Raw genomic sequence first — 135,590 nt, forward strand, 5'->3', positions numbered from 1 at the left:
AACAATGTACTGTAATAATCAAATGTACCAACATGACACAGGGGATAAAGCAATCCCCCCCCTCCCCCATTGCCTCCTACTTTCATAACTTTAGATATCCATATACTGAACGATAATTATTCAGATGAGTCGACAAAACATTTGTGCTGAACCATTATCGTTCAGTGTATGGAGATTAATGATATAATCGTTCACAGCCTGAAAATGGTCTGGATCGTATTGTTTGATTATCCAACATGTCCGATTCCCCAGACTGTCGCTCAGTGGATTTCATTCTGTGAATGGAGATCGCTGCTATGCAAATAATGAAAGGTTGTTTATTGTAATCACACAATCCATCAGATGATTGAGAAGAATGCTTGTATTGTGGACCCTTCACGAAGTGTACAGTGGGCCTTCTCCTTGTTACACGCATATTATCCAATGGATGCATTCGTGAAGAATGAAATGTGCATCACCTCTGCATATTTTGCAATGGGCAAATGATCCTCAGGGGTATATTTACTAAAGTGCGGGATTTTAGAAGTGGAGTTGTTGCCCATAGCAACCACATTCTACTTATTCATCTATGCTCTAATGGAATTTCTCATAAATCAGCAATCTATCTATCCCAGTGATAATCCCTGACAGGTAATCAATACATAAATGCTTCAGCCTAAACGTGATAGGTTTTTCATACCGTTTCCCCATGTGGCTTCCGCACTGTCCGCCATCCTGCTCCAAACTCTCAATGGTGTATGGCTCCCCCAGCAGCTTTGGCCATATATCTAGCGCTGCTCCTGGCTCCTCTGTCGGCTCTTCTGCTTCCTCATTCCCCGAATGCGGGTTCCTCTGTTCCCCGACAGCAGTTAAACTGTGAGGAATGACGTATTACATTTAGGCGGCTGGAGAATCGGGAAAAGAACGCGGTGAGAGGATATACGGCAGGGGTGGGCAATAAGCGGCCCTCCAGCTGTTGTTGAACTACACATCCCAGCATGCCTTGCAACAGTTTTAGAATGTTCAAATAGCAAAACTGTGGCAGGGCATGCTGGGATGTGTAGTTCTACAACAGCTGGGGGGCTGCTTATTGCCCACCCCTAATATACAGCCTTGTCCATGGTTTTCTTTGGCTGGTCTGCAACCACTGAGACTATGGAAGATGGCGGCCACCACAACACAAATACAGCTGAATAAACAGTCTTAAACTGAACATGAACAAGGGCTGCTAAACTTACAACGCAATTTTAGGTATTTGTGTAGGTTCCTGTGGTAGATACAGATGTGTCCTTACATAACTTTGCTGCAGTCACACTAAAAAGCTTCATTGGCGCACAAGGTCCCATAAGACGCTGCTAGCGCCGGGTGGCTTTTTTTGTGCAGAAAATGCGTCTATGACGCAATGTGATGCAACTAGGACGCACCAGCAGACTGTGCTGATTAGTTTAATATGCAACACTTGTATATCTGTGTGCGACTGAGGCCGGTATCCAATTAGCTGCGAAAAATGTTCGGACGCAAAAAAAACTGCATTTTAATTCAATTAAACCTTGTTTTTTAGTCGTGGACCTATGTATTTTCACTGCAGCAATCGGGAGAGAAATGGCTTATCACGGATTTGGTTGCAGGCGAAACACAATCTCCGATAAGTGCCGGCATTGGGGCTAATTGGGTAGCCTGGGCGAGGTAATTAGCCACAGTAATTTCCCGTGGGTAATTAGATACCGGCCAGAGTCTCTGAATCTGTATACAATGTGCCACAATGTAGCGGCCACAGCTTTTTTCATACTGTTGTGCTTAATATACAGACTCAGGTGCACACGGATATACAAGTGTCACGCACCACTCTATGGAATGCCTTACCACGCACAATACGACTTTCCTCTAGTCTCCAATCCTTCAAGCGATCCCTGAAAACTCACCTCTTCAGGCAAGCTTATCAGACCCCAGAACCGCCCACATAACCTTAATAGCTTCCATATCTAATTACATCCCCTTTCACAGTCCACACACAACCTCACACATCATCTTTCTCTCACATCCTCCTGACATTTGGCCGACATACCAGTGTGAATGGATCATGCAGCCCACCAAGAAACTGTGAATTCTGGCTGGACCAAAACTTGCATGCAAGTTCTTCTCCTTTTTTCTCTACCACTTTTTGGATCTTTCAAACCCACTGCAATGTCCTCAATCGATCTGATAGACATGGGAGTCTGGCATCCATATAAAAAAAAGCTTCCCCCACAATCACAGTCTTACCAAATAATATATTATATTACTATATCTTTTGCATATATAATCGTAAATGTATAGGCATTTTCTTTATAACAGTCTCGTACCATTCCATGTCCTCTGAAGAAGCTTTTTGATCGATGACGTCTTCTTCCATGGAATCTTGTATAAAACAAATCTCTGGGGATGTTTCAATGTTCCGATCTGTCCCAGGAGATGCATCAATATCGCAGCCTACAAGACGAAGCTTTAGTTGGAGTTTGTATCCATTAAGAGACAACTGTGAATGTGTTGCTTATGGTTTCTCACCTTGCATCTGATCAGCAGCTGTGTACATCCCTATACGCTGAGCAGCGGTAGAAGATAATTGCTCCCTTCCATCTGCTCTCGTCCTGTACCCTTTGCGACCACGAACAGACCGTCTACAGGGAACGTAAAACTCTGCCCTCGGTTCACCTGCTATGGCTTGAAGGTAGGACTCTGATACCGGTACATCGCCTCTCTGTCGTTTACTTCCAGGACCTAGGAGGGACGAGGAAATGGACAGAAATGTGAAGATGCAATGGCAAAAAGGAGGACAAAAATTGAGGAAGGAACAAAGAATATTGTAGAGAAGAGCGGAGGGAGTAAGAGAGAGAAAACTACAGATGAGAATGAGGTGACGGTAAAATATAGAAGCAGTGAGAACTGATCAGCAATGTCTCACCTGAATGAGGTAGGTCAGTGCTTCGCCTTGTAAGGTCTATGGAGGTGCTCTCCTGTGGTGGGCCTTCAGCAGCAGCAATGGTCTGAGGACCAGGTTCTTCAACTATTGGTTCTCTGTCCTCTGATGCCGTATGTAGTATCCTTTCACGTCCTGCACTATGGTACAGTCCCTCCTCATTCCCTACATGTTCCTCTCTCTTCTCAATTATAGTAGTATTCAGAAGTTCATGCTCATTTCCAGAGGTCTTCTGCTGTGTCTCTCCTACTATGTTCTCGCTCAATTCCTTATTTACATTAACACTCTCGGATATGATCTCTACATCATCGGAGAGTCCTACAGGCGCATCAACACTCTCAGGAACGCTATGAACAGTGCTATCACCCTTGGATGGTCTTTCCTGCATAACAATATTAATAGGCACTATCTCTGCTATCTGCAGGATAGGCACGGTCTCAGGCTGATTTTCTGTATCATCCAGTGGCCTCTCCTCTGTAATTATCTCTGGGACGTTCTCCTGCTCCTTTGAATTGTCCGCCTCTGTAGACTGACTCTCTTGGACTTTTTCATTGCTAGTAATATCTGCAAGATGTGTTTCCACCTCTGTTATGTTATCACGTGGATCCCAATGAAACTGATGCTCTTCTCTGCACCCCCACAATAGTACATGGGTCCCTGGGGCCTCTTCAGAATGTGGCGGTGACAAGATGGTGGGGGGAGAATCACACTCTCTACCATGTTGATGACATGAAAGCGCCAGGCGGTGGAGAGAGGCGGGAGAGACAGAAAGGTGGGCGATCGCTGTTTGGACTGGGGAAGATGGGGGAGAGACAGAAAGGTGGGCGATAGCTGGGACTGGGGAAGATGGGGGAGAGACAGAAAGGTGGGGGATCGCTGCTGGAGCTGGGGAAAGAGAGTTAATTTAAAGATGAATTGTGAACGTAATAATATTATATATATAAAAGCTGAATTATCACATAATGACACCACCCTGACTATAATTTTGTTGCGTTACTGTTCTAGCATTCTCAGGATGTCTCTCGGCCATGACAGGTGGGCTAGCGGATGTATGATGACTGGTTCTTTTTAAGTAACAACGTGACCCATATGTACTGAATAAAGCTGCTTATACACAGTGCTCTGACTAAGGGCCTGATTCAGACCCGCTCGCGAGCGCATAGCGCTTGCAAGCGGGTTGATGGTCGGCCAGTGCGCACTCGCGGCGTCCACAATGCGCACGCGTGAGCCCCGGAGCGAGTGACAACTTCACGCGCTCCGGGGCTCGCTACAAAACGGGGCGGCTGACGATGTTGTTCGACAGCTCGCCCTGTTTTGTAGGCGGGGAGGCTGGACAAACGGAGGCGTTCCCGAAGGAACACCTGCCATTTGTGGGCGGCCCTACTGACATCATTCGTGATGTCAGTAGTGAACTTCCTGCTCTATTAGAGCAGGAAGATCACTGGGGCTTGCGGGAACCGAGACCCTACCACCAGGGTCTCGTCGCAAGCCCGATGGTCGCTATAATCGCGACCATCGCCAGGCCGTTCGCAAAATCTGTGGGTGGTCACCCACAGCTATGCGAGCGGCCATGAGGCGGAATTTTTTTTTTTTTTTTTTTCTAAATCCGCCCTGATTCAGAGCGAGCGCCTCTGAATCAGGCCCTAAGTCCTAAGCAGCTTCCAGTCCCTGATTGAGTACAGATGTAGGAAATAACAGCAATTTTGGGCTGGGTCCAAAACAACAATTGGCAGCTTATTTGTTATAAAAGGATAAAACTTGTCTAAATCACACATCCATATAAACAGCTAAACAGGAATAAATGGAGACGTGGGAAGGGCAAATATGTAGGAGACCATTCTCTGAAGCAATAGCTGCAATGCTGGAGGGGTAACTGAGTAGAGTCTGTCTTACCTGAAGTCCCGGGGCTGGTGGTTGCTCTGTAACTGTAAAGAAATAGATTTTGGGCAGTTTAGTCATAGGTTATATAATACTATATAAATGATCCATTAAATCTCTGACTGAGGCCCAGTCACTGCCCTGTCAGAAGCTGAATTAGAAACCTACCATTGTTTATAAAAACAATATCAAAATTTGTAATTAATGCTAGAAATTAAAATATGTCTATATAGCAAATATCCATTCAGCAATGGCTTCACTGCTCTTTCATAAGGTGACAAACGGGGAATTTAGGGCCTGATTCAGAGCCGCTCGTAAGCGGGCGCTCGTTCGCTCCGAGCGATGTTTGCCCAACTGCGCATGCGTACGGATCGTAATACGCAGGCGCGAACCAGTCAGTGCGGCCGAAAATCGTTTGTTCGCTAAATAGCGAATACCTGCTATTTTGAGTGACAGAATGAGGCGTATGTGGGTGGTAACAGGGGAAGGTGCTTGAAAACGGGGAGTGGAGATCAGAACGCAGGCGTGCTTAAAGGTCAAAACGGGCGTTTTAAGGGTGTGCATAATTAATACAGCAGCGTCATTGACCACGTCACTGGGTTATTTTATAGCCAGAACTGCTCGCAAATTTGTGGTAGCAAACACCAGCCACAAGAATAGCGAGCAGTTCATACGCTGTTCGATGTACTCGATTAATCTAATAAATAGCGGACATGACGTAGGATGCGAGCGGCCAGGGGGCGTATTTTTCAAAATTACAACCGCAAGTTTTGTTCGCTCGTTCAGACATAGAGGCGTCAACAGACCGCAAAGAGCGAACGGTTCATTTGAATAGTCACCCCTTTTTGTTGAACGAACGACCGCAAATAGCGACCGGCTCTGAATCAGGCCCTTAGTTATGATTGGTAGTACTGTGCTTTACAGACTGATACTAAGGGCAATTCTATGATACAGCTGTTAGTTTTAATTTCACATGAATACAATGCTATAGTAATTAACTTTATGCAAACCACACCCGTGTTTCTCCTCAGAAATATGGAAGCTTCCAGTGAGCAACTACTTACAGAGAGACAACAAGGACAAACTAAAAGCAAGCAGTTTGCTCTCTACATTATTTAAAACATAGTTATATTCTGACCTGTCCAGCAGGAACTTGGCTAGCTGTGAGTGCAGTGAGAAGCCCAAATGATCTTTTAGTGCACACCACTCTTCCAGGTGCGAGCCGAGGCGAACGCGGCACTTTCCTCGCTGTGCATCTAGAAGACGCCTCTTCTCGCGCCTAGCAGCTTCCTGTGACAAAATGGATATCGTTATGCTTGGGCCCAAAGTGCTACTTACCTCTGTGGTAAAATGTGTGCTCTGTTACAGGGCAGTGAAAAATAAAGAGGATAACTCCACTTAAAAATTAGGGTAGAATTAAAAAGGATAAATGGAAAATATGACCGATGTAACAGCGTATAAGCCGTGTGACGTCTGCCGCCGTCAAGGGGGCTGTGATTGCTTTTGCTGGTTATATGTTACTGATGGATATTGTGTTGTTTGTATAGAAAATAAAGGCTGGCTCAGGAGGATTGAGGATAGTCCCCAATGTCGGGGGTGGTTCGCCTATATCTCGCTGAGGTAATGTGTTGTCCGTCAGTATCATGGTGTCAGCAGGAGTGATGACAGATTACCTCAGCTGCTGCAGACACTGAAGAACCCAGGTGTCTGGGTGGATCAACCAAAAAACTCAATTAATTATTATTTTGCATAGTAATAGCATCAGCCCGATAACCATTATTTATATAGAGCACACATACTGTATATTACGCACTTTACACAGAATATTTTAGTCATTTACTTCAGTCCCTGACACAGTGAAAGCTTGCAATCAATAGATGGCTCCCAACATTTGGGAGGAGGAAGTTGGGATATTGAAGACGTGCTCACAAGAAGGGGCGGGCCCACACATCACACCCCGACTGCGTGCCATGTTGGGGGGTGATCCTAACATTTCTTGATCTACTGGGCTGTCCCCAGCCTCTCTCTACACTGTTTAGATGCTGCATGCGGAATCCATTCAAGGCTGTTCTGCTATGGAGGTTGGACATCGATACAGTGTTAGAAGAGCAGGGCAATCTGGCAAAATTATGACAATTAAGAGGTATGACCTATATTCAATGCCCCATGTACACACACATTTAGAGTTATTATATTTTTTTTTTGTCAGCAGCCAATTAACCTACCAGTATGTGTTTAGATTGTGGGAAGAAATCGAAGTGCCCACAGGAAGCCCATGCAAGCATACAAACTCCCCACATATAGGACCTTGGTGGAAACTGAACTGTGGACCTCAGAGCTGTGAGGAGGTAAGCTAACCATTGCGCCACAGGGCTGCCCATGTCAGGGCCGCAACTAGGGGGGGTGGCTAGAGGTGCAAGTGCACCGCTGCTCCCCCCGCCAGTGTCCTCTAGCCCGGCGCCACAGGGGGGCTCCAAGCCGGATGCCCGCTGAGATTTTATTACCAGCGAGTGCCCGGCTCCTTCCCTGCAGCGTTGCGGTAGCCGGAGGCTGGAGTTCTCTCCTGAACTCCAGCTTCTGGCTCTCTCCACGGGCACTATGGAAGAGACTTCATGACGTCTCCCCAATAGTTCCGAGGAGCAGCCGGGCGGACCGGAAGGCAGCGGACGTAGGAGTGAGGTTTAAGGTGTATTGGGTTTTTTTTGTGTGTAAGCGGCACTACTATAGGGGCATTACCATATGGGCACTACTATAGGGGCATTACTATATGGGCACTACTATAGGGGCACTACTATGGGGGAATTACCATATGGGCACTACTAATGGAGCATTACCATATTGGCACTACTACAGGGGCATTACTATATGGGCACTACTATAGGGGCATTACCATATTGGCACTACTACAGGGGCATTACCATATGGGCACTACTACAGGGGCATTACCATATGGGCACTACTACAGGGGCATTACTATATAGGCACTACTACAGGGGAATTACCATATGGGCACTACTAATGGAGCATTACCATATTGGCACTACTACAGGGGCATTACCATATGGGCACTACTACAGGGGCATTACCATATCGGCAATACTACAGGGGCATTACTATGGGGGAATTACCATATGGGCACTACTACAGGGGCATTACTATAGGTGTACTGCTGAAGGGGGCATTACCATAGGGGCACTGCTGCAGAGGGTATTACTATGGGGAATTACCAGGGGAGGGCGCCAAATTACTGTCTTGGTGATAAAAATTCTAGTTCCGGCCCTGCCCATGTAAATGTATGTCTGATTCACTGCATAGCAGAACCTCGGTGTATAGGAGCTGCGCACACCACGGTTAAAAACATATAACAGAAAGAAAAAATAAAGAATTCTAATATATAAAATGCTATTTGCTAGATAAAAAGATCTGAGTCCCGCAAAGTCAGTATCCTGCCCAACACACCTAATGGCAAGTTTGGAAGCAGACAGTAATACAGAATAGTGGCAATATTAGAATAGCAGGGATGAATGCATATATCTGCATCTTTTTGGTGTATGCACTGATATTTAATAAAGAAATGTCCAGTTAAAAAATGGCGGACATGACACCAGGCTCATTACATACTGCACTACAAGAGATCAGGGTTTACCTGGGACAAACTGGCCCGAACAAGCATAAAGTTGGGTACACACTGATAAATATATATCGGCCGTTCCATTGAACGGCCGATATATCTATAGTAAGGTGGGTGTGTAGTACAACGTCGTTCACAGACATATTGGATCGGCCCAGCCGCACAGCAGATGGCCGATATATCTGAAATATATAATCGCCCATCTGCTAGTGTGTATGGGCGACCCGCTGATCGCCAATACACATGCTGCAAAGACCCGCCGATGAGTGACAGCTCAACTAGACGGGCAAATTCAAATGCCCGCCCAGTTGTGACATCAAGCCAGGAACACCGGCCAGACGATTGGTGTGTATGCACTTACCAATCGTCACATAATGTTGACCTAGTGTGTACCCACTACCTAGCCTAATGCACTCTTAGGCATGATGGTTATACTTCAGTGAAATTAAAAGCAGCCCATTTCTCTCACCCATAGTTTCATTGGTAATGCTTTGGAAACAGAACATATATATATATATATATATATATATATATATACACACACACACACATATCATTGAAACAATTGCTAATGAGCATGCAAGTCATAGGCTACTGTGTGTTAGCCTTATGGGAAGTCCCAGGAATGACAAGGAGGTGGCTCTTCATAACAGAAGCCTTTGGGTCCCAAGTTGTGGTGGAACTACAAGTTCCAAAAAGGCAAGAGGGGAGCCCATAGGGAGTCATGCTGGGACTAAGCAGTCCTGCCATAGTGCCTTGTACGGCAGTGACGTCACACCCAGGACACCGATTCCCCTCCCCCTCCACCAGCCGCTGCCGCCGGTGAGGAGGAAGCGAGCCCTTAAGGAAGTGGCCTATCTCAGCACACAGCCGTCACCTGCATCGCCCTTTTAAGAGGGGGGGTCCGCAGCTTCAGGGCCCTGGCGCGCCTCCCCAGCTCGGTGTTGACTCTGGTCTTTGACGTCAAGGCGTAGGCGACAGCAGCGTCAATGACCTGAAAAGTAAACAAGGAGCAGTTAGCGCCATCTTAACTAAGGGAAGCCCACCATACAGTGTTTGCAGCCTCGTAATTGTTTGACTGTACCCACATTCGATGGCTCCAAGGCATATAGAAATTATGTGAAGTTGTATATTGCTGCCACTAGTTGCTTATATTCACAATATTGTCTTATTAAACGCTGCCAACACCTGTTCTACTTCATCAATTTAAGTCAGGGCTGGGTGTGCATACGCCATCATGTGGCTAAAAAAATAAGTACATGCCATGTAAATTGCAATTGTGACTTCAACTTTATAACTGTGAGAACAAGAAAGAAACAATAATTATATATATCTATCCTCCATTGTCTTCTGTACTTGTCAATGTTCAAAACTAAGGTGCTAAGAAATGATAGATGGAATTTTTTTAAAAATCCTTATACATATAAATATATATATATATGGTCCGTGAAGTACACCTGTAGCCTTTGTTTACATTGTCCTCGCCTATATCTCCATTCCACTGATCCTGAAAAGGACCCCACTGTTTGCTAACATGCCGACCCGCCAGTTGAGTAAAATTGGAGAGCTGGAAGGCAGACATGGAGAGACAGCGCTGCCGGCGGCTCCCGATTGGCTGCCTGTCCACAAGCTCCTATTGGCCCGCAACTGACGCCAGATTTAAATTGCGCCTGTACTGTCTGTCCATGTCTGCCACTACCTGTTGGTGTGCCAGCTGCAATTAGCTGCCCGGCCCCAAAACCCCACCTGCTGGCTGCTGATGGCACACGGGGTGAGTTGCTGGGAGGGAGGCATAATGTGTTAGGGGCATTACTGTGCTGCATAATGTTATAAGGGGCATTACTGTGTGGCCTAATGTGTAAGGGGCACTACTATTGTGTGGAATGTGTTATATGGGGCACTACTATGTGGCATAATCTGTAAAGGGCATTACTGTGTGGTATGTGTATGGGGCATTACTGTGTTGTATAAGGGGCACTAGAAATGGCTACTGAGTGAATGTCTCAACAAAATTACTCAAATCATTTAGATATTCAAATGTTTCGAGTTACTCTAATGGGGCATACACACGTTCAGATTTGTCAGATGAACGATTTTACCAAAGTTTTGAACGATTTGAACGATTGAACGATTTTTGACTGCATTAAAATGAATGGAATCGTCCAAGTCTGACTGCAAACACATCAGATGTCAGATATCGTTATCTGACAAACGGGAACGCGCATCGTTCATCGTCCAGGCATGTCAGATTTTCCTTCAGATATGAACGACTGAACGATTTTTAAATAGTTATCGTTCAGATCTGAAGAAAAATCTGACCGTGTGTATGCACCATAAGTTTGGTGTGTCGAGACAGCCACCTTTGTAACCTCTCTCAGTCAGATGCTACCGCCGGGGCCCGGGGTGTGTGCACTGATTTGGGAGAGTCAATGCAGAAGTGTGATCAGCAGTCCTGGGCTGCGGAGCTGTCAGCGACTCACTCGGAGTCGCCGGCGCCCCTGCGTGTAACAGCTCTGTAGTGCAGTCTGCAGAATCTAAGAAGCGTGTCCCGAGACACTCCACTGAGCTGAGCTTCAGTCACTCGCTGGGGCTCGCGCACGCCAGGACGCGGCGCGTGCGCAGGGGGCAAACGTCGACCAGCTTGCAAACGGGTCTGAATCAGGCCCTAACTCTGGATTTAACATGAACTTGCATGAGTCATGTAGGTTGACACTTGCTCTGACTGTGAGATTAAAAGGATACTTTTGTAGCTGTCACACAGGGTTTTGGCAGACTGCCAATTTCCACTTGAGCCAGCCCCAGAACCTTTGTTATTTAAGTGTCCCTATTTTAGGGATTGTGTGACAAAGGGCCTGATTCAGAGCTGAACATTGTGACCAGAGCGCTCGCTCTGAATCAGGGCCCTCCTCCATGAAAATGGAGCGGCCTCCTGGCCGCTCGTATAGCTGTGGGTGACCACCCACAGCATACGCGAGCGGCCAAAAAGATGGTCGCGATGGTCTTGACCATCGCGACCATCGGACTTGCGACAGAGACCCTGCGGTAGGGTCTCCCTGCCACAAGCCCTGGAGTGATTTTGGCTCTATTAGAGCCCAAATCACTCCCACTGACATCACTAGTGATGTCAGTGGGGCCGGCTTCAATCAACATCGACAGCGCGCCCCCTTTGGTGCGAGACCCGGAGTGATGGAAAGCCCGTCGCTCCCCGGGTCTCGCGCATGCGCACGACGGAGCTCCCTCCGTCGTGCGCATGCGCAGTGGGGAACATCGACCCGCTTGCGAGCGTACTGCTGCTCGCGAGCGGGTCTGAATGACCCCCAAAGTTCAAACCTAGGCAAGAACCTAATCCGGGTCAAACTACACCAGCCTGCCAAATTTGTTGGAGCTAGGTCCAAAACTCTGGCCGTGCATAAAGGACAGACAAACAGAACGACAGGCTCTCTCGCTTATTATATAAATATATGTATAATAAATATAACCACTCGGGAGTTAGGAATTATATAAAAGTACATGTAGTGGTAGATGTAATATTCTGATTACTCTGACAATTTAGTAGATTAAGCCTCTAGAGTTAGAGCAGTAATAATTTGCAAATACCAGCTACATTTACCCCATGTTTAAAAAACTCAGGGCCTGATTCAGAGCCGCTCGTTCGCTCCGAGCGATGTTCGCACAACTGCGCATGCGTATGGTTTGTAATACGCATGCGCGAACCAGTCATTGCGGTCGGAAATTGTGTGCTCGCAAAATAGCGAATGCCTGCTAATTTGAGTGACAGAATAAGGCGTTTGTGGGTGGTAACAGGGGAAGGTGCTTGAAAACGGGGAGTGGAGATCCGAACGCAGGCGTGCCAAACGGTCAAAACGGGCGTTTTAAGGGTGTGCATATTTAACAAAGCAGCGTCATCGACCACGTCACTTGGTTGTCTTTTAGCCTGAACTGCTCGCATGATTGCGGTAGGAAAATGCTACCACAAGCACTGCGAGCAGTTCATATGCCTTTCGATGTACTCGATTAATCTAATAAATAGCGGAGATGACGTAGGATGCGAGCGGCCAGGGGGCGTTTTTTTTAAAATAGCGAGCGCATATTTTGTTCGCTCGTTCAGACATAAGAGGCGTCAACAGACCGCAAAGAGCGAGCGCTCTATTTAAATATCCGGACCCTTTTTCTGAACGAGCGAGCGCAAATAGCGTCCGGCTTTGAATCAGGCCCTCAGACAGTGTGATAACCCCACCCCTCTACATGTTGATGGTTACAAGCCATCCCTATGGGAGAATATATCAAGTGTTGGAAACTATGGAACTTTATTATGGAAACCTGTTAAGATCAAGGGACCCTCACAGAAAATTATACTGGAGAAATAATCAAATCTATTGCGAGATTATTTTTATAGGAACCAGTCTGTCCATCATAAACTCTCTAGCATTAGTAGCAACATTATGGTAACAACTAGCCTTTAGGGCAGAGGTTTCCAAACTCTGCCATTACAGTCCACATATATAGTTTTAAAGATATCCATGCATGAGCACAGGTGACTTAATTAGTACCTCAGTCAATTTGATTTAATTATCTAGATCAGGGGTTCTCAAACTTTTTTGCTCAGGGACCCTGTCTAACAATAAAAATTATTACAGGACCCCAGCAAGTTACTGCAGAATGACTGCCACACGTGTGGTCAGCAGATCGCTCATGCCCAGTAGCACTATGGAGACGCAGTTGACTATGGAAACTGTAGTGAGGTATCTGCTAATGCAGGGGCAGAACTATGGGAGACAATGGAGACACCTCCTCTATTGCCCACAATATAGTCACCCCACTTAAGGCTATTCTATATTAGTGTTTTTGTGCATAAGTGATTGATAGATAGATATGCACCACATTTATTTTCCCTTTTGTTTTAGGGGGGCACAAAAATAACCTGCCTCCGGGCATCTGGTATGAACTTACGCCACTGCGCTAATGCGATCATTTCATTTAGACATTGCAGGGACGAGCTCCTTTCGAAGCCCCTGTCCCTGCAAGGTGAGGCAGGGAGTGACTGGGAAGATAGTGGGTGACTGGGGAGGCAAAGGGTGACGTAGGAGGCAGTGGATAACAGGGAGAAGCAGTGGGTGACGGGGTAGGCAGAGGGTGTCGGGTGACGGAGAGGCAGTGGGTGGCAGGGAGAAGCAAAGCATGGCAGTGGGTGAGGGGGAGGCAGTGGGTGGCAGCAAGCAGTGGGTGAAAGGGGGGAAGTGGGTGAAAGAGAGAAGCAGTGGGTGGCAAGGAGCAGCATAGGGTGTCAGGAAAGACAGTGGGTGACTGGGGAGGCAAAGGGTGAGATAGGAGGCAGTGGGTAACAGGGAGAACGAGTGGCACACATGGGGAGGCAGAGGGTGACAGGGAGAGACAGAGGGTGGCAGGGGGTGACTGGATGATAGGGAGAGACAGAGGGTGATAGGGGGAGGCAGATCATGGCATGGAAAGGCAGAGAGTGACTGGGGAGGCAATAGGTGACATAGGAGGCAGTAATAGGGAGAAGCAGTGGGTGACAGGGGGAGGCAGAGGGTGTCGGTGGGTGACGGAGAGGCAGTGGGTGGCAGGGAGAAGCAGAGGAGGGCAGTGGGTGACAGGAGGTGGCAAGGAGCAGCAAAGGGTGGCAGGGAAGGGGGAAGTAGTAGATGAGAAAGACAGAGGGTGCAGTGTGTTTCAAGGGGGAGGCAGTGGATGACAGGGGGGAGGAAATTAGTTTTTAATAAATTATTTTTTTTCTGTGTCCCCCCCCTCCAGTTCCCACACTGTGCTTCCCTGTTCCCCCATAGGGTCTGTGCTCAACACTCCCCTCATTCCTCCTCCTGCTGAAGTTTCTTCTCCCTAAACAGCAATCAACACACATTCTATGTCCTCCCACCCTGGCAGCAGTGGTCCCCCAGTATGCACTTACTTAACAACATCTGCACAGACTGCAGAGAGAGTATGGTAGCTGGCTCCTCTGAGTCTGTCTGCTGCTGAGGCTTGCTGCCTGTGTGTCAGTTTTTGCTACTGGGCAGGAGGACAAGAGAAGCTGAGCACTGGGGTGGGACGGGGCTGCCTGATGACTCCTCGGATCTCTCAGCCAGTGATTCGAGGAGTCTGAAATAACAGACAGTTCAACTGGTTTCACTCTCCTCAGAGGGTCATCAACCTCACCCCATGTGAGTCGCTACCCCAAGCTGAGATGGCCGCGACCCACTTTGGGGACCCACAGTTTGAGAACTGCTGATCTAGATTATCTGGACTAAAGCATGGATATCTGTAAAACCTGGACTATAATGGCGGGTTTGTTCATGGTAGCATATTTGGCCAATGTGATATGCTTTATGCTCTGGCGCATGTACATTTTGGGTTCATTTACCTGATAAGCACCTACACAGCACCCCCTCTGCAGTTGGATACGTAACTGCTTACTATAGGTACAGCAAAATGTACAGAACTCATTGAAGTGCACATGGCCTCATTTTTAATATGGCAGACAAATACATAATGCAAAATTAAAATACATCATTCACAAATATAACTGAGACCATGCGGACAGTTTTAAGGCATTTAATAACAAAAATAAAAACATATTTAAAAGAACAAGTTAATAAAATCTGCTAATATATCAGTAATAGGGTCAACGTCTCAACTACGCGTCTTTATGGAGAAAAGACCTCAGCCCCACAAAGCAGACCTCGGCACTCTTCCTCCATCACCCCTCGGTACACAAGGAACCTGTGGTTTAGACCAGGGCTGCAGTGCAGCCGGTAACACGTTCCCAGAGCCCCCCCAGGGGAGCTGCAACCGTAGTAAACACAGGACACGCGGGAATGTAGAAGAGCCATGGAACACATGACACACGGCTCATGTGTAATGTATATCTCATACGCAGTGCACAAGTATGGCAGCTCCCTTACTATGTCACTCTCCTCTTTTGTACGCTTTCGTTTCTCCCTCTCATCTCCTGTTTCTTTCCCATCTTTTATGTCTCTTTGCTTATCTTCCAGTTTAATAAGGCCGACGTATGCTCCTCTCCCTTGTTGTTGGGCCACCATGTCTATCGCCACCATAGACGCATGAAGCAGCGGACATCCCTTCTCTCCAGTGTGATCAGTTGCTACTGCCAAAACATTCCCACTTTCTTGGTCCACCACCACTGCTCCAACACCCTTCCCTCCCCTAGCCTTGTTCCACCGTGCAGCTTCTAGGGCCGTGCTCATGTGACTGCCAATTCTTGACTTCTCATCCTCGGTTACACCTCCCCCACTACCGATTTCCTCCACATGTGCTACCTTCGGCTTGGCATGGTAGGTGCTGGGCCAAATGGAGCCCCAAATTTGCTGCTCCTTTTGATTCCTTGCCGCCCTCGATGGGACAGACACTAAAAACGTCTCTCCCAGGCCAGACAAGTCAGCGGAGCCAGCCTGCAGGATGTCAGCGACTTGTAAACTTATCACTGGTTTGGAAGCTATACTGTTCCCTGCACCATCACCACTCTGTCTGGGAAAGCCCAAGCCATTACTATCTCTTAATAGATCCCCTTGCTCCTCCGCTGTGACAGGACGAAGCAAGATCTCGAGGTGTGACTGGCAGGCCCGGACTCTCTTCAAGTGCCGCATGGTATCTGGAAGACTGTATTCTAAAGAAAGAGCTTGGGACAGCCGAGAGATTTGTCTTTTGTCTGTGATGCGAGCTGCAAAAAACGTAGCCAGGGGCGGATTAATATGTCCGGACTCCAACTCCTTAAGCTCTTGTTCCTCCTCCAGTGACAGTACAGGGGTCAGTGACCATGAAGAGGACATCACAGGGTCGTCTGCAGATGGGGCCATGACGGTAGCTGTGTTTAGAGAAAAGAAAATGACAATACAACATATTGCATTACTGCAATTCCAGACAGTGCAGACATTGATAAAGGCATCAATAATATTCTCTACACTTCTGAATTACAGTAGGTCTGGTTAGCAGTAAACAGGGGCCATGGAAATAGTTAAACACTTCTCCGGCCTGACTCAGCAATGTCCTCTACCACTAGAGTGTAAGCTCTCACGAACAGGGGCCCCCTCTATACTCTGTCTCTTGTCTATACATCCTCCACGAGTCTTGATTGCACATGTTCTCTTTTATTAGAGATTGTATTTGAATGATTTGTAAGTCTGATGCTGCTAAATATTTATGTTGATTTGGGGTATATTTATTAAGTCCGAGTTTTAGAAGTTGAGATGTTGCCCATAGCAACCAATCAGATTCTACTTATTTAGCTAGCACCTTTTAGAAGATCATAGCTAGAATCTGATTGGTTGCTATGGACAACATCTCCATTTCTAAGAACCAGCACTTTAGTAAATATGTCCCTTAGTCTCTATATAAAGTTAAGTGAGGGAATAGATTTGCAGGTACTCTAGCAGCTAAAGAGAACACCACTGAAGAAGAGCTTTCCCTCTTAGGAAGTCTTCCTTCCCCTGGGAAGCCGCGGAGTGGGTTCCTTCCCTGGGACTCCCACTCTTACCTCACAATCTCTGGAGATCTGCAGGCACAAGGAGAATGTGTTGAAGGTAGAGAAGGTGCCACCTGACTATGGCTGGTGCTGCTTTTGGAGCTAATTCTTATTGATAACTTTTACGTCTTTACCTGAGGGCACCTCCTCTCCGGCTTCTGTGGGGCTCACATGATGGCTGTCAATGCCACAGCTCTGGGGAGAGATCCTAATCAAACTTCTACCCAGCGAAGGCTTCCTAATGAGCCAATCTTCACAGTGCAGGTCTTCTAAACATGAATATATTATTCCATTATTAAAATAGTCTACATTTACAGTAACTTCATACAAGCTGCATCTCTTGAACTGGTCTCACCTACCACCTCTATTTATGTTGTTTTCCCTAGGCCTTCTTACTCATGGGTCATTAAAGTCAATGTTGCTGCCTGCTGGGTTCCCGCACAATACAATATAAGGTTCTATGTGAGCGCTCATTGAGTACATGCCTCCATGTATTGCCACACCTTCTAGTACATGCTATAGCCAGTATGATCTCTTGGCCAGGGAAGGGTGATGGGAGGGTCTTGGATAGACATGACTGATATATTGTCTGGGAATTTTTGTTTGTTTCGTTATATAGGTCATTTGTGCATGTGCATTAGAGACCCTCTCCATTCACAGAACGCAGCAGGTCATTATCGATCTGGTTGATATATCACATTATCTACGCTGACTGGAAACAGGACCAAGATCGGATCCTTAATATCAACATTCCCAATATAATCAATGTTCATTGTCCATCCCTACTCTTGGTAGGCCTGTATAGAGCAGTACACTAGGCTGCAAGGAGGCTTTGAAAATGTGTTTTGTTTGCTCTGTTAACTGAATAAGCATGGTCATGTGCGTAGAGCTCAGCAGCCCACATGGAAGCATATAGTGACATTTTATGGACAGAACAAATGCCAGCTCATGTGGCTGTCCCAGTTTTCAGTCTCACAAAACTAGGATGACATCAGCCACATGGATCCATGCACATTGGCATCTTACTTGCAGTGTGGCTGCTGCACTGCACTTTAAGTAGCAAAAGCTGCAAACCTGTAGTGCATGTATTTCATTTGTATGTGTGCAAGTGGCTGATCTAATAATAGACTAACATAATGAGCAAAAAAGCACGAGTCTATCCCAGACATCAAGCAGCTTGTCCAATATATATATATATGGGCAATTAACCAACCTTTACTCCTGGCAAGCTCCTCCCAGCCCCGAAACTCACAAGCAGTCGTTACCGCGCATGCGCTGGGGTCTCAGCGTTCACCCCAGGTAGAGTCGCGGCCCCGGTGTGAACAGAGCGGCTGTTGTGACGTCACCTGTATCTCGCTGTGTGATTGGAGACTACTGGAAGCAGCTTGTTTCCGATCTCGTCCCGCTGCGGAATGGACTTGTGTCATGTGACAACTAGCATTACGTATATTTAATCACATGACTCTCATTTTGCTCTTAGAAGCCATGTTTAGTGTGGGCAGGTAGGATAGTACATAACTCCCAGGTCATTCCAACAGACTCTTTAATTGTTGTACTTTTTCTTTTGTCATATCCATTAGTTGTTACACCACTCATGGAAGAGCAAGGAGACAGCATTATATATAATCTTCATACCTCATCGGCTGTGTAATACGGTGTTTATAAACAATTGGAGGTTATACTTTGCTTGATGCTCACTTTCAGTAATTTGTGCTCGCAAGCGGGTCGATGGTGGGTTACTGCGCACGCATGCGCAAGCCCCGGAGCGAGACAGAAATTCTCACTACAAACGGGGCGGCTGTCGATGTTGATTGACAGCTCGCCCCGTTTTGTTGGCGGGGAGGGGGGGGGGCTACACAAACGGAGGCGTTCCCTGCCATTTGTGGGAGGCACCACTGACATCACCAGTGATGTCAGTGGGATAGTGTCCGGCCCTATTAGAGCCAGAAGCTCTCTGGGGCTTGCGACGGACGAGACCCTACCACAAGGGTCTCGTCGCAAGCCCCAATGGTCGCGACCATCACGACTATCACCTGGCCGCTCGCAATAGCTGTGGGTGGTCACCCACAGCTTAGCGAGCGGCCAGAAGGCCGCAACAAAAAACGCCCTGATACAGAGGAAGCGCTCTTCAAGAGCGTCCGGCTCTGAATCAGGCCCTTAGGCTGGTGATTAATTACTATAGATTGGTTCAAATATGTCAGTACAATGAATTTATAATATCTAATGCGCTCCCCCTTGTATTGTGCTGATGATTTCTATTTGTACCTCTATAAATATGATCCCTTGTGGTATAATAGTATGATTTTATATACTGAAAGCTGGAGATGGTAAATAGGTAATAATCCTTTAATATAGGATAAAACACAGAATTGATATGGTGATCAAAATCACAAAAATGAAGTGAACGTAGATGTTGGTACAACACTATAAGTGACCAAGGGTGGGTCAGAGAAACCCAAGGGTGAGGGTGGCAACGGGGGGGGGTGTGGTCAGAGAAACTCAGGCGTGCCTGGGCATTTAAACGCCGTTACAGGGGCGTGCATAATTAAGCCCCTGTGATAGCATACACTGGCAGAGGTCTAGATGGCGACAGGAAGTTTAGCAGTTTCTGTGGTAGGGTCAGGTCAACCACAACTGTGCGGATGGTTCCGATGGTACTCGATGGTACCGATTTTATCACTGATTTGCGGATGCATGTCCTGGGAAGTGGGCAGGCATTATACAGTGATGGGCATCTTGGTATAGTGCTGCGGTTGCCATGTGATTGCAATCAGCATATTTTCGCAGTGACCGGGGTGCGTGCGAACGCAGCATTGCGAACAAACCTGAATCAGGCCCATTGCTCACTAGGCTATATATAGCTTTGTTAAGTAGAAATTCATGTCTACTTACGTTTCTGGCGATGTAATCTGGTATCCAGGGCTCCAGCGGTCCTGTCTTCTGCTGCAGGACGCAACTCGTCACCCCATAATCTTAATGTGTGGTCTTAATTCAGCTCTGTGTATGTCTGATCCTGACTATTTCATTGCTTCATTCATGAGGTGGGTTTCTAGGTTGGACTTAGCAGTGAGGAGAGAAGGTGCTTGCTGTAGAAGCGACAGAATATTCGGGATGTAGTAATCCCGACAGCGTAATCCTGGCAAGTGATTTAACATAGGCGTCGAAATACCTATGCCAGCCCCAGCTGCCGCCGCCCCCCTATGCAGTTCCTCTTATACAGTGTCCCCAGTAGTGGTCCCCCTATGCAGAGCCCCCAGTAAAGGTCCCCCTATGTAGTTCAATTTATGCAGTGCCCGCCTATGTAGTGCACCCCAGTAATGGTCCCCCTAAGCAGTGCCTCCAGTAGTGCCCCTTATACAGTGCCCCCTGTAGTGGTCCCCCTATGCAGTGCCTCCAGTAGTGCCCTTTATACAGTGCCCCCAGTAGTGGTCCCCCTATGCAGTGCCCCCAGTAGTGCCCTTTATACAGTGCTCCCAGTAGGGGCCCCCCTATGCAGTGCCTCCAGTAGTGCCCCTTATACAGTGCCCTCAGTAGTGGTCCCGCTATGCAGTGCCCCCAGTAATGCCCTTTATATAGTGCACCCAGTAGTTGTCCCCTTATGCAGTGCCCCAGTAGTGCCCTTTATACAGTGCCCTTAGTAGTGGTCCCCCTATGCAGTGCCCCCAATAGTGCCCTTTATACAGTGCCTTCAGTAGTGGCCCTTCCTATGCAGTGCCCTTCCTATGCAGCGCCCCTTATACAGTGCCTCATTATGTAATGCCCCCGGTAGTTGGTTCCCCCTATGCAGTGCCCCATTATGTAGTGCCCCCAGTAGTGGGTTCCCCCTATGCAGTGCCCCGTTATGTAGTGCCGCCAGTAGTGGGTCCCCTCTCTGCAGTGCCCCTTACAGATATAACACATAACACACACAGATTACTTACCTGAATCCCCGTTCCTGTGCGCGCCACCGTTCGCTCCTCTGTCCTCCCGCTCGGCACTATGGGAGAAACGTCATCACCACTCCCATCACCACTGCGGGAGCCGGAAGGCGGAGCTCAGCTACGCCCGGCTCCCTCCGTGGATAAAGCAGCTAATGAGAGTCTATCCGACTCTCATTGGCTGCTAACACAAACACATCGCCGGCGATGTGTTTGTTACTGATCGGCGGGCAGGGGGGATTACTGATTACTCAGAACCCCCCCCTGCCTGCGTGTCGGGTACTCAGGCGGGTCGCGGCGGTCACACGCAATGCGACCATAGAGCACTCCGGCAGCAGCAGGTCATGGAGGTGGAGCGCCGGAACGGCCGGGTGACAATGGAGCCGGGTGCCCCCTTCAGGGCTGGTGCCCAGCGGCAAATTACTCCATTGTGTCCGGGAGTTCCGACACTGCCTACACCTTATAAGGAGCCAGAAGACATACAGTATGTAAGAGTTGGGACCGATAGTGGTAATTATTGGACATTAGACAAAATTATTCTTGCTGCAAAAGTTGGACAGGGAGCCATGGGGGAAGATGGGAGGTAGGCAGGCTAGTCTGTAATTGGTTACAGCTATCCAAGAGGATATTGGGGTGAATTAAAGTTTTGGCTGTGGGATAGTGTCTTGTTGATACTAGAAATAGGTAGAAATAGTAATTTATACAGGTACAGGTTACCTTAATGCATTTAAGCCTAAATACACAACATTCAGATAAGCAATCAAGTCTCCCAACTGCTCACATAGTTTTGATGAACTGATCCACAGAGGTTCCACATAGAGGAATATCAGAGTTATTCTGAACAGCGGACAACACACTGGGGTCTCCGACAGATCGTGTCCTGTTCTGAACAGTGTCTGGTAACAGAATAACAGAGGGGCAATTCTGCGGTCGTAGACTAACATTCAGAGCACACATTTGAGCTGTGATCTTAATAATCTAGTCTTACATATTCAGGGATAAAACTGAAAGTGGTGTGAGTTGGTTTCCTAAAGATCTAGTGCAGGATGAAACATAATATATTGGTTCCAAATGAATATAGTGTAAGTCTGTGAACAAAGCATTATAATTGAAGCAATTTTAATTCTGTGATACACAGCACAGGTTAGAGGTCATGTCAATGTGTTTTTTTTTGTAATCAAATTTATTTAATTTGCTTATTTGACAAAAACTTATGGTCGCAGACTAACAATCAAAAGTATATTGAAACAGCATTTTAACATTGTAATGGCTGCCATGTGGGATTGAAAAGGAAATAAAATGCTGACAATCTCAGAATGGAATAAATAATGTACATTGGAGCAGATCCAGCATTACAAGCACATTTCTGCATGAGATTATGCAAATATTGTTGAAATATATAGTGTTCTACTGTGCTGCCTCCATGAATGCTCCATAACTGCAGCATTCTCCTTTACCTGTACCCAATATACAAAATGGCATGAAACCAGGTTCTTGCTAGAAGAGCCGGAGCTGCATGCATGCATTCAAGTTCATGGCCGAAATCTCTGGGCACATTAGCAGGCACTGGTGGCAAACTGTAGCAGCCAATACTGGTGGGGAAGCCACCTGCACCAAGGCAACCTCACAGAGTACGGACGGCCAGCCGTGGAGAGACCAGATGAGTAACATGGCACATGGGAACCTTGGCATCGCTTTAACCCCTGCCACTGAATCTGTGTAAGTGCTTCTAGTGCCAGTCGCCAGGGCCCTATACAAAAAAAAAACCCACTGCAGCCATCTTTGAAATTGCAAAGCATCATGGGTATGCATCTTGTGAGGGAAATATGAATGTTTGAATATTCATGACGTTTATTACATTGAAACAGACCAAACACATAACATTATTAAAATGCTTATGACATTCATGAAATAAATATGTGAGGAAAAAAGGAGACCACTTCTATATTCAATAAAAATGTTCCCGTTGCAACTTTGTCCCCCTTACTGCGGAATTGCCCAGAGGCAGGAAGAGGAGGTAGGAGGCAAGCGTTCATGATGAGACTAATCACCTAACAATTACTGTTGGGTAAGACACCCTTAAGTACTGACCAGCAGCTCCAAACTAGGGGTGTGCACCGGCCACTTTTCGTGTTTTGTGTTTTGGTTTTGGATCTGGATCTTTCTTCGTGTTTTGGATCTGGATTGGTTTTGCCAAAACCACCCTTCCGTGTTTTGGGTTCTGGGTTTTGTGTTTTGGATCTGGATTTTTTTGAAAAAAAGCATAAAAACAGCTAAAATCACAGAATTTGTAGGTTTTTCTGCTCCTATGCTATTATTAACCTCAATAACCTTAATTTCCACTCATTTCCAGTCTATTCTGAACACCTCACACCTCACAATAGTGTTTTTATGTCCAAAAGGTTGCACCGAGGTAGCTGGATGACTATGCTAAGCGACACGAGTGGGCGGCACAAACACGTGACCCATCTAGGCGTGAAACTGCAGTGGCAGACAGGATGGCAGTTTGAAAAACTAGGCCCCAAACTGTACATAATGCAACGAAAAAAAAGAGGTGCAAGATGGAATTGTCCTTGGGCCCTCCCACCCACCCTTATGTTGTATAAACAGGACATGCACACTTTAACAAACCAATCATTTCAGCGCCAGGGTCTGCCACACAACTGTGGCTGAAATGATTGGTTCGTTTGGGCCCCCACAAAACAAGCTGGCAATTAATGTGTCCCTGCACAAACTGGCTCTACGGAGGCAAGATGTCATCCTCATCCTCCTCATCCACCGATTCCTCACCCTCTTCAGTGTGTACATCCTCATCCTCACAAAGTATTAACTCGTCCCCACTTGAATCCACCACCACAGGTCCCTCTGTACCTTCTGGAGGCTGGTCTCCCTGGAAGAGCTGATAATTCATTTTGATGAACATCATCTTCTCCACATTCTGTGGAAGCAACCTCCTACGCCTTTCGCTGACAAGGTTCCCGGCTGCACTAAACACTCTTTCGGAGTACACACTGGAGGAGGGGCAACTCAGGTAAAATAGAGCCAGTTTGTACAGGGGCCTCCAAATTGCCTCTTTTTCCTGCCAGTACAGGTATGGACTGTCTGACATGCCTACTTGGATGCTGTCACCGATGTAATCCTCCACCATTCTGTCAATGGTGACAGTATCATATGCAGGGACAGTAGACATGTCAGAAATTGTTGCCAGGTCCTTCAGTCCGGACCAGATGTCCAAACTTGGTCCTGCCTGCCCTGCATCACCGCCAGTGGGTTGCTTAGGATACCTAAGTTTTTTCCTGGCAGCCCCAGTTGCGGGAGAAAATGAAGAAGGAGCCGTTGACGTGTCACGTTCCGCTTCAGCTGACAGTGTGTTCACCAGCAGGTCTTTGCACCTCTGCAGGCTTGTGTCGGCCGGAAAGAGAGACACCACATAGGCTTTAAACCTAGGATCGAGCACGGTGGCCAAAATGTAGTGGTCTGATTTCAATAGATTGACCACCCTGGAATCCTGGCAAAGCGAATGAAGGGCTTCATCCACAAGTCCCACATGCCGAGCGGAATCGCTCCGTCTTAGCTCCTCCTTCACTTTCTCCAGCTGCTTCTGCAAAAGCCTGATGAGGGGAATGACCTGACTCAAGCTGGCAGTGTCTGAACTGACTTCACGTGTGGCAAGTTCGAAGGGCTGGAGAACCTTGCACAACACGGAAATCATTCTCCACTGCGCTTGAGTCAGGTGCATACCCCCTCCTTTGCCTATGTCATAGGTGGATGTATAGGCTTGTATGGCCTTTTGCTGCTCCTCCATCCTCTGAAGCATATAGAGGGTTGAGTTCCACCGCGTCACAACCTCTTGCTTCAGGTGATGGCGGGGCAGGTTCAAGAGTGTTTGCTGGCGCTCCAGTCTTCGGCACGCAGTCACTGAATGGCGAAAGTGGACAGAAATTTTTCGGGCCACCCAAAGCATCTCCTGCATGCCCGTCGCTTTTCAGAAAATTCTGCACCACCAAGTTTATTGTGTGAGCAAAACATGGGACGTGCTGGAATTAGCCCAGATGTAATGCCCGCACAATATTGGTGGCGTTGTCAGATATCACAAATCCCCAGGAGAGTCTAAGTGGGGTAAGCCACTGGGCGATGATTTCCCTCAGTTTCTCTAAGAGGTTGTCGGCGGTGTGCCTCTTACTGAAACCGGTGATACACAGCGTAGCCTGCCTTGTAACGAGCTGGCATTTCTGAGATGCTGCTACTGGTGACGCTGCTGCTGTTGCTGCGTAAGGTGATACATCTACCCAGTGGGCTGTCACAGTCATATAGTCCTTAGTCTGCCCTGTTCCACTTGTCCATATGTCCGTGGTTAAGTGGACATTGTGTACAACGGCATTTTTCAGGACACTGAGGACACTTTTTCTGACGTTTCTGTACAGTCTCGGTATCGCCTGCCTAGTGAAGTGGAATCTAGACGAGATTTGGAACCGGGGACACACTACCTCCATCAATTGTCTAAATCCCACTGCACTAATGGCGGATACCGGACGCACGTCTAACACCAACATAGCAGTCAAGGCCTCAGTTATACGTTTTGCTTCAGGATGACTGCTGTCGTACTTCATCCTCCTCGCTAAGGACTGTTGGAGCGTCAATTGTTTAGTAAAAGTAGTGGTGTTCCTACTTCCTCTCTGGGATGATGAACGACTCCCAGCAGCAGCAGCGGCAGCAGTAGGCGTAGCAATGCAGGATCCTCCGGAGGAATCCCGGATAGGAGAGTCAGTCATGCCAGTGACATGGCCTGCAGGACTACTTCCGATCCAGACTAAGGAGGAAATTGACGAGGAGGGAGTTGACGGTGTGGTTTGCAGGCGCTTGGATACAACAGGACAACGGGATTTAGGTGTCCCTGGACTGCTTACGGTCTTAGCCAAAGTTTCTGAACTTGACAGTAACTTTTTATGAACGCGCTGCAGGTGCCGTATAAAGGAGGATGTTCCTAGGTGGTTGACGACCCTACCCCTACTTATTTCACCTTTACATATGGTACATATGGCAAGACAGTTGTCCGGATTTGGATAGAAATATTGCCAGACCAAAGAGGTGGAATGTTTGGTCTTCTGCCCAGGCATGACCGTGATGGGCTTTTTCATCCCACGGACAACAACTGTCTCCCCCGGAGCCTGATTTAAACAAACCACATCACCATCAGAATCCTCCTCGCCAACTTCCTCCTCAGCGCCAGCTACACCAGTATCCTCATCCTGTTGTACTTCAACAGTGACATCTTCAATTTGCATATCAGCAAGTGGACTGTGGGTGCTCCTTTCAGCACTTGCAGGGGGCGTGCAAATGGTGGAAAGAGCCACCTCTTCCCGTCCAGTGCTGGGAAGGTCAGGCATCGCAACCACCACCACACTTGGACTCTTCTTGGGGATTTGTGATATCTTCTTAGAAAGCACAGTTCTTCGCTGTGCTTTTGCCAGCTTAACTCTTTTGATTTTTTTAGTGGGAGGAGGGCTTCCATCGTCATGTGAAGCTGAACCACTAGTCATGAACATACTAGGGATCGACCTTAGCCGTTCCTTGCCACTCCGTGTCGTAAATGGCATATTGGCAAGTTTACGTTTCTCTTCAGATGATTTAAATGTTTTTTTCAAGGTAATTTTCCTGAACTTTGTCATTTGGGATTGTATGTGCCCTCTACTATGACATTGGGCATCGGCCTTGGCAGACGACGTTGATGGCATGTTATCGTCTATGTCATGACTAGTGGCAGCAGCTTCAGCACTAGGAGGAAGTGGTTCTTGATCTTTCTCTATTTTATTTTTATCAGAGAAAGTTTGGTCCTCCATTTATGTTATATCGATTTGATATATACGTGCGGCTAAACACAGAAAATATTTTTTTATTTTTGCTGGAGAGTAGTGCACTTTGTGGGTTACACCAGCCTTTAAGAAATGAGCCAGCCGGCTCTTTACTTATGGGACACAGGCGCATGCTTGGCGCTGCTCCTTTGTTGATGCACGTGCGGCTACTGCGCACACAATTCACAAACACAGAAAATAATTTTTTTTTTGGTTTGGACTGGAGTGTACTTTCGGGGGTTACAGCACCCTTTAACGGTCAAGCCAGCCGGCCCTTTACTTATGACACAGGCGCACGCTTGGCACTACTTTGTTGATGCACGTGCGGCTACTGCGCACACAATTCACAAACACAGAAAATAATTTTTTTTTTGGTTTGGACTGGAGTGTACTTTCGGGGGTTACAGCACCCTTTAACGGTCAAGCCAGCCGGCCCTTTACTTATGACACAGGCGCACGCTTGGCACTACTTTGTTGATGCACGTGCGGCTACTGCGCACACAATTCACAAACACAGAAAATAATTTTTTTTTGGTTTGGACTGGAGTGTACTTTGGGGGTTACAGCACCCTTTAACGGTCAAGCCAGCCGGCCCTTTACTTATGACACAGGCGCACGCTTGGCACTACTTTGTTGATGCACGTGCGGCTACTGCGCACACAATTCACAAACACAGAAAATAATTTTTTTGGGGGTTTGGACTGGAGTGTACTTTCGGGGGTTACAGCACCCTTTAACGGTCAAGCCAGCCGGCCCTTTACTTATGACACAGGCGCACGCTTGGCACTACTTTGTTGATGCACGTGCGGCTACTGCGCACACAATTCACAAACACAGAAAATAATTTTTTTTTTGGTTTGGACTGGAGTGTACTTTGGGCGTTACAGCACCCTTTAACGGTCAAGCCAGCCGGCCCTTTACTTATGACACAGGCGCACGCTTGGCACTACTTTGTTGATGCACGTGCGGCTACTGCGCACACAATTCACAAACACAGAAAATATATTATTTTTTTAGCACTTGGGGGGAGCACCCCTGATGGACAGAGCACCCCCTGGACAACACTACAGCACCCCTTTAGGACTGGGACACTGCACAGGACTTTGGAGTGGACACAGCCCCTATGGAGAACTGACTGCACAACACAGTCCAGCCAGCCCCTATGGACTTTGAAGTAGTGGACACAGCCCCTATTAACAACAGCAGCACAGCACAACACAGCCAGCCCCTATGGACTTTGAAGTAGTGGACAACAGCAGCACTACACTACACTACACTACACAGCCCTAACTCCCACCCTCCCTCTTCACTGTCCACAGCCGAGTGAGAAAATGGCGCCAACGCGGGTACCTTATATAGGATCCAAAACCCGCGAGACTCGGAAGGCGGGATGATGACGTTTTGCCTCGATTTCAGATCCGAGTCAGGCGGGAAAAGTCGAGCCTGACTCGGATCGGACTCGGATCGGGGGGGCTCGGGGGGATTCGGATTTCAGAAATCCGAATCCGCTCACCCCTACTCCAAACATGGCGCTGGCCTGTGCTTCCTATAATGTGCAGGTGACCAAACTTCCTGCCGTTACCGTGCAGGTGCCCGACCTCTGTCAATTACAACTGCCCTGGCCGCAGCGAAACCTGAATATGAGCCCCGGGACAGCAACCTGATTGCGGCAAACAGACCGCTGATAAACATCACACGAGCATGACACAAGATTACTGTTAGACTAGATATATACGTTTTGATTTAGAACTTGGTATCATTTTAGGACATTGCTCCAACATACAGTATTTTAGGAGAAACACGTAAAAGTTATTTATAAATAGATACAGAACTTCCTAATGTATAATGGGATGTACATTACTTAATGCGCATCACTTTATTCATATTTCAAGATTACATATTTATTTTATATATGAAAATAGCAATGAGGTGTGTGATGCCACCTAGTGAGTAACTCTACCTATCAGAAGGCTACAAACTAACACCCCACCACCTTGCTACCCCTAATCCTTTTCCTTCCGGAATCCCTGTTCTGGGTCCCCAAGACATTAGGGGTCATTACATAAGCTGGACCACCATACATTAATCCCTAATTTAAGTCTAAAATTTAGTTTTAAGCCACATGTTTTCCTAAATTTAACCCAAACTCTAAATCAAACATTACCCCTGCTATAAGTCTAATTTTACCAGCAACCTCAGCCCAGGCCCTGCATCTGGTCTTTCCATGTTTCACTCAATCCTATTTAAAAAAAATGGATTGGTCTGTTTGCCTGTCTTTTCATGTATTCGGACACCCCTGTACCGCTTGGGATGAAACCAACGCGAGGTGGTCCAGTTGGATCCTGGCCAGGTTTTAGGGGGGTTAGGGTCCTACTTGGACCTCCCATTGGTGTATGCTGGGCAGAACTTTGACCCAGGGAGCCTGTGCTGAGCCTTCCACTGGATGGATTTGGACAAAAACTTCACAAAGTGGTAATATTGGATCCCATAAGACATACTAGGGGGATTGAGGTCCCGGTCAGACCTCCCGTTGGTGTACGCTGGGCAGAACTTTGAACTGAAGAGCCTGTTCTGGCCCTTCCACTGGATCGGGGATGCCTAACTTAATAACTTGACGATTTTAAATCAGGCAATGCCGGGTACTACAGCTAGTAGATTATATTTACTAAGCAGCAGGTTTGGAATCATATTGGGATTGTAGTGTTTTACTGTCGGGATTGCAAAAGAACCCGCCAAAAACAATTACCTGCTACTGGCAATCGTGTTAGTATAAAGTACTAAACAGACCCATAGTATCTGCAGGCTACTATATAATAAAATGCTAAGGTTCACAAAATCTCCTTCCAAAATGTGGGATCCCCTTCAAAGGTGTAGCCATGTCCTGGTAATGTGGTGTCTGTGTTTATAATATCTCATGAAGAGTAACACAGACCTGGTACTGACCCTAAGAAAGAGGTACCAGATGAGGGACCTCAGTTAATATCTACCTCATATTCCATTCCTCCCAACATTGGAGGTGTGTAGATTGGGCCAGGGGGCATGTCATATAATGGAGGGGTGTAACCGTGTCATAGGGCTGAGGAAAGGGGGTGTGGGCAGTTATGCTGAACTACCACACACACACCAATGTGTGCTATGCAGAGCAGCAGTGAATGGGAATACCACCTACCAGCCCGGTGATTGGGACAATTCGTTCCCGGTGGTGACAGAGGGACAGAGCCCTTAAATATGGATCGTCCTGCTGAAATCAGGATAGTTAGGAGGTGTGCATATTCTGTTACACTGTGGCAGGAGAGTTCATCATTGATAGGCAGCCATGTAATGGTAATGTTTGGTCTGTCTGTAATATCTCATGAAGATAACACAGATATGGGACTGATGCTAATAAGAGGTAAGAGGGTCTCTCAGGTAACCTGTATCTCCATGTTCTGCTCCTCAGTGGTGGTAGCCATGTTTTAGTAATGTAGGGACTGTCTCTATAATAACTCATGCAGCACAACACAGACCTGGGACTGGCATCAGGTGATATACACCCTTCTGTTATAAAGTGTCAGTAGGGTGTGACAGAGGTGGCAGTCACATCCCAGTAATATGGGTTTGTGTCTATAATATCTATAACACAGACATAGAACTAACCCAAATAATGAGGTGCTAGAACATCCCTCAGGTAAGGTAACCTTTACCTCCATCTTCTGCTATAAAGTGTCTGTATGGTTCATCAGTAATGGCAGACACGTCCTAGTAATATGGGATATGTGCCCATAACTTCTCATGCAGGATAACACAGACCTGGGAATAACCCTGATAATGAGGTACTAGGGGAACCTTCAGTTAATATGTACTCAATCTTCTGCTACAAAGTGGCATGAGGGTTTCCAATCGGTGGGCGGTCATATAATGGTCATTTCAGGTCTGTCTCTATTATAATTGATGATAATAAAAGTGATGTGAGACTGATAGTGAGGTAATACAGGAACCCTAGGATAACATGCCAGAGCCAGAGACAAGACTATTATAGGGTTTTACTATGTAGCAGCTAACAGTACATATATTTTTATAGATAATAAGCATTATTATTATTATTATTATTATTATATAAGGCATATTATAAGGCAAATGCTAAAGAACACGTAAAATCGTTATTCCAAAATTATTTTAAAACTAGCTGTTGCCCGTAGCTTCACCCACGATGAAATAGCTTCTGCCAACATTACCGGCTACACGCATGGTGCCACACCTATCTCTTGCATTGATGATGTCAATAAATCTGATTGGTTTCTATGGGCAACATCTCTTCTACAACTCACTTCTAAAACCTCTCACTTTAGTAAATTTACCCCTGAGTGTCTGATTCAGAGGCTGAGGCAGTGCCGATGTTGGCAAACAGACAGACACAGAGGCCCTGATTCAGAGCCGGACGCTCTGACAGAGCGCTCCCTCTGAATCAAGGCGTCTTTTTTTTTTTTATGGATCGGCCTCCTGGTCGCTCGCATTGCTGTGGGTTGCCACCCACAGCTAATGCGAGCGGCAAGGATGATGGTCGCGATGGTCAAGACCATCGCGACCATCGGGCTTGCGACGAGACCCTTGTGGTAGGGTCTCGTGGCCGCAAGCCCCAGAGAGCTTTTGGCTCTAACAGAGGTGAAAGCTCTCCCACTGACATCACTTGTGATGTCAGTGGGGCCGCCCCAGATGGCAGCCACCCCCCTGGCCCACCCACCAAAGGGGGCGTGCTGCCACTCAACAACGACAGCACGCCCCCTTTGGTGCGAGACCCGGAGCGACGGATTGCCGGCTCTGTCGTGCGCATGCGCTTTGGGCCACCATCGACCCGGTTGCGAGCGCTCAGCACTTGCGACCGGGTCTGAATCAGGCCCAGAGTTCTTATAATGTCAGTATAGATTATTTAAAAAAAACAATAACATTGTGGGCCTGATTCAGAGGTAGACGCAGTACCAATGTTTGCTATGTTGAGCGATTATTTGCTACTGCGCATGTGCGTAATGTCCTGAAAACTCCAAAGGGGTGGGAGTTCTCCCGAGTGTATGCATAGATGCACTGGTGCATACGGGATTGCGGGTATCAGAACTGGTGGTACAAGACCATGGACATTCTGGGGACGGCATTAGCATCCAACTCTGAATGAGGACCTGAGAGTGATACCATTACCATTAGCATGTCACATGCATGTAACAAGTGCTGCAGTATGTTCTATGGAACGAATTTGTTCCACCGCTGTTGACATGTAATTTTCTAGCATTACACAGCACATCCTATATGACAGTACACAGCCTAACACTTCATGGGCAATATACTGTTTTTACTCTATTAGATTGTTTCTATGGGCCATATACAATTTGAGGCGAAAACCCGTTTTGGGGTTTTAGTTTTGGGGATAAAAAAAAATAAAAATTTGGGGACAAAGGGGGTCATTCAGACCCACTCGCGAGCAGCAGTACGCTCGCAAGTGGGTCGATGTTCCCCACTGCGCATGCGCACGACGGAGGGAGCTCCGTCGTGCACATGCGCGAGACCCGGCGAGCGAAGGACTTTCCATCGCTCCGGGTCTCGCACCAAAGGGGGAGTGCTGTCGATGTTGATTGACAGCACGCCCCCTTTGGTGGGCGTGCCAGGGGCGTGCCTGCCAGACGGAAGCGTTCCTCAGACGCCTACCGTCTGAAGCCGGCACCACTGACATCACTAGTGATGTCAGTGGGAGTGATTTTGGCTCTGATAGAGCCAAAATCACTCCAGGGCTTGTGGTTGAGAAACCCGACCACAGGGTTTCACTCGCAAGTCCGATGGTCGTGATGGTCAAGACCATCGCGACCATCTTGTTGGAATCTCGTATATGCTGTGGGTGGTGACCCACAGCTATACGAGCGTCCAGGAGGACGCTCCATTTTAATGGAGGAGGGCCCTGATTCAGAGCGAGCGCTCTGGTCAGAGCGTCCGGCTCTGAATCAGGGCCAAAATCCTAAAGTAGCGAAACTTAATCCAGAGGGTTTTCCAAATATGTGGCAGGTGTTTTCTTCATTGCGGGTGAATTTTCGCCTCAAATTGAATACGGGCCTATTTATGAGAGCTGTCAGGCTCAGCAATATTCCTCCTACCATGGGCAATAAGTCTGTAATGTGCTCTTCTGTATGTACACCATTAAGCTATTCCTTCATCTTCCACCAGTACTGTATACTGTATTGTGTAATGCTGAGTAATGCTGATACATGTGGTCACACTCTATTATCATCCCAGCAGGTCACCATGGTACAGAATGGTTACCAGAACCCGGCTGCCTTCCCACATGTCAGTGTGGTGCCTGAAAACCTGAAGGACATCAGCTCACAGCCTGATCACCTACCACCGTACAACCCCCAGCAGCCACAGTGATCCACAGCTGTGACACTAGAGGCCCAATGTCCATCTCAGTGACTTCATCATACAGGGGAGAAGAAACAAGGAGATGGGAATGGCCGTGCCATCTACATTATAAGAATTATTAATTTAACAGAACAATATCAATATATTTTAAAGTATAAATATAAGACATGTTAATGCTCCTATAAATAAAATATTTTACATATAGTTTAGTCATGAAAGTAGTCCCCAAGAACCAATACATATATAGGGGCCTATTCATTAAACTTAAAAATTCTCTGGAGATAATTAGCTTTAGAACTCTCATGGAGTTCTAGCTAATTATAGGTGGAAGTCATCATTCCACCTCTCCATAAGTATCTATTTCGAAAAGCTGTCATTTTTGCGATGACAGCTTTTCGGGAAATAGATACTTTTCCCTGCCTACACTACCTTATCGCATCTGGAAACAGTGCTGCGCATGCGCTGTTACATCTGTAAAACCAGCGCATGCACAGCACTGCCTACAGATGCGTTAAGTTTGTGTACCCCCCCCGACCCCCCTCCCCCCTCCGCTCACCTCCCCTTCCCCCCCGACTTACCTGTCCGCGCAGCAGCCTCCGGCTCCGTCCTGCTGGTCTGTCATGTGGTTTCCCAGCAGACCACATGACAGATTAGAAAAAAAATTATATATTTTTTTTTCTTTTTCTAAACTTTCTTGCGCTCTGCTGGGGAGCACACATGTCCGACCAGCCTCCGGAGCCTGAGGACGGAGCAGAGCGCCGGAGGGACTCGTCGGGGGACCTGCACACGCGGATACAGGTAAGTCGATTCTGCTATTCGCCACCTCACAGTGGCGAATAGTAACTGCATCAAATTCCGAAAATTGATAATTTTCGGAATTTGATGAATACCACAATTTCAACATCCCCATACTAATGTATGGGGAGTGTGGAAATTAACACAGGGGAACTTAGCAAGGAGATATCTGTGATATCTCCTGTGCTAAGTGGCTACATGAATACCAAAATAACGTTATTTAAGGAAAATGTCCTTAAAAACGTTATTTTAGTGTTGATGAATAGGCTCCTTAATATTAGACACAAAATGATATGGTAAGGGTAAAAATATCACTCATTTTAGAATAAGCTGGTCAATAAGACAGATCCCAAAGTTGTTGCCCATGTCACAATACCCTGTGGTAGGTGATATCTCTCTTGGGGGTCTATTTACTAAGCAGTGTTAGGAGGCAGAGTGAAAAGTGATAAGAAAGTGATAAGGTGCCAGCCAATCAGTTCCCAACTATCATCTCACAGGCTGTGTTTGAAAAATGATAGTTGGGAGCTGATTGGCTGGCACCTTATCACTTTTCACTCTGTCTCCTAACACTGCTTAGTAAATAGACCCCTTGGTCTGTGTAACCATGACAACAGAAAGCTGCTGAACCCCGCTGGACTTTTCTGCAGAACTCCAAGTACTGGTTCATGGTTGCCAATGACCTCAGTGCTTATGAAGTATTTCACCGTGATGGAGTCCCAGCTCGTCCCATCGTTCTACTGCCAGCTGTGGTACCTGCTTACTCCATCTGTTACCCAACTTTCAGGTGGCCCACAGACTTAGACCAGCGGTAATTGTAATGCCAAGCCTGTCAGTCTTCAGCAAAAATGTACTTCCTCTGGGATATGGCTCTTATACACACACAAGGGTCCCAAACTATAGCCCCCAGGAAAAGGGTACGTGGATCCCCAATGATTTATGCCGGGCATACGCTATACAATTAGCAGGGCAATCCACCCAATATCACCGGATCCCCCTGATAACTGTGTGTGCGTGCGACCGAGGGTAAAATATCGATCGGTTGGGCATGCCGGATAGTCTAGCATGCCCATCTGATGCATTATTTTGTAAATTAAATGTCGGCCACATCGGGCAGTGTATGCCCAGCCGCGGCCGACAGACAGACATTTCCCCTGTTCCTTCCCATGGCAGGAACAGGGAAATGTCTCCTCCCCAGGGGTGGAGCGCAGATATCGGGGCCAATACACTGTGAGATATGTCACAGAGTATGCCCGTGATATCTGCAGGGTGACAGGCTGCCAGTTAAAATGACTTTCGGTCTGACAGGCATTTTATCTGGCAGTGTATACCCAGCATTAGGATGGTTGATTAGCGCCCAATGTGATCTGCTCTTTGTAGTCTTAGTGGGGATTTCTGAATAAGAAAAATAAAAATGTTTAAACACAAATACATCTAACTTTGTACACTGGGAAGGGCTGAGTAAAACCCAGAATTACCTTGTAGTATAAATCACTGTTCTCATCTATTGTTACATCATTAAGCTGTACTATCCGGTAATAGGAGCAGAATGGAGCACATACATACATACATACGTGCAGTGTTACAGTGGGTGACAGAGTCTTGCAGGCTATTACATCCTAGGGTATCCAGGCAGGGAAATAACACCCCACAGAGGTGCGAGCTAAAACAAGTAAGATTTCTGTACTGTAATGGCTGGAGACCTGCACAGCTGATCGCACAAGGTTCTGATGGAACCTCACCCTTATACCGACCCTAAACTTTATTAATGACAAAGCAATTTATGGAAATGTAGGAATGGTCACAGTGTTGGTACATTGAGCAGGGCTAATGCTTGTATATGCCAATTACTCTGCAGCTCAATTATTAAAATTGTAGATGCCTGTCATTAGACCTTTGCCATTGTGGGCATGTGGGTACGATTATGCCATGAAGATGCCCCATGGTCACTTAGCCGGCGGGATTGCAGATGATCGGATGCTGCGTCCTCGGATTGGTAAAGCATGCAGGAGGTGTGACACCGCCTGCTGCATTACCATATTACAGCTATCGCAGTTGTTAATATGTTAGCAGTTGCGATAGCATATATACGTTCACAGCTGAATCACCCCCTCTGTTCTGCAGTGATCTCTGAAACTCAAGTGGTTTTGGAAACTATACTGATTTCTGTTCTGTAAGTCAGTCTGCCCCTGATATACCCCATTCCACACAGTATGAGAATACGCTGCCTGCACTGTCATTTACTCCTAATTTGCATAGTTATATAGGTTATAGGTGAGGACAATGTAAAAAAATGAAGGCTGCAGGTATATTTCAGGGTCCAGACTTCAACCCGGGCAACGCCGGGTATCCCAGCTAGTTATCTCTGAGTGCCGCCTTGATCAAGCACTATATACAGGGCCGGCTCCAGGGGTCGGAGCACCCTGTGCCAGCCCAGGACAAGGCGCCCTTAAATCGCATGCGGCTTTGCCGCGCTCGTCCAAAATGGGGGGTGTGGCCAATGACCATAGGCCACACCCCCTATGTGACACTATTTGGAGGCGTGCCCGCATGGCACGCCTTTGTTAAAGGTACAAAATTATTAAAAATAAAGTATAAAATCACCTTCAGGCTGTGTGTATAAGGTGTATATGAAACATAAATGAATTTCATGTATGTACACAAACTTAGTTTGAGCCACAAAATTATTGAAAATATTCTATAACATTACCTTCAGACTGTCTCTATAATGTGTATATGAAACATAAGTGCAGTCTGTGATTATATTTACTTCTCATTTCCAAGATATCTCATTATGGTATGCAAATATTCCAAAATACAGAATATTCTGATATCCAATACCCCTGGTCCCAAGCATTTTGGATATGGGAGACTCAACCTTTATATAAAATTGAGAATAAAAAAATATTTGCATGGTGGGGCCTTCATGAAGAGACCCAGCGAAAGGTGTCACCCACCTTAATAAATAGGGATAAGCCCCTATCTCACATATATATGACAATGCAAGGTATAGCAGGCAGCTTATAAATATATTATACAAGGCAATACTACATGTATCACACTGCTGTGTAATATGTAACAGCACAATAGTCATTTGTCAGCAATTTATACAGTTTGTATTGCTAACACAAAACTCTCGGGACTGAACTGCAAGAGGTTTGCTCATCACTAGTAGTGATATATCAGCTGCACTGAGTAACATTACACCTAGCTAAGATAGGACCATGTATCCCAGGTGTATATAATGTATACAGGGAGCCAATGAGACTGGATATGCAGATTACAGGACAGGGAGGCTGAGGATAGTGAGACTTTGGGGACATCCAATTAGGTGCGAATCTGTAAAAGCGATTTTGTTTTATAAAACTAGCAAACATAACACAAACGCGCACTCCAAAGAAATGCGAGGTCCAATTAGAAATGCCTATTCACGCTACTCACAGCGAGGGCGTGCACATTTTTATAACATGCGACTTGGGAGAAGGTCATGAAAAAGTGGGGAAACCATCCTGGACCCCCCAAAAATACTGGAGGTTTTTAAATGGTGGAATATGGCTAATATTGTGCATTTTTAAAATAAAATTAAAATGATAAAAAGCAAACTCTTTTCGGTTAATCACAAACAAATACAAGGAAACCCCCCCCAAAAAAAAAAAAGTAGAAAAAGATAATTTTGTAGAAATTTAAAGTCACTGAATTATTTTGCAAAAGAAAAATAAAATAATAAAAAGCACTTTGGGGTGCCAAAATTAGCAAAACAGTTAATTTTGGCATGATTTGAGGCCATTTGTTTATTTAAACTCCCCCCAAAAAAGTGATTTTCCTCTAGAAAAGCAATGCGAGTCTGGAATTTAATTGCAACTGTAATTCACAGTGCATGTTTGCCGTGAGAACAGCTCGCACAAGTCAAATCGCACCCGATTTGATGGCCCCCATCGTGTCCCAATGAAGATGACAGTATGTGTGAGATGTGACACTCCCATGGCTGAGCACTATTAACTGACTCAACCATTTGTTATATATATGTATTTATGCCCTTATACGTTGTTGGGAAAGGGACGACCTGTTATTGGTCTTTTTATTTTGTAAACCAGATAATGATCTCTGTTGCTTTTTTGGGGCAAGAAAATGACAGTTGATGCTTTGTGTTACCTGGCTCCGCCCCTTTCAGCTGATCAATCTGCAATGACAAACTTACTGCCACCCATAAATTAGGAAACCCCTCTTTTCAACAGTGCTCAGGTCCCCTATTGCTCCCAATGGATGTTACATGCACATGCACCAAACATGTAGCACAGGCACATGGGCAGGTAACTGCCGCTCACATGACAGGGTTCCATGTTGCTTCTTGAATGATGTAGCCGTTGTCATAGCAACCGAGCTGTTTACTCTAAGCAACTGCCACTGGAGGAACAGCAACCGTTGGAGAAGATGGCTGCCATGAAGAGGACGAGCGTCTCCTGCTCCTCTGATGAGGAGGCCTCCATCCTACATGAGAAGAAAAGGAGGAAGAATTTGCCATCCAGCCCAGCGGAGGAGAAGAGCCAGAGTGGAGTCAGAAAGAGGAAGATTTCGGACTCCTCTGAAGAAGAACTAGAGAAGGTCAACATCAGAAGAAAGGGAAAGAAGAGATGGAGGAGGTTCCCGTCCAGCTCGGAGGAGAAGAGTGAGAGTGGAGTCAGAAAGAGGAAGATTTCGGACTCCTCTGAAGAACTGGAGAAGGTCCCCAACAGGAGAAAGATAAAGAGGCGATGGGGAAGGTTCCCGTCCAGCTCGGAGGAGAAGAGTGAGAGCGGAGGTGACGCCCATCATGTAGATGCGGAGAAGAGCGGTAAGGGGAACTCATACACACTATTCCCATACACACACTATGCATGGCTGCTGGGGCCTCTATCCCTACCTATAACATATAATAATAATCCATGTATAAGAATGTCTGGTGCTGGGAAAGGGGCGACCTGGGACGACCTGTTATTGGTCTTTTGTTCTCTTTAAAGGCAGATAATGATCTGTTACTTCCCTGGGGTAAGGAAATGACAGTTGATGCGTTTGTGCTACCTGGCTCCTCCCCCTCAGCTGTGTAACTGTAACGCGCTACGTTGCTGCTATTAGTCGCCCCCCCCTGTAGTTCCTTCTCTTTGCTGTTAGAGGGGAGGGGTGACCAACATTTGGGACTTGCCCCATGGAAGGAGAGGGAAGGCTGTGGCATATCTCTAGCAGAGGGGCAGTGTGAGCAGCGTCAGGATGGGCACAGAACCTGCCTGTACTAGTGTAAATGCTCCAAACCAAAATGTTACAGCTTTGTTAGGAAGATGTTAGTGAAACATAACGTGATAAAAAAATAAAAAAACATACAAAAGACATAGCAATAAATGTAGTCCCTTTACCAGCAAAGTACCAAATTTATTTACACTATGATAAGTCACTTACATCAAAATCTACATTAGTGATATTTACCTTATTGCTATACCCAAGAACACTTACAAATGGCAATATTTGTATTTATTTATAATAAGGAGCTGTGTTACTCAGGGTGAGGGTGTGTATGAGGGATGTAGAGGACTATGAGGAGCTGCCCATGACAAGGAAGCGTCAGGCACTTGCACTGTGGTTAGTATTAGATGCACTGATTCATGTGAATTAGGAGATATGATTATGGGGCAAATGTAATAGCCTGTGAGCTGCAGGCAGCAGCGGGATTTAGGCACTTTAGCCTCTTGATTTAAAGCAGCTATAAGTTAATTGATAAAACTAAACCAGTTTGCCTTTTAAATTATTGCTGCTTTAAACCAAGAAGTTAAATTGCCGAAATCTCACTGCTGCTTACAGATCTCAGTGACAGTGAAGGAGGAATTATATATGATATGAAATCTTAGCCGTTCTGCTCCATTTGAGGTTCCTGTCCTCCCTGAGCTCGCCTTAGGACATCTGGGATACATTATTTAATAGACCAATTATCCCATCAGTTTATCAAAATATTTCTACATTATTGCTGTAAATGAAGTTTAATATTAATATTATGTATGTAGTGTCCAGACATATACAAGTCATTCTGGTTAGTGTAATTGTGTAAGGCCCAGTGATCAGTGGTGTAACTAGGGTATTTGGAGCCCCTTGCAAATTTGAAAATGGAGCCCCCGGCGAAAAATGGGCGTGGTCACTTAAAAATGGGGTGTGTCAACATGGCACACACCCCTTTATCATCACTCAGAACATTCCTATCCATATGCACCTTAACCCCAGTAGTGCCCCTTATACAGTACCCCCAGTATGCAATGTCCCCAGTTGTGGTCCCTCTTATGCAGGCCCATAGTAGTGCCCCATATACAGTACCCCCAGTAGTGGTCCCCTTATACAGCCCCCCATTAGTTCCCCTTATTCAGTGCCACTAGTTGTGGTCCCCCTCAATGCAGTGCCCCATGTAGTGGTCCCCTCTATGAAGTGCCCCCAGTAGTGTTCCCCCTTAAGCAGAGCCCCTTATATAGTGACCCCAGTAGCAGTCCCCACAATGCAATGCCCCCAGTAGTGGTACCCCCCTTATGCAGTGCCCTTTATATAGTGCCCCCAGTAGGAGTCCCCCTTAGTGGTCCCCCTTATGCAGGCCCCCAGTAGTGATCCCCGCTATCCAGTGCCCCCTGTAGTGGTCCTCCCTATTTAGTGCCCCCCCCCAGTGCAGTGCCCCTAGCAGTAAGCCCCTTATATAGTGGTGCCCCCAGCAGTAGTCCCCCCCATGCAGTGCCCCCAGTAGTGATCCCCCCTATTCCCCTGCCCCCTGTAGTGGTTGCCCGGTCCAATGGCGCCCAGGGCACACGCCCTGCTCGACCCCCCTTAGTTACGCCACTTCCAGTGATCACTGTCTGTGTGTAGAAACCCTTATACAAATGTAAATAAATATATATAAAAGAGAAGAGCACATTATAAGTTACAGAATACAGAATTGCCATGCTATACAATATTGTGTTCTTCATTAAAACAGACTTAGATAACAAGATACAAAATACAGTATTTTTTATTTTCAAAACACAATGAGTTACTAATGTTCTCCACCCACCGTATGATAAATCCTCTGACCACTAACCATACGGAGCCCCTAATTATTTGTCCTCTCACCAAGAATCTGGAGACGGCATTAGCCAATGGGGCTAAGCGCTGAGAGGATACAATGGGCCTGTTTCTTAGTAGCAGGTAGAAGCGCAGCAGCGTAAATTTTGCGTGTGACTTGGAATCAGGACCAAATAAATTAGATTGATGGTCTGTAGTATATATCACATGGTGACTTGTCCTCTAATCTCACATTTTCCTGCCATTAGGAACCAGCGGTGCTCAACCAACCAGCCTCGGAGTTGGAGTCTCTCTATCCATCCAGAGACTGTCTTTTTACCACCAGATAGGCCAGGGTGGCTATGGGAAGGTAAGCAAGTCACAGCCCTGCACTGTGCAATAGTGTAACATTCAACCTTCTTTTATTAACTATAATGTGTATAATTTTTGTCTATCATTTCCGTACAGAATCAGTTGTGGATTCTATTAATGTTTCCTTTATTACATGTGGCCCTATTGTATGTGTGACGTGTGTCTTTACTATACACAAAATAATGCTGCTTCACTGATGTGCAACCTGCAAGGTGCAAAACCTGTGACATTATATGAATTATAAGGCTCATGTACTAAACTGTGGTTAGTATGCGGCATTCAGATCCATACTGCCAGGCCCCTCCTGGTACCTCTGGCTGCTGGGTACCAGGGTAATACTCCAATAATATAACACAGAAAGGATTGTATCCATAAGAAGCAAAACCTATTGCCTCAGGAAATAAATGATGCCCTAGAGAAATAAACCATGTCCCTGATTCTATAGCAATAAATCACCTAATCATAAAGAAATAAATGTTACCACCATAACTAATAACTAGTTTGGCCACCGTTCAAGAAAATAAATGCTGCGCCCACAATAAATACTCACCTTACATCTTCCTTCTTTCATGCTCTGATGTAATACAAGGGAGAGATAGTGATCCATGTGGGAAAGAAAATAACACATAGGGGCAGATTAAATTAGCCCCGGGCTGAGTCACACGGTCTGTTCCCCGGGGTAAAGTGTCTGGAGCTATACAACAACAAACCCTTGGTCACCCCACGCACGAGGCAGCAGTTATCCCTTATTCCTGCTAGTACCCTCCAGAGGGTCCCGGGTGTGTAACTGACTAGCACCAGGCACTTTATCCAGGAGAACAGACCACACAACTAAATCTATTGCTAATTGAATCTGCCCCTTGCAATGAATGGCCTGATGCTGAGGAGCACCCAACACTACACATAATAAATTAATCTCCATTGAGCTCAGCCACTTATTAGCCAGGGAGCCAAGCAGGAGCGGCCTCTTACCCTGCTCAGCCAATCACACATAGCAGCACCTGCACATCCTCTGCTAAATACAAGTGGTAGATAATTCAAGTCTCTTTGTGCGAACTGGAAACCTACTGTAGGTACATTTCTGTGACTAATACACACTTAGCAAAGACTGTTCCTGTCTGTACGATTCCTCCCATCAGTGGCTGCCCCCAGCAGGGAGAGGTGCTGAGAGGGGGTGGTGGGAGGTCCAGTGTTCTCCCCAGGGTGTTTTCTGCGGGTTGCCATGGACACGGATGCCGGATGCGACACCGAGCTGCGCCAACATCACACTCTTCACATTGGATGCTCCGTGTCCGCCGACAATAAGGACATGTTAGTGAAGGTTCCAGGTGACGGAACACGGCACATTGGGGAGGGGGGGAGGTGCCGGGCAGGGGACACAGCATTGGGTCAGGGGAGAGTGCTGAGCAGGGGACGCAGGCATTGGGGCAGGGGGAGGTGCCGGGCAAGGGACCCTGCATTGGGTCAGGGGAGAGTGCTGAGCAGGGGATGTGGCATTGGGGCGGGTGTAGTTGTTCATCACAATGCAGGGCGGTGTCAGGCTGGAGGGCAAAGATCCCTCCTTCTGTATAAAAGTTCAGACGGGAACATTAACCTGAACTGATTAAAGAAAGCCTGCAAGTGGGGCCAGTATCTGTAGAGCTGTATAGAAAATATATTCTGTATAGCCTGCAAGTAGGAACAGTATATGGGTGTCTAAGAAGAAGAGAATTAATATATACATTGTTATTTAAAGTTTAAATCATTATAAGGTCAGGATTTAAAACATTTTATTATTGTGAAGGCCCCCACCCGGCTACTTCTTGATGCCACCTGGCTGGAAAAAATTCCTGGGGAGAACACTGGAGGTGCATATACATAGTACCTGTCCCAGGATCACTTGGAGACCTGTCACTGGCGATCAGATCTCATCCTCCCATTTATGGCTCCAGCTAAATTGGATTATGGTCTGTGGAAACTGGAAAGTGACAGTGCAGACTAAAAGCTTCTAATTGTTCTGTCTTTGCTTCTTTTTCTGTATTCCAATGGTTAGTAACACACAATCCCTGTTGGACAACAATGCATTTGCCTTTATGTTCCTGTGTTATTTAAGGGGCTGACCCTGTAATGCCTCCTGTAGGTCCTGCTGGCGGCAGATGCCTGTGGAGGTCAACATCTGGCTGTTAAGATCATCAGGAAGAGACATCTGCTGAGGGAGGGCCGGGAGCAAATGTTTGTGGAGCGGAGAGTGCTGGAGCTGGCATCTGGATGCGCCTTCCTCACCCAGGGCTACTTTGCTCTCCAGACCAAGGTACTGCTGAGACTGCGGTGTTATTACTACATACCCTCACATATACCATATATCCTCATTGTCTTCTGCTGTGACTGTAATCTCATCTCCTAATTCCCATCACTGCATGTATACTGTACAGGGGCGTTTCTAGAGATGAGGGGGCCCATGTGCAGTCTCCGACACGGGCCCCCTCCTCTCTGTCCGGCGGCCGGGAGCGCACTGAGCTGTGCGCGGCCAGCGCCGGAGCTATAGACTCTGGGCACTATCTTCTTGTATATTATCAGTATTCCCTATATCCCCATGTGCTGTACATACAGTATCAGGGGCGTATCTATAATGGGTGCAGGGTGTGCGGGGCACACGGGCCCCTGGGTTCAGGGGGGCCCCGCACTGCACACCTTACACCCATAGTATTACATACCTCTCCGGAGTCCCACGTCGGTGCGGGGGTCCGGCGCTGTAAAAACGACTGGAAAATGGCCACCGTGGCCTTTTTCCCCTTCGTTTGCGCATGCGCAGTACAGGAAAAATGGCCGCCGTGGCCATTTTCCCGGTGACCTGTGCATACTCTATAGACTCTGGGCGCAGTATACAGCTAAGAGCTATAATTCCTTCTATCATATACTTAGTAATATATTATTATACCCCTATCACTGCTATAAAGTATTCTCCCCTCATCTCTGCAGTAACACATTCCTCTCCCCATTGTAGTTACATACAGTATTACCTCCCCATCCCTCCCATTTCTGTAGTAACATGTTCCTTTCCCCCTGTGGTAACATACAGTATTACCTCCCCATCCATCCCGCCCCTGCAGTAACACACTCCCCTATATATCACTTACCTGTCCCCCTCAGGCAGTAACACCCTGGTGAGACCTTGATATCCTGTAGCTCAGTGACTGTCTGGCAGCAAATCACAGTGCAGCACATTTATTATTGCTGTGTGACTGACATCACTTACAGTGGCCTCATTGTGGCTGTGAGGGTGACTGTATACAGCCACACTGAGACCCAGGACAATGTGAGACAGAACAGATACAGGGGACAGTGGTATCTCTGTACCAGGTACCTGTGCATCTGTCCCGCTTCCTGCATGCAGCCCATGGATTAGGGACAGGGTCGGATTAAGGCTTGTGGGGGCCCCACGGCAACTAAGTTGTGGGGGCCCCCACAAGCCACAAAGAGCCGAGCCGAGCCTATTCCCCCCCCTCCGAAAGCCCCACATGGAGGCCCCCCCAGGCCACATGAAGGCAGGGGCAAACACTCACACATACACATAAACAGCATACCCACAATAACACATATACACACATTGACACATACATACACAGTATACTCACTAACACATATACACAATAACACATTCATATATACACACACTAAACCAGTATGCATACATACTTACAGTACACTTGATGGTTGCCGCGATTCGTGGGAATATGTGGGCAGGGCTTGTCATATTGGCTCCGCCCCCAATGCGGGCAGTGTAAGGGGGGGAATAAGTGTGTCGGGGGTCATGCGCTACTGTGAAGCCGGTGGCCCCCTCTCCCCCTTAGAAAGCTGCTGCAGCAGCACTGACTGTGCTGCGGAGCCTCCTCCCGGGAATAGGTGCTGCTGGCACCTGTTCTCGGCAGCAGGGTCACATCGACCCTGTGTGGGCCCCCCCCCTTAATCCAGCCCTGATTGGGGATCAGTGCAATAGATAACAGCATTTAGTGCTAATACAGTTCTGCAGCTCATCTGCAATTAGGGCTCATTCATTTTCATGTTTTGATTTAGATGCAGAAATTATTATCAATGTTTTCATGTGGAATCATTAACTTCCTACTATAACATGTTAGTGTAAAAAAATGCAATTTAATGGTGTGATATATGAATAACGTCACTGTATAAACATTACAGAACATGATCCATATACTGTAATACAGTGAGATACTTCTTACTGCCCCTTCTTTTGTCCCCTGCCCTCTGTCTGTTCTCCTTGTCCTCCCTATTACTGCCCATTATAATCCCAAGAGAACTCATATGCAGAACTCCTATCATTTCTGCCTAATTATCTTTGGACAAAAGCTGACATTCCCCCACGGCCCAATTGTATTCCTCCCGGCTCCCCTGACATCTAATGACACTACCGCCTCTACCATACACAGGAGCTTGTGTTACTTGGGATGGAGTATGCAAGTGGCGGAGATTTACATCAGCTCCTGAAGCGGGAAGGCCGCCTTACCATCCCCAGTGCAAGGTGAGGACATAGAATATGTAATAGCATGTAAGAGTCACTGTATAGAGCAGGGGTGGGGAACCTTTTTTCTGCCGAGAGCCATTTTGATATATATAACATTATTCGCGGGCCCGGTGTAGGCCACGCTCCCTCCATGTGACATCACACGGGGGCGGGACCACAATCACTGGTGATTACAGCAATGCCCGAAGCATCCTGAGGATGTTCCGGATAGCTGTAAGGGCAGCGGTGTCACTGTCTGAAGTGTCCTTAGGATGCTTCTGGCGGCACTGCTGCATAGATTCTGGCTGCAGGGTGCCATTCTGAGGCTAGCAGAAAAAGCTCTGAGGGCCCGACCAAATGATTCTAAGGGCCTTAAACGGCCCCCGGGCCTGAGGTTCCCCATCCCTGCTATAGAGGAAGGACTTAATGATAGATGATATATTATCAATATCCAGTTTTTATTCTGTGGGAAGGGTTCTCCTGATGTATAGAAATAGAGTAGACAGTGTATATAAGCATGAATTATATCTGTCTTATAGCTTAGAATTGGGATATCAGTAATATTAGCAGTGGAAGGATTAGGTGTCAGAGAATTGCGCAACTGCTTTCATCGCAGTCTGCAATCACGTCACCGGTCACAGCTGAGTCTTATATAAATATATTGGCCAACAGCATGAAGGGGGAGATGTACTAAGGGGAGGTATTGTATGTGGTTTGCAAACCATTGCATAGTCGCTACACTACATCTGTGTCACATACATGTCTCGGTCACTGGACGGTTGTATTTTTCCAGATGTAGAATAAAAATACTGATCCTTTGTTGCGGTAATTGTTATAGAAACTAAATGCTGATACACAATTACAGGTGGTTTATAAAATGTAAATATGCCCAAGAAATGACCATGTGTGTGGCTACCTTTTTTTGCCAATCTCAGTTATGGTCCGAGATGTTAATAAATGAACATTTTTGCAGCTACTCTTTGTCAATGGACAGGAACATAGGGCCTGATTCAGAGCCGCTCGTAAGCGGCCGCTCGTTCGCTCCGAGCGATGTTTGCCCAACTGCGCATGCGCACGGATCGTAATACGCATGCGCGAACCAGTCAGTGCGGCTGAAAATCGTTTGTTCGCTAAATAGCGAATGCCTGCTAATATGAGTGACAGGAGGAGGCGTATGTGGGTGGTAACAGGGGAAGGTGCTTGAAAACGGGGAGTGGAAATCAGAACACAGGCGTGCTTAAAGGTCAAAACGGGCGTTTTATGGGTGTGCATAATTAAAACAGCAGCGTCATTGACCACGTCACTGGGTTATTTTATAGCCAGAACTGCTCGCAAATTTGTGGTAGCAAACACCAGCCACAAGAATAGCGAGCAGTTCATACGCTGTTCGATGTACTCGATTAATCTAATAAATAGCGGACATGACGTATGGTGCGAGCGGCCAGGGGGTGTCTTTTTCAAAATTACAACTGCAAGTTTTGTTCGCTCGTTCAGACATAGAGGCGTCAACAGGCCGCAAAGAGCGAACGGTTCATTTGAATAGCCACCCCTTTTTGTTGAACGAACGACCGCAAATAGCGACCGGCTCTGAATCAGGCCCATAGTCAGATTGTATAGTAATGTATCAGTTTAATTACTGTGGCAAAGAAAGAGACTTACCACATGTCTGTGGAGGAGTGACTGCTCTCATTCCTCAGGGTGGGGCTCCAATCAGACAGGGCATACAGAACAGCTGGCGAGTCAGCTCTATATAAGAGAGGAGAAAGCTAGGAGACTCAGGGGCCTATTCATCAACACTAAAATAACGTTTTTATGGACATTTTCCTTAAATAACGTTATTTTAGGATTCATGAAGCCACTTAGCACAGGAGATATCACTGATATCTCCTTGCTAAGTCCCTCTGCGTTATTTTCCACACTCCCCATACATTAGTATGGCGATATGGAAATTATGGTATTCATTAAATTCCGAAAATTATGTATTTTCGGAATTTGATGGAGTTACTTATTCGCCACTGTGAGGTGGCGAATAGCAGGACAGACTTACCTGCTTCCAGCTGTGCAGGTCCCCCGGAGTCTTCCCCCGGCGCTCTGGTGCGTCCTCTGGCTCCGTCTCCAATGCTGACATTGTTGTTCTATAGGCAGAACACAATAAAGTTTAGAAAAAAAAACAACTTTTTTTTTTTTCTAAACAGTACTGTGCTGCTGGGAGACCACATGACAGACCAGCAGGACGGAGCCGGAGGCGCTGCAGCGGGCAGGTAAGTGCGGGATGGGGGGAGGTGAGCGGAGGGGGGAGGGGGGTTGGGGGGGCGCACACAAACTTATCGCAGCAGTAAGTAGTGCTGCGCATGCGCTGGGTTTACGATTGTAACAGCGCATGCGTAGCATGGATTCCAGCTGCAGTGAGTTAGAGCAGGCAGGGAAAACTATCTATTTCCCGAAAAGCTGTCATCGCAAAAATTACAGCTTTTCAGAATAGATAGTTATGGAGAGGAGGAATGATGAATTCCTCCGGTAATTAGGTAGAACTCCATGCAAGTTCTAAACCTAATTACCTCCCTTGATATTTTAGGTATGATGAATAGGCCCCTCAGGGAGAAGAAAACATGGGTTTAGCACCAGCCAATTAGCACAGAGCTGAGGCGGAGGGTATATAAAGATGCTGTTTTCCAGTGTCTGGACCAGCTGCCCGATCTAATAGAGAGGTGAGCACTGTTAGATCAGTGATAGGGACTAATAGAGAGATGAGCACTGTTAGATCAGTGATAGGGACTAATAGAGAGATGAGCACTGTTAGATCAGTGATAGGGACTAATAGAGAGATGAGCACTGTTAGATCAGTGATAGGGACTAATAGAGAGATGAGCACTGTTAGATCAGTGATAGGGACTAATAGAGAGGTGAGCACTGTTAGATCAGTGATAGGGACTAATAGAGAGATGAGCACTGTTAGATCAGTGATAGGGACTAATAGAGAGATGAGCACTGTTAGATCAGTGATAGGGACTAATAGAGAGATGAGCACTGTTAGATCAGTGATAGGGACTAATAGAGAGGTGAGCACTGTTAGATCAGTGATAGGGACTAATAGAGAGGTGAGCACTGTTAGATCAGTGATAGGGACTAATAGAGAGGTGAGCACTGTTAGATCAGTAATAGGGACTAATAGAGAGGTGAGCACTGTTAGATCAGTGATAGGGACTAATACAGAGGTGAGCACTGTTAGATTAGTGATAGGGACTAATAGAGAGGTGAGCACTGTTAGATCAGTGATAGGGACTAATAGAGAGGTGAGCACTGTTAGATCAGTAATAGGGACTAATAGAGAGGTGAGCACTGTTAGATCAGTGATAGGGACTAATACAGAGGTGAGCACTGTTAGATTAGTGATAGGGATTGCCAAGGAGAAATCGTTTCTGTAACTTGTCTGTCAGATAATGTGGGGAGTGTTGGCTGGAAATCTCTCAGCCATTATGTAACCATCCTAACGATGTAACAGTAACTTATTTTCTATCCACCAGGTTCTATGCTGCCGAGATGGTATGCGGGGTACAGTTTCTCCACTCTAAGGGCATAATCCATCGGTAAGTATATAGTTACACTATAATAATAGTATAATAAAGTGATATCAGTATGGATACTAACATGCAGAATGTATTAGGCCTGCTCCCTACTTCCCATGTGTTATACAGTTACCATTGGCGCATATTACCACTTACATGTTACACACTGTGGGTCTCATTCAGAGTCGGTCGCAAGCAACGATGCACTCGCAACCGACTCGATGGTTAGCCATGCGCACGCGCAGCGGCCACACTGCACGTGCGCAAGCCCCAGAGCGAGAGAGAAAATCTCTCGCTCTGGAGCTCTCTACAAAAGGGGCGGCTGTCGATGTTGATTGAGAGCTCGCCCCGTTTTGTAGGCGGGGCGGGGGGTGGGTACACAAACCGAGGTGTTCCTGACGGAACGCCTGCCGTTTTGTGGGCGAGTTTTTTTGTGGGGAGCTTCCTGCTCTGTTTGAGCTCTCCCTGGGGCTTACGAGTGCCGAGACCCAACCTTAGGGTCTCGTCGTAAGCCCCGATGGTCGCGATACCATCACCATGGTCACAAGCTAAGCTGTGGGTGGTAAGTGGTAACCCACAGCTTAGCTTGCGACCAGGAGGCCGCACTTTAAAAAATGAAGTGCCCGCCCTCATTCAGAGAGAGCGATCGCTTCTTGAGACTGCCTCTGAATGAGGTCCTGTCTCCCTTCCACAGTAACGTTCAGTCTTTATTTACAGCTCTCACAGCACATAAAGGGTCTCTCTGTACAAGTGTTTTATTCTGTCATGTGTGGGTGAGGAGAGGGTGACATATTTGTACTCACACTGTTCAGAGGTTCTTCCCAGAAGCTTCTCAGCTGTCCCATATGGGGCTCTATTGGTTGTGGCTCCCTCACATCGGGCATTATCATGGCATCTCCATAGCAGGATGTGAGCTGGGTATTGGGTACCCCCTGCTCTCTGCTGAAGGACGTCCCTGTCTCCTGTAATACGGTGACGTCAGACTCTTCCTGCACACGTCCAACGCTGCCGGGGAGGAGCTCTGAGGAAGAGCAGTAACACATTAGTGAGGCCCCATCACCCACACATTATAGTAATACAATAAAATACTTGGGTAGAGATAACATGTAAGGAAATTACCAATTTACCTCCTAGAAGTTGTGTATGAAACAAGAGGACACTTATCTAAAAATGATTACACTAGATGCCCACACTACTGTCATTGCTCCTAAACCTACATTCAAGACTACTAATATTTAGAACGTACACATTTAGGGCTGATCATTTATCCTGGAAGTGATGATTAGCCGCGATGCTGTGCCCGGGGCTAGTCAATTGCAGCACACGGCAGCCCGCAGGCTGCACTTAGCGCGGATTTCTGTTCACCTCCTCCTGAGGGATTTCTGCCATTATTGCGGCTGCCACAATTGCGTTAACCCATAGCTCCGGGTACTTAGCCCAAGATCTATGGGATAACGTGCATTAGCGGCAGAATTACTGTACAAGGAGAATGGCATGTAATGCAATAGCTCCGGACGTAGAAGTCCGAGGCTACAACCCATTTCCTAGTGCAGTAAGATAACAAGGCTAATTGAATCCGGCCCTTAAAGTGTAATATTATTTTATATAGAAAAATAAATAATGCTTGTATGAAAGCGTAGTGCTTACACAGATCTTATTTCCCTCACAGAGACCTGAAGCCTGAGAACATCCTGGTGGCTGGAACGGGGCATATTAAGATCGCCGACTTCGGTCTTGCAATTGAGAACATCTGCGGAGACCGCACAGCCACTGGCTACGCTGGGACGCCTGGCTACATTGCTCCTGAGGTGAGGGGCACAGGATCTTCCTACTGTTACTCATGTAACTACACACATATTGTAGAGAAGCCTGGTACATGCAATATGGCTACAGATGGCAGACTGTAATAATACCAGGGTAATAACTGCACCTGCAAACTACCCAATAATGAGGAAAGTAACAGCAGATATCATACAGCAGGGGAAATGTGTAATACTCCTATAGCATCTGCTGTTACCACCTCAGAATAGACAGACGGAGGAATGTAACTCTCTGTGTATTACCTAGTAACTGAGGACACAACTCTTAGTACATTACACTGACAGACACCCGGCACTTCCAGCAATGGTTTCTCATCACTGGGAAAGCTGGAAGCTGAGATCAGCCATGTAGTAAGATCCCATAATGCATTTCCAGGCAATATATACTTTATGTACACACGTATCAGTAATACTGCTATAATCAGCTGGTGAAATCTACATATGATTGCATTGAATCTATTATGTTCCACATACATTTGATTCTATAACATACCTAGAAGAACCAATTGGATGAAGTGATTGGATAGTAACATGTGTGGCCAGGTTTAGTAGCTGATGTAATAATGGCATTTTGGGCTTAGCTATGTATTATTTTTTATATTATTTTTACATTTATTTATTTGACAAATTCGAATGAATACAGAAATTAATAAAATACAATTCATGTAATAACAAAATAGCCTCATATTTACATATAAGTAATAACAAGGAGCCAATATAGACACCAGGATACATTCCCTGGGATGTGCTGTTACTCACAGCTTATAGATGTTACATATACAGAGGAAGAGAAATAAGAGGAATAAGGGGGAGAGAAGCCTTGGTGACCCCTCTAGGAGTCAGATACCAGGTGAGCAGCAGTACAGTATGTAGCTATTCTCATTATCCCTCACACAGATGGAGGATTTATTATCCATTGTCAGGGAATTCTTAGTGATGTCAGGTCCTCACACGTCATTACCTTGTTACACCTGTACAGGTGTTTTGTGTCTGCGGGACCACTGGTGACCCATCACTGGGGAGAGCTCATCCCCACCCCCATTGTTAGTGCTACCAAGCTCTGGCTATAGCACCCGTGCTGGGTGCATCATGTGAGGGGATGGTGGAGGCATTTTTACTTAGTTATTTACATTTATATTATGACATCATCATGATCAACTGGTTTATAATGATAAGTCTTGTGATGTCAGTAAGTAAATAGTAAGAGAAGGCGAGTAATGTAGGATAACTGGATAGCAACTATTATTATATTCCCTGATATTCCAGGTCAGGGAATTGTCCACGCTTTACAGATTATACAGATTATAAAGACATGAAAAATAATAATAATACTTGTGTAATATACATGCAGCCTCGCCCATGATACACAGCACATGCCAATATGATTACAAGATTGCACAAAGTCACACATCAGTGTCCTGAGCTGGCGCATTACGTTACTTTTTAAGTCTACTTTCATGTAATCCTATCCAGTGGCGTCACTATGGGGGTGCAGGCCGCACCCGGGTATCACCCTTGGAGGGGGTGACACCAATATGCAGGCTCCCCCTCGGTGACAGGGGCCGGGTATGACATTCTCCTGCAGCACTCAGCTCCTGACACAGAGGAGGAGATGACAGTGCAGTCACTAGTCTCTGGGGGCAGCCCAGTATCTCCGGGAATGCTGGTCACGCCCCCGGAGTGATGCAATCAGGATTCCCCACAAGGCCACGCCTCTTTATGTTAGGCCAGGCCTACGTGGCTTCACCAAGCGGTGGGAATATAAAGTCCTCACCAGGTGTCACCAGACCCCATAACGCCTCTGATTCTATCTCCATATAAACACATATTATATAGAGTATTGGATAGGGACAATAAATAAGAGTCAAACTGGCAATTTTTCACCAATAACTCCAAATCCGCCACTTTGTTCCTCCTGTCTTACCCTCCTCCATGCCCCTCACCCCTAGAGATAATATATTTACCACACTAATGACAAAGGGTATATTTCCTTCCTATACTAACCATTCTGGCCAGGTCACCTCGCCCAAATATACACATAATATGGTTTGGGAATGGGGCTTCGGTTTCCCTTGGGAACGGACACTGGAATAATGACTTTGATCCAGTGATCTTATGCTAATGTCACCTGTGCTGCGTAATACCAACTGGCTCTGAGTTGGAAGCAGTCCTGTACCCCCACCCACCAGAAATAAATCGTATACGGTATATTTACAGGATGGAGCATATTACAAGCCTCCAATATAATACTGTGGCCAAATGTCACAATGTCGGGCAACCTTGGTACTTGGTACTCCCACCATTCAGCCGCCCTACCTGGATCCCACTGACCAGTTTCCCATAAAGTGTAGACTCTGTCTCTCTGGTTGGGCCCCCGGCTCTTTCAACCACTTCCCTCTTTCTGTCTTTTAATCTTATTATTTCCTTTTCCCCCTTCCCTCTATATGTAAGTGGGATCACCATCCTTACCTGCATCCCCCAGTGGAATACCTGCCTTTCCTGTATTTGTCTATACCAGCCCGATTCCTCATTCTCCCCAACATCCCATCTTGTATAACACTTTCATTGTGATTTTCATTGTTCAAACATGTTACTTCCTGGTCAGGTATTGGGCTTATTATATTACTGTCACCTTTACCTTCTGTCCATTCACAATAAAAAGATTAAAATAAACAATATATGGAAATGATGATTGCTGGAAAACACAATAACTAGTATCTCTCTCCTGGTAGATGCGGTCTGGTGAGGAGTACGATGCCGGTGTGGACTGGTATTCCTTCGGTGTCATTTTAAACAAACTGATTACCGGGAGCCTTAAATACAGTCCCATACTATTCGATGCACCAGGCTCTACCGCTGAAGACATCATTCAAAAGGTAAAATACATATTATATTTACAAATGATTACAGGGCAGGATGCATTTTTAATGACTATAAACAAATTTATACCACATTATATAGAGGAGGAGGGAAATGCTAGATGTATAACTGAAAGTAAAGTACCATTTATCACTCTGCTATAGGATCAATCTGTCCAGCTCTCTGCAATAGAGGACCTCATAGAGCTCTATCCAATTATGTGTGAAGGGGGCAAACTGCCATTGGAAAAGTATCTATAATAAATATATATATTAACCACTTAATTGGCTAATATTTTTCCAAAAAAAGTCCCCAAAATTGATGATATTTTTATTAGGAAATTCTGTAAATAAGAGCTATTTAAACCTGATTCAATATATTGTTTTAACGAAAAAAATGTAAATCAAGGTTAAATAACTATTAATTCGTTACCTTTTTTTGGGAAGTTTGTGAAAAAAATGACTTTCTAGTCTTAAAAAAAGCTGGGGATAGATGGTGAGGAGCAGGTTTTGTGTATATATATTAGGGGTGTGCACCGGCCACTTTTCGTGTTTTGTGTTTTGGTTTTGGATCTGGATCTTTCTTCGTGTTTTGGATCTGGATTGGTTTTGCCAAAACCTCCCTTCCGTGTTTTGGGTTCTGGGTTTTGTGTTTTGGATCTGTATTTTTTTTTAAAAAAGCATAAAAACAGCTAAAATCACAGAATTTGTAGGTTTTTCTGCTCCTATGCTATTATTAACCTCAATAACCTTAATTTCCACTCATTTCCAGTCTATTCTGAACACCTCACACCTCACAATAGTGTTTTTATGTCCAAAAGGTTGCACCGAGGTAGCTGGATGACTATGCTAAGCGACACGAGTGGGCGGCACAAACACGTGACCCATCTAGGAGTGACACTGCAGTGGCAGACAGGATGGCAGTTTGAAAAACTAGGCCCCAAACTGTACATAATGCAAAGAAAAAAAAGAGGTGCAAGATGGAATTGTCCTTGGGCCCTCCCACCCACCCTTATGTTGTATAAACAGGACATGCACACTTTAACAAATCAATCATTTCAGCGCCAGGGTCTGCCACACAACTGTGGCTGAAATGATTGGTTCATTTGGGCCCCCACAAAACAAGCTGGCAATTAATGTGTCCCTGCACAAACTGGCTCTACGGAGGCAAGATGTCATCCTCATCCTCCTCATCCACCGATTCCTCACCCTCTTCAGTGTGTACATCCTCATCCTCACAAAGTATTAACTCGTCCCCACTTGAATCCACCACCACAGGTCCCTCTGTACCTTCTGGAGGCTGGTCTCCCTGGAAGAGCTGATAATTCATTTTGATGAACATCATCTTCTCCACATTCTGTGGAAGCAACCTCCTACGCCTTTCGCTGACAAGGTTCCCGGCTGCACTAAACACTCTTTCGGAGTACACACTGGAGGGGGGCAACTCAGGTAAAATAGAGCCAGTTTGTACAGGGGCCTCCAAATTGCCTCTTTTTCCTGCCAGTACAGGTATGGACTGTCTGACATGCCTACTTGGATGCTGTCACCGATGTAATCCTCCACCATTCTGTCAATGGTGACAGTATCATATGCAGTGACAGTAGACATGTCAGAAATTGTTGCCAGGTCCTTCAGTCCGGACCAGATGTCCAAACTTGGTCCTGCCTGCCCTGCATCACCGCCAGCGGGTTGCTTAGGATACCTAAGTTTTTTCCTGGCAGCCCCAGTTGCGGGAGAAAATGAAGAAGGAGCCGTTGACGTGTCACGTTCCGCTTCAGCTGACAGTGTGTTCACCAGCAGGTCTTTGCACCTCTGCAGGCTTGTGTCGGCCGGAAAGAGAGACACCACATAGGCTTTAAACCTAGGATCAAGCACGGTGGCCAAAATGTAGTGGTCTGATTTCAACAGATTGACCACCCTGGAATCCTGGCAAAGCGAATGAAGGGCTTCATCCACAAGTCCCACATGCCGAGCGGAATCGCTCTGTCTTAGCTCCTCCTTCACTTTCTCCAGCTGCTTCTGCAAAAGCCTGATGAGGGGAATGACCTGACTCAAGCTGGCTGTGTCTGAACTGACTTCACGTGTGGCAAGTTCGAAGGGCTGGAGAACCTTGCACAACACGGAAATCATTCTCCACTGCGCTTGAGTCAGGTGCATACCCCCTCCTTTGCCTATGTCATAGGTGGATGTATAGGCTTGTATGGCCTTTTGCTGCTCCTCCATCCTCTGAAGCATACAGAGGGTTGAGTTCCACCGCGTCACAACCTCTTGCTTCAGGTGATGGCGGGGCAGGTTCAAGAGTGTTTGCTGGCGCTCCAGTCTTCGGCACGCAGTCGCTGAATGGCGAAAGTGGCCAGAAATTTTTCGGGCCACCCAAAGCGTCTCCTGCACGCCCCTGTCGCTTTTCAGAAAATTCTGCACCACCAAGTTTATTGTGTGAGCAAAACATGGGACGTGCTGGAATTTGCCCAGATGTAATGCCCGCACAATATTGGTGGCGTTGTCAGATATCACAAATCCCCAGGAGAGTCTAAGTGGGGTAAGCCACTGGGCGATGATTTCCTTCAGTTTCTCTAAGAGGTTGTCGGCGGTGTGCCTCTTACTGAAACCGGTGATACACAGCGTAGCCTGCCTTGTAACGAGCTGGCGTTTCTGAGATGCTGCTACTGGTGACGCTGCTGCTGTTGCTGCGTAAGGTGATACATCTACCCAGTGGGCTGTCACAGTCATATAGTCCTTAGTCTGCCCTGTTCCACTTGTCCACATGTCCGTGGTTAAGTGGACATTGTGTACAACGGCAATTTTCAGGACACTGAGGACACTTTTTCTGACGTTTCTGTACAGTCTCGGTATCGCCTGCCTAGTGAAGTGGAATCTAGACGGGATTTGGAACCGGGGACACACTACCTCCATCAATTGTCTAAATCCCACTGCACTAATGGCGGATACCGGACGCACGTCTAACACCAACATAGCAGTCAAGGCCTCAGTTATACGTTTTGCTTCAGGATGACTGCTGTCGTACTTCATCCTCCTCGCTAAGGACTGTTGGAGGGTCAATTGGTTAGTAAAAGTAGTGGTGTTCCTACTTCCTCTCTGGGATGATGAACGACTCCCAGCAGCAGCAACAGCAGCAGCGGCAGCAGTAGGCGTAGCAATGCAGGATCCTCCGGAGGAATCCCGGATAGGAGAGTCAGTCATGCCAGTGACATGGCCTGCAGGACTACTTCCGATCCTGACTAAGGAGGAAATTGACGAGGAGGGAGTTGACGGTGTGGTTTGCAGGCGCTTGGATACAACAGGACAACGGGATTTAGGTGTCCCTGGACTGCTTACGGTCTTAGCCAAAGTTTCTGAACTTGACAGTAACTTTTTATGAACGCGCTGCAGGTGCCGTATAAGGGAGGATGTTCCTAGGTGGTTGACGTCCCTACCCCTACTTATTTCACCTTTACATATGGTACATATGGCAAGACAGTTGTTGTCCGGATTTGGATAGAAATATTGCCAGACCAAAGAGGTGGAATGTTTGGTCTTCTGCCCAGGCATGACCGTGATGGGCTTTTTCATCCCACGGACAACAACTGTCTCCCCCGGAGCCTGATTTAAACAAACCACATCACCATCAGAATCCTCCTCGCCAACTTCCTCCTCAGCGCCAGCTACACCAGTATCCTCATCCTGTTGTACTTCAACAGTGACATCTTCAATTTGCATATCAGCAAGTGGACTGTGGGTGCTCTTTTCAGCACTTGCAGGGGGCGTGCAAATGGTGGAAAGAGCCACCTCTTCCCGTCCAGTGCTGGGAAGGTCAGGCATCGCAACCACCACCACACTTGGACTCTCCTTGGGGATTTGTGATATCTTCTTAGAAAGCACAGTTCTTCGCTGTGCTTTTGCCAGCTTAACTCTTTTGATTTTTTTAGTGGGAGGAGGGCTTCCTTCGTCATGTGAAGCTGAACCACTAGTCATGAACATACTAGGGATCGACCTTAGCCGTTCCTTGCCACTCCGTGTCGTAAATGGCATATTGGCAAGTTTACGTTTCTCTTCAGCTGATTTAAATGTCTTTTTCAAGGTAATTTTCCTGAACTTTGCCATTTGGGATTGTATGTGCCCTCTACTATGACATTGGGCATCGGCCTTGGCAGACGACGTTGATGGCATGTTATCGTCTATGTCATGACTAGTGGCAGCAGCTTCAGCACTAGGAGGAAGTGGTTCTTGATCTTTCTCTATTTTATTTTTATCGGAGAAAGTTTGGTCCTCCATTTATGTTATATCGATTTGATATATACGTGCGGCTAAACACAGAAAATAATTTTTTTTTTGGTTTGGACTGGAGTGTACTTTGGGGGTTACAGCACCCTTTAACGGTCAAGCCAGCCGGCCCTTTACTTATGACACAGGCGCACGCTTGGCACTACTTTGTTGATGCACGTGCGGCTACTGCGCACACAATTCACAAACACAGAAAATATTTTTTTTTTTGGTTTGTACTGGAGTGTACTTTCGGGGGTTACAGCACCCTTAACGGTCAAGCCAGCCGGCCCTTTACTTATGACACAGGCGCACGCTTGGCACTACTTTGTTGATGCACGTGCGGCTACTGCGCACACAATTCACAAACACAGAAAATAATTTTTTTTTTGGTTTGGACTGGAGTGTACTTTCGGGGGTTACAGCACCCTTAACGGTCAAGCCAGCCGGCCCTTTACTTATGACACAGGCGCACGCTTGGCACTACATTGTTGATGCACGTGCGGCTACTGCGCACACAATTCACAAACACAGAAAATAATTTTTTTTTTGGTTTGGACTGGAGTGTACTTTGGGGGTTACAGCACCCTTTACTGGTCAAGCCAGCCGGCCCTTTACTTATGACACAGGCGCACGCTTGGCACTACTTTGTTGATGCACGTGCGGCTACTGCGCACACAATTCACAAACACAGAAAATTATTTTTTTTTTGGTTTGCACTGGAGTGTACTTTGGGGGTTACAGCACCCTTTAACGGTCAAGCCAGCCGGCCCTTTACTTATGACACAGGCGCACGCTTGGCACTACTTTGTTGATGCACGTGCGGCTACTGCGCACACAATTCACAAACACAGAAAATATATTATTTTTTTAGCACTTGGGGGGAGCACCCCTGATGGACAGAGCACCCCCTGGACAACACTACAGCACCCCTTTAGGACTGGGACACTGCACAGGACTTTGGAGTGGACACAGCCCCTATGGACAACTGACTGCACAACACAGTCCAGCCAGCCCCTATGGACTTTGAAGTAGTGGACACAGCCCCTATTAACAACAGCAGCATAGCACAACACAGCCAGCCCCTATGGACTTTGAAGTAGTGGACAACAGCAGCACTACACTACACTACACAGCCCTAACTCCCACCCTCCCTCTTCACTGTCCACAGCCGAGTGAGAAAATGGCGCCGACGCGGGTACCTTATATAGGATCCAAAACCCGCGAGACTCGGAAGGCGGAATGATGACGTTTTGCCTAGATTTCAGATCCGAGTCAGGCGGGAAAAGTCGAGCTTGACTCGGATCGGACTCGGATCGGGTGGCTCGGGGGGGTTCGGATTTCAGAAATCCAAACCCGCTCACCCCTAATATATATATATATATATATATATATATATATATATATATACATACACACCCACACGTCGAGTCTTACATATACAGAATGCTCCTGGGTCTAACTTGCGTTGCGGGGATCTGGCGGCAGGGGTCCAGCGGGGTGCAGGGCAGTCTGGCAGCATAAGTGGCGGGATGCAGGGGGTTTCCAGCGGCTTCGGCGGCAGGGTGTTCTTGCGGCATCCAGTGCTGTGGAGGAGAAGAAGCCGGTGAGAGAATGGCTGCAAACCACTCCCGGTCATTGGACAGTAACACAGTGACTTCATGATGGTAGGTGACGTCATGACGTCACAGCAGATCCAGATATGGGAGATCTGACTTGTATATTATATATATATATATATATATATATAATTACATCCAAATCAGGTGAACGGTGTAGGAATTACAACGGTTTCTATATGTGCCTCCCACTTTTTAAGGGGCCAAAAGTAATGGGACTATCAACTCAAAAGCTATTTCATGGACAGGTGTGGGCTATTCCCTCGTTATTTCATTTAAGCAGGTAAAAGGTCTGGAGTTGATTCTAGGTGTGACATTTGCATTTGGAATCAGTTGCTGTCAACTCTCAATATGAGATCCAAAGAGCTGCTATCAGAGAGATAGCAAAAACATTAGGTGTGGCCAAATCAACTGTTTGGAACATTCTAAAAAAAAAAAGAATGCACCGGAGAGCTCAGCAACACCAAAAGACCCGGAAGACCACGGAAAACAACTGTGGTGGATGACAGAAGAATTATTTCCCTGGTGAAGAAAAACCCCTTCACAACAGTTGGCCAAATCAAGAACACCCTCCAGGAGGTAGGTGTATATGTGTCAAAGTCAACAATCAAGAGAAGACTTCACAAGAGTGAATATAGAGGGTTCACCACAAGATGTAAACCATTGGTGAGCCACAAAAACAGGAAGACCAGATTAGAGTTTGCCAAACAACATCTAAAAAAGCCATTACAGTCCTGGAACAACATCCTATGGACAGATGATACAAAGATCAACTTGTACCAGAGTGACGGGAAGAGAAAAGTATGGAGAAGGAAAGGAACTGCTCATGATTCAAAACATATCACCTCATCAGTGTAGCGTGGTGGTGGTAGTGTCATGGCGTGGGCATGTATGGCTGCCAATGGAACTGGTTCCCTTGTATTTATTGATGACGTGACTGCTGAAAAAAGCAGCAGAATGAATTCTGAAGTGTTTTGGGCAATATTATATGCTCATATTCAGTCAAATGCTTCAGAACTCATTGGACGGTACTTCACAGTGCAGATGGACAATGACCCGAAGCATACTGCAAAAGCAACTAAAGAGGTTTTTAAGGCTAAAAAATGGAATGTTATGCAATGGCCAAGTCAATCCCCTGACCTGAATCCGATTGAGCATGCATTTCACTTGATGAAGACAAAACTGAAGGGAAAATGCCCCAAGAACAAGCAAGAACTGAAGAGATTTGCAGTAGAGGCCTGGCAGAGCATCACCAGGGATGAAACCCAGCGTCTGGTGATGTCTATGCGTTCCAGACTTCAGGCTGTAATCGCCTGCAAAGGATTTGCAACAAAGTATTAAAAAGTGAAAGTTAGATTTAGGATTGTTTAGTTTGTCCCATTACTTTTGGCCCCTTAAAAAGTGGGAGGCACATATAGAAACCGTTGTAATTCCTACACTGTTCACCTGATCTGGATGTAATTACCCTCAAATTAAATCTGAAAGTCTGCAGTTAAAGCACATCCTGTTTGTTTCATTTCAAAGCCATTGTGGTGGTGAATAGAGGCCAAAATATGAAAATTCTGTCAATGTCCCAATATTTATGCACCTGACTGTGTATATATATATATATATATATATATATATATATATATATATATGTATATATATATACACAGAATGCAGCAGAGCTGTGTGTACAATGATTGTACTGAGCATATCTGCTGTATAAATCATTACATTAAATACAAATAACTGTTTTCAGCTCCTCCATGAAGATCCAGCTAGACGCCTCGGAGTACATGGGAACATCTGCCGGCATCCTTTCTTTGAGCGTATGGACTGGGTCTCTTTGGCTGCCCTTAATATTGCACCCCCATACCTGCCCACACCAGTAAGTACAACACAGAGCTTCTATGAGCTTCCGGGCAGCCTGTAACTAAGGCGTCTATTTAGTATAATATGCTGTAACAGTGTGAAATATACAAATGTTATTGCAGCAAATTTTAAAACTATTACCGCGCCTGGTGACGTCAGGTTACATAGGCGTCTCCTGAGAGCAGAGAGAAACACTTTTACTTTCTCCAGAGCAATGTAACCTCTGCTGTAACACTGTTATTATATGAGCGACAGTTCTTTGTGCAGGATTTATGTCACTTCCTTTATCCTCATTACAGACATCTGGTAAGAGCCTCACATTTATACCACTGTACATAAACTCTACAAAAGGAAGGTTCATAAATGCCTCTATCTTCTAAATTCATATAAACGATGCAACAATCACATTTATTTCTCCTTCCTGTAGCCATCCATTGCTCCCTCTGCCTCCGGGAACATACACCTGGAAACACTGGAGGCAGCAGAGGCCCAGAAACGCCCGATTCCAGCCGAGGACCAGGAGTTATTCACTGGGTTCTCATTTGTCATCTCCACCTGGAGAACCCGCCCACAGACACCCGGCCTGTAAGACGATCAGGGCGAGACGCCCTCCTGAGCTCAGGCATCAGCACCGCTGGTCACAGTGATGGAGGTCTCCGCACGTATGTACACAATATTGTTTTCTAAACATTCTTAAATGAAGATTTTTAACATTAAACTGGGAAAGTATATAGAAAGGAAGAAGGGAGATAGGGCTGGGTATAGCAGTAATATAAGGAACAACAATAATCAGTGCTCATAATGATGAGATGTATAATAGGCTTCTCACAAGCCCAAATGGAGAAACAATAGCAGTTTGGAGATTATTAGGTAAATACAGATATAGCCTGGGATAAGCATAAGAGATATAACACATAGTAGAGAGGGGAAGAGGGAAATAGGGGGTGGGGGGTGAGGAGAAGAGAAGGGGCATGTGTGGGATGTCAGCAGAGGAAGAACAGGGGGGCAGGGAGGGGGGGTAAGGTGCACCTGCTGGGTGCTCAGTAGTAGATGATGGGGATGCTGCTATTCCCCAGTGCACAGCAGAGAACAGGTAGGAATCTTATATATCAATTATGCCGGGTACACTCTAGTCTAGACGATATGTTGTCTGATCCCGCGGATCGGACCAACATGTCGGGCACACCGTCTAGTGTTCATCGGGGTGGTTTCAGCTGCCAATGCCAGTACTGTCAATAGTGCCGGTGAACGATATATTGGGTGGTTGTTAACTGGATCGTGCAGTGTGGACAGACCGACTGATATATTGTTTATAGGCACCATCGGGTGTCGCATTGGCTGGTCACTAAGTGTGTACCCAGCCTTAGAATGTTATAGAGCAGGACCTGGGAGGGGTTAGGTACATTTGGGATAGAGAGTCACATGAGAGCATATGATAGACAAGGAGGGAGACAGAACCCAGTCATTTTGAAGATCAAATAATGAACAGTGGGCCTGATTCAGAGCCGGACGCTATTTGCGCTCGCTCGTTCAGAAAAAGGGGGTGGCTATTTAAATTGAGCGCTTGCTCTTTGCGGTCTGTTGACGCCTCTATGTCTGAGCGGGCGGAACGAAACATGCGCTCGCTATTTTGTAAAGACGCCCCCTGGCCGCTCGCATCCTACGTCATCTCCGCTATTTATTAGATTAATCTAATAGACGTCTGAACTGCTCGCAGTGCTTGTGGTTCGATTTTCCTACCGCAATCATGCGAACAGTTCAGGCTAAGAGACAACCAAGTGACGTGGCCGATGACGCTGCTTTGTTAATTATGCACACCCTTAAAACGCCCGTTTTGACCGCTTGGCACGCCTGCGTTCGGAACTCCACTCCCCGTTTGCAAACACCTTCCCCTGTTACCACCCACAAACGCCTCATCCTGTCACTCAAATTAGCAGGCACTCGCTATTTTGCGAGCGCTCGATTTCCGACCGCACTGACTGGTTGGCGCATGCGCATTACGACCCATACGCATGCGCAGTTGTGCGAACATCGCTCGGAGCGAACGAGCGGCCGCTTATGAGCGGCTCTGAATCAGGCCCTGTATCCAAAAAAGGTTTAGTATTCAGCTATAACCCCCACATATGAGCCAGGGAACCACAGTTCCTCCAACAGGTGTCAGATAGCGAGGGGAAGATCTGTCAGTGACGGGTGGGTACAAGGCACCATCTGAGTTATTGTTTATAATAGTTTTCCCTAATTCAGGCACAGATGAAAGATTATTGTTATATGTATTACGTAAATCTTATATTTAATATTTGAATGTATATGTGTGTGTGTATATAAATCTAAATACATAAATATACACGCACAAACTCAGGGCCTGAATCAGAGCTGCACATGATGCTGGCGGTTACGTAGATGAGCAATCTTTGCAACTCCGCATGTGGGAATGTTTCTGACAACTTCTACAGCGCATGCGTTACGCAGAGAGTATCGGGACAGATGGTACCAGAAGGGTGTCAGAAAAGTGATGGGCGTTCCTGGGCAGTGGCTGGTAGTACACATAACAATAGTCCAATCAGTGGGCGCGTCTATGGAGCTGTCACGGGCGTATCAGTGCCAGCAGCTGCATTCCCAGACGCACAGCCCCAGGCACAGGCAGCCGTGGTCAGATGAAGGAACTGTCCCTACCATAGGGCTGGTGCAAGTTTCCCGGGTGCGACCAATGGCGGCGCATTAGGATCCACCAATCGGTATAACAGCGTGTACAGATGCTAAAAGTGGACGTCTCAGACCTTGCACATATGGGCGGCACAGATGTACACAAGGGGAGGAGTCTCTAGCAGCATTTGCATAAATTTGCAGACGACCGCCAATAGCAGCTGCTGTCTGCGCCTTTTGTGTGCGAATCAGAATCAGCCACACAATATACAAACGGCTTATATTACATATATTACATTTCTCAGTCTGTTTCTATCTTATCAGATGTTAATATTAATCACTGATCATCCTATTTATGGAACCGTTTGATTCTTGTTATAAGAGATCCCATATTATGTAACAGGCAATGTCACCTGGAAGGTCGTACATCTGAGATCTCCTCTCCCTCCTCCTGGCTGAAGCTTAGACCATCTAGGACCAGTGTCCGTCTGTATGAGTATCACTCACATATCCTTTTGATTATGTAATGTTATTTATTTACTCTTTTTTCAATCAAAAGTTTAATAATTTTATTTTTTATCTTTATTACATGTATTCAATAGTTAGGAACTTTGCTTTTTATTATGATTAAGCTACTGTACTTTTTTATTATTGTTATTATTATAATGTGCTGTTTTAATATAGATGTAAATGTATTATGTAGTTTTGCAGATACGTTACTAGCAGGGCTGTGCCTCTCCCTGAGGCTGGGGGGCATCACAGCGTCACATCCTCAGTAGGAGTAGGGCTCCGTCATGGCTGCCTATCTCCACTGATCTGTTGGCCCTTTCCTTTCTCGCTGATCCTTCAGTGTTGCGGCATGTTCTTGTACAACACTCTCACCTGTCCATCTCCATCTTTGGGCATCACTTTGTACACATGCCCATAAAAGGACATGTACCTATGGACTATGTCTATATCTTGCTCGAACCCAGATATCCCACTTGTTCATCCATGGCCAATTCTGTTGCCACTCTCTCTGGGAGCATTATTTGCCACTCTGTGCGACATTCTGGTTCCAAATACTTGTAGCAGTACAACATTCCTTCCCAGACATCAAACTGATCCCAGCTGTTTATCAGCCTTCTTTCTCATTGGTCAATTGATTAAATTTGCTCATGGTTGGATAAGTGATCACTTAGTGCCACTGTTTTTCATGTTCTTGTGTCCATTTGGAGACCAGCTTCCTCAATGCTACTATGCATGCAGGAGAGGTGCATTTCTCCGGATGGGTGATAGGCAGGGATCCCAGCCTTGGAGGATCTGAAACCCTTCCTTATCTTCCTCCCTTCATCCCTGCTACCCACTAGGGCCTATACAGGGAAAACAGTATATGTATTCCCATTCTATACACCTGAATGGTAGTGGACCTTAATCTTGAACTTGGCCAACCATGCAGCCCATCACTGCTCCAAGCTTTGCTGTCTTCAGGTATACCGGAGGGTTGTCATCAGTGACAGTCACAAATGTCACACCGATTAGGTATTCCGCAAAGTTCATCATGGACAACACTAATGCCAATAGCTCCAGTTTGAATGTAGTGTACCTATCCAGGTTCTGCTCTGCTCTTACTACCACAAGCTTTGGCTGACATAAGCAATCACCTTCTATCAGTATAGAGCACAAATGGTTTATCAAAGTCAGCATACACCAACACTGGAGCAATCACCAAGTCCTCTTTTAGTTGGTTAAATGCCACCTTGTGAATGGTTTCCCAAGTCACTGTTTGGTTCTTGGCTTTTGCCATAGCTCCTCTGAATTGAGTGTGCAATGATCCAGCAGCAGCAGCTAGGCTGTTGTTGGAACACTTATAGGATTCCACCAGGCCAGAGAAAGCCTGCAACTCTGTGCCTTGGATCACAGCTATCTTATTCAATGTGGCCCTCGCTACGTTTCTGAACAAGAGGTACTTCAGGCTGGACATCAGGAGGTGACACTTAGTTTCAGGCCAAGCTTCTCTAGTCACTGTAAGGCTAGATGTAGTCGGGAATTCTTCCAGTGCCTGGGAGAACACAAAGATGTTGTCCAAATAGATCATGACAACGTCAAAGTTAATTTACCCCACCATTCTCACAACACCTGTTGGGATGTGGCTGGAGCATTGGTGAGGCTATTGGCTAATCAAGAGGACTGGTATAGCCTGATATGGAACACGATTGCCATTTTCTCCTGCTCCGTCTCACCCATGAGAATTTGACAATATCCCATTGCCAGATGAAAGATATCTTGCCCAAGGTAGCAAAAGACTCCTCAATACAGGACAATGGGTACATGTCCCATACTATGCAGTTGTTGAGTCATTAATAAATAAAGCAGAAACACAATAAAACCTTATTCCTCTGTACCAGTAAAATGGCTTCTAAGTGCAATTATGACAGACTGATCTCAACTTGCTCCTCCATAGGTTGCGAGCAGAATAAACGGCTTCTGAACATGTTTCAGCAGCACTTGCATGTTATTGCAGTACCCCCTTACTCTCCTCAAGGTAGAGCTTAGGAGGGATAATCCGGTATCGCTCCTGGTTGTGCAGCAAAATTCCTCCTTGTGTTGTGAGACACGTTGTCTCCTATACATCAATTGTTGCACTCAATGTTCTTCACCATGAGTCGATTCTTTCACTCTGGGGTATGTTGTACCTCTACTTGTACCTTTACCTACAGGGTTAATGGGGAGTTCCGGTCCAGTGACAGTGTTACTCGTTGGTGGCCTTCATTCACTATGAGCATCACAGGTACAAGTTGTGCCAGATCAGTCCGCACAAAAATAAAAAACATGGAGACTTTGTGAAGTAGGCACCTCATGTCCTGAAAACACGTTTCACAACAGATCAGCAAGGTTATACCAGTGAATAATCAACAATCCAAGAACACTGGAGGACGGAATGTTTAATTAACAGGACTACTGAGCTGTGTCCCAACTGGGTGCAGCCACAGAACAGACTTTGGAGATGTAGAACCCCAGACACCTACTGGGTTTTAGAGTACAAGTGAAAAAACTGTATGGTCTTATATAGTTGTGGCTCATGGACAATGGTATGAAGTAGACCAGTATTGGGGAAATTGGCTGAGACCTTAACAGAGGTGCGAAGTCTAACACGCCGGTGATTTTTACCCAGTACCCCACATGGGAGTTTGGGCTTAGCTGCTCCCAATGTGCAGGTTGTGATCCTCTGCTTAGGATTCCCTGTGCTGGCAGCTGCCTACTAAATATCCTGTAGAAGTCTGGACTGGATAGCACAGGAATGGAACCGGACTGGATAGCACCGGCATGGAACCGGACTGGATAGCACCAGGAATGGAACCAAACTGGATAGCACCGGAATGGAACCGGACTGGATAGAACCGGACTGGATAGAACCGGAACGAAACCGGACTGGATAGCACCAGAATGAAACTGGACTGAATAACAACAGGAACGTAAGTGCACTGAGGATATATTGATGGAATAACAGCAGGAGCTCAAATGATATCACCCAGCAGGGCTGAGGACAATATTGCACTGGCAACTGGCTCAGTGCTGTAAGCTTCCTTAAATACTCCTGGCTAGCCAGCGATTGGGTGTTGGAATCAGGTGACGGCAGACTGAATCCCCGTTGGCTATAGAGGAGTCACCTGATGAAATCCAATATGGCTGCCTCCAGTTACTGGAGCTGGAGGGTGGTTAGCAGCACAGCGGCCAGCGGAAAGATGCTGACTGCTGACGCTGCAGGTGTAGCTGTTGGTAACCGCCAGCGAGACAGACCATTGGGTTACATTGCGGCAGCAGAGAGGAGACGGACGCCCCTGTAACACTGGAATAACCTCCGGAGAGGAAAATGACAGGGTCTGTTTCTGGGGTCTCTGGTTGAGGTTGTGACACCTACCCCCTTGCCAGGGAGGTGTTCTCCATTGATATGCACCACTGTCCTGCTGGAGTGACTTTTACCTTATCAGGAACATTGCAACAGAAGCTGGGTCCTGGATGAGAACATCATTGTCATCCACCAGACACGGTTATCTCTCAAAGGAGACAACAAAGTCGTGTCGTGGATGGGAATGTGAATAGGACCCACTACGTGAAGGAGAGAGCAACCGCAGAGACAAAATCACTACAGACCCCCACTACACCAGGTAAGTGACTGACACAGGTAATTGTATGCAGAATGCTTTATTGTGTACGTAACAGGCACTAAAGATAATATAGCAGAACACACGCATACCAAAGGCAGGTCTACAATTGAAGGTACTCTCTCATATTGTGGTAACACAACAACCTACCTTAGTTCACACTTCCTCCTTACCCAACCCTGACTTTCAGTACAGAATCATCACTGCACATTTACACATGGGGGGAGTATTATAGGCCTAGTGGCTGGAGTAACCAAGGTTTACCATATACATTCCAGCCTGGTGATTACATATACCCCACATCACACATCATAATGACACACCTATTGTGCAGTGTTATTACAATTTTACTTATGATGCAGAGCTAGGGAACTTGGTTACAATTTCTTTACAGGGGGTAGGACACCTCCAGTTCTAGCTGCTCTCAGTTTAACAAAGAGTATTGTGGAGCACAGAGCTCACCCCCCAGTTCTTATCAGTCCCAGCAACACTTTCTGCAGCTGCTCCTCCACGTTGTACAACCAAACAGGCTCACTACTATCTGTCCCAATCAACAGGTCCATACCAAGTGCAGGGCTCCATTATAATGACTGACATAGCACTATCACTACTGTCATCTCCATACATTTCCTATACTCTAATATACACCTCACATACACACAGGCCACTAGCCCTGCACAGCCTCTTAATGCCTAGAGGGAAGGGCAGTCCTTCCAGCCATGGTTCCCCGGAGGTTTCCCCCACAGGGGGTTTTTCCTCTCCTGAGTGCTGAAGGATGACTCTCTGTGAGTCATGAGGCTTCCACCATATTGGTCCTCTTATAGGACAAGCCCATAGGCCCCAACAAGATTACAAATAAAGATTTGACCTCTTTCCCCCCATATATGTCTCTGTGTCTTTATTTGAGTTGAAGTTCATGGGGTGGTGTAATCTGGGCTGAGAAGAGGGGGGAGGGCATCAGCCATTACCCGGCGTATAGATCCTGTGAGTGATAACCAGGGACATGATGCAGAGGAACATGTCACCGAATAGAAGAGGAGGGATCATGAGGGACGAAGCTTCAGTGTCTGACACCAAGATGGCACCATCTGGCAAACTGATCCCTAAATCTGACATCTCTGGCTAGTGTGATGTTATACACTGCTAATAAATACAAAGAAAAAATTGGGCGCTGGTCTCACCAGTGACAAAAAATTATCTGTACTGCTGCACTCAAAAAAGGAATTGTCAACCTTCAATCAGAAAAGAAAGCAATATTAAAGTCTAGAACCTTCAAAATATGAAGAGAGCGCTGTACAGCTAACAGGAATGACAATTAATCCATTTATTAAAATGTACACATACACAATTATTTATATCATACTTCAATAGTTAAAACCAAATTTTGGAGAAATATCATTCAACCTAAGGTATTCCCTAGCCTAATAGGTACCTGTAACCCATAAAACCAAGTAACCAACAAAAGGATAATAAATGGTCACAATTGTATATTACCAACAACAAGGAGCAAATATTAAAGAGATGTTTGTACATCACATGAAAATCGAATGAGCCTCTTTCAGATTTAGTATAGATGGTGTTAGTAGACAGATTTTGTTAGTATGGTCCTTTCATCCAGCTTAATTATATATACAGTATTAGATGAATGAAGTTAGGGAGATTAGTGTCTCCTTATAAGCTGTAAAAAATACAAAATGTAGTCACTCACATCACCTGGATACTTTGTAATGGGAATTCCCTTTCAATACAGCTGGTATTCCTTCAGGTGGATAGATCCTGTCACAAAATTTCCTTCTATATTTATTGGATTGGTTATAGCACAGATAGTCATGAGGGATGAAGCTTCAGTGTCTGACACCAAGATGGCACCATCTGGCAAACTGATCCCTAAATCTGACATCTCTGGCTAGTGTGATGTTATACACAGCACATACAGTGACTATAACACAGTAATAAGGACACTGATGCTGTGTGTGTGGTTACATGTACCTGCAGTATTATATGTCCCCATCACATCTGTAACGTCTGCTACCCTGTAACCACATAACCATGTGACTGTGCCGGTATAGGTTACCTATAACAAGGACGGAGATAGCAGCTGTAACCAGGAGCAGACTCGGTATAGAGGGGACAGTGATGCCATCCGGCACAGTCCTGTGTTGTATAAAAGGCTTATTTATTAGCTCAGCACAACTGTGTGACAGATGGAGGACATATTAGGCCTATGTGTATGAGTGTACAAAGTCACACACTGACAGCGCCAACATCACATATTACATACTAATATCTCAAAAACATAAAATCTCCAGAAGATGCTTTTAAATGTAATATTTCCTGCAGTCACAGACGTGTTCTCCAACCATTGTCAGACAACATGATCATAGAACATGGCTTTATTTACTCAGCTACAGATACAGTGCAGCACTAATACATGTCCTTATGTACAGAATGGGTCAGTATAATGTCCCATTATTACATATATTTCCCCTCCTCCACAGTCTGCATTACCCCATGTGATTTGGTGTACCCGATCCCAGTCCCTGCTTTCAGTAACACTCACTGACCAAAGCCCCGTTTATATATTCTAGTTACACATCATTAGTTCCCCAAATGCACTAATCCACAGGTTCTCAAACACGGTCCTCAGGAGCCCACACAGTGCATGTTTTCCAGGTCTCCTCACAATCACAATTGAAATAATTAGCTTCACCTGTGGATCTTTCAAAATGTGTCAGTGAGTAATGAGTACACCTGTGCACCTGCTGGGTGACCTGGGAAATGTGACCTGTGTGGGGTCCTGAGGACCGAGTTTGAGAACCACTGCACTAATCTATAACTCTGGATACTGAGCATGAGTCAGACCTGTACGCTATTCTCATAGTTGCTGAGTCTTTGGACGCAGCAGTGATTAGAAAATATTCTAGTGCTGCAGGAAGCATCTGAGGACAAAAGGCTCCCCGAAGACGCAACATCGGATCACCTTCGCGGTCGCAGCCATCGGCCATCTGAGTAAGCCCAAGCTTACTCAGAATGACCTCTGGAACTGCTCAGCCGGGACCAGAAAATCTGTGCCGGAAGATGCAGGCCATGACCTTGGCACTGCCAACCTTCAAACGGCTGCAGCATGTCAATCATTCTGCGGCTTAGCGGCACTGTGAGTACAGATAGAGACCTTCACAAGCACTGTGCAGATACTGCGAATACGAAGACTTTCTAAAGCTGGGTATACACTGAACGACATGTGTACCCATCGGTGTGACTGACGACTCCCCCGCCTATGGGCCGACATATCAGGGAGGCCGGTACACACTAGGCGATCCGGTGCCCGACCGCCCAATGTGTCGGTTCCTGCCACATCTCGCTGCATGTACCCCATGCACTAGTCAGTCACAATGTCAGGTTGAGCTGCATGTAGGGCCAACCTGACAATGCGGCTGACGACCCCAAGAGAGTGCGCACCACCGGGCATAGAGGGAACACACTTAACAATATGAACAATTTGTCGTTGGAATCGGGCAAATCGTTCAAAACATCACTAAGTGTGTACCCAGCTTAGCAATCAGTTGTACACTAACCCGAGTCTGAATTAGCCCCATTGTCACTTACTGCCAGACTTCATGCACCCTACTGCATTTATTTCTTTTCAGTTTTTATCCTAATATGCTATGTATTGCTAATGTCCAACAAGTCTTTCTGCACAGTTCCCTCCCCCATATGTTCCCTTCCTTACCCCGGTGATAGGCGACAGGCGGCTTCTCTACAATGTCACATTCTGATTAGAGACCTTTACCTCTAATTACACATCAGGCTGTAAGAGGACCATAGGCGACCAGGTGTTAGACATGGTATAATACAAATATCACATGTACATTTTACTATTCATCAGTCTAAGGGATATTAGATGTAAGAAAGCAAATGACAAGCCAGTTGCTATGGGTCACATCACATGTATGTTAGTAAATAAGCCTCCATGTAGTAATAACCAACAAATCTTTCATACAAAGGAAAAAGCAGTGACATCATATAAAGGTGCTAAGGGTCAGTTACTAAGTGCTATCTATGAGGACGCACAGTGTGTTTCCTATTGTGTAAATGTGCCTATGTGTTCGCCTAGGAGAGTGGTTCTCAAACTTGGTCCTCAGGACCCAAAATATTTCACGTTTTCCAGGTCACCCAGCAGGCGCACAGGTTACTCACTGATACCCCTTTTTCCACTAGCTCCAATAACCCGGACTTTTGCATGTGAGAGCGCACCAACCTGGGTTATTGTGCTGTGTGAAAGGGCAGGGTTGAAATAAGCTTGGTCGAGTGACCCGGCATATCAACTCCGGTCACGAGAAGGGTTGAACACGGGTTCAACCTGGCTCTTGATGCAGTGTTAACGGGAAACCCGGGTCGCGCCGTCCCGAGTCCCCTTCCCTGCATAGGAAGCGGCGGCACTTGGAGATGAGATCATCTCCAAGCACCGGCTCATCACGTGACGCCAATGCCGTAATCGACCTGGCATTGGAGCCGGGTCAGGTCGCCAGTCTGACAGGGGTCTCAGCCGGATCGCACCCAAGATGAGCTCGTGAACAGTATCCTGAATGCGACCCGGCTATCCAGTGGAAAAGGCGTATGGCAGCACAGACGGTGTAATGGTTAGCGTTACTGCCTCACAGCACTGAGGTCATGGGTTCGATTCCCACTACGGCCCTAACTGTGTGGAGTTTGTATATTCTCCCTGTGCTTGCGTGGGTTTTCTCCGGGTACTCCGGTTTCCTCCCACACTCCAAAATATATGAGATATGGTAAGAACTTACCTTTGTTATCTCTATTTCTACGAAGTCCATAGGGTTCCACAGGATACCTTGGGGTATAGGTGATGACATCGGGCACCATAGAGTTAAAGTTTTCAGCCTTCCAGGATGCACTAGGGTCCCCCTCCTATACCCCACCCCCGAGCCAAGGCATCTCAGTTACGTACCAAGCCGGAGGAGGAGAAGGAAGAGAGAGAAAAAAGATCTGGACACACACAAGAATCACATTCTCACCAGAGGGAGACGGAAAAACCGGTGACCAGAGTAAAGCCCATCTGCAGCACAGGTGCGACAGGGTGGGAGTCCTGTGGAACCCTATGGACTTCGTAGAAATAGAGATAACAAAGGTAAGTTCTTACCATATTTCATATTTTCTACATCAGGGTCCATAGGGTATCCACAGGATACCTTGGGGATGTCCCAAAGCAGTATCCTTTAAGGGTGGGGATGCTTCTGTGCTGAAAGGAGAATCCGCCACCCGAAGGAAGTATCCTGAGAGGCAAAGGTGTCAAACGCATAATACCTCACAAAGGTATGGACAGAGGACCACGTGGCAGCCTTGCAGATCTGGACTGTAGAGGCACCACGTCGAGCTGCCCACAAAGGACCCACAGACCTAGTGGAATGAGCCCTCACAGAGGAAGGAACTGGAAGGCCTTCATGAAGATAAGCTTCTGAAATGGCCATACGAATCCAGCCTGCCAAAGTCTGCTTTGAAGCAGGCCAACCCTTTTTACGGAAGCCATAGAGGACAAACAAGGCGTCCGACTTCCTAAACGAAGAAGTGCGGTCAACATAAATCCTTAAGGCCCGCACAACATCCAAAGTGGCCTCACCCACGGAAAGGTCAGGTGAGTTAAAAGCCGGCACAACGATTTCCTCGTTGATGTGGAAACTCGAAACAACTTTGGGAAGGAAACCAGGACGAGTGCGCAGCACCGCCCTGTTCCTATGAAAAATCAGAAAAGGGGGTCTACAAGAGAGAGCCCCTAAGTCAGAAACACGTCTGGCCGAAGCAATGGCCAGAAGGAAAATTGTTTTAGCTGTCAGCCATTTAAGGTCCACTGAGCCCAGTGGTTCAAACGGCGGTCCCTGGAGAGCCCTCAGGACCACAGCTAAATCCCAAGGCGCCACCGGTGGAACAAAAGGTGGCTGAATTCGGAAAACACCTTGTATAAAAGGTGCGCACATCAGGGATTGCAGCAATCCTACGATGGAACCAGACGGACAGGGCAGACACCTGTACCTTGAGAGAAGCAAGGCGAAGCCCATGGTCTAGTCCCGCCTGTAGAAAAGCCAACACTCTAGACAGACGGAACTCCCGAGGTGCATAACCTCTCGACCGACACCACTGGAAGAACGTATGCCACACACGATGGTATATTCTTGCAGAAGAAGGCTTCCGAGCTCTTAGCATAGTCCGTACTACAGAGCTGGAAAAACCCCTGGACCTTAACATGGCCGTCTCAACAGCCACGCTGTTTATCGGAAGCTCCTTCTCCGTCTGAGTCCATCTGCCCTGGAACAAGTGTGGACCCGTGACAGCTCCCCAGCCCCGAAGGCTGGCGTCCATTGTCAACAGGACCCAATTCGCCACCCAGAATGGACGACCCTTGTTGAAATGGGTCGTCTGCAACCACCAGGCTAGGGACAGGCGAACCTCCGGAGTGAGCACCATTGTCTGGGACCTTAGACTCTGAGGCAGTCCATTCCATTTGGACAGGATCAATTGCTGCAGAGGTCTGGAGTGAAACTGGGCATATTCCACCATGTCGAATACTGACACCCAGTAACCTCATCGCCGAATGCAGAGACACCCGGCGACTCTGCAGACAACTGCGCACCCTCAACTGTAAGGCAGAGATCTTTTCCCCCGTCACAAAGATCCTTTGCTGTCCGGAGCCCAATAAGGCTCTGAGGTGCAGAATCCTCTGAGACGGGATCAGGGTGGACTTCTGCCAGTTTATTAACCAGCCGTGACGTTGCAGTACTGCAATCGTCAGGTCCAAGTGGCGTAAAAGGAGCTCTGGAGATCCTGCTACCAACTGAAGGTCGTCCAGGTACGGCAACATGCGGACTCCCTGCAGCCGTAGGGAAGCCGCCATGACCGCCATAATCTTGGTGAACACACGTGGTGCTGTCGCCAGGCCAAAAGGTAACGCCCGGAACTGGAAATGATCGTTGCGGATTGCAAACCTGAGGAACTGTTGATGGCCCAAAAGAATAGGGACATGCAGGTAAGCGTCCTGTATGTCCAACGACACCAGGTTCCAGCGCCAGAATGATGGACCATAGGGTCTCCATCCGAAACCTCGGCACCCGCAAGGACTTGTTGAGTGCTTTGAGGTTGAGGATCGGACCCATTGGGTTTCTGCACCAAAAACAGATTGGAATAGAAACCCTGGCCCCTCAGGGAGAATGGAACAGGCACTATGACTCCAGCCTGGAGCATAGTGTGCAAAACCTTCCGCAGTTCCATGGCTTTGTTCCGGTCTGATGGAAGACCCGTGGTGAAGAATCGGGACGGGGGCCTGTGCCGGAAGGAGAGGGCATACCCGTGAGAAACCACCTTGTGAACCCAAGTGTCTGTCGTGGTAACTGACCAACACTGGGCGAACTGCAGCAGGCGGCCTCCCACTTTGGGATCCCCCATAGGGAGGCCCGGACCGTCAGGCCGCAGGCTTGTCATCTGGCTTAGGGGCCGGACGTCTGGTACTCCAGGCCTGTTTCCGGGGCTTTGCCGATATTTTGGGGCCAGCCTGTCGGGGAAAAGACTGTGCCTTAGGCCTACCCTGGGCACTGTAAGGTCGAAAGGACGATGTACCTGAACTGGAAGGAACCGCAGCAGACGGGAGACATGCCGATTTGGCTGCCGCCATCGTGGTTACAATTTTTGTCCAGATCCGGACCAAATAGGACTCCATTAAAAGGCAAAGCTTCCAAGCCCTTCTTGGAATCAGCATCCGCCTTCCAAGAACGCAACCATAAGGTGCGACGAGCAGCTACAGCTGCCGAAGAAATCCGAGAAGTCAGGGTACTGGTATCCAAGGCTGCTTCATTGATATAAGTGGCTGAATCCCAGAGATTGCCTATCAACTCGGTCAGTTCAGCCGAACAGTCGGAATCCAAAGACGCCTCCAAACTATCAGCCCAGCGCTCCATAGCTCTGGCTACCCAACAAATGGCCATAGCCGGACAGGCTGCCCCACCGCAAGGGAATAAACGGACTTTAGGCAGATCTCCACCTTACGGTCCGTAGCATCCTTCAAGGAGGACATGGAGGGCATGGGCAATGTGGCACTTCGGACTAGGCGTGTCACATGAGAATCCACCTGTGGAGGGGAACCCACTTAGAAAAATAATTGTCCGCAAACGGATAAGCCACCGACAAGCGTCTCTGAGGCTGATAACGTTTGCCAGGGTGTTTCCACGCCTCCTCTAAATGGTCTACTAACTGACCCGAAAGAGGAAATACTGTGGCGTCACCCTTAATATCCTTAAAAAAGGCATATTTTGACTTGGACACCGGAGGATCCTCATCCTCAATCACTAAAGCCGCACGGACTGCCCGAATAAGTCCAGGAATATAAACCTTGGACTTAGCGTCCGACTCTTTAGTACGGAGAGGTTCTTGGTCAGAAAGATCCAGAATCTCCCTGTTATGTTCTGGGTTGCTTGTGGACCCGGGGTGGTAGCAGGAGCGATCACAGAAGCAGATTTGAAAATAAAACTAGGATTTTTAATAAGTGCTTGAGTAGACATATAATGTGGCAGTAAATAAAAGTCCAGGAAAATATAAATGTGCATAAGAGTTCTGTGGTGGGAGCAAAAGGGTTAATGTCCAGGTAGAAACAATTAGAGCAGTCCAGGTGTGCAGGTAGTGAAACTGAAAATAATCAAGCCAGGTTTGCAGGTAGTGAACTGAAAATAATCAAGAATGGTTTGCAGATAGTGAACTGAAGCGCAGGATGTCAGCAGGCTCAGGCACTCAGGTATGGGCAAGGGTGATGGAGGTAGCGGGGTAGTCCAGTGGGAACTAGGAGCTGACAGGCAGACTGGCAGACAGCGAATTCACAGGAACAGGAAAGCACAGAGAACTCCCTCTCAGCTAGGCTGAGATACACGTTGCACTGGCAAGGAAGGAAGGCACTGACCCTTCCTAAATACCCCATGCCGTGCTGTTACTGGCCGGAGGGAACATGTGACTCACCAGGATTGGCCAGCCTCATCACATGGCCAGAAGGCAAGATGGCGGCGCCCATGCCAAACAGAACGGAGACGTCGCCAGGCCTCACCAGCGCAGAGTGACAACAGGGCCGCACAACAACGCGCGCAGCCAAAGCCCCCCCGCCAGACACCAGCTCCGCCACCAGACAGCCCGCGCCACAACGACCTCACAGGTAACACCCGCGTAGCGCCATGCTGAAATACCCTGGCCGTGACACTCCCCATCATCAGACGTCCCGTCGTCATCCTCATAAGGAGCGGACAAAGACGCCACCGGCCGCTTATGTGGCTGCAACACAGACTCCCCTTGTAACACTTCCGACAAATGCTGTATAGAACTTGTCAGTGAATTAACCCACGCAGGCTCCTGAGAAACCAGGGGAGGGGAAATAGGGAGACTGTGGGGTACCATCATTGTCTCGGGAAACCCTGCATGGGTGACGACACCACTGACTGCTGGGACAATCCCATCTGTGGGAACACAGGCTGCGGAGCTAACTGGCCCACGAGGGTTGTAAGTGCTTTGGCAAAACAAGCCCAGGGCGGCTCCTGTACCGGAGCCGTGACAGTAATTGGCCGCGCCAATAAATAACACTACCTTCCCCCTCCGCTATTGGTACCTTACACGTAGTACACAGAGGCTGGAGAGGAAAATCACTCTCAGACATGATGATAAGTATGTGATACTTGTTAGTATAGTGGGAGAACCACCCTGCAAGCACCGCACCGCAAGGGCTTTTTGCAGAAGAAGAGCAGGGACAGTGAAATGGCTGACAGTAGAAAGTGAAAGTACAGGCAGCAGACGCTAGCAGAAGTCACTTACCATGCAAAGAAATCAATTCCTGCACTATCAGCGCTGATCCTCAACTACGCAGACACAGTGCCTGGTCGGACACAGCGCTGCATACACAGACCTTAAGCCAACGGAGGAGAGGTATGCCGGGGGACCCAGACCACGATGCCACCGATCATCAGCGTCCAGCAGCGCTCACCATGCTTCCAGCAAAGATGGCCACCGAGGAGCAGAGAGGAGGCCGGCCTGGGGGAGGAGCACTGCCACAGGGCCAGTCAGCAGATGCAGAGAGTGCTGTGTGCAGCGGGGGAGGCGCCGGCTGTGTGTCACACGCCGCTCTGGAGACCCCAGAACCAGACCCCGTCACTTACCTTTGCGGGCGCTGACCCGCGCTGTCTTCCGGCTCCCGCGCTGTACGCTGCTTCCTCCTCTCTCAGGGCGGTCTCCGCTGTTGTCCTCTGGAGAGTCCCGCTGCTGTGCTGCTTCCACGCCGGCTCCTGCTGATCGCTGGTCCCCGCTGACTACTTCCAAGAAGCGCTGTCCTCCGGTCCATGGGCGCGGCCATCTTGGATTGCCCATGTGACTCCACTACCACCAATGAGGAGTCTTCTCCTTCTCTCTCAGCCTGTCAGCTCCCAGCGTCCACTATAAAAGGATCCCCAATGCTGACACAAGTTGCCAGTGCAACTAGTTTCTTAGTTTACTAAGTGAGCCTTCCCACTGTGCTCCAAAGGTGTTTTCTGCTATCTAGATTAGTATTCACCTTCCAGCTTCCCAGCCGCCCCACGTAGCTTCCCAGCTACCAACGTCTCCACAAGGCTACTCAGCAGCTCCACCTAGCTTCCCAGCTACCAACGTCTCCACACGGCTACCCAGCCGCTCCACGTAGCTTCCCTGCTACCAACGTCTCCACACAGCTGCTCAGCCGCTCCACGTAGCTTCCCAGCTACCAACGTCTCCACACTGCTACCCAGCCGCTCCACGTAGCTTCCCTGCTACCAACGTCTTCCCACGGCTACTCAGCCACACCACGTAGCTTCCCAGCTACCAACGTCTCCACACGGCCGCCCAGCCGATCCACGTAGCTTCCCAGCTACCAACGTAAATAATAATGTTTCAAAAGATCCACAGGTGAAGCTAATTATTTCACTGAGGCTCGGCCAGGGTGGATGTGATCGGTGCTCGACTCCCTCGCCTTGCTCTCTGGTCTCCTAACACAGGCTGCTGATGCTGCTCCGTGAACAGCTGGTGAGTGGTGACAGCGGCTACAGCAGAATGAAGATCGGGACCACCGGACCAGGGTCCTGAACAGGTAACGCACTGGTGCCTGGTTCTTGGCCCTCCCCTGTGTGTGTGCGTGTGCTCTGCGTCCCCCCCCCTGCCCATTGCAATAAAAGCACCGGCAACTTGGCACTGCAAGGTGGCACCTGGCTGCCCAAAGACTACCCTCACTACTGGCCCTGCTGCTCCCCAAAGTACCATCCCTGGTATGTACATATGTGTATTATTACTATTTTTATGCAGGGCATAATTGTGGCAGGGGGATCTTTGTCAATTTTATTGGTGGGGACCCCACAATTTAGTTACCCCAGGGCCCCCACAAGCCTTAATACGGCCCTGGCACCTAGTAAGTCACTACCTCACATCAAATGTGTCTGGGTGATACAGAAGCTGCCCTACTGACAGCACATAACAGCTCCCAAGTACTGACACCTCCTGAGATCCTGTATAAGAAAGATCCTTTAGCTGGGAAGTGACTCTACGACCACCCACTAACCATAGAATGCCCCCGTAAGGCTGGGTACATACAGGAGCGACGGGCATTAGTTCTGACATCGGAACGAATGCCTGTGCATCCTCACTGGACAACTTTAATGAACGACGGAACAATCACCGTTAGTTCATTCATTAACAATGCACTGGCTGCAAGCGATATTGCTAGGTTTGATGTGCAGAACTAAACTGACTGTATTACCTCATGCTGTCACCTGCTGGGGAGTAACAGGGAATCAGTAGCAGGAACACATCCACGTTTACATTATTTTCTGCATATTAGTAATAATGTATATTATGTTATACAGCACCTTATTATAGATGTTACCACAGTGCCTATGTGTAATGGGCACATGCATTCAGTCTTTGGTAATTATTCAGCACCTCAAGGACAAGATAAGGTGCTGTGCCCAGGGGAAGAAGATGGCCGCCGACTGCAGAAGGCAGAATAAGAATTGTGATATCTTATAATACATTTTATCATAGATACAAAAATTAAGTTATTTATTTGTTTTACCTCATATTTATAGCTTAATATTTATAGATTTAGTATTTACAAGCCATTAATAGCTCAGTAACAAGGTGTGTGATTGGCCGGCTGGTCTTCGTGGTAGAGGCCGGATAACATTACATTGAAATAACACTCAATGGACAATAAAATAAAATATGCAGTATTTTAAAATAAGCAAACACACAACATAAAAGAAATCCAGGCATTACCTGCTGATAGAGCATTAGTCAGATATAGAAGCATTCTACCATTCATTATAATAACCATGGCCACACAAGGTTCTGTATTAGACCAATGTATTATATGTACAACAGTCATTACAAAGAGTGGGATTTGGTGGTTACTATACAATACAAATCCCAATCTCTGATAGTTACTATACGGAATACAGAGTACAAACCCTGGTGACCACCGCACAATGCAGCCTCATACACTGGTCCTACTCTAAATGAGTCCCAAAGTCTCTACATCTCCTCATCACTCTGAGGCGCATATTCAATGAGACGGGAAAAGACCCGTACTTTTCGCATGCCGGACTTTTCGCCGTCATTGCTGGTTTTCCATGCGAAAAAGTATCGCGCGCGTCCCCGCTTATCACCGTATTCAATTCCAAAGGACGCGAAAACGCATCCCGGCGAAACTCTAACAGGCGAAAAGTGCTGTCAGATTTGGGGAAATCAGCCTGACACCCCCAAAAGATGCACTAACATTGGGGATCATGGTAGTTACCCCCGAATAGCCCTGCTGAATGTATTTGGGGTACTTAAATGCTCTAATTAGCTGCTAATTAGCGTCTTTGCACAAGTGGTGAAGAAAAGCATTTAGCAGGTTTTTTTGGTGGGAAAACTAGTCCCAGCAAATTTGGGGTACATGAAAATGGGTGCAAGCATGGTTAAAATTTGCAGGTCTTAAAAGCGTGAAAAACGCACCTTCAGCAAGCACCTGCAATCCCAAAAATACCTCCCCCCAAAGTCTATTTCGCTAGTTTTTATTATATTTTTTATTTAGGATTTTTTTTACACAGTTTACCTTTGGGGACCTGTCCTAAGGGTGCAGGGTGGTTTCCCCACTTTTGGACCCTAAAACCGCAATTCTGCACTTTTTTCAGACAGCTATTCATAGGCAAAACTTTTCCGCCGGGTACATTGCATAGCGTTTTCGCACCGAAGAAAAGTCGCCACAATTGAATACAGGGATAAGTTTCAGCTGGCGAAATGACGTCATCGGCGAAACTTTTTAGCTGAAAACGGCTTTTCACCGCTTTTCTGGTCTGTATGCAGATTTGGTGGCATCTTTTACTGGAGATTACAGTAATGGTGTAATGGTCACATAAGTGCAGCTGAGGCAGACCTGCATGGAAACGCAGGTAATCCTGTCAGTAGCCTGAGGACTGGTGCAGCTACATACTGGTGATGATGGCCGCCAGCAATAGCTGTCCATTTCTGATTGGCTGTTTTCAGAATCACCACTAAAGCAGAGAGTGATGACGTCATTGCTCGTGCCTATACAATATGATCTCACACTTGCCTACTTTTGAGAGGTCCCTTCCTAGAGTTCCCTACGGGAAGGTGTAAGTGACAAATGCAGTGGTCTTAACAACACAATTTGTGTCAACATGGTCCCAACCCCACTCTGCACAGTGCCCCCAAATGGGACGGGACTATGGTGATGCAATTAGCATCAAATCATGTCATCAAGCCACAGCTTACATCACTAGTGACATGGGCGTATTCCGGGAAAGGAGCCCTCGCCGGCATCCCAGGAGACCACCCAGGTGTGTATGATTTTGTGGGAACAAACAATGAAACAAATAACTGCAGTCACACATGGGATCTAACAGAATTGAGCTATGATGGGGATACCTAATGGTCACAAGCTGCGTCTGTTAATTACTTATATTTAGATCACCTGTATCACATAAACTCCTGACGATTTCTGCATATACAGCACTACAATATAAAACTAATACTTATGTGACTGCATTGTGAGTGCTACGGAGATCGTGTCATGTCCTGGCCATCAGTAGCCAAATAATAATTACTGTCTATAAACAAATTATAACATTCAGTACACTGTCTCTTTTAGTGGTTATGCTATACTGATTTTAATTTCAGATCTTTTAAAGCTTTATACATCTTTGTGTGGATCATTATACATATATTTCCATTTCATGATTACATCATGTGACTACAAATAAATTAATCAGCAGCGGTATAAATATCCAATTCCTTGAGGGTAGCACCTATACTCTGATGATGTTACACACAGTAACGAAACGCGTGAGGATCTGCCAAGGGCTGAGAGATGACTGTCACCAGACCGCTGCCACATACACCTGGGTGTCACCTTTTTACCATCACAAAACCTATGGATCCTAAAGGCGTCCATACATCAGGAGGATCACCTATCTAATCGGACAATCAACCGTATCTTACTATCTACACCAATCCATTTTACATTGGGTCCATATGGGACTATAATATCCAAAGGTAATTATACCACTTATGTACCCACAGCCTCCACAATACAGCTAATTAGCTATACGATAGGTAAGGTAATTATCAGTCAATGACTGTAAAGTTATTGACTGTAGCTAAAGTAAAAACACTGGTTTAATACAGGTCACTGCACAGCCATATAGTGCTACTATTGTTTCTTATGGTTAACATTATTGATATGATGTGATTTTAATATGTATGTTTAGTTTATTGTCATTGATAATTAATATTTTAGTAGTGTACAATGATCCACATTTATATTATCTGTAACACAAATATATGCACTTTTTGTGCTATCATCATTTCCTTATTTCTCATCTATCTTATTCCTTTCAAGGATTAGTATACCATGAATGGATGTACCTGCATTCTGCATTTATATTTTCCATTTAGCTAATTACGTTTCATTGAAGCACCAAGTGGTTACATTATCCAGTTGATCACATAGTATAACAAGCTGTAACATATAAAGCAGGACATTACTAGGGTCACATGTTATAGTGACCTGGTGCAGCCTCCAAATCATGATTCCATTATGGCCGGGACATCACTCCAGCCCCATCTCACTCTCTACCACCTAAGAGTTCTCAGAAGGCATCAGGCATAAGTAGCTCTCAGCCTCACAGCTGTGCAGCCCCTCACACCCTGTGGTGACATCGGCCTCTGGCTCTGCCTCTGTTCAGGGCAATCTTCTTTACCAGCCTCTGTACATGGAGGTAATGGGTCTCAGTGACACACAGCACCCTCATTCCCATTACCAGGCTCTTATCCTGCAACTGCAACGTCACTGATACTGAGGTCCTCATCCTCTTACATAAACTAACTGACAATACAGATAGTCCTGCAGGCACCAATGTCCTCTGCTCAGTAACCACTGCACTGCCCACTTCATGCATTTATTCTACAACAACTTCCTCCCCCAGAGAAAGCTCTATACATCCCCCATCAGGGTTTATGGAAAGATACAAGTTGCTAAGAAGACCCCACTGTGACACCCCCCTCTCCGAAGTTCAACTTAATGCATCAGAAACTGCTCCTTTCCTGCTCCTCACCTTGTGTAGATGCAGGGTGGGGTGGGGGGGGGATGTCAGTGCTGCTCTGGCCGCTGCTACCCCTGGTCAGTGATAGGCTTGGAGTGTAGTACTACGCTGTGACATCACAGTCCAGCACCACTCTCACAGCCAATCTCTGACAAGGAGGAGCAGCAGCCGTCAGCACACAGAGGACCTGATTCAGAGCCGCTCACATCCAGCGTATGCAAATTTGTCAAAGTGACGCCATGGGAAGCGCTCGCTCGCCAAGGCATAAGCACACCCACTTTGGTGGTGCGAGCGATCGCTCTGTGTATGCAGACACCCACTAGCGTATGTAGAGACGCCCACTAGCGCACGTCATCTCCAGGAAGTGTTTTAAAACATTGGTACATCAAGCACCATTGGATGCAATCGCAGCGCTTGTGGTTGCCTTACCCTGCCGCAAGCACTGCGAGGACTTCAATGTAAAAAACAGGCATGTAACGTGTACTGTGACGCTGCCTGTAATTATGCACGCCTTAAAAATGGCGTGGATACACCCAGGCACGCCTCCACTCCCCCCGTTATTAGTGTCCTGCCCCTGTCACCACCCACAAACGGCCTCTCCTGTCACTCATTTCACTGGGTTGTCTTTGCTGGGCAAGCGAGCGGGCTGCGATCGCACAGAGTAGTTCGCGCACGCACAGAACGAAGTGTGCGCATGCGCGCACACATACCATCGGGCCGCTTGCGAGCGGCTCTGAATCAGGTCCAGAGTGCATTCACTTATATTATTAAACATATTCCTTCACATTATTGTCAGACAATGAGGAAAGGGGTATATTTATCTTACGTCTATATCTTATATCAATACACAAGTTCTGGAGACAACCAGCATTACTTCTCTCACTCTCTATAGTTGTCCCACATCCGCATGGCAACCACCACCCACCTTGTCTTCCAGAACCGACAACCTCACACTTTGTCTCTGCTAACATCTAATAGAGACTCACTTTACGCCAATCCATTCCCCATTGTCACCACCCACCATTACTCCTGTCCCTCTCCAAGCTCCACCCACACACACATAGGGACAATCCATCTTCACTACCACAAGTCAATCATGGAGAAAGTAAATCTCTTCATTCTATAACCCTTGGATATTGACCTCTTTGCCTCCTATCTCAGGCCAAACCACCTTGAATCCTCACATCCCATGGGGTATAAGCGATTTACCTTTATCCACTTGCTGATAGGGACCACACAATTTGCTTCTGCTCAATTGTACATTGGGACCACCAACCTTGCCTCCTTGTCCCGCCACCTATTGAGTTCAGGTCACCTTGTGTTCTGCAACCTCTTCATACTGGCCAGACCACCTAACTCTTCACACTAACCATCACATCAGGACCACCCGTCTTTACTCTCATTACGCTGTCAGTCACAGTCTGCTACTTGTGCAGAGCTCTGTCTCTCTCTCCTTCCCTGGTTGGGTGAGAAATGTCACTTGGTGACATCCGACTCAGCATTTACTGTTACCAGCATTCCCTGCATTATGATGTCACTGGTTACCAGGCAACCAAGCCAAACATTGCCCAGTGATGCTGCTGTCTCCTGCAGGATGTTGTTAGCTGGGTAGTTTTAGGTTTTCATCCTGAAACATTTAATGACACTAAAGGGGCCTATACGTCTGCAATGTATTACCCACCCAGGGAATCAGGGCTGTAGATATATGTCCATCATAAGTGTACACAACAAAAGACCTCACTTGTTTCAAATATAAAATAAACAATAGTGTTTTTAAATTTGCATTAAAAATAGAAAGGGCTTCATTAAAATTACCTTTCTTTTCCTTCCATAAGGTGACAGCGGGGGGCTCCCTCCTATCTGCATACAGTGTCAGGGTTAGTGGGGAACAGTCTGCAAAGAACAGGGGACATGTGGATGAACATACAGAATAGGGAACATACAGATGAAAGAACAAATAAGAAAGGAAGAATTTCTTCTATAAACGTGTAAACACGGTCTATATGTGATAACTATATTTATAGGCACATTATATACTTTTCTTCAGGTCTTTATTATTGACAGCAGATTATGGGAGAACCAGTAACAATGGTGACAAGTCGGTCAGCTTCACAATGATATGTACCAAAGCTCTGGCCCACTCTAGCTCAGCCCAATCAGCTCACCATTAAGTGTCAGACATGGACCCTGGACCCCAGCTTCCCATGTTACACATAGGGTTCTTATTCTTAGCGTCCATTAGGTAACTTCAGCAAGTAAAGCACTGGACATATTTTCCACTGGCCCTCTGGACTATGAAGTCCCTTTGTCTGACATATTTAAACAAATAAATATATTTAAAGTATACAGTATAAATCCCAGGGATTGGCAACATAGGCTGGTACTTGTTTCATATTGTTTAGTTACAAGTCTGTTGGTGCACAATTGTATTAAATAAACTTAAAGCATATTTTTCTTTAGATGTTTGCCTAGACGTCAAAATAGTTGCCTATGGCCATGGTACTGGAAGCAAGTGACAAGGTGATGGGTAGTCTGGTGGTGACTGACCCAACAGTGGGTGTGGCCAAATAGGTTTAGCTGAAAAGGCTGTTGGCGTGTCTGGCTAGATTTAGGTTACGGCCACATTTTGTGTGTGTGTTTGTGTGAGGAGTGTGCATGTTTGTGTGAGGAGTGTGCATGTTTGTGTGAGGAGTGTGTGTGTTTGTGTGAGGAGTGTGTGTGTTTGTGTGAGGAGTGTGTGTTTGTGTGAGGAGTGTGCGTGTGTGTGTGAGGAGTGTGTGTGTGTGTGAGGAGTGTGTGTGTGTGTGTTTGTGTGAGGAGTGTGCGTGTTTGTGTGAGGAGTGTGCGTGTTTGTGTGAGGAGTGTGCGTGTTTGTGTGAGGAGTGTGTGTGTTTGTGTGAGGAGTGTGTGTGTTTGTGTGAGGAGTGTGTGTTTGTGTGAGGAGTGTGCGTATTTGTGTGAGGAGTGTGTGTGTTTGTGTGAGGAGTGTGTTTGTGTGAGGAGTGTGTGTGTTTGTCTGAGGAGTGTGCGTGTGTGTGTGAGGAGTGTGTGTGTGTGTTTGTGTGAGGAGTATGCGTGTTTGTGTGAGGAGTGTGCATGTTTGTGTGAGGAGTGTGCGTGTTTGTGTGAGGAGTGTGTGTGTTTGTGTGAGGAGTGTGTGTGTTTGTGTGAGGAGTGTGAGTGTTTGTGTGAGGAGTGTGTGTGTTTGTGTGAGGAGTGTGTTTGTGTGAGGAGTGTGTGTGTTTGTGTGAGGAGTGTGGGTTTGTGTGAGGAGTGTGAGTGTTTGTGTGAGGAGTGTGAGTGTTTGTGTGAGGAGTGTGTGTGTTTGTGTGAGGAGTGTGTGTGTTTGTGTGAGGAGTGTGTGTGTTTGTGTGAGGAGTGTGAGTGTTTGTGTGAGGAGTGTGTGTGTTTGTGTGAGGAGTGTGCGTGTTTGTGTGAGGAGTGTGAGTGTTTGTGTGAGGAGTGTGCGTGTTTGTGTGAGGAGTGTGCGTGTTTGTGTGAGGAGTGTGCGTGTTTGTGTGAGGAGTGTGTGTGTTTGTGTGAGGAGTGTGGGTTTGTGTGAGGAGTGTGGGTTTGTGTGAGGAGTGTGAGGGTTTGTGTGAGGAGTGTGTGTTTGTGTGAGGAGTGTGCGTGTTTGTGTGAGGAGTGTGTGTGTTTGTGTGAGGAGTGTGTGTGTTTGTGTGAGGAGTGTGCGTGTGTGGAGGGGAGTGGCGTTAATGCTGGTGCCGTATGGGCCTGTAAAGTATTTTATTTCTTCATTCAGACAGAAACCAAGATTGAGCTCTAGCAAACATTGTGGGTCCTCATTTAGATGTATGAATATGGGGAATAAAAGGACACAGGGCTCTATTTACTACAATCCGCATATTGAATGCGGATTGTAGTGTGATATTACCGAGTTAATTCGCATTGCGAATTCAGGTAATATCACAGGGATTTACTATAAATCCCTTGCAGGGACAGAGCTTGCGATAAAGCTCTGTCCCTGCGGATCCCATCCGACTCTAGTCGACCACCGCTACTACCCCCCCACCGACGCTAAGCCCCGCCCCCCGGTGCTAAGCCCCGCCCCCTGCAATCGCGGACCCCCGCGACCCCCCCTCCCTTCATTACACTTACCTGCATCCTCCTGGCCACCGGTGGTCTTCTCCGGGCTTCCCGATCAGGTGATCTCCCATACTGCACTGGGGCCCGATCACCTGATGACCGGGCCCCAGTGCACTGTGGGAGACCAGCTGACCGGAGAGGAGCCATCACCGGAGGCCCGATCACCGGTCCCTGGATTCAGGTAAGTGAAAAAAAAAATGTTTAATTTTTTTTTTCATTTTTTTACAGCAATCAGCTTGCGGTCTATTTAGACCACACAGCTGATTACTGGTACCGGCTCCCGCCTCTGCTCTCCCCGTTAGAGCAGAGTGGGAGCCCGGTAACCGGGGGAGACCCTGGATAACGCCACCTCCAGGTGGCGTTATTATCACAGGGCTTCCCCCGGTATTTTATTTACAATTTATTTCTAGTAACTTGCACACAGATCACATTTCCCATTACAATTATGGGAAATGCGATCTGCTTTACTAAAAATAAGTGATACTGGGGGTTGGAGTAGAATTTTACTAATTCTACTCCAATTGCCCTGTAATAAATACAGGAGAAACTAAAATAATGTGAAAAAGGGTGTTTTCACACCTTTTTCACATTATTTTAGTATCACATGAATGTACTAAAGGGCAATTGGAGTAGAATTCTCAAAATTCTACTCCAATTCCTAAGTATCACATTTTTTTAGTGAGCAGATCGCATTTCCCACAATTGTAATGGGAAATGTGATCAGCTCACATTTACTAAGCTGCAATTGTAAAAAAATATCACCTGGAGGCTGTGTGATAATAACGCCAGCTCCACATGGCGTAATGCAGTCTCCCTCTCTGCAGACGCGATGTGTCTGTGCTCAGCCTCAGTAGCTCCCTCCCCCTCTCCTGCTCTCCCCCTGCTCCCTTCCCCCGGGCCGGGCCGTACACAGCAGCAAGCACCGTTCTAGTGACTGTTCTCCTGCATAACTATCTGGTTAAAGATATAATTTACACATTGCTGTTTAGTTTGTCTGCAGAAATAGGAGGCATTCCTTTGTCAGTTGCTTCTAATATCTAGGTTTTGTCTAGTGATGTCTGTATATTATGCTATATGAATTAAATGTCTGCCTGTGCCATATGCATATTATTTGATATGTATGTGTATATAATTAACAGCATGTAGCCAATATTATTTTAATATTTTTCTTACATATAAATATATTTTTATTGAGGGTTGCTGACATGCTATGTTATATCTATCTATATATCTATATATATCTCTCTATATATATATATATGTAATTGCTAGCATGCAGCTATTTGTATATCTGTTTGCTCACATCCATGTATGTATGTCATGTCAGTATGTTATTTCATAGCTTTCAGTGGGGTAGATGTATTATAGTGGCACATTAAGTGCCGCTATAACGCTTCCTGCTTCGCCTCTTTACCGAGGCGAAGCAGGAAGCACTACCGGTGAGATGTGTGAACATCTCACCGGCCGGAGAGGGGGAGCGTTAACTCCCCCCTCCGGCGCTACCCGCTCCAGACCACATCGCATCAGCCTAGTGCTGATGCGATGTGTGTCAAGCCCGGCCGGCTCCAATGAGCATGCGCAGGATCTCGCAAGTATCGCGAGATCCCCGCGTGCACCCTGGAGCCGGTAGCTGCCACAGCAGGGACAGCGCTGTCCCTGCTGTGGGGATAGGCTATCGCCAGGCTGTAGCTGTCGATAACGACAGCTACAGCCGGCCGAACGGTCAGACGATCTGACCGTTCGTACATAGCCCAGGCTGTCGGCGCATAGCGCCCCTGTCATTTGCCGCCCAGACCCCCGATCATACATCGGGGAGAAACGGTATCAGCTTTAACGTGCGCTGATACCGTTTCTGGGCTTCATACATCTACCCCATTATTCGATTTATGTATATTATTACACTGCAGGCGTTATTTTATCTAAGCAACTTTTTTGTTTGTTTATACTGTAAATGGTCATGTATGTTTTTATAATGATAGTTCTAAAATAAATACACTGGAACTTTTATTTTTGGTATTGTATTGATCATGTTATCTCTCTGTCACATTTGCAATACGATCTGGGCACGATCATAGCGCCAATGGTCACATTGCAGTATGTGATCGTACCACCTGGATCTATGATATGGCACCTGCAGGGATGTGGGTTCCGAAAGGAGCCCGTCCCTGTGAAGTGCCAGGAGTGAGGTGACCACATCAGCAGTCTTTTCACTCCTGTGCCAGGACTCCAGCGCATGCGCGGTCTACAGACTACGCATGCCCAGGGGCCATTGCTGGGTGACCGGTATTTTTCGTGACGTGTAGTCCAGCAGCTAATGCCACCCTCAGATGGCGTTAGCTGCGGGGACCAATTTGGTCAATCTGGCAGCAACACCTTCCCCATAGAAACCTATGAGGGTTGTGCTGCTGATGGAATTGGAGGAATCGCAGCAGATACCGGGGATATCTGCTGCACTCCTTCCATAATATCAGGTCTATTCATAAAGAACATGAAGTGGCTCACGATAAATATCACTATATATTGCATCACATCGATGCGATATATAGTAATGTTTAATAGCTATTCATGTACACTTACCTGTCCGGCGTCTTCGGCACTGTCCAGCCTATCCGCAATCCCTGGGTGCAGTGAGAATACAGACATATCTGGAGCCCGATATGTCTGTATTCTCACTGCGCATGTGCCGGGATCTGAGCAGCAGGTCAGGTCAGACCAGCTACAATAGGCGCTGAGAAAAGGGGATGGCGACAGCGCCGGGTGCCTGGCAGACAGCAGGGAAGTATGCAGCTTCCCTGCTCTGTTCGGCTTGCAGTACAGATTACTCCACCCTCATACGGCGAATCTATACCGCAGGACAGGAACAGAAAGCAGATTCATACACGAAGCAGGGGTGCCGTTGGAGAAGGAATACCCTTCTCCATGTTAACCCCCTCTGTGAATCGCCATGGAGAAGGAATACCCTTCTCCATGGTAAACCCCTTTATGAATAGCCAAATATGTACTCTTAGGGGTCTAATCATGATGTTACTTACTGTGGTCCGTTCGCACTCCAAACTATTAACAATCTAACGCCGTGGAATCCAGAGCAATTCAGCATTGCTCCAGTGCAGTGACAGCTGATCTCAAAATACGCTGTCGCCGCAAGCAGCTTCACTGCTCCAGTCCAATGGGAGCAGTGACTCTAGTGCGCATGCGTGACCTACAGGTCACACATGCACACAAAAGCCCCAACGTCCAGCGGACGGAGCCAGACAGGTACGGAGGGATATGAAAGGATCCCTCTTCGCAACCCGGGACTCCTTCCAATAGAGAAGAAGCGGGTTGCAAGCACGGAGCGGGAGCACTCGCCATTGGAGCTTGATGAATTCTGTCCCATACTAGTGTATGGGGACAGCGGGCCATTCCGCCAGATGAAGGTAAGCCAGGCTTGCCTACCCTCCCGATTTGGCCGGGAGCCTCCCAATTTTCGGGTGCCGCTCACGGCCCCCCGGAAAGGCAGGCAAGCCCCCTCCCCTGCTTCACAATGGCGAGAATAACGGCATTGTGAAGAGGGGGCGGGGACACGAACGTGCGGCTCCACCTCCAATGTGACGTCACTGGCCGCCCCCACTGTTAGCCGACAATCAGCTCCCTCCCGGGAGGCTGGAACTGATTGTCGGTAAGTAGGAGATATCTGTGATACTAGTGTATGGGGACAGCGGGCCATTCCGGGAGAGGAAGGTAAGTAGGAGATATCTGTGATACTAGTGTATGGGGATAGCGGGCCATTCCGGGAGAGAAAGGTAAACAGGAGATATCTGTGATACTAGTGTATGGGGACAGCGGGCCATTCCGGGAGAGGAAGGTAAGTAGGAGATATCTGTGATACTAGTGTATGGGGATAGCGGGCCATTCCGGGAGAGAAAGGTAAACAGGAGCTATCTGTGATACTAGTGTATGGGGACAGCGGCCATTCTGGGAGAGGAAGGTAAGTAGGAGATATCTGTGATATCGTCTGCTTTACCTTCTTGATGACTGGTACAAAAACTTAATTTTTACAATTGTAGGTGAAAATGTTAATTTTCACCAGCTTTTGTAAAAATTAACTGATGATGAATAGGCCCCTTGGACTGCTGTATGCATAAATTTGAAACCCTGAGACTAGCATTCTGATAGTACCCATCCTAGTGATCATGCATAAAGTGATAGCATCCGTGATAAATGTAATTTTACCTATAGACCATACTGCGGTTTCTTTTGAGGTTCGGATTTACTGCAATGAATTTGCAAGGCAGCAATAGATCAAAATGAAATTGCGGATCCTGCAGGCCACTTTAATGGGATCAAACGATAGTCTCTTTCTGGCAACAACACTTGTAGGTAATGATAGAACGCCATATGATTATGGCGTTTGCATAAAAAAAAAAATAAAGCTGCTCCTTGTGTGTCGTGTAAATAACCGTTCATATCAGGGGTGACTCAAGGGGCCGCCTGGCAGGGCTATTGGGCATGGCTCTGAGGCCTATGGGTGCAGCCATAGTCAGCCCGTCTATGCTACACTAGGATGTAGTTGCTGTCCACGAAAGTGGGTCCTCTAACGCGTCTTCTACACATGCGATACTGATGCTTCTTCCCATCATGCTGGGCTGCTGAAGTAGAGGTGCAGGCAGTCCAATAAAGGAGGAGGCAGATTAAAGGGGCCGGTGAAGGGGGTTGATGAGACAGGAAGAAGGATGCTGGAGTCACAGAAGGCTGCACCAACAGGAGTGTGTAGTTATGGGTCAGTAGAGTGATCTGAAGCTTCAGTGTCAGGAACAGGATGCTGGTGTGATGGGCAGGATGGGCTAACAGGGAGCAGGGGACTGCAGGAGCATGGAGTGACAGGGCAGGAGTTTACAGTGACTGGAGGCTGGATTGACAGGGTGCAGCAGACTGGAGAGACACAAAGGGCATAGGCATGTGCAGAAGCCGACACAGGGTTTCCCACTTTGGCACTTCCCCTTACACTGGCTCATAGAATCTCGCACACCTCTCTCTCTGGAACATACCCTACTTGAACTTTTCTGACCACCCAGGTGAGTAGTTTATGTCCCAGTGGGAGGGGGAGATGGGGTACTACGTGCCCCAGCGTAGGATTAAGTGAATAAGCACAAAGCCCTGTGCCGGTTTCTGCGCATACTTATGACAAGGTGAGGTAGGCTTGACACAAACACTGGGCAGGAATTGATACAGGCGGCACGAGTGGGTTGTATAATCATGAAAGTGTTTGCTTTCCTTCACAAACAGGCATCTTCTGGACCATGTGATCTCCTACATCAATTTTGCACACACCATGCTACAAAATGCTTAACATACATCTTAGATGTTTAGGGGTCTGCGCATGCACAGAATCTGTCCTGCGCATGTGCACAACGGCTCCTGCAATCTTGCTCGCAGACCCCCCAAGCCTCAGCATAATTGACATGCTGCAGCGTTTGTGAGGTGGAGTGTGGACATTGATGGTCAATGTTCTCGGATACAGAGGCATGTTTCCAAGAGGGACAAGACCAAGGTCTGCACTGGTGGATGCAGATTTTCTTTCCTCACAAGTGACTAGGACCCAGCTTTGCTGCATTAAACTTCAGCCTCCACAGCCTGGCCAAAGGAGCAAACATTGCAACCTTTAGCCATGATGGTGATCCCTGGCTGCGACCTCAGTCCCAGCGCTGATTTGCAGATGCAGCAAGGAGGGGTCTGTTCCTTAGAGAGACATCTACTCCTGTATGTGCATTTTAGATGTAGTTACACATCCGTTTGTGTGCAGCTATACAATTCTGTCCATCTCTGAATCCAGGCAAAAGCCCTCATCAAATATGGAGCAACAAACCCCGCTTGTTTTGGCTTTGTCCTCAGTGAGGCCAGGCTATGTCTGAAAAAAGTGCCATGAGGTTATACCAATTTTGAAGAATAAACTATTTATTAGTCTCTTTATTAAAGTGCACTATTAATAGAGAGAGATATTGAAAAAAATATTTACCTAAACGATTTAATATACTGTCAATAATGCAGATTTCATCCCTCATATTATTTGAAAAAACTGTATTCTATATGATACTGTAATTTCCAAAAAAGTATAAGCTACAATTACATTATAAATGTACTACAGGTCGAGTCTCCCATATCCAAAATGCTTGGAACCAGAGGTATTTAGGAAATCGGAACATTCTGTACTTCTGCGTGAAGATGTGATAAAATGATACAGATTACCAACAATTGCCATCATCTATTTATATCGACAAATCAGAAAGCAGATAGATCCACATACACGCAGATCTAAGGCTATGCCAGAAATTACCAAATTATTTTGCCTAGGTTTGAACTTCGTCAGGGCCACACAGTGACTCAATAGGATGAGTTCACCGTAATGAAAAGGGGGGTGTTTTTACTTTGGTCTGTCTTTTTCTAATTATAGATCGGATGGGACACCTGTTGTGATATTTTGACAAAAGTCCCAGTGAATACTGAAACGGCACAGTGGGATGATGGCTTTATGAGAAAAAATGTTTTACTGCTGTCAATACAAGACTGTTGAGGGCACCCTTCTTTGGATAGAGATAGATTTGTGTGTGTATATATATATATATATATATATATACATACACACACACATACACACATATATACATACATACACACAGTTATGTGAAAGTTTTAGGCAAGTGTGGGAAAAAATGCTGCAAGGTGAGAATGCTTTTAACAATAGAAGTGTTAGTTTATTAAGAGAATGCAAAGTGTATGAACAGCAGAGAAATCTATATCAAGTCAATGTTTGGTGTGACCACCCTTTGCCTTTGAAACAGCATCAGTTCTTCTAGGTACACTTGCACACAGTTTTTTAAGGAACTCGGCAGGGAGGTTGTTCCAAACATCTTGGAGAACTAAGCACAGATCTACTGTCGATGTAGCTTGCTCAAATCCTTCTGTCTCTTCATTTAATCCCAGACAAACTCGATGTGGAGATCAGGGGTCTGTGAGGGCCATATCATCACTATCAGGACTCCTTGTCCTGGAGAGCGTTACAATAATGTGAAGCCTGGTGGATGTTGTTTTTTCTTTTATGCACCATTTAGAATCTTGCAAAATCATTGTATTCTCCCTATCGACTTGATCAGTATCTTCATATTAGTCTTGAAAAATTGCTTTCATTTGAAGACATATCCTAAAATAAAAAAGAGAATATTTCTCTTAAATGGATAATTTTTAGCAAAAAATTAAATAAAACCTTCAAATAATCTTGAATAATGTAATGATTGTATTCAATTACTTATTATTTTCCTTTTAACGAGAGTTAAGTAGGGCAATATGCAGATGTAGCCGGCTACATCGTTGCTGCAATGTGTGCGCACGTGCATCGCGCGATTAAGAGCGGACAGCATTTGCCCATTGCAGTCAATGGCAGTCACGTGCGTACGCATGCCATAGACGCAGGCACATTAGTGGGATAGCTGAGCGTGGCTACATCTGTACATAATATATGTATATTTTTTTATTAAATGATGTACTCAAATATATCTCTTCAATAATATACTTGAGTAAAGTGTGATATATATTAACAACAGGAGGAGAAGCTCTGAAGCTATTGGTGTAGTTTACAGCACGTAGACACATTTTTATCCACCTTGTCAAATTATTTGATTGTTATTGAGGTGGTATTAAAAACCTGCACTATTCTTTCTCCAATACAAATTCTAATTGAAACATACTTCAACTGTCTGTTACTACAGATTTAACAGATCATAATTGCATTGTAATCACACTAATTCTTCCTCAGCTACCTCAGTTGTGCTTGTCCGCTTTTGATGTCGGACATAAGCACATGCACAAATAGAAGCAACTGGTTTGGGGTGTGAACCACCTTTTATTTTTCCTGGTATTCATTTTGGACAAGTAGTAAACTATGACCCTGAATAAAGGTATTTTTTTATGTAAAAATGTAAATATTTTCTAATACTTTTAAAAATGTTCAAACAATAAAATAAGTTGGATAAAGAGTAGTTTGAAATTAGAATTATTGAGATAGTTAGGAAGAGAGAGATTATTGTAGAGTGCAAGGTGCATGAAGTAATGTGGGTGAGGAGAGAGAGGAGGGTGTATAAGAACCAAGGAATAGAGGGAGACATGCGGATAGAGGGGATAAACAGGGCGGAATAAGAGACACATGTAGGAATGCAGATGAGGAGAGAGACAGTAGGAAGTTATAGAGTCAGTGAGCTGCGTGCAGTAGTGTGGTATAGAATCAGTGAGCTGCGTGCTGTAGTGTGGTATAGAGTCAGTGAGATGCGTGCAGTAGTGTGGTATAGAGTCAGTGAGCTGCGTGCTGTAGTGTGGTATAGAGTCAGTGAGCTGCGTGCAGTAGTGTGGTATAGAGTCAGTGAGATGCGTGCAGTAGTGTGGTATAGAGTCAGTGAGCTGCGTGCAGTAGTGTGGTATAGAGTCAGTGAGCTGCGTGCTGTAGTGTGGTATAGAGTCAGTGAGATGCGTGCAGTAGTGTGGTATAGAGTCAGTGAGCTGCGTGCTGTAGTGTGGTATAGAGTCAGTGAGATGCGTGCAGTAGTGTGGTATAGAGTCAGTGAGATGCGTGCAGTAGTGTGGTATAGAGTCAGTGAGATGCGTGCTGTAGTGTGGTATAGAGTCAGTGAGCTGTGTGCAGTAGTGTGGTATAGAGTCAGTGAGCTGCGTGCTGTAGTGTGGTATAGAGTCAGTGAGCTGCGTGCAGTAGTGTGGTATAAAGTCAGTGAGATGCGTGCAGTAGTGTGGTATAGAGTCAGTGAGCTGCGTGCTGTAGTGTGGTATAGAGTCAGTGAGATGCGTGCAGTAGTGTGGTATAGAGTCAGTGAGCTGCGTGCAGTAGTGTGGTATAGAGTCAGTGAGCTGTGTGCAGTAGTGTGGTATAGAGTCAGTGAGCTGTGTGCAGTAGTGTGGTATAGAGTCAGTGAGCTGCGTGCTGTAGTGTGGTATAGAGTCAGTGAGCTGCGTGCTGTAGTGTGGTATAGAGTCAGTGAGCTGCGTGCAGTAGTGAAGTATATAGAGTCAGTGAGCTGCGTGCAGTAGTGTGGTATAGAGTCAGTGAGCTGTGTGCAGTAGTGTGGTATAGAGTCAGTGAGCTGCGTGCAGTAGTGTGGTATAGAGTCAGTGAGCTGCGTGCTGTAGTGTGGTATAGAGTCAGTGAGATGCGTGCTGTAGTGTGGTATAGAGTCAGTGAGCTGCGTGCAGTAGTGTGGTATAGAGTCAGTGAGATGCGTGCTGTAGTGTGGTATAGAGTCAGTGAGCTGCGTGCAGTAGTGTGGTATAGAGTCAGTGAGCTGCGTGCAGTAGTTTGGTATAGAGTCAGTGAGCTGCGTGCAGTAGTGTGGTATAGAGTCAGTGAGCTGCGTGCAGTAGTGTGGTATAGAGTCAGTGAGCTGCGTGCAGTAGTGTGGTATAGAGTCAGTGAGATGCGTGCAGTAGTGTGGTATAGAGTCAGTGAGCTGCGTGCAGTAGTGTGGTATAGAGTCAGTGAGCTGCGTGCAGTAGTGTGGTATAGAGTCAGTGAGATGCGTGCTGTAGTGTGGTATAGAGTCAGTGAGCTGCGTGCAGTAGTGTGGTATAGAGTCAGTGAGCTGCGTGCTGTAGTGTGGTATAGAGTCAGTGAGCTGCGTGCAGTAGTGTGGTATAGAGTCAGTGAGCTGCGTGCAGTAGTTTGGTATAGAGTCAGTGAGCTGCGTGCAGTAGTTTGGTATAGAGTCAGTGAGCTGTGTGCAGTAGTGTGGTATAGAGTCAGTGAGCTGCGTGCAGTAGTGTGGTATAGAGTCAGTGAGATGCGTGCAGTAGTGTGGTATAGAGTCAGTGAGCTGCGTGCAGTAGTGTGGTATAGAGTCAGTGAGCTGCGTGCAGTAGTGTGGTATAGAGTCAGTGAGCTGCGTGCTGTAGTGTGGTATAGAGTCAGTGAGCTGCGTGCTGTAGTGTGGTATAGAGTCAGTGAGATGCGTGCTGTAGTGTGGTATAGAGTCAGTGAGCTGTGTGCTGTAGTGTGGTATAGAGTCAGTGAGCTGCGTGCAGTAGTGTGGTATAGAGTCAGTGAGATGCGTGCTGTAGTGTGGTATAGAGTCAGTGAGATGCGTGCTGTAGTGTGGTATAGAGTCAGTGAGCTGCGTGCAGTAGTGTGGTATAGAGTCGGTGAGCTGCGTGCAGTAGTGTGGTATAGAGTCAGTGAGCTGCGTGCTGTAGTGTGGTATAGAGTCAGTGAGCTGTGTGCAGTAGTGTGGTATAGAGTCAGTGAGATGCGTGCAGTAGTGTGGTATAGAGTCAGTGAGATGCGTGCAGTAGTGTGGTATAGAGTCAGTGAGCTGCGTGCAGTAGTGTGGTATAGAGTCAGTGAGATGCGTGCAGTAGTGTGGCATAGAGTCAGTGAGATGCGTGCTGTAGTGTGGTATAGAGTCAGTGAGATGCGTGCTGTAGTGTGGTATAGAGTCAGTGAGCTGCGTGCTGTAGTGTGGTATAGAGTCAGTGAGCTGCGTGCAGTAGTGTGGTATAGAGTCAGTGAGATGCATGCTGTAGTGTGGTATAGAGTCAGTGAGCTGTGTGCAGTAGTGTGGTATAGAGTCAGTGAGCTGCGTGCAGTAGTGTGGTATAGAGTCAGTGAGCTGTGTGCTGTAGTGTGGGTGAAGAGAGAGACAGAAGGGGGTATAAAAACAGCAATAGAACCCTTGAGGTGCATGAAGCAGTGTCAGCTACTCCAGGGGAGTCTATCACAAACATTTAATACTTCCACAAGTTAGCAGGGTTAGGGGGAGGGTTAGGGGTTAGAGTTAGGCACTAGGGGGAGGGTTAGGTTTAGAGTGCGGGGAGGGGAGGTAAGGTTCAGGTACTGGGGAGGGAGGATCAGGACACCGGCGGAAGGTGTCATTATCCTAAACCTGTCGGGATGCTGGGATCTCGTACTCATCCAAAATAAATACATAATATCTAGATACTTACAAGTTGGATCCGTGCAGGGCCTCTCCCTACAGCAACCAGCGCCGGACGTCTCAGGTCTCTGGAAATGCAGCAGCTTCACTGATCCTGAAATGAGGGACAGGTTTTACTTGTGGCTGCAGGGGCATATAATAGTTCTAAAAGACTTAAATATCTTTTGTTTGCTCATTCGAATACACACATGCAGTCTATGCAACTGAGGTCAAAGCAGTTATGTGGCTCCCACATCCCACTCAGTGCCCACAATCTTCCCATTTGATCACCAAAACAATCTCACTGGCTTCCCACATCCTTCTCACTGCATACATTTATCTCATTTAGAATACACGTTCAGCTCCCTTATTTTTAAAAATATCACTCTCTGTCTATGCATGTACACTCTCTTCCCCTATATGCCTCCATCCCTACTGCTATGTGGTTTCCCAACTGTGATAGTCTGTGTTTCCTCTTCCGCACCAATGTTTTTCCCCAGCCGCACCGCCCTGCTGAATCTGCAGTTAACCACAGGGTGTGATGGCATACCATATCTGTATTGCGCAAGGAACACGTCCATTAAGGCGTCAGACTTAATGATCCTAATTTCATTGCTTTTTGCAGTTTGAGTGGCAGAAAATCAATAGGTTTTGTGAATTTTCAGATCATGTCTAAGCAGCCTTAATGGGACATGTGAAACCGTAAGGTTTTTTGTCTATGGAATTTCATAGCTTTTTTAAAATGTAATAACTATCAGGGTTTGGATGAACAAACCGGGCCACCTGCAGGAGAGAAGGGCAACAAAATGGTACACTAACGCAGGTGGAAGAGGTGACAGCACACAGGAGGTTGGAGGGCTCATTGGTAGTGTGTATGCACGTGAGAAAATCAAATCTATAAGTCACAGATGCACGAATGCAGCAGTGAGATCCATCTACGCATCTGTTAAAAATGTAAAGTGTAAAAAAAAAAAAGCGTAGCCCCGCCCCCCAGAAACAACCAGCACCGGGCTTTGGAGCCGCAGTGCTGGTTGTGCTACATACAACGGACAAATGACGTAGGGGTCCCCCGTATTAAGAACAACCAGCACCGGGCTTTTCAGAGCCTGCCCTGGTTGCCGAAATACGGGGGACAAATGACGTAGGGGTCCCCCGTATTTAGCGCAACCAGCACAGGGCTCTGAGCCGGTCCTGGTTCTGGAAATACAGGGGGAAAAAATGCATAGGGCCCCCCTGTATTTCCCAGAACCAGCACCGGACTCCTTCTAGCGGGGGGGTGATGCCACAGCCAGGGGAGCCCTTTCACCGGGCCCCCCTGCCGCAACATCACCCCTGACCACTAGTCAGCCCAGGCCGGGGATCCCTGGGGAGTTGGGGACTCCCAATAGAGAGGTCCCCCTCCTCAGGGCACCCCAGACCCAGGCTGATAGCCCGGGGCTATCCCCAGCACCCCTGGGCGGTGGGTGCTGGGTTGATTATGTCATGTGTGGTGCATTTGAAAATTTAAATATTGGCTTTTGCTGTGGAACTACAGTTCCCAGCAAGCCTCCACCGCATGCTGGTACTTGGAGAACCACAAGTACCAGCATGCGGGGCATTATGAGCATGCTGGTAGCTGTAGTTCCACAACAAAAGCAATATTAATAAAACACACAACACACACCGCAGAAAAGTATAATTTTATTAAAACATACATGCACACACACATGTACTCACACATGCACACACACTATCTCACATACTTACCTATGTATCCCTGAAGCCAATCTGTCCTCTTCTCCAGTAGGTAATCCAAAGGTGTACCTGTAATAATAATTCCTTACTCACCTTCTCCTATGCGTAGATCTGTCCTCTTCATTCCAAAGTAGGCAAATCCTGTGTCCTGGCAAAATAAAAAAATGAATTACCCGGTCCCACGGACATTAGTAGTGTCCTCTAAGGACTGTACTACCCGAATGACAGCTACGTTGCGGGATTTAAAAATTTTTTTTTTCTACACACAGGGGTAGGGGGTACAGGGTGACACACAGGGGTAGGGGGTCCATGGTGACACACAGGGGTAGGGGGTCCATGGTGACACACAGGGGTAGGGGGTCCATGGTGACACACAGGGGTAGGGGGTACAGGGTGTCACACACACAGGAGTAGGGGGTCCATGGTGACACACAGGAGTAGGGGGTCCATGGTGACACACAGGGGTAGGGGGGTACAGTGCTTCTTGGCCACTCACCGCTCTGTGCTCCGATCCACCTCGGGGGGAGCTGCAGGGTGTTGGTGAGGGAGGCCCGCAGACCCAGGTACAGGCCCACTGCAAAGAAGAAATAAACAAAAAAAGCAGAGTTTACAAAACACCCACCGCTGCCCTGGCTGTTATACATTTAGCTACCCCCTCCAACCCGCCCCTGCCCTGGCTGTTATACATTTAGCTACACCCACCCACCGCTGCCCTGGCTGTTATACATTTAGCTACCCCCACCCACCGCTGCAGCCCAAGTGTGCTACCGGCTACAGATGATCTCCCCGCCCGTCTGCCTCCACTGAACCACCGTCTCTGAGCCCCCAGTGGCTGCTTCCCAGCCCCCCTGCCCCTGGTTCAAACTTACTTGTGCCGGGACTGGCAGTCCGCGATCCTCTGACCAGACAATCTTCTGAAGACTGCTGTCAGCTGAGATGCAGTAAAGCGCCGGCCGGCACGTTCCTGCATCTCAGGTGACTGCAGCATCAGCTGATCGTCTGGTTAGAGGACATCACCGCTCGGACTCCGGTACAGGTTAGTCTGAACCAGGGGAAGCAGCCACAATGGTAGGAGATGCGGAGGGGGGTCAGCATCGGTGAGCAGTGGCGGGGGAGGCTGAGGTTTCAGTGCTGGCACACTCGGGCAGCAGTGGGGTGGTGGCAGCAGTGGGGGGAAATGCTTTAGCCCCGGGGGAGATGAGGGAGCAGCAGTGGCAACGGGGGGGAGCCTATGCGCGGACACATTATCACTGCCGACACCGACACACTCCTGGGATCTGTGCCCGGCGGCTGCTGGGGTGGGAGGGTGCCGGCGCTGCTGGGGGGAGGGCGGCTCAAATCTCCGGCATTACCCGCTCTCTCCCCGGATACATGGTCCCCTGTGGGAGGCGCTTCGGGGTCACTCAGCGGGGGGTGCTGGGCTCCTGTGGCCCCTGGCGGGGTGCGATGGGGACCCTTTTCTCAACTCTCCGGCCCATCAGACCTGGTCCTGTATAGCCCCTGGGTCTCCGCTGTCATCTCCTCCATGAAAAATCAGCATCAGGGGAGAGAGCATCTATTCGGGCTAAAAGGCAGCCATGTTTGTACACCCGTGAAGCCACAGTACATACACCCCCTGCTGGAGGCTCCTACTGCAGCTGCGCAACAAGTACATACATACATAAACACATATATACATTCATATACACACACACACACATTATATATATATATATATATATATATATAATATGTGTGTGTATATATGTGTGTGTATCTATATATATATATATATATATATACACACACACACACATATATATATATGTAGCACAAATATATATTAGGTAAAAAAGTCCCATCCCACCATCCATATAGTGCAGGGGTGTAGGTTTCAGCCTGGCTGCTGCGCGTGACACAGGGATTCTATTTACCTTAGTCCAGAATCCAGATTCTTCTTCCAGCGCCGGGTGCAATCGTCCAGAGGCGGGGTCAACACTGTCCAGCGCAGAGTCTCTTCCTCCAGAGCCAGGTCTTCCTTCCTACATACATACATACATATATATATATATATATATATATATATATATATATTAGGGGTGTGCACCGGCCACTTTTCGTGTTTTGTGTTTTGGTTTTGGATCTTTCTTCGTGTTTTGGATCTGGATTGGTTTTGCCAAAACCACCCTTCCGTGTTTTGGGTTCTGGGTTTTGTGTTTTGGATCTGTATTTTTTTGAAAAAAAGCATAAAAACAGCTAAAATCACAGAATTTGTAGGTTTTTCTGCTCCTATGCTATTATTAACCTCAATAACCTTAGTTTCCACTCATTTCCAGTCTATTCTGAACACCTCACACCTCACAATAGTGTTTTTATGTCCAAAAGGTTGCACCGAGGTAGCTGGATGACTATGCTAAGCGACACGAGTGGGCGGCACAAACACGAGACCCATCTAGGCGTGATACTGCAGTGGCAGACAGGATGGCAGTTTGAAAAACTAGGCCCCAAACTGTACATAATGTAAACAAAAAAAAGAGGTGCAAGATGGAATTGTCCTTGGGCCCTCCCACCCACCCTTATGTTGTATAAACAGGACATGCACACTTTAACAAACCAATCATTTCAGCGCCAGGGTCTGCCACACGACTGTGGCTGAAATGATTGGTTCGTTTGGGCCCCCACAAAACAAGCTGGCAATTAATCTGTCCCTGCACAAACTGGCTCTACGGAGGCAAGATGTCATCCTCATCCACTGATTCCTCACCCTCTTCAGTATGTACATCCTCATCCTCACAGAGTATTAATTCGTCCCCGCTGGAACCACAGGTCCCTCTGTACGTTCTGGAGGCTGGTCTCCCTGGAAGAGTTGATCATTCATTTTATGAACATCATCTTCTCCACATTTTGTGGAAGCAACCTCCTACGCCTTTCGCTGACAAGGTTCCCGGCTGCACTAAACACTCTTTCGGAGTACACACTGGAGGGAGGGCAACTCAGGTAAAATAGAGCCAGTTTGTACAGGGACCTCCAAATTGCTTCTTTTTCCTGCCAGTACAGGTACGGACTGTCTGACATGCCTACTTGGATGCTGTCACCGATGTAATCCTTTAACAGACAGACGCACGCTTGTCGCTGCTGCTTTGAGGATGCAAGTGCGGCTACAGCCCACACAATTCACAAAGACAGAAAAAAGAAGAATATTTTTATTGTTTGTGTAGCACACTTTGAGGGTGTCACCACCCTTTAACAGACAGACGCACGCTTGTCGCTGCTGCTTTGAGGATGCAGGTGCGGCTACAGCCCACACATTTCACAAAGACCGAAAAAAAAAGAACAATATTTTAATTGTTTGTGTAGCACACTTTGAGGGTGTCACCACCCTTTAACAGACAGACGCACGCTTGTCGCTGCTGCTTTGAGGACAGTATCATATGCAGTGACAGTAGACTTGTCAGAAATTGTTGGCACGTCCTTCAGTCCGGACCAGATGTCCAAACCAGCCCTTGACTTATGACACAGGCGCACGCTTGGCGCTGCTACTATGTTGATGCACGTGCGGCTACATCGCACACAAGTCACAAATGTCATGGCCAGGGTATTTCAGCATGGCGCTAGGCGAGTGTTACCTGTGAGGTCATTGTGGCGCGGGCTGTCTGGTGGCGGAGCTGGTGTCTGGCGGGGGGCTTTGGCTGCACGCGTTGTTGTGCGGGCCTGTTGTCACTCTGCGCTGGTAAGGCCTGGCGGCGTCTCCATTCCGTTTGGCATGGGCGCTGCCATCTTGCCTTCTGGCCATGTGATGCGGCTGGCCAATCCTGGTGAGTCACATGTTCCCTCCGGCCAGTATCAGCACGGCATGGGGTATTTAGGGAGGGTCAGTGCCTTCCTTCTTTGCCAGTGCAACGTGTATCTCAGCCTAGCTGAGAGGGAGTACTCTGTGCTTTCCTGTTCCTGTGAATCCGCTGTCTGCGAGTCTGCCTGTCAGCTCCTAGTTCCCACTGGACTACCCCGCTACCTCCATCACCCTTGCCCATACCTGAGTGCCTGAGCCTGCTGACATCCTGCGCTTCAGTTCACTACCTGCAAACCTGGCTTGTTTATTTTCAGTTCTCTATCTGCAAACCTGGCTTGTTTATTTTCAGTTTCACTACCTGCACACCTGGACTGCTCTAATTGTTTCTACCTGGACATTAACCCTTTTGCTCCCACCACAGAACTCTTGTGCACATTTATATTTTCCTGGACTTTTATTTACTGCCACATTATATGTCCACTCGAGCACTTATTAAAAATCCTAGTTTTATTTACAAATCTGCTTCTGTGATCGCTCCTGCTACCACCCCGGGTCCACAAATAACCCAGAACGTAACAGTTTGCACTGGCCCCATGGAGCCGGCCACGGATCAGGAGTCAGGAGTGGATTTGTTCAGGTGCATTTCTGGTCGATTAGAAAATCTGGAAAACATGTAGCATCAGATGGCTAAATTTCTGCAAGAGATGTCCAAGCGACAGGATAGTTTACAAACTTCCTTTTCTACCCCTGAAGTACCAGCAACTACATCCGCATCAGCGTCTGGGAATACAGGAGGCAGATCATCTCCCCGCTTACGTCTTCCTTTACCAAATAAATTTGACGGCAATCCTAAACTCTGCCGAGGATTCCTAAATCAGTGTGACATACATTTTACCCTGCAGCCTGACAACTTTCCAACTGCAAGAACTAAAGTGGCTTATATAGTCTCTCTGTTATCCGGCCAGGCCTTGGAATGGGCTTCCCCACTCTGGGACCGCTCAGATCCACTGCTGGATAATTACGCAGGCTTTGTGTCATCCTTCAGGAGGATTTTCGATGAACCTGGGCGTACTGTATCAGCATCATCAAACATCATGACACTGAGGCAAGGGGTCCGTCCTGTCAGTCAATATGCCGTGCAATTTCAAATTTTAGCATCAGAGCTCAAATGGAATGAGGAAGCCCTCACCTCGGCCTTCTGGTATGGGTTGTCAGACCGACTAAAGGATGATCTAGTCACTCGAGAGCTTCCTACTAATCTGAACGACATGATTTCATTGTGTATCAAAGTTGACCTACGCTTCAGGGAACGTCAGGCTGAAAAAAACAGAACTGACCGGCAAAGGTCATTTACCCCCTCCATTTCTACCCGTCCCATTCCTTCTCCCACTGAAGAGGAGCCTATGCAGGTGAATCATACACACCTCTCCAAAGAAGAACGTCAGAGAAGAATGCAAAAGAACCTCTGTCTGTACTGCGGAGAGTCTGGTCACCTGCTGATCTCCTGTCCCCGTAAACCGGGAAATGCCAAATCCTAACTGACCCTGGAGACATCAAGTTAGGAGTTATGAACCCGTCTCCAAAAATTAAAGATTTCACGATTACCCTAGCCTTGGATCTTAAACCCAAACCTGTCTTTGCTACTGCTCTAATCGACTCAGGAGCAGCCGGAAATTTCATAACGTCTAGTTTTATTGATAAATTTCAGATACCTTGTTTGACTCTCAACCATGCTATCTCTCTGACCTCGATAGACGGACGCCCTCTGACTAACGGGATAGTCACCAAAGAGACTCAACCTGTATTGGTCCGAATTGGGGCACTTCATTCTGAGTCCTTAAAATTCCTGGTGATATCAGAGGCCTCTCAAGAAATTGTTCTTGGTCTACCCTGGTTACGTAAACATAATCCCAGGATTGATTGGAGTTCTATGCAGATTCTGTCATGGGGTATGGACTGTCAGAAATCCTGTCTTCCAAAAATTCGACCTGTGAGAAAGACCGTTTCATTAGTGTCTTCTGCCATTCCCAAGGAATATCAGATGTTTGCCGACGTTTTTTCTGAACAACAAGCAAATATCTTACCCCCTCATAGGGAATGGGACTGTCCAATTGAATTGATACCTGATAAGATGCCACCTCGTGGTCGTACCTATCCGCTGTCCTTGCCTGAGACTCAAGCCATGACCGAGTACATCTGGGACAACCTGGCAAAGGGGTTCATCCGCCCCTCTACTTCACCTGCCGGAGCTGGGTTTTTCTTCGTTGGCAAGAAGGACGGTGGTCTAAGACCATGTATCGATTATCGAGGCCTTAATGACATTACTGTAAAAAATCGATACCCTCTTCCCCTGATTACTGAGTTGTTTGATAGGGTCAAGGGCTCTGTCATTTTTTCTAAATTAGATCTAAGAGGGGCTTACAACCTCATTCGTAACCGAGATGGTGATGAATGGAAGACCGCTTTTAATACCAGAGATGGACATTTCGAGTATTTAGTAATGCCTTTTGGATTATGTAACGCCCCTGCTGTCTTTCAAAGTTTCGTTAATGAGATTTTCCGGGATCTGTTATATGTTTCAGTTGTTGTCTATCTGGATGACATACTGATTTTTTCACCCTCTGTGGCTAAACATCAAGAACATGTTAAGGAGGTCCTGACCCGTTTGAGAGAAAACCACCTTTACTGCAAACTGGAGAAGTGCGTCTTTGGAGTGCCCAGTGTACCTTTTCTCGGCTATGTAATATCTGGCTCCAGTTTAGAAATGGACCCCAAGAAGGTACAAGCAATTCTGGATTGGACCCGACCTCAGACACTGAAGGCCATCCAGAGATTGTTGGGCTTCGCCAATTATTATAGACGCTTCATTAAGGGATTTTCTACACTGCTGGCTCCCATTACAGCCTTGACCCGCAAAGGTGCTAATCCTGCCCAATGGTCACCTGAGGCAGAGTCTGCCTTTCATCTTCTAAAACAGGCCTTCATCTCAGCACCAGTCCTTCGACAACCAGATCTGGACAGGCCTTTTTTGTTGGAAGTAGATGCATCATCTGAAGCTGTGGGAGCAGTCTTGTCTCAACGTTATGAGGACAACCGAGTCCATCCGTGTGGGTTCTTTTCTAAAAAATTCTCTCCTGCCGAAAGGAACTATGCCATAGGTGAGCAAGAACTACTAGCTGTAAAGTTGGCGTTGAAAGAATGGAGATATTTGCTAGAAGGCGCCAAGTTTCCATTTACTGTATTTACGGACCATAGAAATCTTCTATTTCTCAAAAACCTCCAATGTGTGAGTCCTCGTTTGGCCCGCTGGGCAATATTCTTTGCCAGGTTTCAGTTCACCCTGACCTTTCGGTCTGGAGCACTTAATCAGAAGGCTGATGCCCTATCGAGATCTCTCCTCTGTGATGATCAATCTGAAAATCAAAGCAATACCCCTGTCTTGGAATCAAGAGTTTTCGCCGCATTACAACTTCAGCCTCCTACGGGAAAATCATTTGTGGCCCCGGAATTAAGGAAGCAGCTTCTCACTTGGGCACATTCCTCTCGCTTCGCAGGGCACTCAGGTACTCGGAAGACCTTGGAGTTCCTGAAAAGACACTATTGGTGGCCTTCTATGAAGGCAGACATAATGGAGTTTATCTCTTCCTGCTCCTCCTGTGCCCAGCATAAATCATCACGACAAGCTCCAGCTGGGGAATTGCTTCCATTACCTACTCCATCACGTCCATGGACGCATCTCTCCATGGATTTCGTCACAGACCTGCCAGTCTCTCAAGGTTTCAACACTATCTGGGTTGTAATAGACCGATTTTCTAAAATGGTCGACTATATACCGTTGAAGAAGTTACCTTCTGCCCCTGACCTGGCACAGTTGTTTGTCCAACACATATTTCGTCTACACGGCCTTCCTGCTGAAATTGTCTCTGACCGTGGTGTGCAGTTTACTGCAAAATTCTGGAGGGCTTTGTGTTCTGTTCTTCAAGTGAAGTTAAACTTTTCCACGGCCTACCATCGAGAGAGTTAATCAAGATCTAGAGACTTTCTTAAGAATTTTGATGTCATCTTCCCAGGACAATTGGGCTGCCTTGCTGCCGTGGGCTGAGTTTGCACATAATGCTTCCTACCACTCGTCAACTAACCAAACGCCATTTCAGGTTGTATATGGCCTTCATCCTCATGTTCCCGAATTCCGAAGCCTGCCTGTTTTCGATGTTCCGGCCGTGGAGGACACGGTGCGGAATTTTGCTGCCATCTGGACTCAAGTACGGTCTGATTTGTTGAAGGCATCCTCTCGCTATAAGACCCAGGCCGATAAGAAGCGTAGAATAGTTCCACGCATGCAAGTTGGAAGCCAGGTCTGGTTATCCACCCGGAATCTTCGTCTGAGGGTTCCTTCTATGAAATTTGCACCACGCTTCATCGGTCCCTTCTCCATAACAGAAGTCATTAATCCAGTGGCCTATCGTCTACAGTTACCCCCATACCTAAAAATCCCTAATTCCTTCCATATTTCCTTATTGAAGCCCCTGGTCCTGAATAAATTCCATAGTGCTCTACCTGCTTCTCCTCGAGTCCAGACGGAGAGAGGAGTTGAGTTTGAGGTCGCCCAGATCTTGGACTCTCGTCTACGCAAAGGTCATCTACAGTATTTGCTGGACTGGAAAGGTTACGGTCCAGAGGAATGTTGCTGGACCGATGCTCGTGATGTCCATGCTCCCACGCTCATCAGGAGATTCCATTCTGCCCATCCGGAGAAGCCTGAAGAGTGTCCTGAGGCCACCCCAAAAGGGGGGGGTACTGTCATGGCCAGGGTATTTCAGCATGGCGCTAGGCGAGTGTTACCTGTGAGGTCATTGTGGCGCGGGCTGTCTGGTAGTGGAGCTGGTGTCTGGCGGGGGGGCTTTGGCTGCACGCGTTGTTGTGCGGGCCTGTTGTCACTCTGCGCTGGTAAGGCCTGGCGGCGTCTCCATTCCGTTTGGCATGGGCGCTGCCATCTTGCCTTCTGGCCATGTGATGCGGCTGGCCAATCCTGGTGAGTCACATGTTCCCTCCGGCCAGTAACAGCACGGCATGGGGTATTTAGGGAGGGTCAGTGCCTTCCTTCTTTGCCAGTGCAACATGTATCTCAGCCTAGCTGAGAGGGAGTTCTCTGTGCTTTCCTGTTCCTGTGAATCCGCTGTCTGCCAGTCTGCCTGTCAGCTCCTAGTTCCCACTGGACTACCCCGCTACCTCCATCACCCTTGGCCATACCTGAGTGCCTGAGCCTGCTGACATCCTGCGCTTCAGTTCACTACCTGCAAACCTGGCTTGTTTATTTTCAGTTCTCTATCTGCAAGCCTGGCTTGTTTATTTTCAGTTTCACTACCTGCACACCTGGACTGCTCTAATTGTTTCTACCTGGACATTAACCCTTTTACTCCCACCACAGAACTCTTGTGCACATTTATATTTTCCTGGACTTTTATTTACTGCCACATTATATGTCCACTCGAGCACTTATTAAAAATCCTAGTTTTATTTACAAATCTGCTTCTGTGATCGCTCCTGCTACCACCCCGGGTCCACAAATAACCCAGAACGTAACAACAAACACATTAAAAAAATAGTTTTTTATTTTTTGGAGCACTTTGAGGGTTACACCACCCTTTAACAGACAGACGCACGCTTGTCGCTGCTGCTTTGAGGATGCAAGTGCGGCTACAGCCCACACAATTCACAAAGACAGAAAAAAGAAGAATATTTTTATTGTTTGTGTAGCACACTTTGAGGGTGTCACCACCCTTTAACAGACAGACGCACGCTTGTCGCTGCTGCATTGAGGACAGTATCATATGCAGTGACAGTAGACTTGTCAGAAATTGTTGGCACGTCCTTCAGTCTGGACCAGGTGTCCAAACCAGCCCTTGACTTATGACACAGGCGCACGCTTGGCGCTGCTACTATGTTGATGCACGTGCGGCTACATCACACACAAGTCACAAACACATTAAAAAAAATAGTTTTTTATTTTTTGGAGCACTTTGAGGGTTACACCACCCTTTAACAGACAGACGCACGCTTGTCGCTGCTGCTTTGAGGATGCAAGTGTGGCTACAGCCCAAACAATTCACAAAGACAGAAAAAAGAATATTTTCATTGTTTGTGTAGCACACTTTGAGGGTGTCACCACCCTTTAACAGACAGACGCACGCTTGTCGCTGCTGCTTTGAGGATGCAAGTGCGGCTACAACCCACACAATTCACAAAGACAGAAAAAAGAACAATATTTTTATTGTTTGTGTAGCACACTTTGAGGGTGTCACCACCCTTTAACAGACAGACGAACGCTTGTCGCTGCTGCTTTGAGGATGCAAGTACGGCTACAGCCCACACAATTCACAAAGACAGAAAAAAGAAGAATATTTTTATTGTATGTGTAGCACACTTTGAGGATGTCACCACCCTTTAACAGACAGACGCACGCTTGTCGCTGCTGCTTTGAGGATGCAAGTGCGGCTACAGCCCACACAATTCACAAAGACAGAAAAAAGAAGAATATTTTTATTGTTTGTGTAGCACACTTTGAGGGTGTCACCACCCTTTAACAGACAGATGCACGCTTGTCGCTGCTGCTTTGAGGATGCAAGTGAGGCTACAGCCCACACAATTCACAAAGACAGAAAAAAGAACAATATTTTTATTGTTTGTGTAGCACACTTTGAGGGTGTCACCACCCTTTAACAGACAGACGCACGCTTGTCGCTGCTGCTTTGAGGATGCAAGTGCGGCTACAGCCCACACAATTCACAAAGACAGAAAAAAGAACAATATTTTTATTGTTTGTGTAGCACACTTTGAGGGTGTCACCAGCCTTTAACAGACAGACGCACGCTTGTCGCTGCTGCTTTAAGGATGCAGGTGCAGCTACAGCCCACACATTTCACAAAGACAGAAAAAAAAAGAACAATATTTTTATTGTTTGTGTAGCACACTTTGAGGGTGTCACCACCCTTTAACAGACAGACGCACGCTTGTCGCTGCTGCTTTAAGGATGCAGGTGCGGCTACAGCCCACACATTTCACAAAGACAGAAAAAAAAGAACAATATTTTTATTGTTTGTGTAGCACACTTTGAGGGTGTCACCTCCCTTTAACAGACAGATGCACGCTTGTCGCTGCTGCTGAGGATGCAGGTGGAATCTAGACGGGATTTGGAACCGGGGACACACTACCTCCATCAATTGTCTAAATCCCACTGCACTAATGGCGGATACCGGACGCACGTCTAACACCTACATAGCAGTCAAGGCCTCAGTTATACGTTTTGCTTCAGGATGACTGCTGTCGTACTTCATCCTCATCGCTAGGGACTGTTGGAGGGTCAATTGTTTAGTAAAAGTAGTGATGTTCCTACTTCCTCTCTGGGATGATGAACAACTCCCAGCAACAGCACTAGGAGGAAGTGGTTCTTGATCTTTCCCTATTTTATTTTTATCGGAGAAAGTTTGGTCCTCCATTTATGTTATATTGATATATACGTGCGGCTAAAGCGCACACAAACACAGAAAATATTTTTTTATTTTTGCTGGAGAGTAGTGCACTTTGTGGGTTACACCACCCTTTAAGAAATGAGCCAGCCGGCTCTTTACTTATGGGACACAGGCGCACGCTTGGCGCTGCTCCTTTGTTGATGCACGTGCAGCCACAGTGCACACAAGTCACAAACACAGAAAATATTATTTTTTTTTGGTTTGGAGTGTACTTTGGGGGTTACAACACCCTTTAATGGTCAAGCCAGCTGGCCCTTTACTTATGACACAGGCGCATGCTTGGCACTACTTCGTTGATGTACGTGCGGCTTCTGCGCACACAATTCACAAACACAGAAAATATATATTTTTTTGGTTTGGACTGGAGTGTACTTTGGGGGTTACAGCACCCTTTAACGGTCAAGCCAGCCGGCCCTTTACTTATGACACAGGCGCACGCTTGGCACTACTTTGTTGATGCACGTGCGGCTACTGCGCACACAATTCACAAACACAGAAAATTATTTTTTTTTTAGATTGGACTGGAGTGTACTTTGGGGGTTACAGCACCCTTTAATGGTCAAGCCAGCCGGCCCTTTACTTATGACACAGGAGCACGCTTGGCACTACTTTGTTGATGCACGTGCGGCTACTGCGCACACAATTCACAAACACAGAAAATAATTTTTTTTTTGGTTTGGACTGGAGTGTACTTTGGGGGTTACAGCACCCTTTAACGGTCAAGCCAGCCGGCCCTTTACTTATGACACAGGCGCACGCTTGGCACTACTTTGTTGATGCACGTGCGGCTACTGCGCACACAATTCACAAACACAGAAAAATTTTTTTTTTTGGTTTGGACTGGAGTGTACTTTGGAGGTTACAGCACCCTTTAACGGTCAAGCCAGCCGGCCCTTTACTTATGACACAGGCGCACGCTTGGCACTACTTTGTTGATGCACGTGCGGCTACTGCGCACACAATTCACAAACACAGAAAATTATTTTTTTTTTGGTTTGGACTGGAGTGTACTTTCGGGGGTTACAGCACCCTTAACGGTCAAGCCAGCCGGCCCTTTACTTATGACACAGGCGCACGCTTGGCACTGCTTTGTTGATGCACGTGCGGCTACTGCGCACACAATTCACAAACACAGAAAATAATTTTTTTTTTAGTTTGGACTGGAGTGTACTTTGGGGGTTACAGCACCCTTTAACGGTCAAGCCAGCCGGCCCTTTACTTATGACACAGACGCACGCTTGGCACTACTTTGTTGATGCACGTGCGGCTACTGCGCACACAATTCACAAACACATAAAATATATTATTTTTTTAGCACTTGGGGGGAGCACCCCTGATGCACAGAGCACCCCCTGGACAACACTACAGCACCCCTTTAGGACTGGGACACTGCACAGGACTTTGGAGTGGACACAGCCCCTATGGAGAACTGACTGCACAACACAGTCCAGCCAGCCCCTATGGACTTTGAAGTAGTGGACACAGCCCCTATTAACAACAGCAGCACAGCACAACACAGCCAGCCCCTATGGACTTTGAAGTAGTGGACAACAGCAGCACTACACTACACTACACAGCCCAGCCAGCCCTAACTCCCACCCTCCCTCTTCACTGTCCACAGCCGAGTGAGAAAATGGCGCCGACGCGGGTACCTTATATAGGATCCAAAACCCGCGAGACTCGGAAGGCGGGATGATGACGTTTTGCCTCGATTTCAGATCCGAGTCAGGCGGGAAAAGTCGAGCCTGACTCGGATCGGACTCGGATCGGGGGGGTTCGGATTTCAGACATCCGAACCCGCTCACCCCTAATATATACATGTACATACACATACATACACGTGACAGAGGGATTCTATTTACCTTAGCCCGGCGTCCAGGCTCTTCTTCCAGCACCGGGTGCAACTGTCCAGAGGCGGGGTCAACACTGTCCAGCGCCGAGTCTCTTCCTCCAGAGCTGGGTCTCTCTCCCCTTAGCATCGGGTCTTCCTCCCTTCCTACATACATATACATATATATATAAATATACATACACATATATATATATATATATATATACACACAGTATATACACCACACACACACACATATATATACACACACATATATATATATACACACCTATATACAAACACATATATATGTATATACACCCACATATATACACCTATATACATACACACATATATACATACACACACACACACACATATATACCTATATATATATACACACACACATATATATATGCACCTATATACATAAACACACATATATACACCTATATACATATATATATAGGATCCAAAACCCGCGAGACTCGGAAGGCGGGATGATGACGTTTTGCCTCGATTTCAGATCCGAGTCAGGCGGGAAAAGCCGAGCCTGACTCGGATCGGACTCGGATCGGGGGGGCTCGGGGGGGTTCGGATTTCAGAAATCCGAACCCGCTCACCCCTAATATATACATACACACATATATACACCTATGTACATACACACACACATATACACCTATATACATACACACACACACACACACACACACATGTATACACCTGTATGCATACACACACATATATACACCTATATACATACACACATATATACACACACATATATACACCTGTATACATACACACACATATATACACCTATATACATACACACATATATACACACACATATATACACCTTTGTACATACATACATACACACACACCGATATATAGACACACACATATATACACCTGTATACATACACACACATATATACACCTATATATATATATATATATATACACACACACATATTTACACATATATATATATATATATATATATATACACACACACACATATATACACCTATATATATATATACACACACATACACACCTGTATACATTCACACACATATATACACCTATATAGACACACACACATACACACAAACACATATATACACACGTGACACAGGGATTCTATTTACCTTAGTCCAGCGTCCAGAGCCTTCTTCCAGCGCCGGGTCTCTCTCACTCAAGCGCCGGATCTTCCTCCAGAGCAGGGTCGGCCTCCCTCCAGCGTCAGGTCTCTCACTCTGTCCAGCGTCGGGTCTCTCACTCTGTCCAGCGTCGGGTCTCTCACTCCCTCCAGCGTCAGTCCAGTCCCCAGTAAAGGCTATTAAACGGCGCAGGGGTGAACTCTCAGCAGAGTCCCGCGTGGCACCACAAAATGGCTCCTCTCCTCCTTGCACAGCAGCTACGCATAGGGATTTCCTATGGAAGCGCATGCGCAGTACAGATGTCTAATTATCGCGATTGCGGTAATGAAAGGAGACACATCGGGAGGGGATTCGCCGGGACATAGCTTATTCGCAAGCTCTGTCCCGGCTTCACAATCTTAATAAATGCAGGTGAAAACTGAATTCGCAATGCGAATTTAATCGTTATAATCGTATCACAACCGCAATTAAATTGCGGATTGTGATAAATAGAGCCCTAAATGTCCCTACAAATATACAATTCAAGGGAGGACAAATGGACCCATAAGCAGCAGGCTGGAGAGAACCCTAAATACAAATGGAGGATCAGCTATTGCAATTTTTGTGTATGCGGCTAAGTCGCATTAGAGCGTAAGAGTCATAATACGTGTTGTGTAGTCGCATTATTGTGTATGCGACTAGTCGCACAATAGCGTATACGTATTTCCGGTCTTGCTGCCACGTGTTTTAAACAAAGCCGTTGAATTGCATTTTCAAGTGTTGCCAATAGCTGGGTTAACGTGTATTTTCTGCGCAGGAAAAAAGTGTGTAACAGTGAGTATTTGTTGGCTTAGGGTATAACACGATTCCTAAGGTTAAGGGTAACGTAGGACCCTTAAGTGCTAGGCGCAGGATTTGGCCTAGTGACTCGGTAGCAGCTTACCGTTTACTATACACAAAGCAGGTGTGTGGGTTGTTATTTTTGTTAGGGTTCGGCTCTCAGTGTGATTACAGTATTCAGTAATCGGTTAGGTTTATTTGAGCACTGTAATTGAACTGCGTGGTTTGGGCTAAACTGTGATTGTGAACTGATGTGAGGGTGGATGAAATCAACTGGAAAAAAATTGTAAGTATTACCCCCTAGCGGTTGGAAAGTAGTCAAAAAGGGATTTCTGCGTGGAAGCAGCTTTTCTTCCATAGGTGAGTGGGGGCGTCTAGAGGTCTTCCATAGGGTTTGTGGATACACCCTTTTTCCAAGACGTCCACAGGTAAGTGAAAGTGTCTTGACTGTCTTTCACCAGTTTAAATCTTTATTGAAAAACGTAGGGTACTCCCAGAATGGGAGCCACGCAAACTGTAGAGATATTAGACAATGATGTGCTGCTGTGCGAGGCGCCACTTCTGTCGGCACGCCGGATTATGCATACTTAGTATGGTGTTTATGGTAGCAGGTACTGTGATGTATGGTGGAAAATGACGACGAAGAGTGTTAGATCGTTTCCCAGAATTGGTAGCTTTGATAAGGATGTATTGAACAATGTCCGAGATCACATCAGTCTGGTGCGTTCTCGAGTGAAAAAGGTAAAATATAACTAATGTTTAAAACTATGGCAGCATGAGGGAGATGTGTGGGTGTTCAAAGCGATGCAAACTAGCGTCGCGAGCACGTTACCGGAAAGTACACCCGCAACTCTAAATTGCAGTGCGTGGGAGCCGCGAGATGGCATGCACGTGCAGCAAGGTAGTGTTGTGGAAGGTACTGCCAGTGGTTCACACGCACCGCCGCCATATGTCGACGGGGGTGCAGGTACAGTTGTTGAAAAAAAAAACATAAAAATGTAACAAGTAATTTGTACCCTCTCTTAAGTAACCATAAGGAAAATGTTTATGATGTGGATGATGAGCCTATTGTTATGTCTGCCATTTCCCATGCTGTACACATGTTAGATGCTCCACCACGGCAAGCACGTGGTGCCGCCATCTCCATCAGTGATAGTACAGGAAGTGTTAACATCCACTGCACCCGTAGAGGAAGTTGTTAACCCTATACATAGCAATAATAGACTAAACTCGCAGCCAGGTAATAAGGTCAAAAGTAGCATTGCAGCCGGTCTGCATCCCATCCGGGCAATAACTGTTCCGAATGGGGATGCGGATGCAAACGGTGTAGTGCCCACAAGGGAAGTAGCAATGATTTGTTCTTGGACAAGAGTGGGGCTAAATTCCATAATGAATGATTTCCCCGATCCCAAAAAGGAATTAACAAATGCCAAAGATTTTTTATTTTTTTTTAAATTTGGGTAGTTCTCACGAGCCAACCAACAAAGATTGGCGAGTGGTGTTTAGAGCTTGTCTTCTACGCAATACCAACGTGACAAAATTTATCACGGATTGTGTATTGGATGGAGATGTTCCCTTAACAGACGAAATTAACCAAGGTAACATTTCCCGCATTGTAACTCAATTGGGTGTATATTTTCCAGTAGTAGTTAACTGGAGGAAAATTTTCACCATAAAACAGAAAGAGAGAGTCTGCAGAAGATTATTGTAACCGGGCTCTGCAGGCTATCACCCAGTACACTGGGTTAGAAGATATTAAAGATAGCACTCATCATAGGGGAATGATTGTCACTGTACTAAAGAGAACCTAAAGACCCGGGTTCAGACCTTACAGCAGGCTGGAGGGGAGTCACTGTAGACTCCCTCATAGAATCCGCAATTGAACATGACAAAAACATCTCTAAAAAGAGAGAGACCCAGAGCGAGAAACTAATGGCTGTTAGTATCCTAGCTCTAGAAGGAATGAATGTAACATCACAGCCACCAAACACACAAGCACCTGTACAACTACATGCCCCCACAAATCCCACTCAGCCACAAACACAACCCTATCCCACTTATCACACACAGCCACAAAACCCACACTACCCTCGAAATCTTTATCTTCATCCACAATCTTTCCCTACTGCTCCAACCACACAACAGCGATTACCCCAGGGTCACATAGACAGACCCAGTATCCTCTCTCAGGCCTTACTGTTTACAATCCTTTTAATCTGCCAATGGATCTGTTCTAATACAATATGTAGACGATTTAATGCTATGTTCTGATTCATTTATGTCATGTTTAAATGATAGTAAACTTTTGTTGCTGAACTCTGCCCAAACCAGACACGTCTCTTCAGCTAGGTCCACTAAGTAGGAACTAGCTCTAACAGCACCTGCAAACATCACTGTTGAACGATGCAGTACGTTAAAACCAGCAATGTATTTACCATATGTGCAACGTGATGCACAAAGAGTGGAGGGAGACGAGTTGCTGGCGGGAAGTGAGTTCAGTGGGTATATTGATGCACATGATTGTATGGATTATCTGAACCAGACCCTTACTGCAAGACCTGACATACACACTTTTAGAGAATATAGATGTGACATTCATTTTTTTACACGGACTGACACTGGAGAGTTGTAAATGACGAGGACATCATAGAAGGTAACCCCTTGTCCAGGGCATGTGTAAGTTGATGGGTAATAAAATTATGGCAGAGACAGAGACTGAACTGGGGTGGCCAGAAGCATTACCGTAAGTCCTTCCAGGACAACTCCTAGACCTCCTCTTAACTTGTCCCCCTTTGAAATTCTGTTTGGTAGACAATCTCATTTGATTATAAGTCCGCAGGAAGATCTTAAAGGTAACAATGAGGACACTGTAAAGTATCTTATAACAATGTGTAAGCAGTTAAAACAGCTTGTTGTCACCTGATATGCTAGAAACAGACTGTCATGATGTCAAACCTGGTGAATTTGTTATGATCCAAAATTTCCTCAGGTTGTCTGGTAGATCGGTGGGAAGGTCCGTATCAGGTGTTGCTGATGAGTACCACATCCTTGAAGGTGTTCGAGAGAGATACCTGGGTCCATTCCACTCACTGCAGAAGGTCAACCAACCGGTGGAGATACAGGGCGGAGTCGGGGTAGATAACGAGGACCTGTCGATCGCGAGCCTGTTCCAGGAAAGTTGAAAGGTGTGGTGAGATATGAGCTAAAGAAATGTGTAGATCTTTGCTTCCAGCAATGGAATGGTCTGCTGTGGTCATCCTAGTCCTTTCTTCCAGAGTTTCTGTCAAGATGATCTGTTTGGGGATATCCAGTTTCTGTGATGGAGGACGGATAACAGAGAGGGGAGCTGATGACAACATTGATGGAGTGGAGTCTGGAGAAGGAGTAATACAGTCCCAAGGGCGGTATCTGACCAATCTTAGTAAAGTCATTGTTAAGAGATCTGTAATATCTGAAACTCGGGGACAGTGTGAAGGTTTATCGTCTGAAGATTCCTATATTTGTGAACTTTGTGGGTCCCTAGTTGATGAGAAATGTATCCAACGGTGCCAGCCTAAATATAACCCGTACTGGGGTGGGTATCCTTTAGAGGATTATCATAGCATGGTAGGCAAAGTTTTAAATCAGACTATTGTTGGGTGTGCTCACACGTTCCACAGGGACAGCATAATGTAGGGTTGGTGCCATTTCCGCTGAGTATTACGGAAATTTTAGAATTGCAAAAACGGAAAACGTTGGATGGAAAATTCCTCTCATTCAAACCGCCTCATTTCAAACTCCATCAATTCCAAGTAGATAGATCACTTTTGTGTTTAAACATAACCAACCCCTATAAACCAGGGAGTTGGGAAGTGAATAACCAGACGATGACCTTCTCACTGAGAGCTGATAATGAGCCTATGATTTATGATCTGTTACGCACAATTAGATCTAATGGGAGACACTTTAGGTATCAGTATACGCTTAGTGATGCCAAAGAAATGGTTGGCAGGGTACCAGAAGGGTACTGCGCCAGAGTTATACAACCGGAAACATGTATTGACCAGATGGGAGAATCTGAAATAGGATTATGTGCAAGAGAAATGTGTTTAATGATAATGATACATACTATTCCTTATGTTCTCCCCGATGACGTATATTTTATATGTGGAAGGAAAGCGTATAAATGGCTCTCTCCGAGTTCCGAAGGTTTGTGTTACCTGGGAAGAGTAGTCCCAGAGGTTATGACCCTCACACATGTTGAAATGCTTGGTATTCATAAAAACACACCATCACCATATCTTCACACACAGTATGAACACAGAGGCAAAAGAAATATGATACCTGGTGATGTGCATAAAGCCACGCAGTTAGTGAGACAACTGGTTTTCAAATTTTAGTAGCATTAGATCCCACTAGGATCACTCGGGGGACTTTAAATTTTAGATATATCCAAAACCTTGCAAAATTAATAGACAATATCACCGAGATGTATGATGACACATTTAGGTACGCAGGCCGGGAATTGCAAGCTTACAAGAAAGAACTGGTGCAGCACCGGTTGGTGTTGAATTATTTAACAGCTGTCACGGGAGGGTACTGTGTGGCATTGGCTACCCAGTTTGGTGTAAAGTGCTGCACATATATTACGAATAACAGTAGTGACCCCAAGGAGATGATAGACAGGAAGATGGATGAGACCCTACAGCTTAAATGGGAATTCCGGAAGAACCATAATGCTTCATTGACTGAAGTTGAAGAGAAGGTAGAGGAATGGTTCACATGGTTGAACCCAGTGAAGTGGTTCTCCGGTCTAGGAGAGTGGGTCCAAGAGCTTGTTGCTACAGTAGGTAAATTCCTGATCCTTATAGTAAGTGTCATCTTAGTAATTGGCTCATGTGTCAGATGTGTTCCTAATGTGTTGAAGTGCGGAAGCCGTACTAGGGCGAACCGAGACATTAAGATGATGGTTACCAAGGTCCAGGAAGAACTGCATTACAATCCTGAGTTAGAGTGTATTGTATGACAATGTAACCTGAATTCGTGTGGTTGTGCATAAATATATATTTTATGCTATTTTAAGTAATCTTAGGTAACGCAGTCCCACTCCCCCTTTCCAAACTTCCTTTATAGGTTAGATGAGTTCCAACATCCTGCCAATCCCTTAAGGATCTGCAGATGGCGTATAAGGGTTGTTTTACCCTCCTGGAGATGCATTATTTATATGGTTCAAATGACCAAACTGTGTCATACCGTATAACATTAAATGGTATATTCTCATGCATGACTAAACAGATTCAGAATAGGGTGTGATAGCATTTGATTGGCTATCAAAGGGTGGACTGTCGAAGCCGGATTATTGGCTAAGACAGAATCTGTTTACAATCGGAATCTGCAAGACGCCATTTTCCGACTGATCCCCCAGCGCCATTTTAAGTTCCAACTCACGAGCTAAGTACATGCGGCGATGTTTTAATAATCCTTTCAGAAACCATACCCTGATGTATACAAGCCCATTCTAAGGACAACCTTGCATGAAAAAAAATACCATAACAAACACAGTATTCATGCAGGGATTAGTGAGTAACGAGAAAAACAGCTTCTGTACACAAGTCTGACATAAGTAAATAAAAAAAAAACAATACACCAGGATACTGTGGGTGTTTTTGCATGTAAATTGAGAGACCCCACATGTAGTCAGGTATAGCTGTGGTAATTGAAATATGGCCAAGACACTGATCTACACAAAGAAATCTGCTTAAAAAAAGAACTGACACAGGTATCCTAAATAGGCAGAAGAAAACTTTTGAATCACTGTCAGACAGGATGGCACCAGCAGTCAGCTGGGGGCCTCCACCCAGTTTGAGAGTGAAATTCACTGCTCATAACACCTTGCATTGTAGTTTAAAAAAACATATGTTGGAAGGGTATGATATATGTATATATGTGTATATATGTGTATGAATGTGTGTATATATATATATATATATATATATTATCCATCATAAATAGACTTACATACAACACAATTATGGTGAACTCTAACTAGCGTCCTTTCCCAAACCCCTAACATTTACACACTGCACAATTACATGAAAGGTTCCCTAGTACTAAAGTGTAATATTCAAGGTTTATTCAGGGATTATTAATGTTGTGTAATAAAGGTTATTTGATATCTAAGGTTTAGTACATGTTAAGCAGACCGTGTCTAGTGTTGTACTGATCCACTGTGTTTCCACAGATTCCTGGTACCATCGGTGAGGAGATTGGAACCTGCGTCTGCAAACTATGGACTATAGAGAGTTAAAACATTAAAAATGTACTCTGTAATGTTAGCAGCTTAGATTTGCATGCAGGGGGAAAAAGGATACAAAGGGCGGTTGGAGGCCGTTGTATCCATTTGAAATTGTCCAATAAACGACCCTGTAACCAAGACACCTTTAAGAAGAACCAATGGAATCATGCCAAACTTATCTATTGTAGTTTCAAATCCCTGCAAGGGTATATATGTGCACTCTCTGACCCCAGTGGGGAGTCTTCTTGCTGATGCTGTTGACGGAGGTTTCTTGCTGATGCTGGAATCTGGGCCAGAGCACGTGCGTATATAACAACTGTACCTTGGGTCTGTATGATTTATTTGCGCTAATTGTCTTTAGATCGCAGCGTGTAACCATCTGTTCTTATGTTGAATAATAACTTTTTGTGCTTTGGAACACATTCAAAGTCTGAATGCATTTATTTACTGTGCGACTCATTACGCTAATAGCGACATTGCTAGAAGGTATAGGCAGGATTTAGAAGATATAGGCAGGATTGTACCAAGGTTAAATATAAATATAACATGGTCCCCCTATGCAGTGCCCTTTATACAGTGCCTCCAGTAGTGGCCCTTCCTATGCAGTGCCCCTTATACAGTGCCTCATTATTAATGCCTCCAGTAGTTGGTCCCCCTATGCAGTGCCCCATTATGTAGTGCCCCCAGTAGTGGGTTCCCCCTATGCAGTGCCCCGTTATGTAGTGCCGCCAGTAGTGGGTCCCCCCTATGTAGTGCCCCTTACAGATAAGACACATAACACACACAGATTACATACCTGAATCCCCATTCCTGCGCCCGCCACCGTTCGCTCCTCTGTCCTCCCGCTTGGCACTATGGGAGAAACGTCATCACCACTCCCATCACCACTGCGGGAGCCGGAAGGCGGAGTTCAGCTACGCCCGGCTCCCTCCGTGAATAAAGCAGCTGCTGAGAGTCTATCTGACTCTCATTGGCTGCTAACACAAACACATCGCCGGCGATGTGTTTGTTACTGATCGGCGGGCAGGGGGGGGTTTCTGATTACTCAGAACCCCCCCCCCCCTGCCTGCACGTCGAGTGCTCAGGCGGGTCGCGGCGATCACACGCTATGTGACGTCCGCGACCATAGAGCACTCCGGCAGCAGCAGATCATGGAGGTGGAGCGCCGATCAGCGGCGCTCCTCCTCCATGCAGCTCCTCAGCAGTGCCCGGAACGTCCGGGTGACAATGGAGACGGGTGCCCCCTTCAGAGCTGGTGCCCGGCGGCAAATTACTCTATTGTATCTGGGAGTTCCAACACCGCCTACACCTTATAGGGAGCCAGGAGACATACAGTATGTAAGAGTTGGGACCGATAGTGGTAATTATTGGACATTAGACAAAATTATTTTTGCTGCAAAAGTTGGACAGGGAGCCATGGAGGAAGATGGGAGGTAGGTAGGCTAGTCTGTAATTGGTTACAGCTATCCAAGAGGATATTGGGGTGAATTAAAGTTTTGGCTGTGGGATAGTGTCTTGTTGATACTAGAAATAGGTAGAAATAGTAATTTATACAGGTACAGGTTACCTTAATGCATTTAAGCCTAAATACACAACATTCAGATAAGCAATCAAGTCTCCCAACTGCTCACACACTGTAGTTTTGATGAACTGATCCACAGAGGTTCCACATAGAGGAATAGCAGAGTTATTCTGAACAGCGGACAACACACTGGGGTCTCCGACAGATCGTGTCCTGTTCTGACCAGGGTCTGGTAACAGAATAACAGAGAGGCAATTCTGCGGTCGTAGACTAACATTCAGAGCACACATTTGAGCTGTGATCTTAATAATCAAGTCTTACATATTCAGGGATAAAACTGAAAGTGGTGTGAGTTGGTTTCCTAAAGATCTAGTGCAGGATGAAACATAATATATTGGTTCCAAATGAATATAGTGTAAGTCTGTGAACAAAGCATTATAATTGAAGCAATTTTAATTCTGTGATACACAGCACAGGTTAGAGGTCATGTCAATGTGGTTTTTTTTTGTAATCAAATTTATTTAATTTGCTTATTTGACAAAAAATTATGGTCGCGGACTAACAATCAAAAGTATATTGAAACAGCATTTTAACATTGTAATGGCTGCCATGTGGGATTGAAAAGGAAATAAAATGCTGACAATCTCAGAATGGAATAAATAATGTACATTGGAGCAGATCCAGCATTACAAGCACATTTCTGCATGAGAATATGCAAATATTGTTGAAATATAGAGTGTTCTACTGTGCTGCCTCCATGAATGCTCCATAACTGCAGCATTCTCCTTTACCTGTACACAATATACAAAATGGCATGAAACCAGGTTCTTGCTAGAAGAGCCGGAGCTGCATGCATGCATTCAAGTTCATGACCGAAATCTTGGAACACATTAGCAGGCACTGGCGGCAAACTGCAGCAGCCAATACTGGTGGGCAAGACGCCAGAACCAAGGCAAGCTCACAGAGTACGGACGGCCAGCCGTGGAGAGACCAGATGAGTAACATGGCACATGGGAACCTTGGCATCGCTTTAACCCCTGCCACTGAATCTGTGTAAGTGTTTCTTGTGCCAGTCGCCAGGGCCCTATACAAAAAAAAACCCACTGCAGCCATCTTTGAAATTGCAAAGCATCATGGGTATGCATCTTGTGAGGGAAATATGAATGTTTGAATATTCATGACGTTTATTACATTGAAACAGTCCAAACACATAACATTATTAAAATGCTTATGACATTCATGAAATAAATATGGGAGGAAAAAAGGAGACCAGTTTAGGAAACTAGAATAAATTGCCTTTGCAAAAATATATAACACTTCTATATTCAATAAAAATGTTCACGTTGCAACTTTGTCCCCCTTACTGCAGAATTGCCCAGAGGCAGGAAGAGGAGGTAGGAGGCAAGCGTTCATGATGAGACTAATCACCTAACAATTACTGTTGGGTAAGACACCCTTACATACTGACCAGCAGCTCCAAACATGGCGCTGGCCTGTGCTTCCTATAATGTGCAGGTGACCGAACTTCCTGCCGTTACCGTGCAGGTGCCCGACCTCTGTCAATTACAACTGCCCTGGCCGCAGCAAAACCTGAATATGAGCCCCGGGACAGCAACCTGATTGCGGCAAACAGACCGCTGATAAACATCACACGAGCATGACACAAGATTACTGTTAGACTAGATATATATGTTTTGATTTAGAACTTGGTGTCATTTTAGGACATTGCTCCAACATACAGTATTTGAGGAGAAACACGTAAAAGTTATTTATAAATAGATAGAGAACTTCCTATTGTATAATGTGATGTAAATTAATTAATGCGCATCACTTTATTCATATTTCAAGATTACATATTTATTTTATATATGAAAATAGCAATGAGGTGTGTGATGCCACCTAGTGATTAACTCTACCTATCAGAAGGCTACAAACTAACACCCCACCACCTTGCTGCCCCTAATCCTTTTCCTTCCGGAATCCCTGTTCTGGGTCCCCAAGACATTAGGGGTCATTACATAAGCTGGACCACCATAAATGAATCCCTAATTTAAGTCTAAAATTTAGTTTTAAGCCTCATGTTGTCCTAAATTTAACCCAAACTCTAAATCAAACATTACCCCTGCTATAAGTCTAATTTTACCAGCAACCTCAGCACAGGCCCTGCATCTGGTCTTTCCATGTTTCACTCAATCCTATATAAAAAAATGGATTGGTCTGTTTGCCAGTCTTCTCATGCATTCGGTCACCCCTGTACCGCTTGGGATGAAACCAACGCGAGGTGGTCCAGTTGGATCCTGGCCAGGTTTTAGGGGGGTTAGGGTCCTACTTGGACCTCCCATTGGTGTATGCTGGGCAGAACTTTGACTCAGGGAGCCTGTGCTGAGCCTTCCACTGGATGGATTTGGACAAAAACTTCACAAAGTGGTAACATTGGATCCCATAAGACATACTAGGGGGGTTGAGGTCCCGGTCAGACCTCCCGTTGGTGTACGCTGGGCAGAACTTTGAACTGAAGAGCCTGTTCTGGCCCTTCCACTGGATCTGGGATGCCTAACTTAATAACTTGACGATTTTAACGCGGGCAATGCCGGGTACTACAGCTAGTAGATTATATTTACTAAGCAGCAGGTTTGGAATCATATTGGGATTGTAGTGTTTTACTGTCGGGATTGCAAAAGAACCCGCCAAAAACAATTACCTGCTACTGGCAATCGTGTTAGTATAAAGTACTAAACAGACCCATAGTATCTGCAGGCTACTGTATAATAAAATGCTAAGGCTCACAAAATCTCCTTCCAAAATGTGGGATCCCCTTCAAAATTGTAAACTTGCCCTAGGCCTTGAAAGCTAGGCTGGTAGTGGAAAATCGAGTGGACAAATGGCGTGGGGTCCCACTTATTTTCCACTCACCAGCACTAGGCTATACCAACCAGGGCTAGGAACAATATAGCATGGGTGACACTTGGAGTGGGTCCCCCCCACTATAGTGCCAACCCGCCCTATGCTTGCCAGTGTTGTAATACCTAGGAAAATGCAAAAAAATTTAAAATAAATTGCCGCCATCCACTGCTACAGTCAATCAGCCATGTCCTATGTAACAGTGGGTGTGGGGTTAATAATGTATAATAATCATTTTAATAGGCTTCCATACTGATGCACTACATGTCCCAGCTAGTCCTTTCATGGTTAATTTTAATGGTTGGTAGGGTATGCTGGAATTTGGAGAACCACAAGTACAAGCATGCCTAGCCAGACAGGATTCGCTGGCACCTATAGTGCACCTGTAAATAAAACTTTATAATAATGCCAGTAGATACTAGAGGAACCCTTGTAATCTGTACCTCCATGTTCTGCAAGTAAGTGGCAGGTGGGTTTGTAAATGGTGACAGCCAAGTCCTAGTAATTTGGGGTCTGTGTCAGTAATATTGTATGTAGAATAACACCAATCTGGGACTGACCCTGATAACGAGGCACTAGAGGAACCCTCAGGTAATCTTCAATTGTTTCCTACAAAGTGGCATTAGGGTTCCTCAGAGGTGTAGCCATGTCCTGGTAATGTGGTGTCTGTGTTTATAATATCTCATGAAGAGTAACACAGACCTGGTACTGACCCTAAGAAAGAGGTACCAGATGACGGACCTCAGTTAATATCTACCTCATATTCCATACCTCCCAACACTGGAGGTGTGTAGATTGGGCCAGGGGGCATGTCATATAATGGAGGGGTGTAACCGTGTCATAGGGCTGAGGAAAGGGGGTGTGGGCAGTTATGCTGAACTACCACACACACACCAATGTGTGCTATGCAGAGCAGCAGTGAATGGGAATACCACCTACCAGCCCGGTGATTGGGACAATTCGTTCCCGGTGGTGACAGAGGGACAGAGCCCTTAAATATGGATTGTCCTGCTGAAATCAGGATAGTTAGGAGGTGTGCATATTCTGTTACATTGTGGCAGGAGAGTTCATCATTGATAGGCAGCCATGTAATGGTAATGTTTGGTCTGTCTGTAATATCTCATGAAGATAACACAGATATGGGACTGATGCTAATAAGAGGGTCTCTCAGGTAACCTGTATCTCCATGTTCTGCTCCTCAGTGGTGGTAGCCATGATCTAGTAATGTAGGGACTGTCTCTATAATAACTCATGCAGCACAACACAGACCTGGGACTGGCATCAGGTGATATACACCCTTCTGTTATAAAGTGTCAGTAGGGTGTGACAGAGGTGGCAGTCACATCCCAGTAATATGGGTTTGTGTCTATAATATCTATAACACAGACATAGAACTAACCCAAATAATGAGGTGCTAGAACATCCCTCAGGTAACCTGTACCTCCATCTTCTGCTATAATGTGTCTGTATGGTTCATCAGTCATGGCAGACAAGTCCTAGTAATATGGGATATGTGCCCATAACTTCTCATGCAGGATAACACAGACCTGGGAATAACCCTGATAATGAGGTACTAGGGGAACCTTCAGTTAATATGTACTCAATCTTCTGCTACAAAGTGGCATGAGGGTTTCCAATCGGTGGGCGGTCATATAATGGTCATTTCAGGTCTGTCTCTATTACACTTGATGGTAATAAAAGTGATGTGAGACTGATAGTGAGGTAATACAGGAACCCTAGGATAACGTGCCAGAGCTAGAGACAAGAGACAAGGCTATTATAGGGTTTTACTATGTAGCAGCTAACAAAAAATATATTTTTATAGATAATAAGCATTATTATTATTATTATTATTATTATTATTATTATATAAAGCATATTATAAGGCAAATGCTAAAGAACACTTAAAATCGTTATTCCAAGATTATTTTAAAACTAGCTGTTGCCCGTGGCTTCACCCACGATGAAATAGCTTCTGCCAACATTACCGGCTACACGCAGGTGCCACACCTATCTCTTGCATTGATGATGTCAATAAATGTTGTTTTTGTTATTGCTCAGCTTTAACTTCACGGATTGATATGAAACAAAGTGTAAGTTATTTCTAGGAGTTTCCATTACACAATTATAGGATCAGTAGTTTTTGCACCAACTTGTAACAAACAGAGAGACCCAACATTCTTATTATATTAGTATAGATTCAATATAAAGGACAATAATACACTAAGAAGGGTATTCAATATGAAACGTTAACTTCACTGTCGAAGTTAACGTTTCATATCTGAGTTTTTTTCTGCGTTAAGTCTGCTGCGCGCTCCCTCTTATCCCCGTATTCAATATAAAATTAACGAAAACGGGAAACTCCGAAGTTGGATTTGCGTAAAGTTACGAATTTTTCCTTAAAATAATTGTAGGACCCCCCTAAAGTTGTAAAAACATGGGGGATCACTATGAGTAACCCCGCTTTAGCCTGTAAATGAAAGTCAGGGATTTAAATAGCCGCAGCAGGTGTTTTTTTTCCCGACATTGAAGAAGTGATGCAGAAGAACACTTAGGTTATTTTTTTCGTTTTTTTTAAGTGGTCCCATCAAATTTGGGGTACATAAAAATGGGTACTAGCATATTTTTATGTCCCTAAAGTAATTTTATTTAAATTCTGCATTTGTGCACCTGCCGCTATAAATCTATTCTAGAAAACACCTGCCGCATCCTTACAGAATAGCCCTGAACCTATTTCCCTATTGTTAGTCATATTTTTCCCTTTTTTTTTTTTTTCACCCCAATTTTTAAACAAATTTTTTGGGGTGTCCCTATTTTTTTTAAAAACTTTTTTTGACACAGTTCTTTTTTAAATGTCATTCCCAGGGGTGCAGGCTATTTTTTTAAACCTGCACCCCTAAACCCCAATTCTGCACTTTTTTTCGACACCTATTCAATGGTGAAAAGTTATCCCTGTTTTTTATCAAAGACTTTTCAAAACTGCGATAAGTCTTTGATATTGAATACAGTGTAAAACTAAAACCTGCGATAATGACATCATAGCTCCGATATTAACGCAAAAACGATGTTATCGCACCCATATTGAATACCCCTGTAAGGGGTAAATTTACTAAAGTGAGAGTTTTTAGAAGTGAGTTGTAGAAGAGATGTTGCCCATAGCAACCAATCAGATTCTAGCTATTATCTTCTAGAAGGTGCTAGTTAAATGTTAAGTAGAATCTGATTGGTTTCTATGGGCAACATCTCTTTTAAAACTCACTTCTAAAACCTCTCACTTTAGTAAATTTACCCCTGAGTGTCTGATTCAGAGGCTGAGGCAGTGCCGATGTTGGCAAACAGATATACACAGAGTTCTTATAATGTCAGTATAGAATATTTAAAAAAAACAATAATACATTGTGGGCCTGATTCAGAGGTAGACGCAGTACCAACGCTTGCTATGTTGAGCGATTATTTGCTACTGTGCATTTGCGAAAAGTCCTGAAAACTCCAAAGGGGCGGGAGCATACATGCCTACCCTCCCGGTTTTCGCGGGAGGCTCCCGATTTTTCGGGTAACCCCCCGCACCCCCGGAAGGGTAGGCATTTCTCCCGCATTCTGCCCGTGAAGTGGGCAGAATTAGGAGAATACCGGCGGCAATCGCGGGTCTCCGTGAAGGGGGCGGGGCTTACGCTGTGATTCAGCATGAATCACAGCATTTGGCCCTGCCCCCTATGTAAATTGTGGCCAAATCGCGGCAATTTTACCGCGAGGGGCGGGGCTTAATGACGCGAATCGTCAAGCCCCGCCCCCGTTGCCCCCCTGCTGCTTCTCTTACCCGGGCTTCTCCCGGGAAGAGAATATTAAAGGTAGGCAACCCTGGGCGGGAGGTCACCCGAGTGTATGCATAGATGCGCTGGTGCATACGGGATCGTTGATATCAAAACTGGCGGTGCAAGACCATGGGCATTCTGGGGATGGCATTAGCATCCAACTCTGAATGAGGACCTGAGAGTGATACCCAGTGGCGTAACTACAGCCCCCGCAGCCCCCGCGGTGGCTTGGGGGCGCGGAGGCTTGTGGAGAGAGGTGGCTGCCTGCAGATGGCCGTCCGCTTGAAATCTGCAGAAAACAGCCCTCCCAAAATGGCCGCCGCCTAGGAGGAGACATATGCTAGAGGTCCTACTGGACCTCTAGCATCTGTTAGTCACCCAGGCAGGGCGGTAGTGTGGACGGCACATAAGTGCCGTCCGCACTACATTACTAGCAACAAACACACAGCTGCCGGCGCCGGCAGCGGTGTGTTTGTTTTAGCAGCCGATGAGAGTCTGTCAGACTCTCATCGGCTGCTGCGCCCACTGTGGGAGCCGGGCTTCCGGCTCCTGCAGTGCGTGATGGGACAGACGTCATGACGTCTCTCCCATCATGTAGAGCGGGCCGGCCCGGGAGGACGCTTCACGGAGGAGCATGCCGGAGTGGGGATCAAGGTAAGCGGAGTTTTATTTTCTTTGTGTGTGTGTTTCTGGCCGGGCGGGGGGCACTGCTGGGGGTACTACCACTAAGGGCACTGCTGGGGAGGAGGATGGACTACTACTAAGGGCACTGGGGGGGGGGAGGACGGATTACTGCTAAGGGCACTGGGGGGGGGACTACTACCACTAAGGGCACTGGGGGGGTAGGACGGATTACTACTAAGGGCACTGGGGGGGGGACTACTACCACTAAGGGCACTGCTGGGGGGGAAGACGGACTACTACCACTAAGGGCACTAGGGGGGACTACTACTACTACTAAGGGCAGTGCTGGGGGGGAGGGCTACTACTAAGGGTACTGCTGGGGGGGACTACTACTACTAAGGGCAGTGCTGGGGGGAACTACCACTAAGGGCACTGCTGGGGGGGGACTACTACTAAGGGCACTGCTGGGGGGGACTACTACTAAGGGCACTGCTGGAATACTACTAGGAGCACTGCACAGTGGTGGGATCACTACTGGGGGACACTGCATAGAGGGGGATTACTACTAGGGGCACTGCTGCGGGGACTAGTACTGGGGGCACTTCTGGGTGGGACTGCTGGGGTGGGACTACTACTAGGGGCACTGCTGGGAGGGCTATTACTGGGGGTGTTACTGTGGGGGGACTACTACTGGAGGCATTTCTGGGGGGGGACTACTACTGTAGGCATTGCTGGGGGAGGGCTACTACTGGGGGCACTGCACTGGTGGGACCACTACTGGGGGCATTGCACTGGTGGGACCACAACTGAGGGCACTGCATAGGTGGGGATTACTGCTGGGGGCACTCCATAGGTGAGGATTACTGGTGGGGGCATTGCTGGGGGAGGACTACTAGTGGAGGCTCTGCTGGGAGGGACTACTACTGGGGGCACTGCTGTGGGGTTAGGACTGGGGAAACTATATAAGTGGGTCTACTACTGGGGTAATTATGTAAGGGGCACTGCATAGGGGGACCACTACCTGGGGCCCTGCATTGGGGGGGGGCGTCAGAAATTTTTTTGGCAGGGGGGAGCAAAATTTATAGTTACGCCACTGGTGATACCATTACCATTAGCATGTCACACGCATGTAACAAGTGCTGCAGTATGTTCTATGGAACGCTAATTGTTCCACCGCTGTTGATTTCCTAGCATTACACAGCACATCCTATATGACAGTACACAGCCTAACACTTCATGGGCAATATACTGTTTTTACTGTTAGATTGTTTCTATGGGCCATATACAATTTGAGGCGAAAACCCGTTATCGGCGATAATTTATCGTTGACGTAATTTTCGCCTGTTTTAATTATCCCCATATTCAATTTCAAAGACTTTTCGCCGCTGCGAAAAGTCTTTGTAAAAAAAACGTGGATAACTTTTCTCCAGTGTTTTGCTGGCGAAAAAAGTGCAGAATTGGGGTTTAGGGGTGTAGGCTTAAAAAAAATAGCCTGCACCCCTGGGAGAGTCCCCTAAAAGTAATCTGTGTAAAAAAAAAAAGTAAAAATAAATAAAAATCGGGACACCCCAAAAAAAGTACGTTTAATTTTGGGGATAAAAAAAAAACACATTTGGGGACAAAATCCTAAAGTAGCGAAAATTAATCCAGAGGGTTTTCCAAATATGCGGCAGGTGTTTTCTTCATTGCGGGTGGTAGCAGCAGGTGCATATTTGGAGAATTTAGAAAAATCATTTTAGGGACTTAAAAATATGCTTGCACCCATTTTCATGTACCCCAAATTTGATGGGCATAGTTATTTTTCCCCAAACAAAATAGCTAAATGCTATTCTTCATCACCTTCTTCAAAGCCGCATTTATGCACCTGCCGCCGCTAAAAACCCGACTTCCCTTCAGCAGGTAAAAACGGGGGTACCCATAGTGATCCATCATGTCTGGACATCCTTTCCGAAAATGTACAGTTTTTTTAGCCGCTTCCAGTTTCGCCGGGTCCTGTTTTCGAGTTCATAGAAATTGAATACGGGGATAAGCCGGCACGCACGCGATACATTTCCGCCTGGAAAACAGGCGAAGGAGGCGAAAAGTGCAGACTTTTCGCCTCAAATTGAATATGGGCCTATGTATGAGAGCTGTCAGGCTCAGCAATATTCCTCCTATCAGGGGCAATAAGTCTGTAATGTGCTCTTCTGTAAGTACACCATTAAGCTATTCCTGCAGCTTTCACCAGTACTGTATACTGTATTGTGTAACGCTGAGTAATGCTGTTACATGTGGTCACACTCTATTATCATCCCAGCAGGTCACCATGGTACAGAATGGTTACCAGTACCCGGCTGCCTTCCCACATGTCAGTGTGGTGCCTGAAAACCTGAAGGACATCAGCTCACAGCCTGACCACCCACCACCGTACAACCCCCTACCAGCCACAGTGATCCACAGCTCTGACACTAGAGGCCCAACGTCCATCTCAGTGACTTCATCATACAGGGGAGAAGAAACAAGGAGATGGGAATGGCCGTGCCATCTACATTATAAGAATTATTAATTTAACAGAACAATATCAATATATTTTAAAGTATAAATATAAGACATGTTAATGCTCCTATAAATAAAATATTTTACATATATTTTAGTCATGAAAAGTAGTCTCCAAGAACCAATACATATTTAATATTAGACACAAAATGATATGGTAAGGGTAAAAATATCACTAATTTTAGAATAAGCTGGTCAATCAGACAGATGCCAAAGTTGATGCCCATGTCACAATACCCTGTGGTAGGTGATATCTCTCTTGGGGTCTATTTACTAAGCAGTGTTAGGAGACAGAGTGAAAAGTGATAAGTGATAAGGTGTCAGCCAATGTGTCAGCCACAGTGTCCCAACTGTCATCTCACAGGCTGTGTTTGAAAAATTATAGTTGGGAGCTGATTGGCTGGCACCTTATCACTTTTCACTCTGTCTCCTAACACTGCTTAGTAAATAGACCCCTTGGTCTGTGTAACCATGACAACAGAAAGCTGCTGAACCCCGCTGGACTTTTCTGCAGAACTCCAAGTACTGGTTCATGGTTGCCAATGACCTCAGTGCTTATGAAGTATTTCACCGTGATGGAGTCCCAGCTCGTCCCATCGTTCTACTGCCAGCTGTGATACCTGCTTACTCCATCTGTTACCCGACTTTCAGGTGGCCCACAGACTTAGACCTGCCAGCGGTAATTGTAATGCCAAGCCTGTCAGTCTTCAGCAAAAACGTACCTCCTCTGGGATATGGCTCTTATACACACACAAGGGTCCCAAACTATAGCCCCCAGGAAAAGGGTACGTGGATCCCCAATGATTTATGCCGGGCATACGCTATACAATTAGCAGGGCAATCCACCCGATATCAGCGGATCCCCCTGATAACTGTGTGTGCGTGCGACCGAGGGTAAAATATCGATCGGCCAGGCATGCCGGATAGTCTAGCATTCCCATCTGATGCATTCTTTTGTAAATTAAATGTCGGCCACATCGGGCAGTGTATGCCCAGCCGCGGCCGACAGACAGACATTTCCCTGTTCCTTCCCTTGAAAGGAACAGAGAAATGTCTCCTCCCCAGGGGCGGAGCGCAGATATCGGGGCCAATACACTGTTAGATATGTCACAGCGTATGCCCGTGATATCTGCAGGGTGATAGGCTGCCAGATAAAATGACTTTCGGTCTGACAGGCATTTTATCTGGCAGTGTATGCCCAGCATTAGGATGGTTGAATAGCGCCCAATGTGATCTGCTCTTTGTAGTCTGATAGTGGGGATTTCTGAATAAGAAAGATAAAAATGTTTAAACACAAATACATCTAACTTTGTACACTGGGAAGGGCTGAGTAAATCCCAGAGTTACCTTGTAGTATAAATCACTGTTCTCATATATTGTTACATCATTAAGCTGTACTATCCGGTAATAGGAGCAGAAATGGAGCACATACTTGCAGTGTTACAGTGGGTGACAGAACCTTGTAGGCTAGTACATCCCAGGGTATCCAGGCAGGGAAATCACACCCCACAGAGGTGCGAGCTACAACAAGTAAGATTTCTGTACTGTAATGGCTGGAGACCTGCACAGCTGCAGATCGCACAAGGTTCTGATGGAACCTCACCCTTATACTGACCCTAAACTTTATTAATGACAAAGTAAGTTATGGAAATGTAGGAATGGTCACAGTGTTGGTACATTGAGCAGGGCTAATGCTTGTATACAGTGGCGTAACTTCATCCCAGGTGCCCGGAGGCAAGATAAATGTTGGTCTCCCCCAAATTAAAATTAACCACCCCCCAGCACCTATGCCATCCCCAGCTGCCGCCGCCCCCCTGTGCA

At 46.4% G+C, this 135,590-nt stretch overlaps 3 protein-coding genes across 6 annotated transcripts in view; 1 reads left to right on the top strand and 2 right to left on the bottom strand.

The window, feature by feature from the left end:
• The window catches only part of LOC148506251 (zinc finger protein 692-like), a 21,226-nt gene extending 11,803 nt beyond the window's left edge, over positions 1-9,423 (bottom strand). The window contains exons 1-7 of the mRNA XM_088447053.1: positions 9,322-9,423; positions 5,952-6,103; positions 4,829-4,860; positions 2,921-3,820; positions 2,524-2,736; positions 2,322-2,448; positions 680-853 (exon numbers count right to left, since the gene is read on the bottom strand). Coding sequence (XP_088303179.1) covers positions 680-853; positions 2,322-2,448; positions 2,524-2,736; positions 2,921-3,820; positions 4,829-4,860; positions 5,952-6,103; positions 9,322-9,327 — 1,604 coding nt within the window. The 5' untranslated portion in view covers positions 9,328-9,423. The remainder of the gene's footprint in view (positions 1-679; positions 854-2,321; positions 2,449-2,523; positions 2,737-2,920; positions 3,821-4,828; positions 4,861-5,951; positions 6,104-9,321) is intronic.
• A 5,574-nt stretch (positions 9,424-14,997) lies between these two features.
• ADAT3 (adenosine deaminase tRNA specific 3) lies at positions 14,998-50,278 on the bottom strand. Of its 4 annotated transcripts, none has more exons than XM_088447055.1 (3): positions 18,152-18,326; positions 17,073-17,207; positions 14,998-16,281 (listed from the first exon to the last, which is right to left on the bottom strand). In XM_088447055.1, the coding sequence occupies exon 3, from the start codon at positions 16,271-16,273 to the stop codon at positions 15,104-15,106; it is 1,170 nt and encodes a 389-aa protein (XP_088303181.1). In that variant the 5' UTR covers positions 16,274-16,281; positions 17,073-17,207; positions 18,152-18,326; the 3' UTR covers positions 14,998-15,103. The 4 variants fall into 4 exon arrangements, with proteins under 4 accessions (XP_088303181.1, XP_088303183.1, XP_088303184.1 ...); XM_088447057.1 differs by lacking the exon at positions 18,152-18,326 and adding an exon at positions 18,013-18,027; XM_088447058.1 differs by lacking the exons at positions 17,073-17,207; positions 18,152-18,326 and adding an exon at positions 50,158-50,278.
• LOC148506253 (protein kinase C delta type-like) lies at positions 43,485-64,899 on the top strand. Its single transcript, XM_088447059.1, has 8 exons — positions 43,485-43,580; positions 45,715-45,806; positions 49,313-49,375; positions 51,024-51,162; positions 53,907-54,050; positions 61,656-61,784; positions 62,196-62,430; positions 64,815-64,899. Exons 1-7 carry the CDS (start codon positions 43,500-43,502, stop codon positions 62,355-62,357), a joined length of 810 nt encoding a protein of 269 aa, XP_088303185.1. The 5' UTR covers positions 43,485-43,499; the 3' UTR covers positions 62,358-62,430; positions 64,815-64,899.
• Positions 64,900-135,590: the final 70,691 nt, after the last annotated feature.

Source organism: Taudactylus pleione, unplaced genomic scaffold (assembly GCF_031769625.1).
Source record: "Taudactylus pleione unplaced genomic scaffold, aTauple2 ptg000414l, whole genome shotgun sequence".
In the NCBI taxonomy this organism is placed as follows: Eukaryota; Metazoa; Chordata; class Amphibia; order Anura; family Myobatrachidae; genus Taudactylus; species Taudactylus pleione.

What these genes read in the sequence shown, in the direction of transcription:
- ADAT3 (XM_088447058.1), bottom strand. Translation starts at nt 16,273, where the DNA reads ATGGCCCCATCTGCAGACGACCCTGTGATGTCCTCTTCATGGTCACTG.
- LOC148506253 (XM_088447059.1), top strand. Translation starts at nt 43,500, where the DNA reads ATGTTTGTGGAGCGGAGAGTGCTGGAGCTGGCATCTGGATGCGCCTTC. An exon ending in CTGAAGACATCATTCAAAAG is followed by an intron (nt 54,051 to 61,655) that starts GTAAAATACATA and finishes AACTGTTTTCAG; the next exon opens with CTCCTCCATGAAGATCCAGC. An exon ending in CCCCATACCTGCCCACACCA is followed by an intron (nt 61,785 to 62,195) that starts GTAAGTACAACA and finishes TCCTTCCTGTAG; the next exon opens with CCATCCATTGCTCCCTCTGC.